Raw genomic sequence first — 144,179 nt, 5'->3', positions numbered from 1 at the left:
CACAGCATTGTGGTTGGAAAAGATACTTGATACAATTTCAATTTTCTTAAATTTACCAAGGCTTGATTTGTGACCCAAGATATGATCTATCCTGGAGAATGTTCCATGAGCACTTGAGAAGAAAGCATAATCTGCTGTTTTTGGATGGAATGTCCTATAATTATCAATTAAGTCCATCTTGTTTAATGTATCATTTAAAGCTTGTGTTTCCTTATTTATTTTCATTTTGGGTGATCGGTCCACTGGTGAAAGTGGGGTGTTAAAGTCCCCTACTATAATTGTGTTACTGTCGATTTCTCCTTTTATGGCTGTTAGCATTTGCCTTATGTATTGAGGTGCTATTATGCTGGGTGCACAAATACTTACAATCGTTATATCTTCTTCTTGTATTGATCCCTTGATCATTATGTAGTGTCTTTCTTTGTCTCTTGTAACAGTCTTTATTTTAAAGTCCATTTTGTCTGATATAATAATTGCTACTCCAGCTTTCTTTTGATTTCCATTTGAATGGAATATCTTTTTCCATCCTCTCACTTTCGGTCTGTATGTGTCCCTAGGTCTGAAGTGGGTCTCTTGTAGACAGTATATGTACAGATCTTGTTTTTGTATCCATTCAGCCAGTCTACATCTTTTGGTTGGAGCATTTAATCCATTTACATTTCAGGTATTTATCAATATGTATGTTCCAATTACCATTTTCTTAATTGTTTTGGGTTTGTTATTGTTAAGTCTTTTCCTTCTCTTGTGCTTCCTTTAGCATTTGTTGTAGAGCTGGTTTTGTGGTGCTGAATTCTCTTGTCTTTTGCTTATCTGTAAAGGTTTTAATTTCTCCGTTGAATCTGAATAAGATTCTTGCTGGATAGAGTAATCTTGGTTGTAGGTTTTTCCCCTTCATCACTTTAAATATGCCCTGCCACTCCCTTCTGGCGTGCAGAGTTTCTGCTGAAAGATCAGCTGTTAACCTTATGGGGATTCCCTTGTATGTTAATTGTTGTTCTTCTCTTGCTGCTTTTAATATTTTTTCTTTGTACCTAATTTTTGATAGTTTGATTAATATGTGTTGGCGTGTTTCTCCTTGGATTTACCCTGTATGGGACTCTCTGTGCTTCCTGGACTTGATTGACTATTCCCTTTCCCATGTTACAGAAGTTTTCAACTATAATCTCTTCAAATATTTTGTCATTCCCTTTCTTTTTCTCGTCTTCTTCTGGGACTCCTATAATTCAAATGTTGGTGTGTTTAATGTTGTCCCAGAGGTCTCTGAGACTGTCCTCAATTCTTTTCATTCTTTTTTCTTTATTCTGCTCTGCAGTAGTTATTTCCCCTATTTTATCTTCCAAGTCACTTATCCGTTCTTCTGCCTCAGTTACTCTGCTATTGATGCCTTCCAGAGAATTTTTAATTCCATTTGTTGTGTTGTTCATCACTGTTTGTTTGCTCTTTAGCTTTCTAGGTCCTTGTTAAATGTTTCTTATATTTTCTCCATTCTATTTCCAAGATTTTGGATCATCTTTACTATCATTACTCTGAATTCTTTTTCAGGTAGCCTGCCTATTTCCTCTTCATTTGTTTCATCTGGTGGGTTTTTACCTTGCTCCTTCATCTGCTGTGTATTTCTCTGTCTTCTCATTTTGCTTAACTTACTGTGTTTGGGGTCTCTGTTTCGCAGGCTGCAAGTTCGTACTTCCCATTGTTTTTGGTGTCTGCTCCCAGTGGGTAAGGTTGGTTCAGTGGGTTGTGTAGGCTTCCTGGTGGAGGGGACTGGTGCCTGTGTTCTGGTGGATGAGGCTGAATCTTGTCTTTCTGGTGGGCAGGACCACGTCCGGTGGTGTGTTTTGGGGTGTCTGTGAAATTGTTATGATTTTAGGCAGCCTCTCTGCTAATGGGTGAGTTTGTGTTCCTGTCTTGCTAGTTTTTTGGCATAGGGTGTCCAGCACTGTAGCTTGCTGGTCGTTGAGTGGAGCTTGGTTTTAGCGTTGAGATGGAGATCTCTGGGAGAGCTTTCGCTGTTTGATATTACGTGGGGCCAGGAGGTCTCTGGTGGACCAATGTCCTGAACTCAGCTCTCCCACATCAGAGGTTCTGGCCTGACACCCAGCCAGAGCACCAAGACCCTGTCAGCCACATGGCTCAGAAGAAAAGGGAGAAAGAAAGAAAAGAAAAGAAAAGAAAAGAAAAGAAAAGAAAAGAAAAGAAAAGAAAAGAAAGAAGGAAGGAAGGAAGGAAGGAAGGAAAGAAAGAAAGAAAGAAAGAGAGAGAAAGAAAGTAAGAAAAGCAAAGCAAAGAAAAGAAAAGAAAAGAAAGAAAGAAAGAAGGAAGGAAGGAAGGAAGGAAGGAAGGAAGGAAGGAAGGAAGGAAGGAAGGAAGGAAAGAAAGGAAGGAAGAAAAAAGAGAGAGAAAGAAAGAAAGAAAAAGAAAGAAAGGGAGAAAGAAAGAATGAGAGGGTGGAAGGAAGGAAGAAAGAAGGAAGGAAGGAAGGAAAGAAGGAAGGAAGATAGAAAGGAAGGAAGGAAGAAAAAATAATAAAATAAAATAAAGTTATTAAAATAAAATAAAGTTATTAAAATAGAAAAAATTATTAAAAATAAAAAAAGTAAAAATTAAAAACAAAAAAGGAGAGAAAGAAGAGAGCAACCCAACTGAAAAACAAATCCACCAATGATAACAAGCGCTAAAAACTATACTAAAAAATAAAAAACAAAACCAAAAAAAAAAAACAGCCTGAACCCTAGGACAAATGGCAAAAGGAAAGCTATACAGACAAAATCACACAAAGAAGCATACACATACAAACTCACAAAAAAAGAAAAAGGAAAAAAAAAAAATATATATATATATAAAAAATTTAAAAAGGGAGAGCAACCAAATCAATAAACAAATCTACCAATGATAATAAGCTCTAAATACTAAACTAAGATAAACATAAAACCAGAAACAAATTAGATGCAGAAAGCAAACCCCAAGTCTACAGTTGCTGCCAAAGTCCACCACCTCAATTTTGGGATGATTCTTTGTCTATTCAGGTATTCCACAGATGCAGAGTACATCAAGTTGATTGTGGAGCTTTAATCCGCTGCTCCTGAGGCTGCTGGGAGAAATTTCCCTTTCTCTTCTTTGTTCTCACAGCTCCTGGGGTTCAGCTTTGGATCTGGCCCCGCCTCTGTGTAGGTGGCCTGAGGGCATCTTTTGGGAAGTCTGAGGTTTTCTACCAGCGTTCAGTAGGTGTGCTGTAGGAGTTGTTCCACATGTAGATGTATTTCTGATTTATTTGTAGGGAGGAAGGTGATCTCCACATCTTACTCCTCCGCCATCTTGAAGGCGCCCCCTGGTGGGGGGTTTTTTGGTTGGGGTTCACTCTAAGCAAGAGTTTTCCCTGATCCTTCAGTTATGTGTTGGTAGTTTGTTTTAAAATTTGTTTATTCTTACTAAAACTTTATATTATTGTATACGGACTATAGATTCTGACCATGATTTACTTTCATATTCAAACTGTCCTAGATTTGACCACTGACAGTCTTCAAGCTGCCTTCTGTGCCCTTTTGAAATGTCTCATAATTTTTCAAGCCCTTTCTTATTTTCTGACCCAATTTGATGTTCCAGTTTATTCGTGTGTTTTCCTTGCCCTAGCCCTGGAATAAAATATTTCTCCAAGAAGCGTCCCTGAGTCCTTTGGGGAATGGCATTTTGCAATCAAAATCTTGGTATTTGTCTAAATCTTAATAGAACAACATAAAATCCTTATTATGCACTGAAACATTCTACTCATAAAAACAGGCTAACAGGCTGCCCACTCCCACCCCTTCGCAGGCATGGGTGTCAGGAGAGGGGCTGGTTTCTTCTCAAGCACTTTGCATACTTCTTTTACCTGCATTGCTCTTGGCCACCCCTGCCTTTAAACCCATCCAGAAGCAGGGCTACGTGAGAACGCCCAGCTGCTTTCCTGCAGAGGTGCAGAGCAGCTGATCCTAACTCTGGCTCAGGGAAACACGGGCCAATCCTTGAGAGGAAGACTTGCCAGACTTTTTCATTGTGGTACCATACATATTACATATAATTTATCATTTTAACCATTTTAAAGCATACAGTTCAGCAGCACTATGTACATGTACAATAATCACCACTAGCTAATTCCAGAATATTTTCATCATCCCAAACAGAAACCCATGTACGTTAAGCAGTCTTTCCCCTCACCCATTTCTCCTCCGCCCACACCCCCCAGCCACTGGGCACCACTAATCTGCTTCTGGTCTCAATGGATTTGCCTGTTCTGAATATTTCATGGAAATGGAATCATATAAAATGTGGCCTTTTGTGTCTAACTTCTTTCACTTAACATAACAGTTTTCAAGGTTCATCCATGAGATAACATGTATCATTACTTCAATTTCTTATGGCTGAATAATATTCCATTGTATGGCTATACCACTTTGTTTATCCATTCATCAGTTGATGGACATTTGAATTGTTTTCACTTTTTGGCTATTGTGAATAGGGCTGCTTTGAACATTCCTATACAATTTTTGTTTGAACACCTGTTTTCTGTTCTTGGCATCTTTCCTCTCCCATTTCAAAACCATTTGGCTATTTGGGTCCCCTTGCAATTCCTCATGAATTGTAGAATTGGCTTTTCCATTTCTATAAAAAGGCCATTGGGACTTTAGTAACGATTTTATTGACTCTGTAGATCACTTTGGATGTCATCTTAACCACAAATAATTTACCAGTTTTTCTGCAACACCACCACCCCTTTCACATATATTCACTTTAAAGTTAACTCTACATATGGATGCAATTTTATTTCTTATTCCTCAGGGTCTTTCTTTTTCAAATATGTATGGATTATTCATGACACAACTACAGCTCAAAGGAATCACAAATGATTCCTATAAACATCTCCCATGACATGGAAATTTATTTTCTGAAAATGAAAGTCACTCCATAGTCCAAAAGTGAATGAATACCTATGAAACCAAATGACCCAAGTGTACTGAAAACCAGGCATTCAAACTTGAATTGTTTAAGATGCTTAACAACAAAAACAGTGCTCTCCATCTCCCTCCTCCACTAACTGGCATCTCCCAGAAAGGAGCATGTACCCTCCTCTGGCACCCCAATTTTTATGGCTGCTGCAAAATCTAGAGGTCACCTGGCTCTGGTGGCCAGTGGGGCTTGTGCTTGAGGGTCCCCCCAGGACTAGAACCACTGAAGAAAGAGTTCTTAAAAGGCTACTATCCCTAAAGCATAGCAAGAGATAAAAGTCAGAGGAGACTTTCTGTGAAAGAGGCATATTCTCTTCTCATCATAGCTGCAGCCTCAGGGGCAGGCTTCTAATTAAACATATCTAGGGCCTAATGTAGTCCTGTCCAGAGACGTCAGAGAGATTGTATCTTCTTCGTGTGCTCTCCCTCTGCTGCACTGCAGAATGCTAGTATATCCCAGAGGGGAGCTTTTACACATGTCTGGTGCACTGGTTTTTGCAGCTGCTGCCCAGGGGATACCCCTTGATTACCTGGCTCAGGTGGCCGGGGGGGCTTGTGTTCCTGGGTCCCTTGGGACTGTAACAATCAGAGACAGTTCTTGGCAGGCTACCAGCCCCAGGGCACTGTGCAGACAGCAGACTGAAACGCCCCCAGTCTTTCTGTGAAAGAGGCCTGTGTGCTTGTCCTGGAGCTGAAGCCCGAGGGGCAGGCCTCTGGCATGGCCCACATCTCTCAGGAGACCGAGGCCAGTGAACATTATCTTTGCACGCTCCCTCTGCCTTGCTTCAGCTTGTCAGTATCTCTTTAAAATGAGCTTGTACATGTATCTGGTGCCCCAGTTTTCGTGGCTGATGCCCAGGGATGCCCCTTCATCACCTGGCTTTGGTGGCGGGCAGGGCTTGCATCCCTGTATCCCACGGGACTGTAACAAACAGAGACAAAGTTCTTAGCCAGCTACCACCCAGCACAGACAGCAGACTGAGAAAGAGAAAGACTAGCTCTGCAGCTCCAGTCTGAGGGGCAGGCTTCAGGTTCTCACACATCTAGGGGTGCACTGAGGTGCAATCTGGGGATGGAGGCCAGTGGATGTCATCTTTGTACTCTCCCTCTGCCTCATTCCAGGCCACTGATAAGTCCTGGAAGGGAGCTTGTACACTCACCTGGCACTCTGATTTTTGTGACTGCTGCCAAGAGGACACCTCTAGATTGCCAGGCTCTGGCAGCCAGTGGACTTCTGCTTGCAGTCCCATGGGACTGTACATATTTGCACACTGTAAAGGTTGCTGCCTGAGGGTCTGGCTTCCAATCAGTCCAAACCTAGCTGCTAAGATCCTCCACTTTGGACACTGACAGGTATTGGCACATCCTCAACTACTGGGAGCCACTAAAAATAAAATAGTTGCTTAGATAATCACAAAGGTTTAAGAGACAACCAAGAGCTAGGGCAGAGCTAACAGTTCATCTCCCATACAAGGCCACTTCTTCAAGACTGGGAGAGGTGGCTATTTTATATAATGCATAGAAACAAACACAGAGAGTCAAGTAAAATGAAGAAACAGAGGACTATCTTAAAAAAAATTTTTTTTTTTAAAAGAGGACGAGTAAACACTTCCAAACCCATTTTGTGAGGCCAGCATTACCCTGATACCAAAACCAGAGAAGAACACCACAAGAAAATTACAGGCCAATATCCCTGATGAACATAAATCCTCGACAAAAATATTAGCAAGTGAAATTCAACAGTACATTAAAAGGATCATACACTATTATCAAGTGGGATTTATTCCAGGGCTGCAAGGATGGTTCAACATTCGCAAATAAACCAATGTAATACAACATATTAACAAAAAGAAGGACAAAAATCATTTGAACATATCAAAAGATGTAGAAAAAGCATGGGACAAAATTCAACATTCATTTTACAATAAAACTCTCAGCAAAGTGGATGTAGAGGGAACATACCTCAACATAATAAAGGCCGTATGTGACAAATCCATATATGATGCCATGTATGACATCATAGTCAATGGTAAAAAAGCTTAAAGTTTTTCCTCTGAGATCAAGACAAGGATGCCCACTCTTACCAATCTTATTTAACATAGTATTGCAAGTTCTAACCAGAGCAATTAGACAAGAAAAAGAAATAAAAGGCAGCCAAATCAGAAAACAAGACATAAAACTGTCACTATTTGCAGATGACATGAAATTACGTATAGGAAACCCTAAAGATTCTACACAAAAACTGTTAGAATTAATAAATGAATTCAGTAAAGTTTTGGGTTACAAAATCAATATACAAAAATCTATTGTGTTTCTATACACTGATAGCAAACTATCAGAAAGAGAAATTTAAGAAACAATCCCATTTACAATTGCATCATAAGAATAAAATACCTAGGAATAAACTTAACCAAGGAGGTGAGAGACTTGTACACTGAAAACTTTAAGATAATTAATGAAAGAAATGGAATAAGATGCAAGTAAATGGAATGATATTCCATGCTCATGAATTGGAAGACTTAATATTGTTAAAATGTCCATACTATCCAAAGCAATCTGCAGATTTAACGCAAGTCCTATCAAAACACTAATGGCATTTTTTCACAGAAATAGAGCACACAATCCCAAAGTTTGTATAGAACCTCAAAAGAGCCCAAATAGCTAAAGTAATCTTGAGAAAGAAGCACAAAGCTGGAGGCATCACATGCTCTGATTTCAAACTATATTACAAACCTATAGTAATCAAAATAGTATGGTACCAGCATAAAAAGAGACACATAGGCCAATGGAACAGAATAGAGAGCCCAGAAATAAACCCACACACACACGATCAGTTAATTTATGACAAAGAAACCAAGAATATACACTGAGGAGAGAGAGTCTCTTCAATAAATGGTGTTTCAAAGACTGGACAGCTACATGCAAAAGAATGAAACAGGACCACTACCTTACACCATTCACAAAAATGAACTCAAAATGGAATAAAGACTTGAATGTAAGACCTGAAATCATAAAACTCCTAGAAATAAACAAAGATAATAAGCTGCTTGATATTGGTCTTGGCAATGATTTTTTTTTAATTTGACGCTAATATCAAAGGCAACAACAGCAAAACTAGGGGGTCTACATCAAACTAAAAACTTCTGCACAGCAAAGAAAACCATCAGCAAATGAAAAGGCAACCTACCAAATGGGAGAGAGTATTCACAAATCATATATCAGTTAAGGCATTAATAACCAAAATGTATAAAGAACTCATACAACTCAGTAGCAAAAAATACACAAACAATCCCATTAAAAAATGGGCTGAGGATCTGAATAGACATTTTTCCATAGAAGACTTACAGATGGCCAATAGGTACATGAAAAATTCCTCAACATCACTAATTAGCAGGAAAATACAAATCAAAACTGCAATGAGATACTGCCTCACACCTGTTAGGTTGGCTATTATCAAAATGACAAAAAATAACAGAATGTTGGCAAAGATGTAAAGAAAAGGGAACTCTCGAGTTTGCATTGTTGGTGGAAATGAAAATTGGTGCAGCTACTAGGGAAACAGTATAGAGCTTCCTCAAAAAATTAAAAATAGAACTATCATATGACCCAGCATTTCCACTCCTGGGTATTTATCTGAAGAAAACAAAAACATTAACATGAAAAGATATATGCACTTCCATGTTCACTGCAGCATTATTTACAATAGCCAAGATACAGAAAAACCCAAGTGTCCATCGATGGATGAATGGATAAAGAAGATGTGATATATATATATATATATATATACACACACACACACACACACACACACACACGCACATACATATATGTAATACATATATATACACATACATATATATCTACATATATATATAAAGATACACAATGGAATATTCAGCCCTTAAAAAAAATGAAATCTTACCATTTGTGACAACATGGATGGAACTTGAAGGCATTATGCTAAGTGAAATAAGTCAGAGAAAGACAAGTACCATATGATCTCACTAATAGGTGAAATCTAAAAAATTAGAAACAAAAACAAAAACCCAAACTCATAGATACAGAGAACAGATGGGTGGTTGCCAGAGGTGGAGGGCATGAGGGGTGGGCAAAATGGGTGAGGTGGGTCAAAATGTACAAATTTCTAGTTATAAAATAAATAAATCACGAGGATGCAACATACAGCCCAGTAACTATAGTTAATAACACTGTACTGCATATTTGAAAGTTGACAAAAGAGTAAATCTTAAAAGATCTAATCACAAGAAAAAAATAACTTTGTAACTATGTATGGTGACAGACGTTACCTAGGCTTATTGCAGTGATCATTTTGCAGTATATACACATAGCAAATCATCATACTGTTCACCTGGAACTAATATAATGTTATAGGTCAATTATATGTCAAAAATAAATTTAAATTAAAAGAAAAAAAAACAGAAACTTATTTCTCACAGTTCTGGAGGCTGTGAAGTCCAAGATCAAGGTGTTGGCCCACTGGGTTTCTGGTGAGGGTCTTCTTCCTGGGGTTGGCAAATGGATGCCTTCTTGTTGTGTCCTCACAAGGCAGAGAGAGAGAGAGGAAGCATCCTCTCTCATGCCTCTTCTTACAAGGGCACTAATCCCACCATGGGGACTCCATCCTCATGACTTCATCACCTCCCAAGGGCCCTACCTCCAAACACCATCACACTAGGGATCAGGTTTCAAGATATGAATGGAAAGCAGGGGACACAAACATTCCTTCCCAAGCAGGAAGGAAGGACCTTCCCAGGTTGTCCTTCCCAAGCAGCTGCCATACCCCAGATGGACACTTTGGCAGTCTGGGAGAGTGAAGAGCTTGCAGTATCAGTGAGTTCTTTATCTCAAAACCCTCTGAATAACCCAGTCTATGTGTAAACTTACTGCTTCTACACATCTGTCCCTTTCAGTCCAATCTACAGGCTCATACTTTCCCATCCCTTGGATAAAATCAAATCTTATGCAGTTTCCATAAATGTTATGGCCAAATTCAAATAATGCAGTTCTTCAGGTCATTTTCAGCCACAAGAAGAACCATTTCATTTCAGTTAATCAAATGTCCAACCTGATGTTAAATAATCTTATTAATTAAAACCAATTCCTCTCCTCTAGCTCTGGGGTAATTTAGACTTTGAAGGCTACAGTGGGGAGGAAGCCAGGGATGGTTTCTTCATCCTTAGCCTGCCCTGGGTTTCTGCTCCTGCTTCCACTCACTAGGCTGCCTCTGGGTCCTCTAGTGCTGGACAGGGAACTGGGAAAAGAGTTAAGGAACAGCTGGCAAAGACACTTTGTGTGTTTACTGTGCCGTTTCCTCTTCCTTCACATACAGGCAGACTACATTTCCCAGCTTCCTTTGCAGTCAGTCTGGCTAATAAAATGTCACCTCCAGACCAGGACAGGTAAGAGCCTGTGTACCTGGCCCATTCCTCCTAAGGTCCCTGCTGCAACAGCCTTAGAGACCACGTGTTCTAGATGATACAACAACAAGATGGAGCAAGGCACCCAAACCCCATTCATCTTTATGTGGGCACAGAAAGAGCTTTCATCGTATTAAGCTGATGTGATTTACAGTTTATTTATGATTGCAGCAGAAACAATTCTACCTTGACTGATACCAACAGGAAAGTTCATATGTAGCTGCAGTGGTTGCAACCATGCATTGTCCTCTGGGTGTGGCAATTTCTCATACGGGGACACTTTCATAAGGTCCTCAGAGATGGCCCCGTCTCCCAAGATGCAGGCAGTGCCCCTCCTCTATCTGGTTGCTTTTGACTCCTTAGCCCTTGGCTCTGGTAGTCTGCCTTTCTGCTTGCTCCCTCCAGGCAGCCCTCTTAGACAGAGTTCTTTAAAGGACTAGGCTGGTCATACCTGGTCCAGGGGAGCAACTTTTGACCCACATGTATGATGCTCCTAATACAGCCCATCTTTCCCTCTTTCTGCTTCTCAAGCCAATTATCAGAGCCACTTGGGTTTAGATTTTTTAAGCCATATGTCAAACCCCAGTTCCTCTGTGTCCTCCAAACTACAGGAGACACATATCAAACTTTCTGGGTGATTCCCTTGAAGCCCCTCTCACTTGGCTTGAAATAAGGAGAAACAATTCCCTGTACCACAGCAAACATAAGACAGTCATCCTACATTTCTATTCCGATAGATTCCTCTGCCAGGCTCTTCAACCTACACTGTTTCCACTGGAAATGGATGACCAACAGGGCTAACTAACCTTGGTCTGTCTCCTTGATCTTGAATTTGGACATACTCTGGGGGGTAATTAACTGCGGGGTACTTACAAATCACAACTGAACCCGAGAGGAAAAATAGTCTTACATCCAATTACATCAGTAAAATAATCATGGGGTATTTTGTCACTCCAAGTGTCCAAAACCATTTGAGAGTTACTTTACTGAGACTCTGTTTCCTCATCAATAAAATTGGAACAATAATAAAGATAAAATGAAATCCCATATTCAATAAGTGTTCTTATTTTTATTGTCATATGGAAATTAAAGGGGATTGTGTGTACCAAATGAGATAAAGCATGTGGAAATATTTTATAACATGTAAAGGGCTATTTTGTACATGAAAGTTTATATAGAAAACCTGTATTATTTACACAGAAAGTATGAGAAAAAACACAAACATACCAGCACAAGCTATGATGTCTAAAACTTGCTGCATTATAAGGTATGCTTAAATTGCCCAAGAAACCCCAGAGGCTTCAAGGCAGCCTGTGAAAATGTGGTCTAGCAAGATTTCAAGCAGCAAAAATGCCAGGAACACAGAATCCTGCTTTCACTACTGTCTCTTCCCTAAGAATCTCTCTGTGCCCCACAGCAGCCATAAACATTGAGCATTCCCTGGTCCCCATTCCATAGGAATACCTAATCCTCCTCTCTGGGGTAAAGATTTCTCCTAAACTGATAGGCAAATACCACTCCTAAATTCAGGTTTTGAATGAATCAGAGTTGCATATAATAGAATACTAATTAAGACTTAGGTCCTTCTTGATTTTGACTTTAAAAAACAACAGTGTTGATTTGGTTTCTATCTTCCAAACTCCTGTTGTCTTATTGAATAACTTTAGGTCAGTTCATATCAGTCATTCAAGAAGTGAATTCAATTATTTCTGAATGAAATATATTTTGTTTTCCAAATGCATTTCCCTTCTCAACCTCATTCAGAGATCAGAGGCTGGATGGCTCCCATTTTGATGGCAAACTGCCTAGTTCCATCAGTTTTGGCATAAAGCAAGAATAAATAATTCTGACCTGGAGCTAATGGCTCCAGGCTTCACAGAACATTTAAAATATAAGGAAACTTTGAAATCCTTGCCTAATGAAATGTTTGGAGGTAATAGAATAAATTACTTCAAATTTATGTACATTTTTTTCAGACACATGCAGAAACCCACTAATTTTCATTAGTAATTACATTCATAAATATAATGCAACTTCTAGATCTATATTACAGAAATGCTGGCTCAAATATACTGAGGTGCATGTACAAGACACTTGTACTCTGAGATACTCATTCTGTCTGCTTGGAATGCTCTTGGACAAATACCACATGGTCTGCTCCCTGACTTTACCCAGTTCTCTGTTCAAATGGTACTTCGTCAGAGAGAACTTCCCTGAACCCCCTGCCTAAAATGGATCCATCACTCCCCTTCGCTACCACTGTGTTCAATCATGGCACTTATCCCCACCTAACATTCTATTATGTGTTTATTATGAATTGACATGTTTGTCTTCTGTACTTAAATGAAAGCTCCATGAGATAACAGTTTTATACACTTTGTTCACCCTGTATCCTCAGTTCTCAAAAAGATTATGTAACGCATACTCAGTGTTCGACAAATGAATTATCTCTCTTTTTTTTTTTTTTTCTTGGCTGCTCGGCACGTGGGATCTTAGTTCCCCCACCAGGGATTGAACCCGGGCCCCCTGCATTGGAAGCGCGGAGTCTTAACCACTGGACCTCTTGGGAAGTCCCATGAATGAATTCGTTTTGTGCTGAAACTCATTACTCCTCCCAAGATTTGTTAGTCTTCTACATTTTCTTTTGTTGGGAAAGTATCTTAGAGATCATCCAAATAAGGAAACTAAAGACTAAAAGGGTGGCATGACTTCTTCAAGGTCACATCCTTAATTAGTGAGCAGGCCAGGCCTAAAATCCATGTCCTGACCCCTAGAAACCATTACGGCACACTGCCTTTGCTTTATACTCATATGATAGGGTTTGCACTTGAACACAGCAGATGACTGAAAAGCACAGGCTCTAATTTCAGACTGATTTCAGATTCCAGGTCTGACACTTACCAGCTATGAGAACATGGATGAATGTCTTTAAGGCTCAGTTTCCTCACCTATACAAAGAGGGTAATGATAACCACCTCATGGAATTACTGTGAGCATGTATAGCACTTAGAACAGTACTTGGAAAACAGTAATCTCTCAAATGTTCCCTCACATATTATTTCCAACTTTTATTCTCCTGTTGCCTAGCACTGAATTTTTTTTTTTTTTACAATACACAAAGTTCTAAAATGTTTTTGTGTAAAAATTCTTTAAAAATGTTTTGTCTTTCTGCCAAAGTTCTACAATTCCTTTATTCTCAGAAAGAAAAGTTGCCTCTAGCCCTTAACCTCATCCGTGACTCCAGCAACACAGAATCAATAGCATATATTGAAAGACTTGGATTTTCAAGATTAATCATGAAAAACAGAAATATACTTTTAATTGACCAGTATTTCTGCTTTGCCCTATTTCTTGAATTACAAGAGAATTTAGGCTCTTTTTCTGTAAGTTTCTTACTCCCTAGGGAAAAAAACAGAGGTACCGTTAACTTTTACCAGAGAGAAGAACTATTGTTTTTTCACCAAAGAGAATATTGAGCAGATTCACCAGACCTTTGTGGGTTTTACCTTTAAATCCAATGTATCCTGTAAGCTGGGAGTCAGTTCTGTAATGAGTGGGTTCTGTTGCAAACATACAAGTAAAAAGGTAACTTCGTTCTCAAATTTGTCTCTGTGTATTACTGAAAATGTATTTATCTAAATGGTCTTCTCGGTCTCAGCAATCAAGATATTAATAGAAGTTTCCTGACATTCCTAACAATGGCCAACACCAATAATCTATTGGAGACTTTGGATGCCAGCCAAGGTGAAGTAAGCCCCCTACACCCAATGACTACAACTTTCAAAAAAGCAACCATGTGAGGATTTAGAAAAGTAACTATCAGTACACAGATTAAAGAAGGGAGTCAAAGGTGAAGAAGCAATCTATACGTGGGTGGGCTTTTTTCCTGTCTCTCCTCCCAGCTTTGAAAAGACGGTGGCCCCAGCCATGGAACTGCACAGCAGCGGTAGCAGCAAAACTTTCGGCCCATCTTTCTGGCTTGAGAACAAGGAAAAGGAGGGCCTGTGTAAGAGAAATTGCTCCTCTTTTGCCACTTTGTGTCAAGGGTGACTCCAGCTGCACCAGCCTGCAAAGCAGTAGTGTGGGCAGCCTAAACTCAGAGGAGCCCTGACTTCCTGGCCAGGGAACTGGGAGGAGGGAACCACTGGGAGCCACAGCGTGGGAGTGATCCCAGGAACGGGAGAATTGGGGAAGCACACCCCCTATTCCAGGCAGGACCTGGCACGAACCCTAGCATGGCTCCTGAGATGCACACGGGTGGAAAAGACCCAAAGGAGCATGGCAAAGACACTGAGATTAGAACTACAATGTAAACCAGAGCAATTCTACCCTTGGTTATATATCCAAGGAAATTAAAATCAGTACCTTAAAGAGATATCTGCATACCCATGTGCAGTGTAGCATTATTCACAATATCCAAGACATGGAAACAACCTAAATGTCCTTCAATGGATGAATGGATAAAGAAGATGTAGTATATGTGTGTGTGTGTGTGTGTGTGTGTGTGTGTGTGTGTGTGTGTGTACACATATATACAAACAGGGGAATATTATTCATCCATAAAAAAGAAAGAAGTTCTGCTATTTGCAGTAACACAGACGAACCTGAAGGGCATTATGCTAAGGGAAATAAGCCAGACAGAGAAAGACAAATACCGCATGGCACCACTTATACGTGGAATCTTAAAAATATATATATTAAGCCAATATCATAGAAACAGAGTAGAATAATATTGCCAGGGGCTGGGGGGAAGGGGAAAATGGGAAGATGTAGGTCAAAGGATACCAAAAAAAAGTAGATTGCCCTCCATAATGTGGGAGGATCTCATCCAATCAACTGAAGGCCTGAATAAAACAAAAACTGATCTCCCCCAGGAAGAAGGAATTCTGCTTGCAGACAGCCTTTGGACTTGAACTGTAACATCAGCTCTTCCTGAGTCAACAACCTGCCAACTTGCCCTACAAATTTTGGACTTGCATCTCCACAACGGTAATGAGCCAATTCCTTAAATATATATAGGTATATGTGTGTGTGTGTGTGTGTGTGTGTGTGTGTGTGTGTGTGTGTGTGTGTGTGTGTGTGTATATATGTCATTAAACTATATAATATTATATACACACATGCACACATACATCCTACTGGTTCTGTTACACTGGAGAACTCTGATTAATACCCTTGTCCCGGACTTCCCTGGTGGCACAGTGGGTTAAGAATCCACCTGCCGGGCTTCCCTGGTGGCACAGTGGCTAAGAATCTGCCTGCCAATGCAGGGGACACAGGTTCGAGCCCTGGTCCAGGAAGATCCCACATGCCACGGAGCAACTAAGCTCATGTTCCACAACTACTGAGCCTGAGCTCTAGAGCCCACGAGCCACAACTACTGAGCCCACGTGCCACAGCTACCGAAGCCCACACGCCTAGAGCCTGTGCTCCGCAACAAGAGAAGCCACGACAATGAGAAACCCGCGCACTGCAACGAAGAGTAGCCCCCGCTCACCGCAACTAGAGAAAGCCTGCGCACAGCAACAAAGACCCAACGCAGCCAAAAATTAATTAATTAATTAATTAATTAATTTAAAAAAAAAAAAGAATCCACCTGCCAATGCAGGGGACACGGGTTCGAGCCCTGGTCTGGGAGGATCACACATGCCATAGCAACTGAGCCAGTGCACCACAACTACTGAGCCTGCGCTCTAGAGTCCATGAGCCACAACTACTGAAGCCTAGAGCCTATGCTCCGCAACGAGAAGCCACTGCCGTGAGAAGTCCGCGGACCACAACGAAGAGCAGCCCACGCTCGTCGCAACTAGAGAAAGCCCACGCACAGCAAGGAAGACCCAACGCAGCCAAAAATAAATAAATAGATAAATAAATAAATGTATTTTTTAAAAAATACCCTTGTCCCCTGTCTCTTAACCTAGAAGTTCTCGTGATGGGGCAGCACAGCTGCTGGCTGGGAACTCAGTGTGATTCCAGGTGCAAACATCCTACAATCTCTGGAACCTCTAAACAGGGTAAGGTAAGAAGGATGGTTCTTTTCTTGTTCTTTCCTTCTTTCCACCTACTCCACGTGCTAAAAGATACCTACAAATGCCACGAATTCGATCATTCTGTAGATAAACCAATGGCTTCTGTGAATGTAGCCATAGGTATCGTTTTCTTTCAGAAAAGCAGGAAGAGTCTACACTCAGACACCAGCCGTATCACTCAGCAGGGATGTAATGGATTTCTATTCCATTTTTTAAATCTTGTTGGTCATATTGTATCATAGCACAAAACAAACATGAATACAAATGTTTTTAAAAGCTCATTCATCTGAGATCAATGACAAAAGTCAGTAAGTAGCAATAAACAAAGCTTTCTGAAGATCAGATACCCTGGGTACTGAGTTTAGGACATAAGGCACGAACCTCACTGGTCTACCAGAACTCTGAGCTGACCAAGGAAGCCCTATGCCCTGGTTCTACACGCATGTGTGAATGTCTACAACAGGAAAGTTCTGGAAGCCTCGCTGCCTCGTTACAGTCACCTTGGGCACAAGACATGTTTCCAGGTGCTGTTTTTGAAACACAAATGGATAATTTTGCTGACAGATCCAATTTTTTAATGTTGGTTAAATAAGAATAAGGTTAAAGTCATAGAAGTTAGAAGAAAAGCATACCTTTATACCATATGACTTAGCTTCTGGAAGCCTAATGCTGATGCTTTTATACTTATGTAACATTTTACAATTTAGCAAAACATTTTTACACAAACTATTTCCCTTTATCCTTGCCAAACTCCTATGATGCCAAGCAGGTAGATAATATCCTCATTTTACAAATAAGTAAACTAAAGCTGAGACTGATTATGTGAGTTGCCTACACTCACCCAGCTAATATAGAGTGCGTTCAGTACAAGAACCCAGGGAACCTGATTTTTAATCCCCTGCAATAATTAACATATTCTTTTTGACTACATTTTTCTAAACTCACCAAACTGACAAAATTTTGCTTAATAAGGAAAACACTAAATTAATAAGTTTATTTGTAGGTAGTCAAATGTTAATAATAAATGAGTAAATAAGCAAACAAAGTATTTTCAAGGAATAGCAACTACTGTTTCCAAATACACGTGACGACCAAATCTAAAGCAGCAAAAGAGATTTAGGAAATCTTCCACAATAAACAGTCCAGTGGTCCTTTATGGTTTGTAGTTGTCAATTATGTATATAAATGACCTCCTTGTGAACAGCCCTCAACCTTTGTCAACCATGAATGGGTTTGCTTAGGCAAATTGATGACGTAAAAGTAATTCCGCTAAATCCTATCAGAATTACTTCAAAATTAGAATAAATGCAACCTGAGGCTAAAGTTTTATATCTTAGGAGTGCTTCCTCCTCAGCTTTTCTGTCCCTAAATTATTAGCATGCTCTCCCAAGATTTAACCTTTGTTTTTGCTTCAGGTACCATAAAAAATTTCCCATGGAAGTCAATTGGGATTGTAAAAATAAAGGACCAATGCCCAGTTTTATAAGACTGAGCATTGTTGCTATTCATACACTTCCTTGGTGACACAATAGGGATACTCATCCTGTCCTAGTCTCCTGCTCTACTATAGACATCCCAGAAAGAAAGCTTAGCATCAGCAAAGTTAAAGCAGAAGGAAGAAGGGATTTAACAGCCACTAGAAGCATGGATTAGAGAGCAACTGTTAGGACAAAACATAGCTCTGATAGGGCTGATCCAAAAGTAGATCTCCATCTAAGCTTTTCTAATTATTTCTATATTGTTGACTTTAAAACAGACTCGTTATGATATATCTATACTCTTCCAGTGATTGGAGGTCAAGTAAAGGCACTCTTTGGCTAAGAGGGAAAAAAATGCAAACATAATCCGCGGGATTGAATATTAAGCAAGATACAAAAAGCCTTGGAGAAAAGAAGGGTCAGAATAAATTGCAGCCCACAGGTCAGTGGAGAGTGGACAGGAAGGAACACACATATGCTAACAAAGTGGCAAGGATGTGGTAGAAAAGTTTAGGAGCTCTCTAGAGAAAACCTCCAAAGGAAGCAGGGGTGACAATAAGGGTGAAGCAGAGACTTGGAAGCATGAAAATGGAGCTGTGGATGAAAAAATATTGCCTGCCATATCAGCAAACAAAGGATTCTGCGGCCATCAAGCCCTCAGCCTCTGCAGTCACCCCCAATGGTGCATGCTGAGGGGACTCAGGATGGGAAAGAGCAGGATGCCGGCCCTAGACAGCCAAGGTGCAGAGCAAAGGAATGATTCCAATGAGCCCAGACACTTGCAACTTCCCATACATAGAAAAGCCTTAATTCCTTAACTTGAGATAACTGGTTTTCTTTAATTAAAAGTAATCTTTTGATGTTCCAACTACCTGGTTTTTGTTGCAAATACCCCTATATATCCTGGCTTCTCCTTTAGCTCTTTGGAGCAGTCCCTCAGAGCAATCTGAGAGACCATCTTCTGGGCTTAAGTCCTCAGAAAATCTGCCGAAGAAAACATAATTCCCAACTTTTAGGTTGTGCCTTTTTTTTTTTTCAATCGACAGAGCTCAATTTCTAGAAGAATGGTTTTCCACTGATAGAAAGACCACTTCTCATCCGAATTTCAAAACCGTAACATGTTTAGCAGTGGGCGTTTCAAACTCTTACCCAAGTACATAGCTTGAAATTGGGGGCTACAGATCAATGAAATGGCAAATTCCTGTAGCCCACGTGTCAAAATACCTGTGTTCTTGTTCTTTATGTCTACCAAAGATACAGTCCTCTGTTTGGACAATGTGCAACATGTCAAGCTGAATATCTAACCTAAATTACATCCAACTCTCCCGCCCAATAGATGTATGCTCTTGGGTAAGCCAGAACATTTGTAAGGAGCTGGACTCTACTATAATAGATTATCTCAAAGACGCCCAAGAGATTTAATATCATGCAGATTCTAAGTGCATTTCTAAAACTATGTCCTGATAGCTTTTTTTTTTTTTAATTATTAGCACCTTTAATTATTATTTATTTACTCATTTATTTTTTGGCTGTGTTGGGTCTTCGTTTCTGTGCGAGGGCTTCCTCTAGTTGCGGCAAGCGGGGGCCTCTCTTCATCGTGGTGCGCGGGCCTCTCACTATCGCGGCCTCTCTTGTTGCGGAGCACAGGCTCCAGACGCGCAGGCTCAGTAGTTGTGGCTCACGGGCCTAGTTGCTCCGCGGCATGTGGGATCTTCCCTGACCAGGGATGGAACCCATGTCCCCTGCATTGGCAGGTAGATTCTCAACCACTGCGCCACCAGGGAAGCCCCCTGATAGCTTTTTATAACTCTGGAAATGACTGTGCTAGCCCACCCCAGCCCTAACCAATATTGATAATCACTTAAGAGAGAGAAGCATGGTGGACGTGCTTCTGATTCGGAAAGATAGTAATCCTGTGTCAGATGGTTGGTGTGCAGCTTCACTCTATGGAGATAATCTTTACTCTTTTTTAATTTCAGTCAAGTTAAAATTTTAAGTGCTGAAGAGAATGGAACCAAAAACTACAACAAATATTGGGAGCCCTGGGTCCATGGATTTCCTAGATCTTTGTGTGTCCAAGGAAAAGATAGCAAAGACTTTCTGTATTACAGGAAGGATTTAGCACAATAGGTTAAAAAAAATAATAGTTATGGTTTAAAACCAGATGAAAACAGTCCCTATCAAAGGCAATGGTAGAGCTTGAGCCTTGAGGAGAAAGGAAGGAAGGGACTGCCCAATGCTTTTGTTTTAGCGTGTTCTTTAAAGTAGTGGGGTAAGGGATGGGTGGCATGTTCTGAGTTGGGACAGCACTCTTCTATATCTATCTGTATCCAGGATAAGTATAGACCGATGTCTATGATATCTGGGGAATTCTAACAAGCCAAACATTTCTAAACTACACTGAAACCCTGAAGTAAGCCAAGGCCATGTATATACTCTTGAAGGTTTCATTACAAAGTAAAACATTTGGGATGAGATAGTTATATCCACACCTCAGAGAAAACCATTGGTAGAAAATAGTTAAGTAAAATATCTACATGTGTCTAGGTGTTAGCATTTCTTTAACTCTTGCTCTAAATTTATATTGAAATACCCTAATTGTGTCTGTGTGTGTGTTTTAAAGTTCTTCTAAGAACGAGGTTAAAAACGCTCCTAAGCATTTTGTCTCATTACACATAAGCCACTAATCCCTTTAACATTTCCCCATTTTTAAAAAAAAAATATCATTACCATGTTGGACCCTTAATTCCATACCTCTAGACTATTTCCAGAGCTGTGGAACCTCTCACTGCCTCACATCACACTTTTTCAAATCAATCTCGTATTTAGCTGCAAATTGGCCCTTCCAAAGCACCAGTATAGATCATTTTTCTTATTTAAAATATCTTAATGACTGCATCATTTCTATTCAGCCCACACTGCTTGGCTGAGCATTCAAGGATTCTCCTGGAACGGGAAAACCCCTAGTTTTGCAGCCTCACCTCCCTCCCCCTTTCCACAAAGCTCTGCTCCGGCCCATCAGAAGTGTTGCCATTCCCTGAACCAGCTGTGAACTTGACTAGTTCTGTGTCTTTCATCTCCTGCTCCTCCTTCAAGATCCAGTAAGTCAGAATCCATCCCTGCAGCCGCCTCTCCTGGAAGCACCAAGCACCGGGGACAGGCGTCAGGACCAGCATCATGGACCTCAGACCCAACTTCTCCTGGTGCTGCCCTGACACGCCCCTCTCCTCTTCCCCCCTCCGGTAGACCCTGCTGCCCGGTTTACCTCTCAGCCTTTCATCTTTTTACCTGGTGTCCTGGTTCCTCTGACATTCCTCCTGTCTCTGTGGTTTATCCTCTGTGCCTCAACTCTGTATCAAAACAACCCTATCATCCCTCTCCCAACTTTATGCTGAAACTTGATTATCTCCTCCCTCCCCTCCCAGCTACTTCATTGTCCTCTGACCTGATCCTTTTCCCTCCTCATAGGAAGAACTGCTATGGAATCCCAGCCTGCCTCCAGGAACTTCTAGAGACCCCACCAGTGGTCCAGCCTGGAGACTGACATCCAGTGGCTCCTGCAGCCTTTTCCTGGCTGTGCCTGCCATCTTGTGGACACAGATAGTAACTACACCAGGGCTGGGCTCAAAACACCCACCTAAGGACCAAATGACTTTGTTTCCTTCATGGAAAACAGGATACCTTGAATGCCGCCGTATGCACGATGCCTACACTGGGTGTTCCAGGCAAATGGGAGTTCTGGGCTTGCTCAGATACACCTCCTAAAACATCTTATATAGAACCCTCTATCCTGCAGAACACTTAGCACCATGCTTTTCCCTAAGCTCTTACTAAATGTTCTGGAATATTCCGAATCTAGCTCTTCAAACCATGGTCCTATAATTAACTTAGAGGCAACTCATCTCAACTGCAAGTCAAGTGCCAGAACTCTTGGCCTACCAATAGATTAGATTCCAAAAGGATATTTTTAGTTCATGCGTTTTGTGAGAAATTTAAGCTTAGAGTCTCTAGATATATTTCCGCTACTTAAGAGTGTGGATCAGTCCTTTGAAGTTTTAAAGCAAGGCACATTCTCCTTCTCCGTGTGAACACAGGTTCTGTAGGCGACTCCTCTATTTTTTTTCTGCTGCTGTGCTTTCTGTATTTGCCCTTTGTCCTGGGGGTTCTCTGTTTGCCTCCCCACCTTCCACCCATATCACATCTTTCTCTTCCCCACCCTGTGGCCAGGAGACTGACTGATGCAGACAGAATCCCCCGGGCTCCCTGCCCTCTGACTTCCTGTAGAGTCGGGTCTTTGAAAGGAGGGAACACCTTCAGGAAAGGCATGCAGTAGTCTTCTAGGGTTGCCATAACAAAGCACCACAAACTGGGTGGCTTGAACAACAGACATTTAATTTCTCACAGTTCTGGAGGGTACAAGTTCCAGATCAATGGGTCAGCAGGTTGGTTCCTTGTGAGGTCACTCTCCTTGGATTGCAGATGACCGCCTTCTCCCCGTGTCCTCATGGGGTCTTCCCTCTGTGTGAGTCTGTGTCCTAATCTCCTCTTCTTATAAAGGACACGAGTCACATTGGATTAGGGTTCATTCACTCTCATGGTCTCATTTTACCTTAATGACTGTATAAAAGGCCCTATTTCCTAAGAAGTCACATTCTGAAGTGCTGGGAGTTAAGGCTTCAACATATGAATGGGGGGAGGGGACACAATTCACCCCATGACAAGGGTGAAGATGTCAGGTTGTAGATTCCCCTCTCCCCTTCCCTGCCTCAAGGCAGTGCTGGCAGGGCATGCCCTTCTCCCAAGGCTGCAACCCTCTGGGCTCTGGCAACACTGTTTCCTTCGCTGACCCTTCAAGCCCAGGAACAGGAAGTGCTTCCACCTCGTTCGTTCGCCAACGGGCACCTTGTATCCATCCTGGTTCCCTTGTTCCTTTTCCTACCTCTGTAAATAGTTCTATCATTGAATAATTTTCACTAAACCCTTTGGAGTGTGCCTCTGCTTCCTTCTGGAACAGGGGTCAGCAAGCTTTTTTTCTATAAAAGCCAGAGAGTAACTATTTTAGGCTTCGTCAGCGATAAGGTCTCTGCCGCCATGACTCGACTCTTCTGTTGTAGCCCCAAAGCAGCTGCAGACAATGCGTAAATGAATGGGCATGGCCGTGCACCGAGAAAACTTTACTTAGGAAGACAGATGGTCTGCCAGACTTGGCTGGAAGACCAGTTCTCAACCTCTGTTAAAGAAGCCTGACAGTGGGACTTCCCTGGTGACGCACTGGTTAAGAATCTGCCTGCCAATGCAGGGGACACGGGTTCGAGCCCTGGTCCGGGAAGATCCCACATGCCACGGAGCAACTAAGCCCGTGCACCACAACTACTGAGCCTGTGTGCCACAACTATGAAGCCCGCGCACCTAGAGCCTGTGCTCTGCAACAAGAGAAGCCACCGCAGTGAGAAGCCCGCGCACCTCAACGAAGAGTAGCCCCCGCTTGCTGCAACCAGAGAAAAAGCTCACATGCAGCAACGAAGACCTAACACAGCCAAAAGTAAATAATATATTTAAAAAAAGGAAAAAAAAAAGAACCTTGCCACTGCACAGCCACTGACCACTCACTGTGATAGAAGTGCTTTAAACCAGCAAAGCCATGCCTGGTTTCCAAGTTGGTGACAAAATCATCGACAGTTCTTTCAAGATGCGTCAAACTCTGAAATAAACTCAGCCTTGTCTGGAGTTAACATTGGGTAACTAAGCACCCCACATTAGCAATAATGCTCCACGTGACCCTGACTTACAGAAGCATTGTTTTGCCCATCACCTTTCCTCGTTTCTTGCTATTTACCGTTGATGGCATGAGCACACCCTGTCCATCTCTTTCATGATTTGCTTTGTCCTTTAGAATCGTCCCCAGTGCCAACTGATTACCCCACGTGTGTGGACAATCAGAGGTGGGGTTTTCATGAAGCCGATGACTCTTCAGGGCCCCTCATTTGCACACCCCGCTTCATAGTCCCAGACAATGTTGTATGCTTTTGTAAAGCTTGCAAAACTAACATATTTTCGCCACAGTTTGTGACGACTGCTGTGTCTTTCCACACCTACCCATCCCACTCCCTCTCACGTGGGGTAACACTGGAGTGGCCGTGAGAACACTGGGGCTCTGATTAAAAGGAAGTTGATTTGGGCACACATTTGAAAAGGGTTTAGGGGGATATATTTGGGTGGCTTATAGTTATTTGCGAGTGCAGTTAAGTTACTGCTGGCTGTCTTGGTTTTGGAATGGCTCGGTTTTGGAATGGCTTCTTCACCACCCCCTTTCATATCTAAATTTTCTATTTGTAATTTTATATTCTTTTTCTTAACGATAATCTCAACTTTTCAATAAACTTCAGGCGCCACAAAACCTGGGTCGACTCCTATAGGGAAAAATCTTTATTTCTCTACCATCGTTTTATTTTTGGATAATCATTTCTTCTTTAGTTTCCATCCATCGTAAACATCATTTGTACCAGGACATGCAACATTGATACTGCAGTAGTACTATTGGGTATAATGAGATAATACGTCTGTAAAGTGCCTCAAAACTAAGCACAAATGCAGTGAGCACTCATGAGCAGTATTGGCCAAGAAAAGCCATAAGTGACCATTTGTTACCACCAGTTGGTGTCTGCAGTGTTGATGTGCTCATGTCAGGAAAATACCTTCAGATAATAAGCAGGCTCTTCTTTTCTGCATTTTTCTATTTCTGAGCCCCTGTGACCTGTGAATCAGTAGCTTCACGGCCAGGGGGGAGAGCTAAGCCAGCCTAGAACAGAATAGTCAACTTCTGAATGAGTCCCTTAACTGTAAGGGAAGAATAATAGTCTGAAAGAACAAAGGAGGATTTGAAAGAGGCAGGCACTTGGGAAAGAAAAGTGTTTGGAATCCTATCAACTTGCTTTTGTTGTTTATCAAGGACAAAACATGGATGATCTAGCAATTCCACTTCTGTGTATTGATCTAAGGGAAATGAGAACACGAACTCATAAAGATAGCTGCACCCCCGTGTTCATTGCAGCATTATTCACAACAGCCAAGGCATGGAAACAACCTAAGTGTCTATCAATGGATGAGTCGATGGATGAATGGATAAAGAAATGTAGTATATACAGTGAAATATTATTCAACCAGTTTAAAGAAGGAAGAAATCCTGCCATTTGCAACAACATGGACGGCCCTTGAGGGCATTATGCAAAGACAACTACTGTATCATATCACCTATAAGTGGAATCTAAAAAAAACTTACGGAGAGCAAATTGGTGGTTGCCAGAGACAGCAAGAGGGGTGTGGGCAAAATGGGTGAAAGTGGTCCAGAGACACAAGCTTCCAATTTTAAGATAAATAAGTCCTAGGGATATAACGCACCGCACGGTGATTTTCGCTAATAATACTGTATTTATTGTATATTTGAAAGTTGCTAGAAGAGTAGGTTTTAGAAGTTTCCATCATGAGAAAAAAATTGTAACTATGGGCAGTGATGAAATAAATAAATAAGAACGAAACATGAAGGACTGAAAACCGAGTTGCATGCTGGTCTAAGTTTTTGGTTGAAAAGAACACACGGTGGAGGAAGAGCAGCTTTCCCACCACCCAGAGCTCAGGCACAAGCATTTCTAGGCTCGGGAGGGCAGCCAGGCACATCAGATATGGGCATGGGACGCTCTCTCTTGGGGTTCAGGCCATGGAGTGGAAACCCAAGGTCTAGACCCGACGGCACATATGGCCGAGGCGGACTCTCAGTGTGGACAGCAGGAGGCAAAGCTGAGTGACTGCCAAGCCAGCAAGGGGAGGCCACAGGGCTCCCCCAGAATCACAGCCGTTCCCGAGATGATGCTGGCATCGGATGTCGTCAGAGCTGCCACCACACCCTTCCCCGACCACAGGGCGGTGTGCAAGCCCCACACAATTAGGCTACTTCCTGCCAGAAGACAGGAACAGTGAAGGAGAACACAATACATTTGACTGTGTACCCGAAAGAGACAGAATTCTAAATTTTCAAAATGGATGGATGACCTTAAATTACAAAATTAAGTTTTCCCTATAGAGGAATAGGGATTCAAGAGCCAAGGTCTGTTAGAAGAAAGCAAATTTCCATTTCTGCTCACCAAGCCTGAAACTCAAAAAAAAATCATACTCATTCGAAGCTGTGGCCACTGCTGTAAATGTGCCAAACTTGCAAGTTCCTACCAAGAGCACCTTCTGCCTCCAGAAATTAAGAAAGTCTCAGCCACACCAGACATCACGAAAAGTGATAGGGAACATCTCACTGCAGGCTGTGTGGTCTCCAGGGGTGGTTCAGTGAAATGAGGGAGATTTGGTCTAGCACCATGTACATGAAGGAAGGGAAAGGGGGTGAGCCCTTGAGGGCTGAATCTGGTAGTTTTCCAGTTTTGTATTTCTTTCCATCAATCACACAGTTTGTGGCAGGGTGTGCAAACCACCTGGACCACTGGCCAGTCATGGTTTGGGAAAAGCATGTAACTGGAGTCATGATGAAAAAGAGAAGTGATGGGCTTCCCTGGTGGTGCAGTGGTTGAGAATTTGCCTGCCAATGCAGGGGACATGGGTTCGAGCCCTGGTCTGGGAAGATCCCACATGCCGCGGAGCAACAAAGCCCGCGCACCACCACTACTGAAGCCTGCACTCTAGAGCCTGTGAGCCACAACTACTGAGCCCGCGTGCCACAACTACTGAAGCCCACACACCTAGAGCCTGTGCTCTGCAACGAGAGAAGCCACCGCAATGAGAAGCCCACGCACCACAACGAAGAGTAATCGCCACTCGTCACAACTAGAGAAAGCCCGTGTGCAGCAACGAAGACCCAACACAGCCAAAAATAAACAAATAAAATAAATAAGTTTATTTAAAAAAAAAACACTAACTCAAAAAGATATCTGCACCCCATGTTCATTGCAACATTATTTATGATAGTTGAAACAAGGAGGCAACCCAAATGCCCATCAACAGATGAATGATTGAAGAAATGGTGTGTGTACGCAACGCAATATTATTCAGCCATAAAAAAGAAGGTAATCTTGTGACAGTATAGATGAACCTTGAGGGCAATATGCTAAGTGAAATAAGTCAGATAGAGAAAGACAAACACCAAGTGACCTCACTTTTATGTGGAATCTAAACAATAACAACAAAGAACTCATGGATACAGAGAACAGATTAGTGGTTGCCAGGGCAGCAGGGGCAAAATGAGTAAAGGTGGAAAAAAAAGGAAGAAATTAGAAGTGCAAGAGATTTGGGATGCAGTGGTTCTGAAGGATAAAGGGGAGAAGGATAAAGTTGGTGAGGAGCACCTTAAACTGTGACGCAGGTGGACACCTATGTCGGAGGGGAGGGAAGAAGGGGGATTGGGGAGGAAGAGCTTTCATTTTCACCGCAGAGCTAAGAGTCTCAGTCAGACCACTGGGGGCACCCAGAGCAAGCGTGTCCACTATAGTGCCACACTGGGCAGAAATGGCTGGAGTTTAGTACCCCATCATCCTCCATTACTGGCTGGAGAGGCCGGGTGTGGCCTCAGTGGATCTCAGGGGTATGTCAGCCGGAGGCTATGAGCTGACTACATTCCTCACAGCAGGCTGTCTTAAAAGATCTGAGCAGTGTATCCTCATGGCTGCCAAAGGTTGGTTTAAGGGTGATAGGGGAAGGGAGGATAGAAAACAGTGAATACAGACCCCGAGCCACTTAGTCCTAAGCTGTTCAGTTGGTTAAGACAGCTGTGAGAAGTCTTCTAAGTACAGAGCTCTCCTGAGCCAGCTCATGCTTCTCAGTTCTGTAGCTAACAGAGGCCAGCAAGCCAGGTCTTTGTATACCTGAGAGGGCAGAGGCAAGCCTAATACTGATGTACTTTGGGGGATTGATCTGACCCAGGTAATGACTCTTGTATCTGAATTCTCAGCTGTCAGTGTCTATTACTGTTGGCTTCAAAATCATGGGGTCTAAGATTCTGCTCAGTCAGGCTGGGGGGAAAAAAACTATCACGACACTGTAATTCCTGGGTACTTCTGAAACATAAAGAGAAAGGTAGGAACATTTAGGTGGGTCCATAAGAATGTTGCTATAGTAGCCTGTGAGAATAAAAATGTGATGCTTAGCAATGTGCTGGTATAACCTATGCACTCAAAGGTATTAGATTTAGTTGAGGTGTCTGGCTTTTATTCTGCGGTTGGACACAGCCCACGGTTAGCTCTGGTCTCACGCAGAGACTGGCACATCTCTCTGGTCTAACTGGATGCCCCAGGGGACTCTGGGAGTAAGTGCCACTCAGCCTGCAGCTGACTCCTGTGTCCACTTACTTCTTTTCTGAGACATTTGGAATAATGACTTAACGTGGTCCTGAAAGTTTTGGACGTAAAATAATAGCTTTTGAGCAGAGAGCTACTAGAAAGACTACCCCTTTGGAGATAATAGAAGTATTCTCTCTATGGATTTTAATTACTTTCTAAGAGGTGATATTGCATAATAGCTAAGAGCCCAGACTCTGCACACTAATTAGGCTCAAATTTTGTCCCCCTAGCTTACTTGTTCTATGACCTTGGGAAAATTATTTAACGCCGCACTCAATTTCCTTATCTGTAAAATGGGTCTGATGTATATAAAATGGACACTTGGTATATAGATAATACTTAATAACCTGTTACTTATTATTATTATCATCCATTTTAAGCACCTCTTGGGGATAAAAGTTAAAATATGTTCATATTTGCTTGCCTTTGTATAAAGAACCTCTGGAAGTATATATAAGAGGCTCGTGTAAGTGGTTACCTGTCGGGGTAGGGAGTGGAGGATGAGAATTCTCAGTGATTATCTTTCTATGTGTACACACACACACAGACACACACACACACACACACACACACACACACACAAACCACTGAAGACATTTTTAAGGTTCTTCATGTATATCTGATAGAGACTGAAATCCCGTCTCTGTATATGTCCAAGAATGTCCACAGCTTAAAAGGGGAGGGAGGCACTTTAAAACTTTTAAACTCCTCTTCACCACCGCATAAACGTGGGGTTCAAATCGCCAAAATAAAATAAGACTTTTCCTGACACATCCCAACTTACAGACAGAGTTCCAACCTCTCTCTTCCCCTTTCTATCCTCCCATGTTCCCTTTATCTTTCCCTCCCTCTCCCTCCTTTTCCTCTCTCACTGTCCCCAAAGGTTGGGTCAGGATCAAGAAGACTCATCAATCACAGAGCTAGAGATTTGGGCTGACTCTAGATTTCCCCTTTAAATGGCTTCTTTCTCTTCACCTTAATTAGATGTAGCAAGATGGCCCTGGGCCCACTGGGTGTGGGCAGTGTACACAATAATGCTCCCATTACAGACTTACAGGCTTGTCTGTAAATAGTTACCTCCTCTAATCCTCACAGCAGCCCTGTGAGGTAGGCACACGATGAGGAAACCAAGCCACAGAGAGTTCTAGATTTCAACACCACTGAGTGCGGAGCTGGGATTAGAACCAGCCTGGCTCCAGAGCCCTATCGACCATTCCATGTTGCCTCAGCCTGGCTCTAGGCACTGGGTATGCGACACCTTCCTCCCTTATTTGTCTTGGCCACCCTTCCTCACCACCAGAGGTATAAAATCCATGGCTTGGTATTAGTGAGAGAGGGTCCTGGAGGCCCATGGCTTGTTTTTAGTGATGACCTCGGGTTAACCTCTCATCTGGCTGTCTTCCCTCTCTCTTTCTACAAGCTCCCTCCTGGATCATCGGGAGATGCATTGGGTCTGAGGCAAAAACAAATGTTGCCTGGACATCCCCTTGGCCCATCTGTCCCGGTGACTTGTGGTACAGGGTCCCAGGTCCCAGCCAAGCATTATCTCTTCGCCTCCAAGGTTGATCTGCACAAGGACATCATCTAGGTGATGTGTCAGACCTGCTGAAGACACCTGGGTAAAGATGCCAATAAAGAAACACTGCTTTTCGTCTAATTCTTTGCCAGAATCTTCGCGTGCCCCTCCCTCTTCCACCAAATGTGGATTTCTAGACTTAGAGGGGTTGGGAATCCCCAAGGGTGTGGCCCTGGGCCTCTCCCTCTTTGTAGCCCTAACCATGCTGCCTAGCACTTACCCTTTCCATGTGCGCTGGCCCAACTTCAAAGTGCTAGCACCTGCCGTCTTTGCCTGAAGGCAAAACTGGGCGTCAACAAGCCAGGGAGCAGACACCATAGCGCCGTGACTGATGGATGGTGAGAAACTTCTGAGGCTCACATTCTCTTTCCCAGAGCCCCCTCCCCCCTGGAAGAATTAAGTTCTATTTGCCCACAGTAGAAGCTTGTTTGATCATACAGCCTTTATCAGCGTCCTTCTCCTCCCTATCAAAGGATCCATTCCCGAGATCACCTCCCAAATAAATGCCTTGAACGCAAACGTTTATCCAGGGTCTGCTCCCGTGGGAACACAAAGACACTTCCATCTCAAGCAGACTTAATACAGCTGTCAGCAGCTGCAGCGTCTGCCCTGTCCACCCCCAGGTAACGTGTGTAATGCACCTGGCCTGTGTCTAACATGCAGCAGGTGTCCAATAAATGTCGTTGCATCAGAATCAGCCATGCACACTGCAGTCCTCTATGGATTTTACAGGCATTCATTGCAGGGTGAAACCGTTTTCATTTTCAGGCGTTAGACCCAAAGGGTTTTCTTGGTGTTTTTTTTTTTTTTTAACTTAAAAAAATTAAATAAGTCCTGGCATACTCCATGGTGCCTTGGCAAGAAGAAAACGGACCAAACACATTAGATCCTTTGCCTGGCCAGTCTTTGAAACAGTGGGACAAAAAAGGAAACTCGTTACGTGTCAAGCTCAGATGGTTAGATTCTATTTTCCATATTAGACCTCCCCAGGCTACAGGTGCACAAGCTCACAAGTGCAGAGGAAGCTTAAAGCGGTTGTTGGGCTCTGCCTGGTTGGACTTTATGCTAAAGTGGCTGCGTGAATTACTGATCTCAGCGTCACCACTTAACTCTGTCTTGGCACTTCAGGATTCAAAACAAAATAATTCACAGGGATTTCAGTTTAGACCGTAGTTACAACCACCCTGGTTACCCCCGAATGGTTGAGACTCTGCAAGAAATTCAACAAAGCAGAGCTTCAGAACTTAGAAGAGAAACGGTAGAATAAGGTAATGAAATGGATCAAAAGCAACTTGGCATCTTCCCAAAGAGGAAGAAGGAAATGGGGAAAGAGTGTTTTTTATTCTACGTCATTTGATTTCAACTGATCATGAATCATACCATCCCCTATTTGTACAGTTCAGTAAATGTTCAAGGCACCCTCGAGTCCATTGTCACATTTATTCTAACAACGTTCTGTCCTTTGCTAGGCACGTCTCAATCATGTCTGCAAATTACACGTATTATGTCATTCAATCTTCCCAATAAGCCCACGAGGTGTATTCTAATGGAATTCTCATTTTACATGTGAGGAAACCAAGGTTCGGCAAGGTTTGATCATTTGCACAATATCTTACAGCTAGTAAATTGCAGAGCTGCCATTTAAATCCAACTTTGCTGCCTCCAAGTGCCTACTTACACCACGAAATGGACCATTAACTAGGTATACGTACCAGGGCCACCTTCTGGCTGTGCCACTTTAACTAAGGTCTCGATTTCTCACCTGTAAACTGGAAAAGCTGCATGCAACTTGCTCTAATACTGCTCTGGCTCTAAAATTCTTTGACGTCGCCTAACGTTGGTGCAGGAAGCAGCTGGCAAAAGCCCTACCGGAAGATATTATTGTAATTTCAGAATGTGGCCACTAGGTGGCAGCATTGTACTTCACTTTGACATAGTTCCCAAGGACAGATTTACCACCAAGGAACTCCACCCACGTGCCTATTAGGAAAAGTATCTTTCTCCTAGAGGTATCTGCTTAGCACAGAATTATCCAAACTGCAGACTGTATGTAAGCTTGGGGCAAAGCAGAACAACCCCATCCCCAGCCCTTCTTCATTATTTTTAACTAATTTGATCTTTCAAATTTAAAAAGAACATTTGAAAATAGTCGTTCTGGTAAACAAGTCAGAACTTCTTTGACTTTACCACACTTATTTTACCATTTATAATTGATTTTCTCTGAATTTACATGTGTTGGGTTGGCTACAGACATCTTTTTAATTCTTAGGGTCTTTAGAGGCCTTAAGTCTGGGATTGACCAAGGGATTGATAAACAACATGTTTTTCCATTTTTTTTGATATTCATAAATGGTCTTTTTCAGAAACATAACACTTTTCCAGGAAAAACGGTTGGCTCATTATTTCGAATTGGAGAGTTTTCTCAGCCTTATGCAGACAAAGCTGTGAAAACACTTTTTACTCGACCTAGATTCTCAAACCTCTCTCTTAAAAAAATCCAAGACTTGGACTTCCCTGGTGATGCAGTGGTTAAGAATCTGCCTGCCAATGCAGGGGACACGGGTTTGATCCCTGGTTCGGGAAGATCCTACATGCTGCGGAGTAACTAAGCTGGTGAGCCACAACTACTGAGCCTGCGCTCTAGAGCCCGCGAGCCACAACTACTGAGCCCGTGTGCCCTAGAGCCCGTGCTCCGCAACAAGAGAAGCCACCGCAATGAGAAGCCCATGCACCGCAAGGAAGACCCAACACAGCCAAAAATAAATAAATTAAATAAATTTTTAAAAAAGAAATGGACTAAAATTATAATTTAAAAAAATCCAAGACTTTCTACCCACTGTGAAACTTTTCTGCACACTGAGAAGAGATCACTTCTCTTATTCAAATACCAGATTTTTTCTTTCTCTGCTTTCAATAAACTCTAGACCCTAAAACCTCCAGGTCTGGGCACTTTCTGCATCAGCAATAAGCATTTCAGACACCCTCTCCCTTGCATTTCAGCCTGGAGCCCTGGGCAGGAAGATGGCTGTGACCCCTGCAGTGCCCGCCCACCTGGTTCTCGTTAAGGTTACCAGGCACTGCCCATGCACAGTGACCCAGGAGAAACTGGACCCAAGATTAATGCTGCCTAAAAATTCCCACTACGAATGTCAACTCTGAGCTGCGGGATTCTTGTCATTAGAAAGGAGATAAAAGCTTACAGGCATTTTCTCTCACTTCAAGATGTTAAGTGATCATCCGCTAAAGATAAGAAACACACATGTAAGGCCACAAGGAGTATTATTAAACAGGGAGAGAAAATTGTACCTATAAAGAGCCACTAGAGCACAATCTCAAATTTCATTTCAATGAAGGATCCCAGGGAAGAGGGAATAGAACACCAAAAAAAATTGTATAAAATATATAGGGAAGCTATTTAAAGAAGGAAGTCATTAAAAATTACAAGTGACAGTGGCACATTATTCTTAACATCTCTGGGGCTTTTTGCGGATCCCATATATGCACACTGCACTCTAGAAAAATCCATTTATTGGTCGCTAGGAGAGAAGGATGCTTGCCCTTTGCATTTCAAAAATCCTCTCCAAGCTACCCTCCAAAGGATAGAGAAAGAGGCAAATGAGAGCTCAAATTGCCATGACCTCCACTGGCCTCTTTGATTCTGTCCTTGGCTTGACCTGACCTCTGGGAGATATTTTCACGACCTAGCACACCCGTGTTTAATTTATATTACCTCTTCTCCTGGATTCAAGATAACACAGCTGTCATGCTATCACCTCATTGCCTGGTTTCCAAAACAGACACCAATATTCACTCTCCTCTCCTTTTGGGAGAAAATATCATCTGCCCATGACCTTGACGTAAGAGTCATTTCAAGCCAAGACATTAACTGGTTTCAGAAAACACCAGCCCTGACGATCATAACCAAAGAACACACATCGAATTTATCAAGTAGGTCATTCAGGCCCATCAAACAATTCCTAGAGAACTGCTTTCCCCTGGACAGGCACTGCCTAGTATGAATTGTTTGTAATGGTTAATTGAATGTCATAGGCTAGGATTGACTAATTCAGGACTCCTGATACTTCAAACTACATGGGGCTCTCATTCATTCATTTATTCATCAAATTTTCATCGACATCTAGTACATGTCTGGCACCTGCTGGGGACTGGGGACAACATCATGATGTGGAGGTTAGCGGCTGCCGTCAGTGACATGAAGGACATATCCAGGGTGCCGTGTAAGCCCAAGTCCCCAGGAAGGATGAGAGACAGGAAGACGTGAGGGATATTTAGGAATTTGAATGGGCATAAAGCTGAGAAGAATGTGTCAAGAACAAGTCTTAAGTTTCTGATTTAAGTTTACCTAATGAAAGTGATGGCATACACCATGGCGAACAGTATGGAGGTTTCTTTAAAAACTAAAAATAGAGTTACAATATGATCTAGCAATCCCACTCCTGGGCATATAACTGGAGAAAACTCTAATTCAAAAAGATACATGCACCCCAATGTTCACTGCAGCACTATTTACAATAGCCAAGACATGGAAGCAACCTAAATGTCCATTGACAGATGAATGGATCAAGAAGATGTGGCACAGATATACAATGGAATACTACACAGCCGTAAAAAGAATGAAATAACGCTGTTTCTATGTAGCAACATGGACGGAACCAGAGATTATCTCATTAAGTGAAGTAAGTCTGACAGAGAAAGACAAATATCGTATGACATCACTTATTTGTGGGATCTAAAGAAATGATACAAATGAACTTATTTACAAAATAGAAACAGACTCATAGACATAGAAAACAAACTTATGGTTACCAATGGGAAAAGGGGGATAAATTAGGACTTTGGGATTAGCAGATACAAACTACTATATATAAAATAGATAAACAACAAGGACCTACTGTATAGCACAGTGACCTACATTCAATATCTTGTAATAACCAATAATGGAAAAGAATATGAAAAAGAATAAATATATTATATATGTATGTATAACTGAATCACTTTGCTGTACACCTGAAACTAATATGATATTGTAAATTAACTATACTTCAGTAAAAAAAAAAAAAAAGTGATGGCATAAAACATAATGTATACATGGCAACACAAGTCACCATAATTTTTAAGATGAGTTTTAAGTCTATTGGTAAACATAGAAATATAGTAAAGGGTTTACTCAAAATGTCAGGGAACTAACTGCTTCCAGGTTAATATCTCTGAAGTTCAGAAATCGTAACTTCATTATAACACAATATTTTAGGAAGACACTTTAGCCCATAAGGCAACAGTACCAAAAAAAGGGATGTAGAGTGTGGTAAGAATTAAGAAAAATTTACGAAGTCTATTGTTTGGTACAAATTAATTGAAGAATGTATTGAGTATCTGAAATCAATTCATATCAATAAAACTACTTGGTTTTATCTGCAAGTAAACAGAAGTCATATAATATTCCAAATATTTAATACCATAAACACATTGAATACACCTAACATAATTTTTACACACAAAAAAGAATCAAAACTAGCATTATGTATTTACTGCATCTTAAAAGGCAGAGAATACTGTGAACTAGACACAGAGATTTTGTGTTTCTGGCATCTTTATTGACCAGTGGGGAGGAGTGCGACAGAAATCGCTCACCATCAGAAGTGGTCTTTATTAACATTCATCAATATCCTCTGCTTGCTCTAGCTTCATCTTTCTTTCCAAATTGTGCTTGTCTATCCACCTGGAATATCTCTTGCTCTAGAGTAAATGACCTTCGTACCATGTAATTTATAAGATTTTCATAACATTGAACAACTCCTGACAGGGTCATTTTTCATACGTCTGCTACAAACCCCATCACGCCGTCTGGATCACGGAGTTTGGACCACTGGGACACAGCCCCTCATTTCCTGGCTTATTACACATCACTGTGCCCTGAGGCAGACTGCCCTTCCATTCCTGCAGATGTGTGACGACCAAATGGATGATCATAATAACAGAATTCTTTCAGAACTACCTCAGTGTTTGGATAGCTTTGGGGTTTATCCTCCTAAAAAAAATAAACTTCTGTCCAGCAAAACCTATTTTATTGAGAGCACATGAGCTCAGCACTGAGAAACAGTCCCTGTCCTCAAAGAGCACACAACCTATTGGAAAAGTTGAAACGAATGCACATAAGACTGCAGTAAGCCTTCCAGGTGTGCTCGATGGAGCAGTAGAGGCTTTAAGTTCTCCGGAAGCTCAGGGGGATAGTCAGGTGAGGACACTGCCATGGGTACCGCAGTAGGGACTAGTGGTGAATAAAAAGGGCAGAAAACTCCATCAAGAATAAAATAGGAGGGAAAAGCTAGTGCTAGTTTTCCCTCCCTAAATCTAAAGAAATCCAAGCCACATGAGATATCACCTCACACCAGTCAAAATGGCTATCATCAAAAAATTCACAAACAATAAATGCTGGAGAGGGTGTGGAGAGAAGGGAACCCTCCTACACTGTTGGTGGGAATGTCAACTGGTGCAGCCCCTATGGAGAACAGTATGGAGGTTCCTTAAAAACCTAAAAGTAGAGCTACCATGTGATCCAGCAATCTCACTCCTGGGCATATAGCCAGAGAAAAACATGGTCCAAAAGGATACATGCACCCCAATGTTCATTGCAGCACTGTTTACAACAGCCAGGACATGGAAGCAACCTAAATGTCCATCAACAGAGGAATGGATAAAGATGTGGTACATATATACAATGGAATATTACTCTGCCATTAAAAAGAATGAAATAATGCCACTTGCAGCAAAATTAGCACTGTTCCACAGAAAAAATTGAAGGACCCAAATCTGTAGCAAATTCCATGGCAGTTTTAAACTTGAGCTGCTATAGTAAACTGGGCATTCTGGATACTTGAACATGGAACATGTGCACAGGGAAAGGAAATAACATTGCACTTTACAAGCACAGTATTGTAAGTGGAAAATGCAATGTCTTAAATAAAACTGTATTTAAATTGAAGAAAAAAAACATGGATGGACCTAGAGATTGTCATACTGGGTGAAGTAGTCAGAGAAAGAGAAATATCATATGATATTGCTTATATGCGGAATCTAAAAGGACATGATACAAATGAACTTATTTACAAACCGGAAACAGACTCACAGACTTAGAGAATGAACTTATGGTTACCAGGGGGGAAGGGATAGTTAGAGAGATTGGGATTGACATGTACATACTGCTTTATTTAAAATGGATAACCAACAAGGACCTACTATATAGCACAGGGAACTCTGCTCAATGTTATGTGGCAGCCTGGATGGGAGGGGAGTTTGGGGGAGAATGGATACATGTATATGTATGGCTGAGTCCCTTTGCTGTGCACCTGAAACTATCACAACATTGTTAATCGGCTATACTCCAATATAAAATAAAGAGTTAAAAAATAAAATAAAATAAAATGGATAACCAACAAGGACCTACTGTATAGCACAGGGAGCTCTGCTCAATATTATATAACAACCTATATGGACAAAGAATTTGAAAAAGAAGAGATACATGTATATGTGTAACGGAATCACTTTGCTGTACACCTGAAACTAACACAACATTGTTAATCAACTAGACTCCAATATAAAATAAAAAGTTAAAAAAAAAAAAAGAAAGAAATCCAAGCCACTAAAGAATTGTTAACAAGAGTCCACTCAAAAGCAGTGGGGGACTTCCCTGGAGGTCCAGTGGTTAAGACTCTACCTTCCAATGCAGGGGATGCGGGTTGGATCCCTGGTCCGGGAGGTAAGATCCCACATGGCTCAGGGCCAAAAAACCAAAACATAAAACAAAAGCAATACTGTAACAAATTCAATAAAGACTTTAAAAATGGTCCACATCAAAGAAACAAAAACAAAAAATGAAAACAAAAGCCAAAAAAAACTTAAAAAAAAAAAAAAAGCAGTGGGTGGTAATGGGATGTCAATATTAGGTTCATCACTTATGACAAATTTCCCACCTGCTGGGGGATATTGATAACGGGGAGGCCGTGCATGTGTGGAACAGGGGGTCTGTGGTCAATCTCTGTACCTTCCTCCCAATATTGCTCTGAACCTAAAAGTGCTCTAAAATATAAAGTTTTTTTTTTAAGTAGTTTCCTTTAAAAACTGTTTCTCTTCTGCCCCGGCTCCTCAGACAGCTTGGGAGCAACCTTCCGCCACGCCTCCGGCTTTCTGGCTGGAGGCAGTGCCCTGACCCATCTTCGGCTCCATTCCCTTGAACATCGCAGCGGTGACTCCGTGCGTTCTACTTAGAGGAACTTGGCCTGCATTCCCAGTCCTCCCCTGTGCTTTTTCTCCTGAGGAACGGTGGGTGGATTTGTGAGGAAAGCACTGTCTGTTTCATTTCACCCTGTGCAAATGTGCTCACAGCTAGGCCAACACCATCAGCTTTCATTGCTCCGACTGGGGACACACAGTCATCTCGGGGACTCTGCCAGCTGCAGCTCCTGCCCGCCTGGCAACACGACCCACACCAAAGGGTGTGCACGGTGTCAGAGGAGCCGAGCTGTCAGCGGGTGGCGACTTGCTTGCATGCCCAGCTTCCAAAGAAGACAGTCCTTTGGTCCAAGGAGTATGTCATGTTCTGAAAATGAAATCACGTCACCGGCCATGGCTGTTTTATCAAGATGCCCCATGACACCCTGCTTAGCAGAACTGATGGAGAAGCCGTTCACTTTGGCCTCTGTCCCAAAATAAATAGGACACCTGGCACCACATTTATAAGAGTTTGTAGTGAGTGAGAGGAAAAACGCCCTGCAAGCAAAGAGACAATGCTGGAAGTTTCAATCCCAATCTGAGAGAGAATTACTATGGAGATGGCCATTGGGCCACTTGTGTTCAAGTCACAGCCCACAGGGTCCTTACTCAGCAGTGAAGACGCAAAAGTATAGAGAACTCTGTCTACAGAAGGAAGGGCAAGTGTTAACTCACCATCCTTGCAGAGCCTCTGACCTTGCCTGCTGGGAGGGGCGGCTTCCCACAGGTTTCCATGGCGATCCAGAGCGTGTTCGGGTCCCAGATGAGGGAGCTCAGAGGCTTTAGAGATCCCAGAGCTTGGCAGAAACCCACAAGGCCACCCAGCAGATCCCCAGCCCCTCAACACTTGCTGCCCTAGCTCCTGCAAAACGAGAATGGAAAAGGAAGGTAGGCTACTTCCTCAAGTGATGGAAAATCTTTGATACGCTAGGAGTCCACAATTCGTCTCTAAGAGATACACGTAAGTTAAGGCTTTGGAGGGGAAAGAAGAAGAACAGGTAGAGAAACAGTATCGTTTCTCCAAAGAACTGTCTTTCCTGGTGGTGATCTGCCCCGAAGCAGAGCCCTGGTGGTCTTCCTGCAGATACAAATCCACTCTGTCACGTCAAGGAGAGAGATGGAGGGAGATCCAGCCAGAACAGTCCTCAGTGATTAAAGGGTCCTGGAAAAGTGGTTGTCATTGTGAGACCTGTGAGCGTTGGACAAGAAACAGTTTCTTCACTCCATCCACTGAATGCGCAGTGAGCATGAGGAGGAGGCTGGGTCACCTCTGGGAGAACTCGGAGTGTAGGTGTGTCATCTACCATCAACGAGCATTTGGAAAATACATGCCAGACCTGAACCGGGCAAGGACCAAGGCAGGACTCAATCCCCAGTGAGGAAACCCCAGGACAGAGAGGAAGACACAAACAGCTGAGTTAGAATGCAATGTGTCCAGTGGGATGATAGAGATACATGTAGGACATACTGGGAACGTAAAGAGGGGCACCCAACCCAAGGAGTGGTGCCCGAGTTCTATCCTCCATGACCACAAAAGGAAGTGGACTTTAGGACAGTTCAGACCATGGTGCCGACCCTGGCTCTGCCACCTCTGGGTACCCTGAGCAGGTCACTCAACCTTCCTGAGCCTCAATTTTCTATATAAAATGAGGTCAGTTGTTTGTTCAAACATCAGCCTGGATGATGCTGTCAGGGCATTTTGTAGACGGGATTAACATCTACCATCATTTGACTTTAAGTAGATTATCCGCAATAATTTGGGTGGGCCTCATCCAATCAGTTGAAGGCCTTAAGAGCAAAGACCGAGGTTTCCCTGAGAAGGAATTCTACCTCAAGACTCTAACATAAAAGTCCTCCTTGCGTTTTCAGCCTGCCAGCCTGCCCTACAGATTTCAGACTTGCCAGCCCCCAGAATCACGTGAGCCAATTCCTTAAAAGCAAATCAATCAATCTCTCCATCTATCCCCCTCCCTCTCTCCCCTCATTGGTTCTGTTTCTCTGAAGAACGTTGACTGATTCGAGGATTAATTCAATCAAAAGGAAAGTGACAAGAAGTGGTTTTTAATTATGTAATTTCAAAAACTAAGCGATTAAGAGAGGAAAAAACCCTCTCAAAGAACTGACCTGGGCATCACAGGGAATTTTCCTTGCAGAACATGAGAGCAGTTCACCCATGGATTGATTGAGCTCTAAGGGTACCTCATTGGCATGAAACTGGGGACGTGACTGCAGCCCAAAAATGATGGAAATGAGGAAATCCAAAGTCTAGGATTCAGCACTGGACAGCTCATTTAAAACCTGGTATCTACAAAAGCAGATCCTACATTTTAATCCTCATCAAGCTAGATTCGGGATTAAGCTGGATACCACAAAAGAACCACTAAAACAGATGGAAGCTGCAATGCCCAGCAGAGGGAGTGATGCCTTGGTGCAAACAGCGGGTCGCCAGGGGTCTCCTTGCGGTTGTTGACCCTTTCTGCTAGAGATGACTTGGACACCACATGGGGAATTTCAGAAATCCCTGGGGTGACTTTGCGGGAGGAATGGAGTCTGCATGAGGCCGCCTGTGCTATGTGTTGCAAGCCAATAAAACACAGTTTTCATACATTTTTTTACTAAACCAAAACCAGTTGAAACATTTGAAGGTAAATGGCTGCAGCGGGTAGACTGTAAGCTTAAGTGCTGTGTTTTATGTATCATGTAATTCCCGTGTGCTTATTCACCCATCAATAGTCACAGCAGCTGCACCTGAGCTAGTAGCACACGGATCAGCCTGGAATGAGGTTTTCTGTCTTGCGGGGTATGAACACAGGAATACCTAAGTCAAAATGATTGTTTTTATTGCACCCAGAAATCCAACTCTTGACAATTGGTCCCTTGCTTTAAAGCGTAAACAATTTCAAAATCTTCACAGGTTTAAACACAAACAACCAGCCAGGGCCCACAAAGAAGAGTCTGTTTTTTTTCTAAGTGATGACTCATTCTGTCTTCTGGGACTAACTGAGCACCAATTTCACAAACCAGAGCACACTTGTGCTTTTAATTCTGGCCTGGAGAAGGACAATGATTTGCAAACCACTTTCCCTTTCAAAGCAATGAGAACGTCAATCAAGAGGACATTTTGGAGTCACTACTATTTCAAGTCTTCTCCCATCCCCACCAAAATTGGGTCATTGAAACTCAGATAAAAATTACAGAAATGTTTGAAAATACCGATCGACCACATTGCTATTGACATATATACACAAGCTAATATCTGCCGCTATAATGTGCAAGACCCCTCTTTTTTCTTTCCTTCTCCCCTCCCTTCCTTTGCTTTTTTTCTGCCTTCATCTCCCTGTGCCCCAACAATGCACCTCCCTTAAATCTTAAATCCCCTCCTGTCCATAACCAAAAGCACGTGATCCATTGCTAAGTCCAGAGCAAAACTATCACCCAGATTATCTATCCACTGAAATAGGTGGAATTCCAACAGGTGTGGGGGGCCGGGGGAGCAGGTGACACTCCACCTTCTGTTTCTGGAGGATTGCTTCCCCTGGTGCCCTCTGGATCAGAGTTACAGAGGGTAGCCCGAGATTTCACGCAGCAGGAAGTTCTGTCCTTGCTAGAAACAGCATGAACATCTGTCAGTCATAAATCTTTGAGGAACAGTTGATATTTTGGATCCTCCAGCAGTAGGTATACTGCAAGAATTACTTAAGTCCATCCAATTGCTTAAACACACCCATCAAATGCTGGGTAAACGTGATGACAAACAAGATATAGAGGTCCCTGCCCTGAAGACATGTGTGGCTCAATCATGGCAAAAAGTTCTAGACACAAGATCTAGCAATTTTCCTTCATTTACTCATGTCCCAGATGCCCAAACGATAGTAAATGTAGCTTAAAATGTCAGAATGTGAGGTGAACATTAAAGGGAGCATATCTATGCGTCCCATTCCTTTTATCTAGATTCAGTTACATCATGTACTTTTAGGCTTGAAGTTCTCTCAGTGCGGAACTTTTGAGTTTTTAGTCCCTAAAATTAGACCCTTAGTCTTTCAAAGACAAAGGAGACTGATGGTGAGGGGCTGGAGGGCAGAGCACTTGTTTGTTGGCGACACCCCATCCTCGTTTGCTGGCTCCCAGGACCTGTGGTCAAAGATAACCCACCACCTCCAGCTTTCCGTTCACATACTCCAGCCGCATCATGGGAAAGAGTGTCTTCCAGCGTTCAGGTATCTATTCTTCTGCAAGCTCCTCTCCTCATCATGTAGGAACTTGCCAGAAGGAACAAGTGTTTCTAGACTTTTCTTCCATATGGGTTTCAAAATTGTAGACTCTCATCAGGAAGGAAGGATGGGTTCCAAGCCATCCTTGAACCTGAAAGAGCCTATAGATCTACTAAAAGTCTCCCTGAGCCCCTAGACTAGTAAACTTCCAAAAATCAGCTTTGAAATTGATCTCCCTTTGGGACCAAGGGCAGCCATCATTCAAGACGATACCATCAAGGTGAGCAAAACCGTTCAGGATAGGATAGACTATGCCATGATGAAAATCAGCCTCAAATATCAGTGATTTAACCCAATAAAGATGTATTTCTCGTGCATGTAAAAACCATACAATTTTTGTGATTTTTGTTCTCTTAGGAGGACTTGGTTTTCTCTGCTTAGGAGGAGAGACTAGAGGACTGTGTAGGGATTTATACTGTGTTAGCTCACAAGTGATCCCTACAACTTTTACCCATATTTCAGTGGCCAAAATATGTCTCAAGGCTCCATCTAACCACAAATTGGCTTGGAAATCTAATCTACCACATGCCAGGGCTGAAAACAGCGATTTGAGTCAAGGACCTATAAAATGGATGAGGGTGGGAAAGAGAGTGTGAACGCCTCCACCCTACAGAATCATTTCCTCCCCAATGCTCCCTTTGGAACATATGAGGCAGACAGGCCTTAAAGTTGAGGCATCCTCTGCCTTTTCAAAAACGTACCACCCCATCCTGGTCCTCCCCACCTCTATCCACAACACCTGGTCCTTCCTGGGATGGAGATTAGGGTGGGGATGCTCTGTTTCACAAAAAAAGTCTGCATGGGCAGAAGGGGGAGAATAAAAGCAGGTGGTGGTGTTATGAGAATCAAAGAGATTTTAAAATGAAGAAGTAGATATGTACTTATTAACATAGAAAGGTGTTTGCTACATACTTATAAATAAGTGTATATTGCTACCTATGGTAGTCTTTTCTATATATAGACACATGCATTTCCATTTTTGTAAACATATATTATATACATGTCTTGTGTACACAGGAAAAGTCTGTAAGAGTATTCCAAAACGTGAACCATGGTTATTGCTGGTGTAGTATCCTATGTGATTTTTCTTTTACATATTTCTTGTCTGTATTTTCTAATTACCATAAACATGAATAATGTGTATAAAAATCAATCATGGGTAATACAGGCACCCCCCTCCCTCGTGTGGTCAGCAAGGGAGAGGAACTGCCCTGTTGGGAGGGACACATACCGGACGTGCCTCAGCAGCCCTGATAGTTAAGACCAGTATCCCGCTGACTCTCGTTGGGGGCAAAAGGAAACATTGGTAATACCCATCTTGTCTTTATTTAAAATTGTATTTTGTTCATCATGGATTTTTGCATTAATTTTGATTTTGAAGCTATTTCATGAAAATATTTTGATGACTGAGTTTTGGCACCCCTAAATTTGGGGGTGAAGTCAAGGATCTTCCTAGCCTCACTCTAGTCCTGCCCTGGGCCTCCTCCAAGACAGGGAGGGGGGTGTTTGGGACCCATCAAAGAACCAGAAAGACTTCGAAATGACCTCGTCAATAAACACCAAAGGCCAGTCGTAATGACAGTTGTATGACGCATAGAAAACAGGAGACATTGGAGAACTCTAACTTGGGGGTGGGGTGGAGTTTGAGGTCTAGAACATATATGTTCACTGAGTATTAAACAACAGAGGAGGGATATAACAGCCTCTTCACTTCAAGATATAGAATTACCCTTGGATGAATTTAGTGATGTTAAAAGGATTTGGATGTACAAGCACATGATACTGGCAGAGGTGACAATAAGTTGTTAAAGAAAAAGAAAACATAACAGAATGTCACATACAGAACAGAATGGGCTTAACTTCTTAAAATGTATAGATTTTAAAACTGTAGGGATATACCTAAAAATGTGATTATCTCTGAGTGGTGTCATGATAAATATTCTTCTCTTCCGCAGGTAACTGGAGTAGCTCCTGTTCTCTCTACCCAGATCATACGCCTTCTCCATTGTGTTGTGTAGCACAGCCCCTCTGTCTTATAGGCAGCCCTTCTGTGGGCTGTAGGTAGCTTGGCCTTCTCATCCCTCAGCAGAGGAAGGCACATGACCAGGCCCAGCCAGAGGACTCAGGTAAATGGCTGCCCACGGTAGTTAGCTCAGGGATGTGCACAGGCTCTGAACCTGGCCCATCAGCACCTTCCCTGGAATGTCAGGAAGGAGGCCCTGTCTTCTCTCTGGGTCACCATCAGCTGGTAAAGTTATTGTTAACTTAGAGATGCCAGTGTGACTTTTTCTTGTTGTGGTGGTTTTGTCACCTCATTAAGACAGCCTTCTAACATGAAGCCAAGACACAGAAAAGAAGAAACAAAACAGGGAGAGAAAAAGAAAGAGAGAGATTCTCTCAAGAAATATGATCTCTACGTAAAAAACAAAATTATGGTTACCAGGCGGTGGGGGAAGGGATAAACTGGGAGATTGGGATTGACATATACATACTACTATATATAAAATAGATAACTAATAAGGACCTGCTGTATAGCACAGGGAACTCTACTCAGTACTCTGTAATGGCCTATATGGGAAAACAATCTAAAAAAGAGCAGATATATGTATACGTATAACTGATTCACTTGGCTGTACACCTGAAACTGACACAACATTGTAAATCAACTACACTGCAATAAAAATTTGTTTAATAAAATAAAAAAAATATGATCTCTAGAGAGAATATCATCATTCAATTCAGCATCACCATTGATCCAGAGTTTTCTGAAACTTCATTAACCTCTTGACTTTTTATGTATTGAGCCATACATTTCTCCTGTGTTCAGATTAGTTTGGATGGGTTTCTGTCATCTGATAACAAGATATGACGGACTGACACATCTTCTATGTACATTTCCCAAATTTTTATTATGAATATATATTATTTTAAGTAATCAGATATTATTGGCTTACTTTTTAAAGGTAATTACATAGGCAAGTCTAAAATTCTGGTTAGAGTCATCATACTGACTAGTCTACTGCATTTTTTTCTTGTTTCTAGGATATAGTTTCCTGGTAGCCTCCTTTTATAAGTGGCTCAAAAGCATCAAAGGAACAAACCAGGTTTTTCCAAGCAGACAGGGGACAGTCACATAACAGACTGCAAGTCACAGAGCCCCAGCATGTACTCACAGTTTAAGGGGTTGTCTGACTTAACCGAGACCCACAGTTCTTTAAAGAGGTAGGACTTTTTTTCAGGTATCATAGATGTCAACCCCAGAATTCATCCAGAAAGATTATCAGAAAGTCAAGAATAACGTCTGAGTCTCAACTCTACAAATCAAATAAGGAAAGAAAACAGACTAAATTAATTTAAAGATTTGTCCTCTTGCTAATATTTCAAGTCGGTTTTTTAACTCATAGAAGATAAGGCTGGAAAAAACTTGCAAAAAACAAAAAGTCTACAAGGATGTTTGGGAAATACGCTATAACCATAGAGTCAATGGGTCCAAATGGCACAAATCCCAAGATAACAAGGGAACTAGCAAGTGGGTCTACCAAAGCCTTATAATTTACTACGAACAGTCACACTGAATGTAATGTGGTAAGCTGGAAAAAAAAAAAAAAAATGTCGTTTTCTCTGTAAGAAAGGAGATGATCCCTAAATCTGCACCGAAAGAGAGATACCTTCAAACAACCCTAAAACTGTCATGTTGTGAGTAATTGAACCACAACTAAATTAAGAATCTATCATAAGAAAACAAATTTATGGCCCCTCTACATTAAGAATCAGTTGATCTGTTTCCAAAACAATTGTGTAATAACGTAGTAAGATCTTTTAAAATGTGAAAAATGCCTTTTGACCTGATAATGCCATTTATAGGGTTTTGTCCTTGAGAAATAGCTGAATTAGAAAAAAAATAAAACTTTAAGCACAAAGATACACAACGTGTATTGGATTGGAATTAATCTAGTTGTCCCAACAAGAAAGGTAAGAAGGCTGGTTGAGGAACTGGTATATCGGTCAACGTCAAATTTAACGTTAAGTCATACATAGTGCAACTCCCAATGGTCTGTAAAGGAGATTCAAGGCCATCATTCTTATCATCCTATAACCCAAGAAATTAACCACTTATGGCAAGCAAAAGGAGTTTAATATAGCATGTGGCTTTTTACTGCATCCCTGCAGCAAGCTTTCCTCTTCATACATACAGACATACACCCCAGGTATGCAGTATTGATACTTAACAAGATGACAAAACAACAGAACTGGATTCAACCCTGCCCCACAAATCATCAACATACGGATAATTCCTAAGCATGGTTTTTGAAAGTTCATGTTCATTATTTCATAGAAAATGAAAAGAAAGTTGTATTCATTTATGCTGGATGTGAGAACTGAACTGAGACTCCTCAAACTTAAGATCCTAAAGCACTTTCAATCCAGGTTCTTTTTTTGGTGGTGGTTGGTTTTTGTTTGTTTATTTTGGGTTTTGCTTTTGCTTTTTAGTTCAGACTAACAAGGTAAGAGGGAAAGGAAAACTAAGTATTTCAGAGATTTTTTTAAGACAAAATAAGGCAGAAATGTTCTTGTCTGATTAAGCCAGCCTAATCGTGCTGCTACAGTGTAGTCATAGACGAGACAACTCAAAAAAGTAAAGAGAATATAAGTAATCATCACTGAAAATATTAGGCAGAAATTAAATCTCAATGTCTACTGGAAGAACTTCAGTTTCTAAAGATAGCCCAATATTGCTTTTCAACAGCTAGAGTGACACCTAGTGTCGAGCAAGGGAAGTGAAGCTGTTCTCAAGTTCAGAGTCACCTGAAGCCTTCACTTGCTTCACTTCCTCTGTGGAGGGTTAGTTAAAATGGACCCTCTTCGGCTCCTTTTGCCTCAGAAACATGAGCACAAGTTGTAGGCAGCTGTTCAACTCACCAGCACTGTCAACGTTAAGAGTCACGGAGAAACTTAACTCTCAACAATCTGACAATGCACATTGGATACCTATTTGCAAATTCAGGTTAAAAGTAGATTAAAAAATCATTGACACAAAAGTCAAGAAATATCCTTCAATAGAAGATTAATTACATAGATTATGACATAGCCTTTCAACAAAATTCTATGTAACTCAAAAGCTTAAATGTTTAATGACATGGGGAAAACATTTCTGATAGCCTGCTAAGTAGAAGAGAGTTACAAACAACATACAGAGAATGTTCCAATTTTGTAAACAATTTTAAAATGTATATACCTGTACATAAAATCCCAGAAGTTATCAGGAGTAGTGTTTGCCTTTGAGCAACAGGATTAACAGGGATTTTTTTTTCTCTTTTTTTAAAATTTTTGCAACAAAAATACAATTTTAAAAAAAATTTTTTTTTTTTTTTTTTTTACCAAAAACAAAAATCTAAATAAGAAGCGAACTGGGAGATACTAAAATGTCATAAATTAGATAAATAAAAACATGACTGAGTTTTCCTAAAATTAGGGGGGGGCGGGAATCGTACATAAAACTGGGTAGGAAAAAATTACTGATAAATATAAAATTTGCAAAATATGCTGCATTGTTTCCTGCTCATATACTCACCATCTTACTACAACTGGATCTTTTTCAAACACTATTCCTCCCTCCTCTGTGCAGCAAATGCTGGGGCCTAGTTGCCAATTCAAATGTCTTAGGGGTTGGGAGCATGTTGAAATAGGTGAATCAAATCACTGCAGGAAGTGGTGAAGGCTGTGGCATCTGAGAAGGGCCCGCCTCGTCAGAAGGCACACACAGTATAAATGTTTTAACATCCTTTCTTCTGCTGTCCAGATGCACTGAAGGTATTTGGCACAAGAGTTAGACTGAGACCTCCATGTATCAAAGATTGTGTTTAATTCAACATGGCCCAGGTGCTTAGCATCATAACTTAGAGTTATGAACATGGTAGCTGAGTGAATGTTCTGTCAAATGTCCCTACTGCTGTACTCGTTCTGTTTAGATTTCCTGGGAAGTCAGGGCCAACTGTTTGTCTGGATACTTTTCAGTTGACAGTACAGCCGGGACCTGTCAGAGGCAACAGACTCAGATATAGATTCCAGCCCTGCCACTTCGTAGGATCTCCAACAAATTCCTTAACCTCCTTAAGCCTTAGCTTTCAAATCTGCACAGTGAGGATTATGATCATATTTAATGTGGCTGTGCTGAGAATTAAACGAAATTGGACTTTGAAAACACTTGAAATAGCAGCAGCTTAGGAAATGCTACTTATTACTGTGTGATGTTGCTACCTGGAAATTACCTTGCATCACACCTTAAAGTAAGTCTCAAACAATTCCTGGTTAAAGCCTGGGTCTGTAACCTTCTCGTACTCTTCCATCAGCTTCTTTCTCAGATTTGCCAGGCTCTTTCCCTTCCATGCCTCATCACTTCACATAGAATGGAGCCCTCTATGATATCAAGCTCTTAACTTTTCTGAAAGAAAAGTTCCCTTGATAGCTAACGGTTGACCATTGATCAATAATTAGTACAGTAAAAGTCCCACTGCTCAGGGGGAACATTCTGGACCTGTTAGACCATGTTATACCTCCTCAAAGCTGCACAATTTTGAATCGTATTCATCTCTACGCTCCAGGCTTCACGGCTTCTCACTAATACACGTCATTTGAGGTTGGACCCTCCAAATTCTCTTCCTTTATACTGCCAGCCTCTGTTAGCGCTTATGTCAGCCTTTAGGGAAGCTTTACCTTAAGAACTTCACAAGTGGACTTCCCTGCTGGCGCAGTGGTTAAGAATCTGCCTGCCAATGCAGGGGACACAGGTTCGATCCTTGGTCTGGGAAGATCCCACATGCCGTGGAGTAACTAAGCCCGTTCGCCACAACTACGGAGCCTGTGTGCCACAATTACTTAAGCCCACACACCTAGAGCCTGTGCTTCACAACATGAGAAGCCCATGCACCGCAACGAAGAGTAGCTCCCGCTCGCCACAACTAGAGAAAGCCCGTGTGCAGCAACGAAGACCCAACTCAGCCAAAAATAAATAAATAAAAATAAATAAATTTTAAAAAAAGAAAAAGTACCTTCCTTTAAAAAAATTAAAAGAAGAACTTCACAAGTATCCAGGTATGAACCTACTACTGTTTATACAAGGGGTATTTTCTGGCTTTAACCCAAGTAATATTCAGCATTATATTAATTTCCCTTTTTGTTTTGGGGCAGGGACACTAATGTGTTAAACAAATCAGAAATTAATTCAAATGTATAAATGAATTTTACAGGGTACAGTCTAGAAATACTATAGGGTTAAATTCAAATTATAGGACTATTATAAGCAAAAACATTTAACTATTTAATGGTTTTTATCTAAAGCTCCAAAAGACAATGTGCAAGTATTACATGTTAAATTAAATTACACATCATTAACGTTGTTGTATACAACTGGTAATAAACAGATAAACTAATAATCCATTTTCTCCTTTAAGAAGAAGAATTGGAAAAGGCAAAACAAAGAGCAAAGGGGAAAAGACACCAAGATATATAAGGTAATTGGATCAAAAATTGCTTCCAAAGATTTAAAATGTTCTAACCAAAAGAATCACATCATGAGACTTGAATGTGTATTTACAGAACCATTATTAATAATCTTTGGAAAACCAAAACAAAGGAAAAAATATCAAAGGATTAAAAATTGGCAAATGTTTCAAGTTTCAAAAAGCATTCATTACAGATTGATGAACTTGATATCAATAACCAGCAACATTTCAGGACAGGTTATTAAAGAGATGGTCTGTGAACATTAAAAAGAAGGCAGTTCTATTTTTAGTTTTTTAAGGAACCTCCATACTGTTCTCCATAGTGGTTGTATCAATTTACATTCCCACCAAGAGTGCAGGAGGGTAAGAAAAAAAAATGGTACTGAAGAACCTAGTGGCAGAGCAGGAATAAAGACATAGACATAGAGAATGGACTTGAGGACACAGGGGGAGGGGGCGGTGGGGGGGGGAGCCAGGGCGAAGTGAGAGTAGCATCGACATATACACACTACTGAATGTAAAATAGCTAGCGGGAAGCAGTAGCATAGCACAGGGAGATCAGCTCGGTGCTTTGCGATGACCTAGAGGGGTGGGATAGGGAGGATGGGAGGGAGGCTCAAGAGGGAGGGGATATGGGGATATATGTATGCATATGGCTGATTCACTTTGTTGTACAACAGAAACTAACACGGTATTGTGAAGCAATTATACTCCAATAAAGATTTAAAAAAAAAAAGGCAGTCACTAGTTTGCAATCATATGTTCTTTAAAAATAGGCCATAACAATCACATTTTGACATTGACTAGCTATAATAGATTGAGGGTTAAGATCCTGGAGTTTGCGTGGCTATGGGCAAGTCACTTGACTCTGGAATAAATACCCCAGTGTTTTCCCTACAAGTCACTAATGGCTGTTTGTCTAGAAGTTTCCATGGTGAAATATACTGCAGAAATAGTTGGTTAAACAAAGATCGATAGGTTTCATTGTTGCAGAACTTCTCAGTCTTTCATAAGTTCACGTGCATTGTCAGTTTCCAAGAGTGAGCTATGACATGCAGTGTCTTCCAACTTAATTGCATGGAGAACAATTTTTTTCCCCAGAGTATCTTACAGGACAAGGCTCCTATAGAACTCTGAGAAATGCTATGCTGAAAGTCCCTTCAGTTCTAACATGTTATGACCACATGTGGTTAATTATAAACTATTAAAGTCAATAGTCACTATGGCTACAATTAAATACCACAGTTTAGAAACATTGTGTCAGATTTTCATACACATAACACAAAAGCAATAAAAGCCAAAATATATCATACGTTTGAACTCTGGAACTTACCCATTAAGTGCTTTAAAACGCAATTTCAAACTAAATTTTAAGGCAACTTTAGATTCCGTTAAGCTTATTTTTCTATTAGTTTTTGTTCCAGCAGCTATTAAAGTATCTATCCTGATGGGCTATCATTCATTCCATTTAAACTGCATGTTAATTCACTTATAAAAAGAAGCAGGAGGACAGGAGGTGGGGGATGGAGACAGCACAGCCCCTTTATAATCTGGTTAGGTAATTCTGCATCCTTAATTAGATGAGAAAAACCTTTCAACTTTATCCCCTATTTGACAGGAGCCCTGAGATATGTTCCAGATACAGCACCAAAAAAAAAAAAAAAAAAAAAAAAAGCTTTAGCAAACAGATGGTATCATCCTGTAACTAAAAACATTCTCTAATCACATTTAAGTTACTAATACGCACTTTAAGGCTTATTAACAAAATACTTTATAGTACTGATCAAGATCTTCCTTCTTAGGTCAGTTAACATCTATGATATATATACATACAGATTTTGCAAGGATTCCTCTTCTTCCCACATCCTACTCCCAGTGCCCTTGACTCTGATCAAGATTTCCAGGGAAATCTGAGGTTCCCCCAAGCCCTCAGTTTCCTCAGTTCAGTAAACTTGCAGAGAAGGTAACCTCCCCACTCTTCTCCTGCCTAAACTCCCAACTCCCGTATTTACCTAGCATTTCAAAAATACATTGACTTCTCTGCCAGACATTTTATAGTCACCTTGATCTAAACCTAATCCTCACAATAATCTGGCAGAAAGGCAGCGAGGAGGTTATCACCCTGCACATTTACAGTGAGGACGTGCAGGCTGGGAAAGTAGAGGGAAAAATTAGGACCCAGTCTCCCGGCTCCCCCCGTGGTGATTCCCACTCTGCCACCAGGGTTCACACTAGGCAGTGGTCGTGAGTTGCAAACAGTAGGATGCTTTCCTTTAGATTCTGAGCTCACCATTAATTAGACGATGGCTTTGGTTAACTTACTTAACTTCTCTACATCTCAATTTCCCAAACTGTAAAATGTACAGATTGTGGTACACACTTTATAGAGAGATAAGGATTAAATTGGTTCATATATGCAAGAAACTAACCATGGATTTTAGAACATAATAAATGCTAATTAAAGTTTTTATTACTTAATTTCTTTATTCTTCCAAACCATGTATATTGAGCACCCACTCTATACAAGGCAAGGGAGTTGTGGTCATGGATTCTGTAGCTCGTTTATTATAATTACTGTAATTTACATGAGCTCTTAACAGATGAAAAGACTGGAAAGCTGAGGACTAAGGTATAGTACTGCCCCATGAAGGATGAGTAGTACCCCATGGTAAGGGGATGGAATGAATCTAGGTAGACCCAAGTATTTTTAAATAGTAGTAATAAATCAGAAAAAAATTAAGCTTGTTAACACTTTTCTAACAGTATTCACACCTCTTCTTTCCAAAACTTCCACTCATGTCTTCAAACTGATTTCTTGGTAGCAGAATCTCTGTCATGGTTTAGAGATAAGGTACACTTAGGTTTAAAGAATAAGGTACTTAAACCACTATCTTAAATTCTCAATTAGATAGAGAAAAATGTTCAAGGGGCATCCAAAAGCTTGGGAAAATGTCCTGTGGAAATTGTCAGTAGTCTTTAGGTCTTGGGAGTGCAGATGTAGTTTTTCTGAAGGATCCAACAAACTCATTCTAATTCATTGGTTGGCTTCTATCTTGAGGGACCTTATTATAAATCACAATCAAGACTCTCCCTCCTGAACACTTTTCGCCTTCTGTTCGGCAGTTGTGTTCTTTTCTTGGGTTTGGTGATGCTTTCGGTACCCTTGAGGGGGTGATTTCTAATGACAGCAGAAGAGTTAGGGACGGGAATGAGTACTGCCCAGCTGACATTACTGTACACAATACAAAATGGCAGCATCCTTATAAGACCTCTCTAGGCGGCTGCTGAAGGAGGAGAAATCACTCTCAACTGTAATAATATGTAAAAGTAATTATTTTCTCTACAAGAGGCATAAATATTGGCATCTTTCCTAAGAATTCTCCGATTCATTGGTTTAAGGTATGGGCTGTTATTGACATAATTCCTGTCACAAGATAAGGTAAATCTTAGTCCTCCTATGCCTCTTAGTAGCTGCCAAAATCATGATAATTAGAGGTCATAAAATTCCTTCACCATTTCACGTCACTTGCAAAATAAGAAAGGCCAGACTGAGTGGGATCTCCTTTCACCTGTGCCCCATCCCTAAAATGCAGCACAGCTCAAAATATACATTGGGAAGTCTAAAAGTACAACTCAATTCCACATTTACTGAGTTCAAACCCTATTCAAAGCACCGCACACTATCATGTGAGTGCAAGAATGGTTAAGATATGGCCCCTACCCCAGAAGAATTTACAATCTAGCAGGGGAGATGGACACTTCCGTAGCGATTGTAAAAACATGAGGCAGATCTTAAGATAGAGGCATCCCTGGGAGCTTTGGGGCACATGGAAGGCTGTGCTTAGACCAATCTCACTGGGGGAATGAATGAAAGTATAGAGGTGTGAGAAATACTTTTAGAAAGAGAAGATTCTTGAGCTGATTCTGGAAAGTGAGTAAGAGATTCCAAGAGAAAAGATGTTGGGGAAAGTGTTCTGGGCTGAGGGAACTACATGATCACAGACACAAAAGTGTGAAATTAAAGAGAAACTACAAGTATTTTAGGACGACTAGAGCATAAAGTGTGAGTTAGGAAGTGGCAAGAGATGAAACTAAACAGGTAGAGGAGGTGATCATTTACAAGGTATTTTTGATCAATAAAAAATGTATTATTGAAATCCAAAAAATTTAACGATAATAATTTAAAATTTTTATTTAGGGGTTGGGAGGGAAGGACTGGGAGTTTGGGATTAGCAAATGCAAAGTAGTGTATATAGGATGGATAAACAACAAGGTCCTACTGTATATCTCAGGGAACTATATTCAGTCCTGAGATAAACCATAATGGAAAAGAATGTATATATGTATAACTGAGTCACTTTGCTGTACAGCAGAAATTAACACGACATTGTAAATCAACTATACTTCAATAAAATATTTTAAAATAATTAATTTTTTTATTGAAAACAATGACTTTTCTTTGCTTTTCTTCCATTTCTCTAGTTCAAAAAGATTTCCATTGACATGTCCTTTCCTCCAAAGACCCGTTCCTGCTCTCCTTTGCCATTTTATATCTAAATAAACCTGTCCGTTTCTACTTTATATGATATGCATTTGAATAACGTCTTCCCTCCCTTTCCTTTCCTAGACCTTAAAACCATCCTGCAAAGTAGGATTTTCACACAGTACCCAACATCATAGCTTTTCAACAGCATCTGTGTGGCGCTTTGAACTTTTCTAAGCATTAACATGATCTCTTAAACGAACCCTCCAAGGTAATGTAATAGCGTACTTTTCCCTCAAGAGGGAGTGCGAGGAACTTTCTTTCACTCCACCTCTAAAGAAGTGTTTTTTTGTGTGGGTCAAGGACAAAAGGGAATCCTCGTGGGTATATAACTAGATCATTAACCACAGAACATAACTCTTATAAGACCAGGTGTAGCCTTTATGGGTAGTATAAGTAGAAATGAACTGGAGAAAAAAAATTATATTTTCTTGGAACTCTTTTCTGCATGGGACCAATCTAATGGTTCTCATCCTGTCATGCATATGGTATGAAAGACTTTGCCAAGGATTACCCCTATCTTTGGAAGCCCAGAAGGAATAAAGGTGGGTTTAAAAAAAAGAAAAGACTCAAAGCAGGTATACAGCCAGATACTTAGGCCTTCCACTAGTCCAGGTAAAAAGGTTTATCCTGCGTGTTTCACCAGGTTAAGAAACCACGTAGTGGCCTTGGCTCTGATGTCTTGCAAGGATTAAGGATGCATTTGCCTCGGGAGCTCTTCATTCATTTAGCTCTTGGGACCCCCACAGGACTGAATGTAATGACACCAGCATTTGGATACCATTCACCTACCAACTAATAGTAAAAAGTAGAACTGTGTAGACATATAGAACAGACTTGTGGTTGCCAAGGGGGATGGGGATGGGGGAGGGAATAATTGGGAGTTTGGGATTAGCAGATGCAAACTATTATATAGGATGGATAAACAACAAGGTCCTACTGTAGAGCACAAAGAACTATATTCAATATCCCATGACAAACCGTAATGGAAAAGAATATGAAAAAGAATATATATACGTATAACTGAGTCACTTTGCTGTACAGCAGAAATTAACCCAACATTGTAAATCAACTATACTCAATTTAAGAAAAAAAAAAAAAAAAAAAAAAGTAGAACCATGTAATGATCCTTTGTCTCTGAAATAATGAAAACAAGCACCAGAAAGATAAACTCATTTGCTTCAGGTCACAAACCTAATTAGTTTTGAACAAATATCAGCATCAGAGTGGTTTGTAGTAGTTTAATAGTTATATTATTTCAGCAGGAACTCCAATTTTCAATAAACTTTTAATGTAATAAAGTAAAAATAAGTTACTTGAGACGAATTAGGATATGAAGCTACTCCAAAAGGAAAATTATTTTAGTAAAGATGATGGAAGGTATTTCTGTTGTGGTGCCTTTGTTTTGTTTTTTCTAAGACAGTAGCAAGACTCTGAGTTCATAACTCAACTTGAATGAAAGAATTCTCTTTGGAAGCTTGGCTGGCAAGGGTTCCAAGAAATCGAGAGGTCATGTATCTGAAGAAGACTACTTCTTTTTTTTTTTTTTTTTTTTTTTTTTAAAGGGACGACGTTTATTCCTTTTCCAAATGTTACAGTTAAACCAGGTGGAAGAGAATGGTTTTAGCAGTTAGAAAAAAAAAAAATTACAAGTCTGGGGTTTGGCCATTAAAAGTAATTTACAACCATGGGAGGGGGAGAAAAAAAAGACAACAAGAAGTTGTTTCACATTACATACCTCTCCCCCCACCCCAAAGCTTAATACTTGCTTACCAAGTCAAAAAAGAGACACAGTTGATTCACAAGCTGAAGGTTTGAACTTGAGCAAGACATTTAGAAAAACCCGGACAGGGGCAGTGTCCTTCCCAGCCCAGGTGCCACTAGGCACAGCACAAGAGACTACAAACTCAACAGGGGAAGGCTGGACACTCAGGGTGTGGGAGTGTAGGCACATCCACATCTGGCTCAGAGATTTGGGGAGTAAACAAAACCTACTTGGAAAAGAATTGGGGAAGAAAACCAGCAATTGCCAAGAAGACTACTTCTAATTGTCCTAATGCCACAGAGCTCTAGCCTCTGGAAAAGAGTAAAAGTCTAAGAAATTACTTTTAATGCAAGTTATTTGTTTAATACTTATGTGAGTTATTATAAAATAGGCCTACTTTTCATTTAGAACCAAGACCAAAAATATTTACTTAATTTTATCCTAAATGTGCATGTTCAGACTTAGGACATAAATACACCGTAATACAGACACACACATGCAATACACACGTGTGTGTCCATGTGGACGTGCCCATACGTGCACATTTCTACACAGAGCATAAATCTTACTCCTTCCCTGATTCACTTTAACCTTCTTTTCCTCTTTTCCCTTCATTCACCTCTTCTTCTTTCAAAGATGGATTCAGAACTGTCAAGGCATGGTAATGATGCAGAAGCTTGATGGCGGGAAAGATGATTGTGGAGGAGTACAGAGGGGTTTGCAGAAAGTTGGTCAAACAAGAGATGAAAAGGGTTGTTATCTAATAGCACTGGATTCCTTTATTACCCACCGTGACATAATTTTAAGTGACCCTATCAAAATTTCCTCGCTGCAAAACACTATCAAAAAGCACATCAGTAGAGTATGTAGTTACTCAAGGTTGCCTCCAAGTTGTAATTCTAAAACAAATGAAAGTGAAAATTGGGGTTTTGTTCTTATATTTGATCCCATTATTAAAAATGTGATCTGTAACTGGTACGTTATCACTGGTACCATGTCTAGATTAATAATTCACAGAATCAGAGGATTTCTGCTTTGGGGAAGGATAGCAACTAGAAAAAAGAGTGGATCAATTACCAAGAGCATACTTGAAATAAAGCAGAGTGGCGGGATGCAGTGGGACCTCGGTAAACTGGAGTTTCAAATCAGGGCAAGTCTTTCCAGGGTGAGATGTTTTCTTAAAAGGAGGAAGGGAGTGGGGTCTTGGCTGATTCTGGGGCGAGGACTGAAAAAAATGAAATCAGCAAGGATTTTGGCAGTCCAATGGACTGAATGGAAACATGAGATATCCAAAATTAGGCCAGGTATCCCCCAAAGGACTCATACTGAATTCTGGCAGAACAGTCAGGAGGCTGGGGAACCAAGGGCTCTGAAAGGCAGAGTGAAATTCCCCATAATCTCATGATGCTTACAAAACAAAGTCCCTTTAGAAAGATGAGGTCTGCCTCAAACATGTGAAGCAACTGGAACTCTCATATATTCCTAGGAGCAGGATAAATTAGTGCTACCATGTTGGAAACCTCTTTGATGGAATCTAGTAAACACATATATACTATGACCCAGCAATTCTACTCCTGGGTGTCTACCCAAAGGAGATGGCATATACCTACCCAAAGATATGTACAAGGGTATTTATTGAAGCTGTATTTATAATAGCCAAAGTTGGAGGGAAACCCTAGTAGAGTTGATAAATAAGTAGTGGTATATTTATATAATAGAATACACAGCAAATTGAAAAAAAAAATTACCACTATTTGAACCAACATGAGTGAATATCACAGACAAAATGTTGAGGGAAAAAGGCCAAAAGAAAGTTTATACTACATGATTCCATCTATATGAAGTTCAAAAATGAGCAAAACTAATTTTTAATTATATAGGTCAAACAGTGGTTAGCTTTGTGGAGGTATCAACCAGCCAAGGGCATAAAGAAATGTGCTTAGGTGCTGGAAACATTGTGTCAATCTGGTGGCACTTACTTGACTATATACACACATAAGAATACATCAAGAGGGACTTCCCTGGTGGCACAGTGGTTAAGAATCCGCCTGTCAATGCAAGGGACACGGGTTCGAGCCCTAGTCTGGGGAGGTCCCACATGCCGCGGAGCAACTAAGCCTGTGCGCCATAACTACTGAGCCTGCGCTCTAGAGCCCACGAGCCACAACTACTGAAGCCTGTGCGCCTAGAGCCTGTGCTTCACAACAAGAGAAGCCACTGCAATGAGAAGCCCGTGCACCACAAGGAAGAGTAGCCCCTGCTCGCTGCCCACGTGCGGCAACGAAGACCCAACACAGCCAAAAATTAATTAATTAATTTAAATAAAAAAAGAATTCATCAAGCTGTACACTTACATGAAACCTCAATAAAAAAATACCAAAAAAAAAAAAAATCCTGCATAGAATCATTTAATTTTAGAACTAGAAAGACGCTTAGTGATCATCTTAGCCAACTTTTATTTTACAGATAAGGAAACCAAGTCTCAGAAAAATTAAGAAGCTTGTTAATACCACGCAGGTAATTTATTCATTTGTTCAACAAGTAATTACTGGAAGTTTACTCTTTGCTGACACTGTATTAAGTTACAGGTTAGCAAGACGGACACATTACCTGCTTTCATGAAGCCTACAGTTTAGCTGTAGAAACAGAAATTAAACAAACAACTTAAAGAAATAAATACGTAATTACAGATTGTCATAAAAGTTGCGAAGGACCAACACAGGGTGTTTTTAGTGATCGCACCTGGAGCACAAGCCCAGCTCACCTGGCTGACAGAATAGTGCTCTCTTGATTCCAAAAAACACTGCCTTTTCCCATAAACTTTGAACTTTTAAAAAACTAGGAGCAAATTCTAAGTCTACATAAATTTATTTCTCCAGATTTCAAAGGGCAACCTTTAATTATAAAGCATAGGCAAAACAATAAATAAATGTAAAGGAGTGACTCTCTCAAGACTTGCCAGAAAAGACTCGATTTCAGCAGGAAGAGCACTGCTAAAATTATTGGACTTGAAATTTGCTTCCTGTTTGTTAAATCTCAGTACTTTAGATTCACAAGGCGGATGACCTGGCAGTGGTCTCTCAGCCACTTTCGCCTCCCGTGCCTGTTTATTTGACATTTATGTGGATCCAACTGTTATAAATTAGCCAGAAACTTGGAAAACGGAACCGAGATAAATCAATCTCAAGACAACCAAAATCTCTGTAATAAAATTAAAATACACATCTAATTTCTTAACCAACTCACGGTCTGTTACTTTGGAGATTTGTTTCGAATGACGCCAGCTTCCGCTTGAGATCTATCTGGGGCAGATGATCTTCCCAGAAAGGCTGCTCTGATTTGCCTGCAACAAAACACAAGTCATTAGTAACCTCAATTTTCTTTGATAGGAAACACCTATAATAATACCACTGTCTTGAGTTTGGGTCCCCCAAACCCCGAGAAAAGTACACTCTGAGATGAAGATTTGAGTGAAAGTAGTTCATTTCGGAGCTCACCCTAGGAAGCACAAGTGGGGAGATGGTGAAGAGAGAGAGACAGGAGGGAAGGGCTGTTCACACCTGGGACACATCAGACTTGCAATGCTAGGAGCCTCAGGATTGGTCCACCTAAGGGCAAGGAGGCTGGGGTACTTATGGACCATCCATCAGCATTTGAGGGCTGCACCTGGGGACTTAGCTCCCTGGTGCTTCAAGCTACCCCTTGTGCGAGCTGAGCACACAGGCAGAAAGTGACAGCTTTTGCACTGAGACACCATCTGTGCATAGGAAAATGGCAAATACTGAGGGACTATAAAAGGCCACCAATGGTGTCGGCCACACGTATTAGTGGAGTGTTAGTGCAAGCGCGTGCAAAGGGGTCGATTCTTACACACAAATGTCAGGCATGTACAGAAAGCACTGGTTTAACAGTTAAGTAGAAACCATCTAAGAGAGGATCTAAGGCACAAGACCAACTTGCTTTAAAAACTGAAAAGCACTATGTGCCAAGAGGCACAGGAAAAGATGCTCAACATCACTAATTATTAGAGAAATGCAAATCAAAACTACAATGAGGTACCATCTCACACCAGTCAGAATGGCCATCATCAAAAAGTCTACAAATTAACGCTGGAGAGGGTGTGGAGAAGAGGGAACCCTCCTACACTGTTGGTGGGGATGTAAATTGGTGCAGCCACTATAGAGAACAGTATGAAGGTTCCTTAAAAAACTAAAGATTGTACTACACTATGACCCAGTAATCCCACTCCTGGGCATATATCTGGAGAAAACTATAATTTGACAAGATACTTGCACCCCCATGTTCATTGCAGCACTGTTTACAATAGCCAAGACATGGAAGCAGCCTAAATGTCCATCGACAGATGAATGGATTAAGAAGATTGGTATATTTATACAATGAAATATTAGCCATAAAAAAGAATGAAGTGCCATTTGCAGCAACATGGATGAACCTAGCGATTATCATACTAAGTGAAGTAAGCCAGACAGAAGAAGACAGATATCATATGATATCACTTGTATGTGGAATCTAAAAAAAAGATACAAATGAACTTATTTACAAAATAGAAATAGACCCACAGACATAGAATAGAAACTTATGGTTCCCAAAGGGGAAAGGGGGGGGGGTGATAAATTAGAAGTTTGGGATTAACATCTACACACTACTATATATAGAATAGATGATCAACAAGGACCTACTGTATAGCACAGGGAACTCAATACTTTGTAATAGGCTGTAAGGGAAAAGAATCTGAAAAAGAATATATACATATATATGTGTATAAATGAATCACTGTTCTGTACACCTGGAACTAACACAACATTGTAAATCAACTATACTTCAATTTAAAAAAAGAAAAACAATTTAAAAAATAGAAAAGTAAAAAAATAAAAGCAGTATGTAAATAAAGCTATTCTTTTCTTCTCTTATTACTTAGACCATGGACCATCTGTGGCCTAGGCGTAATAATCAACAGAATTACTTTTCCCAAGGGAAGGTCAGTCTGGGTCTTCACAGCTGCAAGAGTTGCAAGAGTCTTGTGATCAGTTTCAACGGAAGAATGAGCGAATAGTTGTCATGTGTGGTACCAAGGGAATTTATATATATAACAGTTCATTTTTAATTTAATGAAAGAAAAAGAAACTGAATGGAAACTAAAGGAATTGCTACACCTTAAATAAATCTTTATCATGTTATTTTCTAATACATTCCTCAAGGGTTAAGGAGAGAAATTATGAAATCAATTAAGAGATTGGAATCCTTGGGGTTTTTTAAACTAGATCATTCAACTTAAGATCAGATAAATTCTCTTCCTCTAACAGATGAAGTCATTAGCACAATATTTCCCTCGCCCCATCTCCTGATTTTTGTAAGTTATATTTCTATACTGTGAAGATAGAACAATACACTTTTCTTTTGCCCAATTTTTGCAATTATATCAGGTTCACTTGATATTTAAGTGAAAGCACTGCTCCTCACCAGTCCTTCTACTGAAGCTTCCCTACACCTAGATTCTTTATTATGATTTATCTTTTTAGTTGGCTGAAGTTCCCAGCCAAGCAGTTTTTCCCAGAAGGGCCCTTGAGTACAATTTTTTTTTTTTTTTTTTATGCTTGCCTTTGTTCTTGAGTGACATCTTGGCTGGGAATAATACCCTTCCTTCACACTTTCCTTCCTTCAGAGCTACTCTGTAGCCTTTCTCCCTTATGTTAGGTTGTCACACGCTGCTATGAAGTAGTCTGACGCCAGCCTAAAGTTTTACCTTTGTAAGGGACTAGGTCTCAGCCCAGAATTTTCAAGAATTTTTCTTTTATTCTTGGAAATATTGCTGTTGAGCATTTGTATCCATTTTCCTAGGATATGAGGGGATTTCTTATTTTTTGTTTTTTAAGTTAATTTTTATTGGAGTATAGTTGCTTTACAATATTGTGTTAGTTTCTGCTGTACAGCAAAGTGAGTCAGTTATACATATACATATATCACCTCTGTTTTTGGATTTCCTTCTCATTTAGGTCACCACAAGAGCACTGAGTAGAGTTCCCTGAGCTATACAGTAGGTTCTCGTTAGTTATCTATTTTATACATAGTATCAATAGTTTATATATGTCAATCCCAACCTCCCAATTCATTCCACCCCCCAATGAGGGGATTTTTTAACATGTATTTTCTTTCTTTTCTTTTCTGTCTTTTTTCATTTCTGTAAGACCAGGTGGTCACTTCTTTCTGAAAGGAGTCCTTTTTCCTATTTCGCCTATTTCTTCCCAATGGTCATTTCCCCTACACTGTAGCCAGAAGACAAACAGTAATGTCACTTCCTCATTCACCTTTCTCCACATCTGGGTCAGGATTCTGCGGCTGCTGAGGCCTAAAGGGAAGAGAAGCAACTTCACATGCTCTGTTGTGATTTTCTATTTTGTTACTTCTGGAGTCTCCCGTTTCTTTTCTTTGCTGCCACTTTTCAAGGGCGATGGCATTGAGCTTTTTCTCCTGATGATGATTTTTGCTGGCCCTTTACTATGTGTTACATTTCTGATTCTGTAAGGCAGTTCGTTCCATCTTAACGTAGATATCCCTGGAATTTATATTCTTAAGCTCCCTTAGCTAATGCATATGCCCACAAAGATCAGTGATGTTGATGCGTGTATTCTTCCACCCAATAGTACTCACTTTTCATACTTACCCTCTCTGAGATTCAGTGTGACTTTCTCTGCAAAAGGAGAATAAAATCTTCCCGGCTACACCTTAATTGTGAAGTTGTGACAATGAGATACGTGAGTTAATAGGTAGTCATATATTTCAGAAAACTTTCTCACACTCAAGAGAGCTGATATTATTATTGTATTTTCTACTTTCTCTTTACATAAACTTGACAAATTACTCAAACTGGAGTATTTAGTTTCTTTACCAGTTTGGGTACTAGAGTTGCTGAACTAGTTACCAGACTTTTCAGAGATTTTATTCTCTACTGTATTTTACTTAGAAGAGTTGTTACTGTGGATAAATGTAAAATTCCCTCCTTTTTGTAGTTTTTTTTATAGAGACCTTAAACCTTGAATATAGCCTGAATGGCATAAGTTCAGTGATTATCTTTAAATGTTGATTCATTTATTTGTAACCTGAAACCACACCATAAAGGAAGACTAAGCAGCTAAAAGAGAAGAAAGAGAAACAAGGATGAAGCGGTGAGTTCTTTTCACAACACTCTTCACGCTGGGTGGGTGACTACAGAAAAACAAAGCAGCAGAAAATAATTTGTCTCCAGTTCCACCCCAGGGACAGGCAAAGCCCAAGACAAACAGCTGAACACGCAGAGCTGGGAAGCCCACGTGCATTTTACTATCTGTTAAGCCAGGAAGGTAAAGGGCATGAAATACATGCTCCCACTAATTCCTAAAACCAAAAGCTCTGTGCTGGTTCGTGTAATAACCAAGGGGAAGCCCACCTTGATCCTACGCCGAATGAAGTTCTGTCGGCCCCTTCAAAACCCCGTAACTTTATACCAAGACAGATATAAGGAGGAGTTTAACAGATGCATTTATTTTTATGGCTGAGTTTTCTTAGAATTCTGCCAAGGCGGCACCTACCTGTCGAGTGCAGGGATTGATTAACTTTCTTTTCTCCTTCCAAGAACTTATCAATATCTCTGTTCCTTGCTGGAGACTTTCCATCTCACAAGATCATGAAAGACACTCAGCTTTCCCCCATCTACTTACCTTTACTTCCTGAGATCAAAAGGCCACTTCTTAGCACACACCCTTTTCTGCTCAAGCCTCAGGAACCCCCATCCCACAGCTGTCCTCAGGCAGTGACAGTGAAGGCCTATTAAGAAGTGCTTTCAGGGTCACGAGATCTAGAGGTTTGGAACAGCCTTGGGATGCCTCGTGGCCCCACGTGAAAGGAGCCGAAGAGTAGGGCAAAGAAAACTTGGCTATAAATGACAACATATTTCAAAGCTGGATATATTTTATTTATAAATAACATTTAGATACAGAGGTTAATCAGATATTCTCCAAGATCCCCAACGTAGTAGCACAGACACACCAGAGAGGAAAGAGAACGTGTTTATGTGTTTCTGACACACGGCAGCAAAATCCAAGGCTGGTTATATCCAGACATCTCAGTAAACAGAGTGCCAGATCACTTGCAAACTACAAGCATTGGGTTTATTTTGTTATTTGTGGATACACCTGAATAATTTCCCTTAATACCTTCATTCCTATTATCTAGGCTGTACAATTATATCACATCCATTATATGACTTCAGGTCAACTTAAACTCATTCTTCAATTGTCATGAGCACTACTTAAAGAAAATTATGAATAAACCATATTTAAACGTTAACCCCTCTGCTCCCTCCCACAGACATTCTCCCTGTGAATTTATTCCATCTGTACATGGTGTGAGACAGTCTAACAGAACTGATAAGAGATTGTTTTCATTTATTTCTCAATAGTATCCATTCTGGAAAGTGTAACATATTGGAATTTTAGAAGTATGTCTTAATATCAGTCACACTTCATATGTTGATACTTTTGCCTTTTAAAAAACTATCAAATGTAGACATTGATACTCTGAAGCCCAAAAGTTTCTAACAAAGGTCAAATTCTTCATATGTTCCCAGCAGCATCAACTCAGTAACTGTTGGGAAACCCAGGAAATGGGACTCTAAGGACACAGAGAGCTGTGCGGTACCCACATGGGAGTGGAGCGGAAGTCATTCTGTTGCAACAGAGATGGCTTTATTCATTCACACACATATGTTCCCATCACTGCTTTCACAGCATGGTCGCTTTGTTGATCCCACTGGATTTTCACGTTTCAGTTGAGGAAATGATTTTCCCATTTTATGTGTCATTCATTCCTGATATGTATGATTTTCAGAATCTCAAAAAAAAAATCTAATTTGTGGATGGGAAAAGAAAAGTTCCTCTTAGCAAGGTACTAGTGCAAATGCACAGTCTGGTGGCAACACAGCATTTATAAGTCCCCAGAGCTCCTTCCAAGGACCCTGCACCCCATAAGCTGACCCTAGGATATCTCCAGGATGGAATCTACAACTCCAGCTGCTCTTCAAGGGGCTGCCGACATTGGCGACTCATGCATTTAGATACACCTGTCTTATTTTCATCTTGAAATGGAAAAAGAAATCCATAATATTTCCCAAGGATTTCTGCACAGAGAGGAAACATTAACTATCAAACAATTGAGAGAACTGAGACTGAGTTCTGGAAGAGCTGGGTTCCTCCTTTTTAAAAAAAACATATATATAAATACATGCCTTGGGAAGATCCTGAGGGACTTAGAATTTGCCTTTGCTTAATATGATCTTGGACCTGAACCCACTTTTAGTAAAGCCTTCAATTCCATATTTGAGGAGGACTGTAACACCATTCCTTTACCTTTCCAGCACGTCTTGTTTAAATATTAAAGATCACAGCACAGCACTCGGTGTTTCAGCAGAAAGAACTGCTGGTTAAGGTCACAGACAGAATGCATACAAGGCCAAAGTAAATTAACAAGAGGGAATCATTTTAAAAAAAAAAAAAAAAAGAACTTTTTTTTTAGAAATGAATTGTGCTGCAAAACTACTTTTGCAATGACAGTGTCGTGTTTGGCCCGACTACGTTTCAGAGGCACTGCATTAATATAAACAGAATCATCTAATGCACTTTTTCAGAACAGTGCTTCTCGGCCAAGGCCTAGTGTGAATTCATCCTACTGCTAGGTGTCGATGACACTTTGGTCTGCTTTACTGGCAACATTTTTGGCAACGCATCCTATACTAAAAAAAGGCTGGAAACCAAGCGTGTGACAAGAGCCCCATCCACCGTGTTACTTCTTTTCATGCTTCTGGGTTAATTCCCCCGCGCCCGGCCGGAAGCTGCCCTGGGGGGTGTCGCCAGCCCTGGCTTCCCTCTGCCGACTTTCCCGGGAGACCTGCTGCACAGCCCGCAGGATGGCATTCTGCACGATCTGTTTGCTGGCGATCTGCAGCTTCGCCTCTTCAGGCTCACTTCCAGGTTTCTCACCTAGCCGAGAATACGAAAGGGAGGTGAAAAGAACAAGATTAATTAATTAATCTTAATTAATTAATTAATTTCGGGAACTGTGACAGGTAAAGGCAGGTAGGAAAGGAGAGACTCTAGCAAAGGTAATATCTCTAGAGGGACCCACATTAGTTGCGGGGGGCCCTACACAGCACACACCACTCTCGTCTCCACGTCTCCCTTTCCAACACAATCTCCATGTGTCTGCCCCAGTGATGCGCCCAATTTCTATTCTCATCATCCCAGCATCCTCTGCTGCTAGCGGTGGTCATGAGACATAGTCCTGGCCAATGAGGACCCTGGGAAAGTTTTCGGAAGGGGATGGACTCATGCCCCCTTTGGCACCTTCCCTTTCTTCCTATGCAGGATGCAGACATTACACCTTTAGGCGCTGTAGCCGTCTTACAATAAGCATGAGATGGAAGACAGCATTCTCAGCATGGTTGGGGAGAAAAAAAAAAGAACCCATTTGGAAAGCATCATTCAGCATCTGTACCAATCCTGGACCACGTACTTCTGGACTTCTTTGTATCCAAGATAAATACACTTCTTTTTGTTTCATCTGCCATTAGTCAGGTTTTACGGTACTTGCAGGCAAACATATGCTTAATGGATATAACTTCACTTGGGGCTGGAGAAGAACAGATTATTACTGAATTCATATTAAGCTCCATGCTGCTCCTGGAATGGCATCCCAAGGAATGAAACCATTCATTCCTCAGAATCCATCCCCCATGATTTAGAAGAACAGGGGTTGGCACACTTTTTCTAATGAGGACCAGACAGGAAGTATTTTAGGTTTGTGGGCTCTACAATCTCTGTAACAAATACTCAGCTCTGCTGTGGTAACCTGAAATGAGCTATTAAAAATAAGAAATAAAAATAAATTTAAAAACCAGGCTGCAGGCCAGATTCGGCCCATGGACCACAGTTCGCCACCCCTGATCTAGAATGGTGGGGATTTTCTAATTAGAAGGCAGGCAGTCTACCCAACATTGACTCTTCTCCTTCTTCCTTAAAAACAAGACAAAACCTTGATTTTACTTGGGCAGCTCTGGAACTAGGTAGAGCTAGGTTCTGACCAGTGAGGTGGAGGTTCATTTAGTGAAAATTCTGGAAGAGGTCTTTAAGAGGGAAAAGGAAGGTAAAGGCCCTTTGCCCCCTCCCCATCCTACAGCCTGCAACTCTGAAACAACGGTTGTCTCTACCAGGGCTCTTGGTAACCAGGAGGGAACCTTTAGAATGGAAACCATTTTCAGGGATTTGGGAGGAAAAAGTTAGAAGGAGTTTGAGCATCCAGTGACCAAGAAGCCACCATACCAGTCCTCAGCTGCCCACCTCCAGGCTTTTTCATGTTAGAAAAAAAAAATAATACATCTTATTTGAAGCACTATTATTTTGAACTTTCTTTAATCATGCAGCAAACTTCACACGAACTCACACGTGGCAGAATGATCATGAATCTAACATCTGGCTGAAGTGCCATTATGAAAATTTAAAATCCCACCTGCTTGTATTTAGAACAATAAGTAGAATGGGCATCATTCCTTATTCAAAATCATCTCTTCCAATGTTTCCTCTATTCAAATATTCTGCCATAAAAATGTATTTTAAATGGGGGCTGGTTTTCACCAGGATTGATTGATTAACAACAGAACTTATACACCCGTGAGGAAAACATCACCCAAGAGAATACTGCATCATTCTGGAAGACCAGACATATCTTTTCTCTTTAGACGTGTAACTGTCATTTACTCAGCATGTGTCACTAGCACTATCCCCTGAGGGATTTACAATCTAATGAATGAGGCAACATGAATTTATTCAAAACTAAAGGATGATCCTCGCTCCCACCCCCACCCCCCAAAAACAGCAGAATAAAATGAGCAATCTACACCAAACCAAGCAGAGAAGCAGTAGAGCCCAGAGTCGCGATGTGTAACATAGTGAAACTTTAAATTGGCAGAGAAGAATACTTCGAATATTCTCTTAGGAAAAGAGTGAACAGTAATATCAAGAGACGCGAGGGCACAGCAATTAAGGATACGTGTTTTGAAGCACTTCACAGCCGAGTCCAAGTTCCTTCTACCACTTACAGCCATGTGATCTTGGGCAAGTCACCCTGCCTCTCTAAGTCTGTTTGCACATCTGTAAAATGGGCAAGTAGTATCTATTTAGGGGTGGTTGCTAGAAGATCAAGTGACATAACACCTATTCATCACTCAGTGAGGTTCCTGAGCACTTAGTGTCCACCACTGTGTACTGGCTGGGTTATAGACTGGGCAGTTGTAACAGAGAAACTCAAACATAGAAGAGCTGACACGGGAAGAGATGCTGCCTGCTCTCTCCTGTAACAGCCCAGAGGTTCTCCTGCGAGTAGGTGGTCCTGCTCCACCAGGTTCTCTCAAGAGTCCACTCCCTTCCCTCTCATTACTCTGCCCTCAACTGCAGGGGTGGAGCCTATTAACCAAGATCCCATCTGGGGCTGGAAGGACGCCAAAGAGAAAAGGGAGGGCAGGTCATTTCCTTTTGAGGAATTGCCATAGACCCTGTGAATATCACTCTGCTCACATTTTATGGCGGGAAACTGAATCATGTGGGCACACCTACCACACAGGCGACTATGAAATATAGTTTTCAACCGGGTAGCCATATGGCCAGCTACAACTCAGGGAGGTTCTATCGCTAAAACAAAGAAGCAATTACTTCCACGCAAGGGCAAGGCTAAATTGAAAAGAGGGAGGATATACACTTGCACTCCCTGATCCTCAGGGAGCTCTGGCTACGACCAACAAATAGCGTTAAGTGTGTGGACAAACAAAAAAAGTTCAAAAGGTCCATGTTTGCTCCTGGAAAGAGTATCTTAGCCAAACCAGATCTGTGTTAACTCTAAAAAGTCCCTAGTGTGAAGCTACTTTTCAATCTTTGGGTGGAGGAAGGAAGAATCTAAGGATAAGAGTAAGCTGATTTCTTAGAGAGAGAGAGAAAGAGAAGAAAGTCGACTCTAAATTTAGCTGTGACTTAGTATCTGAGCTAAATCGTCTTCCCCTCGTCCATCCATGGGGACTCCCCTGGAGGGCCAGTGGTTAGGACTTTGCCTTCCAGAGCAGGGGGTGCGGGTTCCATCCCTGGTCGGGGAGATAAGATCCCACATGTCTCACGGCCAAAAAGCCAAAACATAAAAAAAAAAAACCAGAAGCAGTATTGCAACAAATTCAATAAAGACTTTAAAAATGGTCCACATCCATTACGAAGATAAATTGACTAAAAAGTCAAAGGCAGTCTGCATGATGCTGTGTCTGGAGTATCCCTTTGGTGACTTGCAAGGCTGGTATAACCTTAACTGCCCTCATTACCACTTTGCTCTGGGTCAGGAATATCTATCTACGGTGAGGATGTGGGACGAAAAAGAGTTGCAACAAGCTGGAACAGAGAAAGAGAAGGATGAAGATGAGGGTAAAAGCCACTCAGAGCATTTAGAGAATCAAAGCAAAACAAAACGTTATATATGGCGCCACAAAAGACCCTGAATAGCCAAAGCAGTCCTGAGAAAGGAGAATAAAGTGGGAGGCAACACACTTCTCGATTTCAAGCTGTTTATAAACACTACAAGTAATCAAAACCATATGGTACTGGCATAAAAACAGACATATAGACCAACGGAACAGAATAGAGAGCCCAGAAATAAACCCATGTATATACGGTCAACTAATATTTGACAAGGGAGCCAAGAATACTCAATGGAGAAAAGACGGTCTCTTCAATAAATGGTGCTGGAAAAATTGGACATTCACATATAAAAGAATGAAACTAGACCCCTATCTCACACCACTCACAAAAATTAACTCAAAATGGATTAAAGACTTAGATGTAAGACCTGAAACCATATAATTCCTAAAAGGAAACATAGGGAAAAAAGTTCCTTGACAAGGGTCCTGGCAACAAGTTTTTGGCTATGACACCTAAAGCACAAGCAACAAAATTAAAAATAAACAAGTGGGACTACATCAAACTAAAAAGCTTCTGCACAACAAAAGGAATGAAAAATGAAAATTTCAAAAATGAAAAGGAAACCTATAGAATGGGTGAAAACATTTGCAGATCATATATCTGAAAAGGGTTAATATCCAAAATATATAAAGAACTTATACAACTCAGTAACAGAAAAACAAGTAATCCAATTGAAATATGGGCAAAGGAGCTGAACAGACATTTTTTCCAAAGAAGATATTCAAGTGGTCAACAGCTACATGAAAAGATGCTCAACATCACTAGTCATTAGGGAAATGCAAATCAAAGCCACAATGCGGTATCACCTCATGCCTGTGAGAATCCTATCATCAAAAAAACAAGAGATAAATGTTGGCGAGGATGTGGAGAAAAGGGGGCCCTGGTGCACTGTTGGTGGGATTATATATTAGTGCAGCCACTATGGAAAACAGTATGGAGGTCCCTCCAAAAATAAAAAGTGGGACTACCATATGATCCAGCAATTCTGCTTCTGGGTACATATCCAAAGGAAATGAAATCAGTATCTTGAAGAGATGTCTGCACCCCCATGCTCACTGCAGCATCATTCATGACAGCCAAGACATGGAAACAACCTAAGGGTGCATCAACAGATAATGGATAAAGAGGTTGTGAGGTACACACACACACACACACACACACACACACACACACACACGCTGGAATACTATTCAGCCATTAAAAAGGAAGGAAATCCTGCCGTTGTGACAACATGGCTAGACCTTGAGGACATTATGCTAAGTGAGATAAGTCAGGCAGAGAAAGAAAAATACCATATGATCTCACTTATATGTGGAATCTAAAAGAAAACAAAAAACAAAAAACTCAAACTCATAGAAGAAGAGATCAGACCTGTGATTACCAGAGGTGGGAGATGGGGGGTGAAGGAATTGGATGGGGGCTTCCCTGGTGGCGCAGTGGTTGAGAATCTGCCTGCTGATGCAGGGGACACGGGTTCGAGCCCTGGTCTGGGAAGATCTCACATGCCGCGGAGCAACTAGGCCCGTGAGCCACAATTACTGAGCCTGCGCGTCTGGAGCCTGTGCTCCGCAACAAGAGAGGCCGCGATAGCGAGAGGCCCATGCACCGCGATGAAGAGTGGCCCCCACTTGCCGCAACTAGAGAAAGCCCTCGCACAGAAACGAAGACCCAACACAGCCATAAATAAATAAATTAATTAATTAAAAAAAAAAAAAGGAATTGGATGAAGGTGGCCAAAAGGTACAAACTTCCAGTTATAAGATAAATGAGTACTGAGGATTTAATGTACAGTACAATGACTATAGTTGTCATTTGAAAGTTTCAAATATATATTTGAAAGTTGCTAAGAGAATATATCATAAAATTCTCATCACAAGAAAAAAATTTTTTCCTTTTCTTTTTTTTTTCGTTGTATCTATGCGAGATGATTGATGTTAACTAAACTTATTGTAGGTACCATTTCACAATATACATAAGTCAAGTCATTATGCTATCCACCTTAAATTTTTGTGGTGATGTATGTCGATTATATCTCAATAAAACTGAAAGAAAAAAGTTACATAAACCTCAGATACATGTTGTGTGTTAGATTCCTTGGCATGCAAGGAAAGATACTCTCTTCTGCTTCCTTAAGTTTTTTTTTTTTGGGGGGGGGCGGGGTAGGGGTTGTTACTGTTGGGATACACATGTCATAGACAGACATCATGGAAATGGTCGGCTGAGTCTTACATTTCAGTTCAGAAATTGTAATAACCCAATATAGCTCCAGTGATTGGATTATCTAGATTATTCTCTGCTGTTAGAGAGTTTCAACTCTCCATCAGCTGCTTCCAACTAACAACTCTCCCTTTCTTCCAGCCTGACTCCCTGACTTCATGGCTTTTACTTATTCATGACCTGTAGTGCTTCGTGATTTTGCACACTGCCTTCTCTCTGAGAACCTTTCAACTAAGATTCTACTTGCAATTGCCTGATTCTGGCCATTTCTTCAGTTGAAATTCCTGTGCAAGAATATGAACGACTCAACCACCATCATCCCTGAGATACAGGACTTTCATGCCAGGCCATCGATTGAACGCCTGGGGCTCATTCTGACCCAATCAGGTTGGATCAAGAGGTGGAACACAGGAAGGAACCACCCAGGCCCCCTGGGGGGCAGAGCACAGGGTGCCGGTGAGGGTGGAGGAAGCAGGCACGCATCCAGTGTAACAACTCGCTGGTGCTCCTCTGGCATTCACGTAGGAGGATAGGGTCTTAGAGAACATCCCGGTGGACACCCTGAATGTAAGTAAGTGTGAAGAAGTGCATTGCGCTGGGCGGAAGGCAGAGCCAGCCACAGAAACCCTCAGAGTCTTGCCATTTAATTACATGCATTAAATTTACTTGAAATTAATGAATCACCTTACATGTTGCAGGTGGCCAATTGCCTAGTGTTAAATGATGTAAACGTCCTCTAGCCTAATTGGTGTTTACCAAATCCTTTTGGTATTTCATAAAAGATGATGCATCGATTTAATTAGCTTTAAACTCAAAATGCCCAATATAAACACACTGAAATCAAGACTGGGATGTAACCTAATTTGTCTTCAGTGTCTTTCCACCCTGAATCATAACCCACTCCCCGCCCCCCACACACACACACTCAGACATCCCTGTGGTCGTGCTTCCCTGCGCCCCCTGGCTCACCCCACCCTCAGATCCCGCTGTTCCACCTGCCCCAGCCCCGGAAGGCAACTGAGGACCTCCACTGCAATGTGGTTAATAACTGGTCTTAATTCCTTATTTATATCCATTAAAACCATGCTTCTAAGGACCACAGGAAGGTCCTCCTGATAAAAGTATACACTGTTTTTTCCCCTAAGAACCTAAGTGTCATTTACCTCTATGACATTAACCCTATTACACTCCAGTTTGGTGGATTTGAGAAAAGGTCAGTGTTCCCATTTTGGAGGCAGAATCCAATTAGTGGTTCTCCCTTGGTCGTACAGAAAAGGGGGGCAGAGGCTGTATCAGAAGCGGCATCTCTAGCTGTTGCCTCTCCCCACTAAATATGCAAATTACAGATGTCCCTATCAGGACAGGATGGGACTCGACCACCACAGCCTGCCCCCTCCCTCCAATGCAGCGCTGCTGATGGTGACCAGGGAGCATACTTTTTATCTTCCCCTCTGACTGCTTGAGACTATAAAGACAGGATTATCATTCATCAATGACTAGCACATGAGGCACAGAGAACAAGAACTAATTCTGGTCCCTTTATTAATGGAATGATAGTCTATTTTCCAGCTCTGTAACTACAGGAATTTTCCATGATGGACCAGATGTTAGCTCTCACTCATCTAGGCCAACTGCCAACGAAGCCCTCCTGGCTGCCCTGCTTTGCCACTGAGCAAGGTGAAGTGACATGAATTCCCAGGGGTTTCCAAAAGGTAGACTTGAGATATGGAAAGCAAGACAGGTATGGCAGGTGGGGGACACTTCTAAGTCATATTTGATTACCACTACCACCCCTATCAAACCAAGTACAGGGCCTGAAGAATCACCCTGACTCTGCCTGCAACGGCCAGGCCTCTCAGTTCAGAATGTGGCAAGCTACTCTTACAAACTACACAGAATTCGTTATTAAAATGTCCTATAGAACAAGGTAAGATGAATCAGAAAGATATTTATAGAGCATCTGCACGCAGGGTGCTGTGAAGAGTAACGTAGGCCACGAGGCCAAAGTGTTTCATTCACGCATGCATTCATTCACAGAAGAATTACGGAGCACTTGCTATGTGACAAATACTAGGCTAGATATCAGAGATGAAAAAGGATGAGTCCTGGATCCCGCCTTATTGGAGTTTAGAATCTAGTGGAAGAGTCAGGCGTCGATCAAATCATCCACTAGGTTTATAATTTTGAGCTGCGACGCACGCCATGAAGGGGGAGCATATTACAAGGGGAGCTGATGTAGTCTGGGGGCCAGGGAAGGATGCCCAGATGGAGGACTTGAAGGGTTCACAAGGCATCAGCCCATACAAGGAAGGCTGTGGGAACAAGAAGCGAAGAACTGCGCAGAGGCAGAAAGATCAAACCCAAATGGAAAGTCCCCGGAGTGCGTGGGGCAGAGCCCTGTGGGGACCTGAAGGCTGGGTACCGCGGGGGGAGGGGGAAACGGGAGATGCTGTGGAAAGTGGTCCAGCCCGGACGGTGGAGGTCCTGGGAGGCTGGGAGGCGTCTCGTCTTTTCCTGAGAGTAACACTGCATCATCACCAAATCTGTGCCATGCAGGGCGGCTGGGCAAGTGTGAGGGGAGTTACGTAATCCAGGTGGGAACGTGCGGCTTTGGAGCAGCCCTTGAAAGACAGCTGGAATTTGGAAAGAGCAAAAACGGGAAATTCTTTCCCTGACCCTGGCGGGCAGGACAGACGTGTGACTCACGGACTTACCGTGTCCTAGAAAGCTTTGCCCTTGTAGCGCTATCTCATTATTTTAGAACATAATTAAACTTATACCATATGACTGGCCTCCCATGTGTTATTTTTAGGAAAGCCACAAGGAATCATGCCCATAAAACTTGGAGAGGAAAAGACAGTTTTAATCTAGAAATCAAATTTGAGTATTTTGGCCAAAAAGAGCAACGGTAATTTTGAAAAAAGAACAACAAACAGGGAGGACCTGTTTCACCAGCTCTCAATACTAATCATATAGCTATAGTAATTAAGAAAGTGGGATATTGATATAGCAGTAGAAAAACTGACCAGTAAAATAGAATACGGAGTCTAGAAACAGCCCTACACTTTGGGGTCACCTGATTTATGAAAAAAACAACACAGTAGTGGAGTAGGGAAAGCACGGCATTTTCAAGCAATGGGGTCGGGCCTAGTAGTTATTCATATGGGAAAATAAAGAATTTTGACTACCTCACATTATGCCTAAAAATCAGTTCCAGGTGGATTTCATATCTGTATTTGAAAAGCAAAACAAGCTGGAGCACAGAGGATTTTTTAGGGCGGTGGAAATATTCTGTGTGACACTATAATGGTGGATACACGTCATCATACATTTGTCCAAACCCATGGAATGTCTTAATATAAAACCAAGAGTGAAGCCTAACGTAAACTACAGACTCTGGGTGATGGCGTGTCCATGCAGGGTCACTGACTGTAACAAATGCTCCATCCTGGTGGGGACGTTGATTAGGGGGCTGGCTGTGCCTGTGTGGAGCAGGGGGTATTTGGGAGATCTCTCTACCTTCCCCTTAATGGTGCTGTGAACTTAAAACTGCTCTTAAGGAAAACAGTGTTTAAAAGACTATCAAGCCTTTAGAAGAAAATACAGAAGAATATTTTTATGACCTGGGAGTAGGCAAATATTTCTTAAACAGGACACAAAAAGTAACAACCATAAAGGAAAAAATTCATAAGTCAGGCTACCCTAAACTAAGCAGTTTTTGTCATGGAAACACACACACACACACACACACACAAAAGAGAAAAAAGCTTTTCACTTGAGGAAGCTGAGGCAGGAAAAATGTTTGTAAAAATGCCATCTTGGAAATGCTTCAGGTATTTGATTTTCTGAACACTTGGCTAGCAAATAACTCCATCAAGACTGGGTTATGAGTTCCGAGAGACACAAAAGGCGGTTTTGACCTCCACATGGATTTCTGCAAAATTCAACTTCAAGTTTCCCTCCTTTTGCCCCAAAGACGAAGGAACCCCAACTCCTCTGGTTCCTAGTTTTTTGCGGTCAGTAGCAGCTCTAGAATTTCTATGCAGGAGGGATTCGGGAATGGCAATGCAGAGGAAAGGGGAAACCAAGAATCTGTCCCCAAACTACGGTGTGCATGACACTTTCCACGAGAATGAAAACAAGTCCATTATCCACATCAAACAACAGGGGGCGCGAGGGGGAGATGGGCCCCCGACCACCCTGTGACAGCCACTGCCCCTCTTCTCAGCTTTTCTCATCAGCTCACTTCTCCCGCGTGGCCATGTCACCCACTGCCCGTCCTCCCCTCCCAGGGCCACCAAACAAACCCAGCTGGCCAAAACTGTGGGCTCCCGCAGTCCCCCGTCCCAGGGATGTGCCAGGAAGGGACAGTAGGTGGGGTCACAGCCCAGATGGCCACTCTGGAAATATGGGAGCCAGGTATTAAGGGGACAGAAAAGGTAAGCACCATGTGAGAGCGGGTGTTAAAAAAGGCGACATACTAGACCCGAAGAGAAAGCAGAACCAGCCTGGGCACGCTGGGGATCGCGGACGCCCCTCCCACCCTCGGAGCCAGGTCCCTGCCCCAGGCCTTCCCTCCACCCCCGAGGCTCCGCTCCCCCCACCGCCCGGTTCTGCAGCCTCTGCTTCCCCCTAGTGGCCACTTCTGGGGTTGCTGCAGACCCGGGATGGATGGGGGGTGGGGGGGTGTGTGTGTGAATATTTTGAGTGTATGAGTGTGTGAATGTGTGAGTGTGTAAATGTGTGTGTGACTGTCGGCAGGGGAAATCTTTGATTCATGAGACAAGGCTGTGGTTTTATTTAATCAAACACAGTAAGAATAACCAGCACATCCATGGTACTTTCTGACCACAAAAACTCTCACAAGGCCATTTATAGATTTGTCCTCCCAAGAGTTCTGGAGCGGCTGGAAATACAGTCCAGAGGTTTCCTGTCCTCATTCAGATGAAAATTACTTGACCGAATTACCAGATCTCTTAAATATTTAACAGAAGATTCTGAGTTCCTAGGCAAAACTAGCCACACGCTCTCCCTTCCTACTCAAAACGGAAAGGGTGGAAGGAGGAAGAGGAGGAGAAAGAGAGGGAGGAAGGAAGGAACTGATATCAGCTCTTCGAGTGCCTTCGGAGGAATCCTTAAAAAGCAAAAACAAGGACTTCCCTGGTGGTCCAGTGGTTAAGGCTCCATGCTCCCAGTGCAGGGGGCGTAGGTTCGATCCCTGGTATCCTGCATGCCACACGGTGCGGCCTTATTAAAAAAAAAGAAGAAGAAGAAGAATCCCTCTCATACTGTCCTCCCTAAAAATAAACAGCGTAATCCTCACAATCACCATTTTTCTGCTAAAGAAGGAGTCAAATTCCCAGCTGTGACGAGTCTTGAGTGCAAGATTAGATTTTAACGTCTTGTCTAAATAATCTCTCAACAGTCATTCTTCACCCCTGGAGGATGGGAGTATATTGCAGGACTCTCAGGAGTATAACCAGAGGAACACTATCCTCTGACGTAAAGTAAAAGCACTCCTACCCTCCTTGAAGGAGCAGCTCCCAACGTTTTGAAGATGATTCCTTTGTCATGTCAAAGTATTTCACATAGCCCCTCATGACCCAAAGACAAAAAGAGGCTATGAATTCAGAAATGCTTTTAGATGAATGTAAATGTTATTAATCTCCACGGCCTCCATATACGTTTGAACACTTGCAGGAGTTCTGTGAGACCGTGTCTTCCAGCCACAGGAAGTGCGTGCTGCAGGCGCGACATCCCTGTCCCTTGAAACAGCTCCATGGCCCCCAGGGTCCCTCTTGCTCCCACATCACCCTAGAGATGCTAGAAGCAGTGAGAGGCAGACAGATGCTATAAACGAACTCCTGATGGAGCAACGTGAGCAGAAGCCGGGCGCGCCGTGGAACTAGCCTTCCAGCAGCCATCCTCAAGTCTACCTGCTCCTAAATAGTCACTCACGAAACACTGATTACATGTCTAAGTGTGCCAGGTTCGCACAAGACAGACCAAGTTTTCACCTTCCGGAAGGATGTGATGTCTAAGCTTTCTCGCGGTTTTTAAGGACCATAAAATATTTTAAGACTTAAAAAGATGAACAGGGATAAAGAATCAAGTCTCTCAGTTTTTTAAGCAGAGAAATGGAGACCCAGATACTGTGTGAAGCCACTCACTGGCGTCCCACTCTGTACGTCCCTGAGCTGGGATTAGAACTGCCTGCCAGGAGTCCTTTCCATGACGCCTCCCTGCTGTCACCTGGTCTCCAGAAGGCAAGGAGTTGGCAGCTCGGAATGCAGCCCAAAGATGAACTCGTCCTCTGCACAGCATGGAAACCACATAAACACACGCCTGGGCTTGCTTCCTAATTTTTTTTTTTTTTCCCACATCAAGTCATTGTCTTGTTATTACACCTTTTATTTATCCATCCACTTGCTCCTCTGACAGCAGCCAGAGGAACCTTTTTAAATGGAAACCCAATATGTCACTCCACGGCTCAAAACCTCCCTGGTCTCCCACTGCCCTGGAGTGAAAGCTCACCTCTCACCATGGCTTTCAGGGCCCTGCTGACCAGGCACCTGTCTCTTGTCTGACCCCAAGCCCTCCCTCCTTCTCTCATTTGGCTTTGTGTTCAATTCATCACTAGAAGACCCAGTGTTGAATGCATGAATAGCCCGTTAGCACTCACTGTGTGTCTTAGTCTGTTCAGGCTACTATAACATAAATACCACAGACCAAGGGGCTTAAACATCAAACATTCATTTCTTACAGTTCTGGAGGCTGGAAGTCTAAGATCAAGGTGCCCACAGATTCGGTGTCCGGCGAAGGCCTGAGTCTTGGTTCACAGATGTCTTTTCACTGTGTCCTCACATGGTGGAGGGGTGGAGAGATCTCTCTGGGGCCTCTTTGATAAGGGCACTAATCATATTGATGAGGGTTCCACCCTCATGACCTAATCACCTCTCTAAATCCCCACCTCCTAATACTACCACCTCGGGGGTTAGGATTTCAACATATGAATTTGGGGGAGAACCCAAACACTGAGCCCAGAGCACTGTGAGACCCTGAGCAAGCCAATTTCCTTCCCTATAAAGTGGGCACAATAATAGCACCTCCCTCATAAGACTGTTATGAAGATTAAATATGTGAATATTTGTGTGCTTAGAATTGTGACTTAAAGCAAGGAGTACCAAAGTCAGGGGTCCCCAACCCCTGGGCCGCAGACCAGTACCAGTCAGCGGCCTGTTAGGAACCAGGCCATACAGCAGGAGGCGAGCGGCAGGTGAGCCAGTGAAACTTCATCTGCTGCTCCCATCGCTCCCCATCACTCGCATTACTGCCTGAACCATCCCCACCTCCTACCCGTGTCCGAGGAAAAACTGTCTTCCACGAAACCGGTCCCTGGTGCCAAAACGGTTGGGGACCCTGAACAAGGTGACTGTTAAATAAATTAAAATACAAAAAGCAAAAGAGTTTGGGTCTACATGGATTTCAAGCCGTCCACCTTTGTCTAAAATTCAAAACCCTTAACATGGGGCACTTGACCCTTGGTAGCAATGCCGCATTCAGTTTTCTGAACTTAATCCTGAGAAGAAAAGTCTTCCTTATACTGCGGCTCTTTGAAAGTCTCTCATCAAGAGGGAATGAACAGCTGTCAGGAATGAACCTACCACCCATCTGCTGGCAGCAGCCTGGCCTGTGCTAATGGTCTGTCCTTCCTCACGAGACCATCAGCCCCCGAGGGCACGACCCCATCTGTCCTGCTCACCCCTCTGACCCCAGGATCTAGCACAGCCCTGGTTCACAGCAGACACTCAGGATTTGTTGGGTGAAGGACTGCTGCACTGGGTGCCCAGTTTCCGTTCTCCAATCTGTTCTGTCTTCTCCTCTCTCTCTGCTCCCACTAATTCCCGGCTCTTGGTCGCCTTTGCTACGTTTTGCTGCTTCACTGCAATGAGAGTCCAGCTCAGGAGGAAACAGCTGAGGAGACGTCCTTTTGGCACCAGCCTGGGTCTCCGTGCAGAAGGCACCCTGGCATAAGAATATGAGAAAGGCTGCTCCAGTTTCTAGGCCACATCTAACCAGGCCAATGATGACTTTTGAAATTTTACAGCAAGTTCCTCCCTCTCGTTTCCTATCAGCCTGTTTTTCTCCCTTCTCTCCTCCTTTCCCATCCTTACAAGCCCCCTTCGTGTCAGTTCTCAGCACCCTCCATTTGGTCTCAAATACTTTTCAGAGCAAGGCGGTGTGAAAAGTCCCTTCAGATGTTGAAGCGTGATTTTGTTCCTCTTGGTCAATCGTTTGCCATGAAGACTCTCCAGGCGTTTATCAACTCCCTGAACCCCGCACACATCAGGCTCTAATGAATCAGGTCTCACAGCAGGTGCTCAGAGGCCATCAGCCTGTGCGGAGGGGGCCCCTGTCCTAGAGGTACTGGGTTCGAACCCCACCTCCAGACTTCTCTGAGCTCACAGGAAGCCTTGCCTTCCTCACACAATACACGCAAAAACACCTGATTTGTTTTTGTAGCAGAGGAGTGAGAACGCAAATCACCATTGCTTCGCCTACAAATTGGACAAAGAGAGAACAGAACGCCTTCTTCAACCATGAAGCCGAGTTTAGCTTAGGCAAAATTCTAGTAGACATGGCTTTTCTTTTATTATACCTTTTTATATAACCATGAGAATCTTGGCTCTTGTTGCTGTGTTGGGGTTAATTAGAAAATGAGAACAGGTGGCTGGAAAAAGAAAAGGAAGTGAAGAACAAAATCAGATGTTTTATGTCTTTTTTTCTCTCCAGTGATATTTCAGAAGGAAAAAGAAGCTGAAGGAAAATAAACCCAGACGGTAGGAACCGTTGTTAGACCCACGTGACGGGGGCTCATTTCGCGTCTCGCCCTGGGTCTCAGGGAGCTTTGGCTGTCAGCCTCAAAACTCCAAGTCAGAGCACAGCAAACGCACTGAGCATCTGGTCTGAGAATCAGATTCGGAGAAAAGAAGGGAGGAAGGGAGGGAGGGATGAAGAAAAAGAGAAACAGTTTCTCTGAGGATGCAAATTAGCTACCCCAAAATAAAATTAAATCACATGCATCTGATTGAAACTGTAGATAGTAAAAAAAAAAAAAGCTTCCAGCAAGCAAACTATGGAACATAGAAATTAACTACATAAGACACATTATAACTCGTTTAAGACTCAAGACTTCACATTTACATATTATTTAAAGTGCTGCCATTTTGGTGTTAATGAGTGAAAATAACATATTTGCATAGGTTTGCGCAGAGATCACAATAGAAATGCTTTCCCAGGTGTATTACATAAATATGAGGATAAAAAATTTATAATAAATATTCAGATGCTATCAATAGTTGAATGTGATATGTGTTTGCATCATGGTATATAGCAAATAAGGCTGAAGGGATTCTTTCAAATTCTGCCGTAAGTTCAAAATTCCCATTTTGTACAGATTTCTCTTTAGAAAAGACCTAAAATCAGCACGACCAGGGGCATAAAGAGCAAAAGGGTCGACCAGTCATGGCACAGGCAGCAGAAAACAGTGAACAAACAGAAAAGTGATAAAGAGGATGATCCTTCACTGAAAAGGTCAGATCGACGTGACGGGCCCCAGGCAGGTCACTGACCCTCAGGTGGGTTGGTGGTTCCCGAAACCCGGCATCACCAGAGCCACGTAGTTATAGTGACGTCACAGGGAAGAGGGTGGCCGATGGGGCTCAGAAATTTACATATTTAGTCACCACGGCAGGTAACTTTGATGCAGCTTCAGATGTTATCTAATGCTCACCCTATTATTTAATGCTCACCTTCAGTCTATACCCATGGCTCATGAGGAAATTCAGTGGACAAGTTAGCATTTCACTGTTTACTTAATTAATGGGAACAACCAAACCGATAATAAAAGCCCCCAAGTGCGAGGGGTGTCTTTTCCATTTACTGATTTAGCTAATTGCCAGATCCCAACGGCACTCTGGGAAACACTAATCAGACATTCATCTTCAACAAGGTTTGACCCATTAATTTCAAAATTCTAACTGTTGCTACATCTATGCCCCTCTCTTGGTCTCCAACCAGGGTTATGGAGATTAGTATTATTTCCAGGGTTTTCTGCTTTAATTATAGTTAAATTTGTCAAAGCTCTCAGGTTCTTGGACAATGTAAGAAAACAACTTTTTTTTGAGGGAAATGGAGTTGCTTCTTTAATCATTTTTGGATCATTGAGAGATGGAAATAAATCAAGGAGAAAACCCTCAAAGCCTGCTTTGTTTCGAGGCCAAAGGCGTTATTGACCAGAAACACTCTCAAGTTAGAAGCTCTTATCTATGAAAAAATTCCTTCTCATATACATGCTTTAAATGCTTTGTATGTTAAAGTTATGTTGTCTTCTTGGCAGCCTTCAAGCTATTTATTTCAATACTTGATTGGAGTTAATAGATATGAATTAAAACGGATTCTAAGAAGTAAGAAAATTAGAAGACATACTTCCAAATCTCTAAAGCATTAACAGGTAGAATATTTGCAAATGATAAAAAAAAAATGCTGGCAGATAATGTTATCAATATGTGTGTTCAGGTTGAACAATATGACTCAGTATCTTTTGGATCCATCTGGTATACTTAGTGAATCACATAATGTACTGGGCAGTTTATTTTAAAATCTAATAGTACAACAATTAGGCCTTTTTAGAAAACTGTGAAAAGGGTGGAGGTTGTAATTCTATCAAATGAACAGAAAAGATGATACACATTTGAATATATATCATAGGCAGATATTGCACCTGTATTTGGAATATATTCTCTGTGTGCAGAAAATCTAGAGCAAGATGGAAAAAAAAGGATGGTTGAAAAAAAAACCCAACTCATATTTGAATTTAAAATGCATGTGGAGGACTTCCCTGGTGGCGCAGTGGTTAAGAATCCGCCTGCCAATGCAGGGGACACAGGTTTGAGCCCTGGCCCGGGAAGATCCCACATGCCCTGGGGCAACTAAGCCCGTGCGCCACAACTGCTGAAGCCCGCGCGCCTAGAGCCCATGCTCCACAACAAGAGAAGCCACCGCAATGAGAAGCCCGCTCACCGCAACGAAGAGTAGCCCCCGCTCGCCGCAACTAGAGAAAGCCCCCGTGCAGCGATGAAGACCCAACACAGCCAAAAATAAATAAATAAATAAATTTATTAATAAATAAAATGCACATGGAAATGATGTTATGTAAAAAACCATGTTAACCCAGGGGGAGGGAAAAATTAATCCTAGCAAGATGATAAAAAGATAACAAATATACCCTATTAGTGCCTACTCTTATTACAAAGTTCATTTGCCTACACAGGCTAGAATTCTGTGAAGTTGAGGAGCAATCAGTTCACTGCTTGTGACTTGAGGTAGGGTTAACACAATTTAGAGGCACTGGTGGATTGCAGATATATGACAATTTTGTATTTATTTTACTAAATGAGTTCTTCATTCACTCAAAAGAAAATTAACTCTGGAAAAGCAAGTGAAAAATGTGTATCTAATTTCTACTTCATTATCTCTAATCCAGTGAACTCAACTGTTTTGCATAGAGCTAAAACGGTCAAGGTCAGACAATCTGGGATGAGCCAGGAGGCTCCAGTCTTTTCCAGAAATAGGGATCGCAGCTCTCAACATGTAAGCTTGCTTCAGTGTATCCTCAATGGTCACAGGGGAAAAGGTGGTTGAAGGTGAGTAGCTTAACAAAAATTTTATCACAACACTTGAAAACAATTGTAGCACCTGCCTTACAAGTAATACATAGGACATTAGTGTCATCCTTTATATGTAGCATTTATATCATGTAACATAAAAATGAATTGGTGCAATAATGCATTCCCAGTGACAATGCATAAGGGAAATTACCATATCACTGGTCTTTATGAATGGATATTAAAAGTTGGGAGTAAAAGCCATTACCTTTTATTCCATTATGTCTAAAAACAACAAAATGTGTAAGTAACATTGTCCTCAATGATTTGAATTAATTTCCACCTTTCCAGCCCATTAACTGAATACTTCTCAACTCATTATTTCAGTTCCTGCTGTAGACAGCTGGTGTCTCTCTTATGTGTACTCTAGTCTACCAGCCAGATAGGCTGCAGAGCATGAAAACTCACTGAGGAAATATGGATCAGTGCAAGAAAGAAAGATGAACCCAGCAAAACATTCTATTGAAATGTTTCAACGTCTGCCTACTGCTTATCAAGGGGAGATGCCATCTACGACTTTAATTGGTGCCTAAGAAAAGCAAATAAAATGGTCCATCAGCTACTGGCTCCATCCCATGCTCACCTGGTAACTGGAGAGTGGCGAGGTCTGCAGGGCACATACCTGCCAACACCCCAAGGGTGGTATGAGTGAAGGGCAAGAAATAACAGCAGTAATGACAAAGCACTTCACTCCCTGTGCTCTGTCTGCTCTCTGTAATTACAGTACGAACTTTAACCCCTCAGAGCAGCACGAGCACAGGGACACTCTGGGGTCACGCCCAGTTTTCAAATAAAGTAGAGATGAGAGTTTTCCAAGATGGGATGCTAAGGGTTCTATCTGGGCACTTGTTCTGTCTTCAATCCCTGTCCTTAAATCAGGTACCAGGGAGCTTCACCCACACATCCAATGTGGCCTAAGTGGAATCCTCAGCTGATAAGCTAAGAACATCTATAAACTTATCTCTCGGAGTACAAGAGAAGTGCAGTACAGTGTGAGCAGACATTGGCTGCATGTCTCACCTCACCTCTTTCTAAGGCTGGCACTGCTAACCCTCCTGTCACTTGTTAAAAGTGAGCTTGGCTACATCCCCAGTCTCCAACCAGTGCTCCAGACAGCCTTTGCCAGTTGATTCTTAGAGAAAGCAGTTTGCTTTTCCTACATGGCAGAACCCACACTGGTCTTTTTTTTTTTTTTTTTGGCCGCGTTAGGTCTTCATTGCTACGCGCAGGCTTTCTCTATTTGCAGCGAGTGGGGGCTACTCTTCATTACAGTGCGTGGGCTTCTCATTGTGGTGGCTTCTCTTGTTGTGGAGCACAGGCTCTAGGCGCCCGGGCTTCAGTAGTTGCGGCATGTGGGCTCAGTAGTTGCGGCACGTGGGCTCAGTAGTTGTGACTCGCAGGCTCAGTAGTTGTGGCGCACGGGCTTAGTTGCTCCGCGGCATGTGGGATCTTCCTGGACCAGGGATCGAACCCGTGTCCCCTGCATCGGAGGTGGATTCTTAACCAATGCACCATCATGGAAGTTCCCACAGTGGGCTTTGATAGAGGTCTAATTTGCAGCCAGCTTCACCCCTAAGTTACTAAGCAACTTGACAATTCATTTGACCTGTCTGGGTTCAAGGTTCCTTTTCTAAAAATCCTCTGATACTCAGCATTCTAAAATGTGCTATGCAATTATTGTGATAAGCTATTATTTTCATAGCTTTTAAGCTATGTGATTTTTGGCAAATCAATTAGAATGTACACAGTATCCAGAAGGATTATAAGCATCTATTAGTGAGAAGGTTCCCTAAACTAAATAATTACCTAAATTACCTAAAGTGTCCTAACCCCTCCTCAAAACCAAGCCCCCCTCAATTATTATATTACTGATTATTGGTAGGAATTAAAATGTTCACATCTTATAGCAATGCATTTGGGTTTTTTGCCATTTTGTCCCAACAAAATGCTAGAGTTTTCATTTTTCTGAATTAACACATTTGACTTTTCGGGCACTAGTCAGTTGCCAACTCTTCCCTTTTTGTTTTGCTCTAGGGGGGCACAAAAAAGTCTTTGCTTCGCTCTTCCTCCCTGTCTGTCCTCCCCGACAGCAGGCACAGAGGACCACCGTCCAGTGCTGCTTCATGAAACAAGGCACTATTCTGTGTCCGAAAGCAGAAAATCTGATTCTCACCACAATATTTCCACATGCTCCATGGAATAAGAACCATATTCAAACCACATCCCCATGATAAACACACAGGAAAGACGAAAGCTGTTGATAAATATCAATTCCAGACAGAAAAGTCTGCTCAACACGGATAAAAAGAAGGTCAGAACCCAATTTCGTTCTTGGATCCTTGCACAATCAATGCACAGAATGACATTTGAAATTGTTTTCTTAGAAGTTGACAGAGAATGATTTAAGGTTACAAGAATGTTAATCACAGTAAACATCTTCAGTAACTCTAAACCAGAGTTCACTAAAACATGTGAGCATGTTTCCTTTTGAATCAGTCATAGGCACTACTTTTAAATATGTTTTTGCTCCCAAAGTCACATCTACCATAATATTCTTCACCATCTGCAAAATGTAAGGCATGACTGGCTTAGGTGACAGTGACTAGAAATTTGCTACACTAACATACATAGATGTGCTAGTTACTAGAGAATGGTCCCCTTGTCTATCATATTAAAAAACAGAAAAGAATTAAATGACACAGGAAGAACATCACACGTGATTTTCATTCCTGCATACTCAAATGTTTTTAAATTATATAATCATTAAGGTAGTGTGATCTTAGCACCAAAGCAGTCAGATGGATAAATGGAACAGGTTAGAAAGCCTGGTACCTGACATTTGGTAAAGAAGGCAATTCGAATGAACAGAGAAAGACAGTGAGAAAACTGGGTAAATTTTTTTTTTTTAATTTTTAAATCTCTAACTCCAGATGGAGAAAAAATGGTGAATGTTTTTTTAAAATGAAGAACATACACTGGATGCATTAGAATAGATGTATGTGGTTGGAGAGAGAAATGGCACTGAGGATGGAGGATAAAAGGAAAAAAAGAAAATAAAAAAACAAGAGCTCTGCATGGACCAATGACGATGGTGTGCCATGCATTGAAAATGTTATCAGTTAAATTTAAGCCATTCGAGGTCAAAAAGAAAGAAGAAAGGAAGACAGAGAGGAAGGGAGAATCAAAAATGTATAGCGAATATATATTTGATCTTGGGGAGAAAAAGTCCTTCTAAGAATAAAAACAAAGAAAGAAACCACAAGGAAGATTGATAAATCTTACTACGTGACAATATAATCTTCCATATGTCAAGAAAAACACGAACAATTTTCAAAAGCAATAAACTAGGAAAAATGTTGGTTATATATGTGAAAAGTGGTTGGTATCTTAATATGTAAATAGGTTTTGCAAATCGATGACAACCCCAATATAAACAGAAATTAATTATAAGGAGCAATTTACAAAAGAAATAGTCATACTGATCCACTAAGCACAAGCATTCGCCTGTGTACTTTCCCATATATAAAAGTACAAAAAGGACTAAACCCACAAACACAAAAAGAAGAGAAAATGGAACAGAGGGCACCAATGAAGAGAGAGCTTTACAAATTTCTGGACAAAGAAAAGCATATAGGATTGAGTAGACGTAGGAAATAGTCAGAAAAGGCCACATCCTAGAATATACTAGAAGAGGACTGTCAAGAAGGTGGGACTCAGTCAGCCCAAGAGAGCAGAGAGACTCTGGGATCAGACTCCACAGTATTGTGGAGCAGAAGTAAGAAGTAGGGCTCAACAAAGGCAAAATGTGCAAAAACAACAGCAATATGTATTCATCCTCCTTCTTCAGTCCTATCTTCATCCAGAATAAAAACATGATGGGATGTATCTCTCCCCAGGCAAAAATAAGCCAATAATAATAATAATAAAATGATGGCTGGTCTCTCTCCCTCATGTCCACAAGATGGCTGCAATAGATCCAGGCATCACATCCTCATAAAGCAACATCCAGAGGTGGAAAGTGGACTCCTTCTTCCTTCTGACTATTTCTAAGAGCTAGGAACTTTTTACTAGATGCCTTCCTCCCTTTCCACCCCCTCCACACATGTCTCAACCAGCAAGATTTCTTTCTTATCTATTTGGTTATATGGCCACCCTGAACCAATCACTGGCAACAGGAATGGAACCATCATTATAGCCTAGACTAATCAGTGTTTACCTGAACCACATGGGTGAAAGATACCAGGACAAAATCAGGGCTCACCCAGATGAAGGAGGAGTTGCTGTTGTCTAGGCGAGCATCAGTGTCTGCCACATCCGTGTTGTTAACTTTGCAGAAATACCAGGCAATGCCATCCCATCAAGAGTTTATAACAACAGACTGTACAACAGAAGTGATGTTTTACAGGGCAGATTCTCATAAACCATTGCCAAACAGCGGTAATAATAACCATACGAAGCGTTTTGAGTTTTATGACACTGCCCTGGCTCTACCTTAAATATTTTACTTTTCCCTAATCCCCACTGAAAAGTTTTCCCTACAGTCTATTTGGCATCAGAATACGCGTCATGTTTATTTTCCCACGTGGCCTTCTTTCATACTTTCCCCCACCTGAAGTGCTGGATGCCAATCTTTGTAGTAAATTATTCTGCCACCGCTGCTGCTGTTTCTACCTAACCTTTACTAAGCACTTGCTATGCTCCTGGCACAGTGAGCACATTTCATGAATTACCTCCTTTATTCCTCTAACCGCCTACAGGAAGTAGTGCTGTTTCTCCTACCTGCAGGCAGAAAGACAGGACCACATGCTCTGCTCACTGCAGAGGAGACCACCGTTTCTGCCCCTGTCCTTCAACCCAATCTGAACATGATTGCCCCTGAATTATGGCTACTGCCAGAATTTCTGTCGCTTTTGCTTTTCCTTAAGCCCTATTATGGAAAAGGGTAACAATGGGTGCTCTTCTGTATCACTTATATCTTGAAATGAATGAACAGTCTGCAAGCGCAGCTGGGTGAAGTAAAGGGAGGAGACCAATCTGAAAACTGTTTATTCAGCAGAGCAGAAGGAAACAATAAAGAAATACGACCCACCGCATCATTTTGCCATTGCCCTAATGCAGCCTTTCTTAATAACCAAAACAGCCAAAGTAGCCACCCATGATTGAGCACCTACATGATCTACTACCCACCAAAAACTGGATGTCATTTCGCCTGTTTGACAGATGAGGAAAGCTGGAGCTCAGAAAGGTTAAGTACCTTTTTGAAGGTAACTCAGCCAGGAGGCTGCAGATCACAGTCCAGATCCAAGCTGCCCAGTTCCAAAACTCATGCCCATTCCTCCTCGGCACCACCCTGTCTCCACGTTTCTATATCTTATATTGTTTAAAATGCTCCTTTATCCTGAAACCTACTACCAAGTTTTTGTATCTCTGTCTTAGTGTAAACATGTTCCTTACGGTTCCTGCCTCCAAAGCCAGCCTCGCTAAGAAATGTGCCCTTTGGATGACACGGACCATAAACAGGTGCTCTTCTCTTCACAGGAAACAATTCTTTAAAAAACAAACAAACAAACAAAAACAGTGTGGGGCAACTACATAAGGGATCTAAAGGAGGTGTATCACTCAGGGATCTTCAGAGAAACAGAACAGATGGGATAGAGACAGAGCTAGAGACAGAGATTTAAAGGAACTTGCTCACGTGATCGTGAGGGCTGGCAAGTCTAAAATCCTCAGGGCAGGCCAGCAGGGAAGAGTTGATGTTGCAGGCAAGTCTCTGGAGGAGGAATTTCTTCTTCCTCCGGGAACCTCAGTCTTTCCTCTTAAGGCCTTCCAGGGATGGGATGAGGCCCATTCATGTTTGACAAAAATCTGGGGACCATCGCCGGGCCAAACTGACATGTGGAATTAACTACGGTAGGAAGGCTGGGTGAGATTTACAGCGGGGACAGCAAATGCACAGCATGTCGGCACAGCCAGCGCCTCTGCCTGAGCCACAACAGACACCCTTCGTCAGCCAAGGCCGTCTTCCCTGGCGAGGTCTGCACAGCTTAGCTCCAGGAAACCAGGCTGAACTGGAAGACGAGATGAACCCACTGGCCTTCCCCACACCAGCACCATGACCATGGGTCACATGCCACACGCCCACCACCACCAACGAACTTGGCAGCTCCAGGCTCCTCTGAGGTCCCTAGAGGGTCTAACAGACAGATTTAGAAAATCCCAATAAACTAAAAGCAAGAAAACACTTTCTCTCAATTAACATATTTCTGAGCAAAAAGATAAAGCTTTATAATAAACTATACACATAATTTTCTAGGAAAGAAATGAGTCCTCATTAAAACATGTTTATATTAACTATCTACCATTACAGCCAATGCCCAGCCAGTATAGTTACTCTTCACCTGCAGCCCCTCAATCCCATACCGGCCTGAAGTTTTAATAACTGTAACCAATGAAATTTTACATTGGGAAAGTGTTATATCTGCCTTTGGGAACCAGCAGGCAGAGGCCGCTGAGAGTTCCTGTAGACCCTTTTTTGCCCCAAGGTTCTAGGAGGACAGCTCAATCAGCATGAGCTTGGCCAAGGCCAATGGAAATGTGCTTTTTCTAGGGAGAGCGCTGGTCAAGCTAGGCCAACATGATGATGATCACAGAGGCGTCATTAAGAAGACAAAGTTTATCTGCAAAGAACTGGTCCAAGGTAGCAAGACTCCCATAGTCCCATGTCAGCATCTCAGCCTATGGGAGTGGACTCGGGCTGGGGCTTGCTGGGCCCTGGGGTGGCAGGTGAAGGTTTCTGAGATGAACAAGGGCCAGGCAGAGGAAAAAGGCCTGCCACACATCCCAGCCCCCTCCCGCCACCTGAAGCCCTGGACTGTGCCATGTATACGTCCTGTCCGCCCACTTTATCAGGTACAATCTCCTCATACAATTATATTTGTATACAAGACTGGCACACCTTCACACATTTGGGATAGTCAAAAATATTCTGATTTTTAACAAAAATACTGCCTTGTATGCATTATGTGGCAAAATATGTGGTATTAGCAGTTTTGGCAGAATTTCATCTGATCCTATCAACCACAAAATAAAGGCAAAAAAACCAACTTTGCAACTGAACACAAATATACTACAAGTTAGAGAAAAGGCCTATTCCTTTTATCACCAGGTCTATCTTTGATTCCAAGGATCTCTGGAGACAGAGCATTTATTACTTAACTAATTATTTAGAGGTCTATTCCCATGACTGCCAGCTCTGTAAGTTTCCATTGTCTGACCTTAAGCAATAAGCACTTACAACTTTGGTCTCATGACCACAGTTCTTTCACTGGATGGCTGAGCAAGTTAACCTCTGGCCTTCAATTTCCTTCTGATGAAATTAGGGGTTGGACTGGTAACTCCAGAGTTTTCTGTCTCTGCTAACCAAAGAATTTATACAGTCCCCTAGGGCATTTTACATGCTCTGTAATAACAACAGCACATGTATTTACTGCTCCATATTTGCCAAACATTTTATTTATGAATTGACTCACAAAACCCGTACCAAGTAAGTCAAACGTTGTGTTTTCCCAATATGACAACAACATCTCTGGTCCCCCATGTTCTTCAGAACCCTGCCATCCCTCATCAAGAGACGGAATCTATTTTCCTTCCCCTTGACCTTGTGTGAGCATCTGGGACTGCCTCAATTAACAGAATATGGTAGAAGGGATGGCTTGACTTCCAAGGATAGGCGATACCACGTCCACCTGGCTTTTTCTCTCTTGGGGTGCGCGCTGTGGAACCCAGCCACCATGCTGTAAGGAGACCCAGGCCACGTGGGGAGGCCACGTAGAGGTGTTCCAACCAACAGCATCCAGCTAGGATCTCAGCTGACAGCCAGCATCAACCATCAGTCGTGGAAGAGAACATGGCCTCAGACGTTCGTCATCCCAGCTGATGCCAGTGGAGCAGAGACAAGCTATTCCCACCTTCCCCAAAGTGAAGATTCATGACCCAAATGACTAGTGTCCTGTTGTTAAGCCACTGAGTTTTGTGGTGGTTTGTGATGCAGTAATAGATAACTAGAATAAGGCTGGTAGTATTTTATCCTCGTTTTACACATGAGGAAACAAGCAAAAAATGACTATGTAAGTTGCCCAATATCATACAGCTTGTAAGCAGAATTTGAACCCAGGCAGGTTGCCTCCACAGACAGGGCTCTTAGTATGCTATATATATCTGCTTAATAAGTAATTGGTGATAGATAGAATGATGAGTCCCTGATTCATAGCCCTACTCATTCCTTGCGATATTTCACTGACCAAATTATTTAATGTATTTTACATAATTTTTATACAATTATATGTATTTTCCCCCAAGAAATCATGTTACCAAAGGCTAAGGTGATCCATAACAACATTTGAGGGAAGAAAAAAAAGAAAACAATATCCTATATCAGAAGGAGTTTTTCTTGGTCTCTTCTCTTTGTACTTCCCAAGAATATAAGAAATAGAATTTTTACTGCCTGGAGAAGCAATTTCTAAAGTGCCTGACTCAATTCATTTATACCAAATCTATAAAACTCCCTCCTTCATATTAAGACTGTGAAGATCAGGTTCCTGCCAATGAAGAAAAGAGTTACAATGGAAGAAAACAGGGGTGAGATCTAGATAACACAGTTTTTGTTTGAAAGTTCATAGCATAATCAGATATTTTGAAGAAGGACAAATGATTTGGTGAAAAGTCTTATTTAAACATTGTCTGAGTTCTAATGCATGAGAAATGTTTCATTTCACAACTGGTTAAAAATTATTTTATCATTCAAATCCTGTAATTTGATATTGTAATATGCAAAATAAAGAGCCTAATAGAAGCATCCTAATTACTACTAACCATGAAAATGCTCAGATCCTCTGCCAGGAGAGAACTTGCTTTGACTGACCATACGCTGTTGCATAATACATGTGAATTTCCCTGGGATTCACTGCATATAATTGCTGAAAGCCTTTTGTGAAAGTAAACAAAAAAAAATTTTAAATATCACATCATGGGGCATAGTAGGTGTTTTTTGGTGTGTGTTGTATTTCATTGTGTAGCTTTCTCATCTTCTGTATATTTCTTGTTTTCCAAATCGTTGGTTCAAGAAACTGACATTTTCCCCACGTCCAAAAAGAAGAATAGCCATCAGTGACATAAAAGCCCAACAAAGGCAGCTGGCAACTCGACTGTGAGCCAAAACAGAAATGAGGGGCTGACTTTGCTTATATTCTAATTGGAATAAAATCGTGTCCTTTCCTTTGACAGAGAAAACAGAGTCAAGACACCGGGCAGTTGTTTTTCTAGTCTCTGTGCCTAAGCATGACAAGCCCCCTGAGGGCAGGGGTCACGCCTGTTTCACTTGAGCCCAGGTCTAGCACAGAGTGTTTGCCTCATAAATTAATTAACATGAATCAAGCTCTGAGAATTCAGAGGGAAGCTTCAAAGAAGGATCCTGAATGCTGGGAGCACAGAGCCATCATTAAGCCCTGGACCACACCGACGGTGGTCAGCAGCAGCAGCAAGTGCCATGCGCGCACCTGTCCGGCCTGGCCCTTCTTTGCCATCATCCCCGCCCCTGCCATCTGCTGTGCATGGTTACAGACCTAGAAATGGGATACCAGGCAGAAAAAGGGGGTGGGGGGATCAATTCTGGGCTGTCTGGGATCTTTGCTCGCCCACCCCCAGCACACTTCCTGCCACGTGAAGACAACAATCCAAGAAAGATGCTCTGAGATCTTCACCTGGAGCCTCCCTCCCGCCCCGGACCCCTCTCCACCCCAGGGTTCGTTCCGCACCTGCTCTCTGCCCCCTGCCCTACGTTCTCTGGCTTTTCTCCCACGAACATTTTTTTTCAACTTTCAGACGTGCAGCGAAGTTGGCAATAGTGCTGTGGACTCTGGTATTGGAGACGATCCTGCCTGGCTAGGAACAACCCCGGGAACCATTGCACAAGAAGGGCCAAGCCTCTCAGTGTCCTGCCCTGCGGGAGAGGCGGTGCCCATGAGGGTTCCCTTTCAAGGGGGCACTGCCTACAGGGACCCTGAGGGCCATGTACCACATCCAGGAGCGGTCAAGGTCCACCCCGGAGAACCTGTCTCTCATCAGCAAATTGACAGCAAAGAGCAGGAAGCAGAACTGCCCACTTAGACGAGGCGCTGAGGGGCCCGACCACTGCAGAGTAAACAGTCCCTCCCCGCAAGGAGTAGAAGGCCGTGGTCTCTGGTGGAGTGAGCGTGACACTGAGGAAAGTGGAGCAGAGCCCACCAGGGGAACAATTCTACAGACAAAGCGAGAACCGGCCCTGTGTGCAGGCCTCTGATGCTCTTCAGAGACAGAATAGCAACCTCTGCAGCAGTGCCCTCGATGGGGAGGCAGGCACCGGCACCGTGCGATGCTCAGCGTTATCCCTAGCCTCTCGAGCAGATGCTGGTAGCCAGGGCCAGCTGCACGGGCCTGTGACGGGTGCAGTCACACGAAGCCCCACATTCAGAAGCCTCCAGTGCTTGATTTAATGCTCTGCTGTTGCCACCTTGAAATTCTTAATGATCTTATCTTTGAACTTGAGTTTTGGGATGATGGAACAGAGGCCTGCCCAGAGACATCCATGCAGTATGTCATTCCCTGCCCCCCCCACGCGTATAAATATAGCCTTAGTGATGCCCCATGAGCACAGAATTCCAGTGGATCGTGATGCGGGTGAGTCCAGGGAGGCTCAAAGCCTCCACGCGAGTATGAGGTTAAGTGTGTTACGTCTACAACTGGGGGAGGGGTTGGGGGCAGCGACACTTGCTGTTAGAACCACGGCTTGCTTAGAACACAGGAAGAAGGCTACAGCAGTCTAAGAAACGTGCACAACCAGTGGACCCCATCATATTCTTTCTTGTTCTTACTGCTCCCCTGTATTAGCCAACAACCTAAGCTGAAAACAGTGACACAGAAGGAAAGGGAAAGACAGGGTGATCCTTAGTTCCTTTTTTTCAGTCCTTCCTGAGTCATCAGTGAGCCTAAGGTCACATGTTGGCAGAACACGTGCGTTCAGGAAGTGAAATAAAGACAGTTCAGTACGTTTTGTGCAGCATTTCCACTGTTCTGGTCAGAAGTATATATGCACGTTCAAGCCACAAAATTCAAACCGTGTAATTTCATTACAAATAATCATTTTGAACAATAAATATATATAATCACCTCTTGTAGCAGTATTACAAAAAAACTCAGGCAATTCAAACCCAGGGTCACCAAAACCAAGTGGGACACTTAGCATATTAAATAGCATTAAATATTTATTTTCAGACTCATGCATTGTATGTAATACTCTATAAATAATAAATATATTCTTCCCATTTTATGATATGTAAATTGATTCTAAGTTAAATTACATAACAAAAATATGTCTTAAGCCTAAGGGAAAACTGATTTGACGATATACTTGTCTTGATTCTTTTCTTCTGTGTTTGAAATCTGCAGTGTTATGCCCTTCTGAAATGTGGAACCAAGAAAACTGTCCCTACTTCTCCATTTGACCCAGACTATTGTAGGAACACCAAAAGCTACTGAGAACATCACTGGAGAGCATATAGAATTGACACTGCCGGGTGGAATTCCTGGTATATTCCAGGGGTTCTGCCTTATTCCTTCTTCAACTGTGACACCACACCCATCTAAGAGTCATGCCTGCAGGCAAACCACCCGGCAAGAAGGTTATATCCCAAGGTCTCAGTGCAAGTCCCTGGTTGAAATCCCTCTAGGTCTGTATGCTCCCGCATTGGAGGACTGGGCTACCTTGGCTTTGACCCCTAGCCTTACCAAGGTGACACCCATCTGCCTACGATATGCAGACCCTCCTGCTAATTGTCATGCATAATCCTGCTTGTCTAGCTGCCATAGTCATTGAGTGACTGTCATCTCCCCAAGAACAAGTGGGACAAGACCACTCCCAGTATCTAAAGAGTGACAATCCTACAGCCCTGCTAATAACCAGAAGAGGTATCTTCCTTCAACCAGAGCAGGGCCTGGCTGGAAAGACCCCACGTGGGCAGCAGAGTCAGAATCTTCTCTTGCTTTTTACTTTAATGGGATGACTATGAGGTGAAAAGAAAGATGACCATTGATTCATTCATTCATGCATTTATCCGGCATGTACCAAGTGCTTGTATGTGCCCCGTCTGAGAAGACACAGGAGGAATAGGAGTGAAGAATCAGGCAAGCTGCCTGCCTGGTGCGCTTGCCCTTTGAAGTGAGATCAGTGGTTCTCAGCCCAAATGCACAGTCAACCACCTGGACAGCCTTTAATGAACACTTACACTTAGGGCACACCACTAGAGATTTTTATTTTACCAGCCTGGGTTGGACCCAGAGCACTGAGAGATTTTAAAAGCTTCCAGTGTGTAGCCAGCAGTGAGAACCCCTGAGCTACAGCACAGATAGTTACAGGTGGGCTGGAACCCCACTGGGACCAAGAAGTAAAATACCTGTGATCACATCAAAATCCCAACCCTTTTAACGTACTGTATGCTGATTTCCTTTGGGTTTTCCCTTGATGTTTAATAAAAGTCCCCCCGGCTCTGCTTGGAGAAACAGAAAAAGACCGATCTACCCAGGCTGGAGGCAACTCTTTAAGGGGAACATAGCACATCTTAGTCCTGTCCTGGTGGTGGCAGTGGTCCTTAAAGGGAGATGACCTCAAGCAGAGTCAGGCCCAGATCAAACACATTTGCTCGCCTTAGAGAGTTTCCTTTTAGGTCTTTAATATATTTCTGCCTTGAGGACATCTTTACTGTCATTTAGAGGTTATAAAGACCATTTCTTTAAAAGGTACATTTATGTGCCTAAAAGCAAAGACAAAGGGGGCTCTGATTCTCCCTTGGTGGTCCCTGTCTCCCCAGGCCACACTCCAGCACTCACACACAGGGTCCTTACGCATGGCGCAGTGGCACTAAGGGATGGTCAACAGAAGAGGGTTTCTCTGGAGTAAGGCTTTCCTATTCCCCAGGGCAGGCTTCCCAGGAGGAATCAGACCCAGGGAAAGACGGTCACTTCCTGCCCAGCAGAATCGACCCACCCCTCCTCTTCATGCCCCTTTACTCTCTGCCCTTCAGTCACAGAATTCTAATCCTTTAGTGTACTTCTGGATATCAAAGTCCCAGTGTCCACGCCCAGCAGAGTGTCTGGCTCAGAGAAGATAGGCAGTGAATGAATAAATAGATGAAATTATCTAAAGTGTGTGTCCCCCACCTCCACCCACCTATCCATGGCCTTCCCTGACATCCCCAGCTCCATCCTCACCAAGGACACTATTGCTCTTTCCCCAGGTCAGGTTGCAAGTGGCTCTAAGGGCTCTGCTCTGCTCTAAGGAATCGGAGGAGGAGTGATCATACCTACTCTTCTTCCTGAGTTCCATTCTAATGGCTAAGAGCTCCACCCTAGTAGCAATGCCCCAAAGGCACAAGAAAGAATGGCAAGATAAGTGAAACTTTAAATGTTGTCCTTCTTGACCTAAGTTATTTTTAGAGCAAAACAACTATCATGTATGGATTTGTACAGCATGGCCTGATTGGTGGTGAAATAATTTATTCTGAAGCATGAGTCAGATTGCAATTAAGGCTATAGGGAACTTCTTTCCAAATTCCCTGGCTAGGGGTGATCAAAATCTCATCTACGGTACTGCAGTAAAGATAGAATTTCACTTTTTATTCCTGCAAAAATGTAAAATTAAAATGGAAAGGCAAAAAAAGCAAAACAAAATAAAACACACACACACACACACACAAAGAATGTTAGAAATAAATTCCATGGAGAGAAAAATGAACAACTTCTGTCAGACAACACAGATGTGGATTCTATGGAGGCCTCCTGTCTAAATACCAGAAAGACCCATTATATGTGGTTTATGAGACGTGTTCAGAACAGAGACTTTACATTCGTAATCTGAAAATATTTCTTGAGTACCATAAGCTCTATTTCCCTCATTTGGAGAAAAAACAAAAAACAAAATAAAACACGATTTTTTAAAGGGAAAGAAGAAGGCATTTCATTTTTGTCTACTAATTTCAGCAAGTAGATCCTCTGTGACTATTTGGAACATGAAATAGCATTTTAGCCACAAATTAAAGAAAGGCAGTTCTAGGTTGGCATTTCTTTGTGCCTTGCTTTAAAAAATAATGCATGTGACGCACCCAGCACACAGTAGGTCTTCTACAAATGTAGCTCCCTTACCTCTTCTTGCATTCATCTTCTCTGCCCAATAAACATCTGTGCTGAGAACTAAGATGCTAAACCTCTAAGATGCTGAGGAGGACTATTTAGAAAATGTTTTGGAAAGAGAGGCAGGAAGCACATCACTTACCCAAAGTCACACAGCAAGTCAGGGAAACTTTTGAAGAAAAACTCCAACCTCTCTGGTAATCTCTGGCTCATGACTGTGAGGTTGTCTCAACAGACAAAGTTAATGGCTTTCTTCCTAATGAGATTTATGTAGGACCAAAGATAATGTTCAAAGAATAATATCTAAGAGTGTGTGTGGCCATGACATACGATCACGAAATGGGAACTTAAGGCTCCAGGGGGAAAAAAAAGGCAGAGAGAATGTGAAACAATATCTCAAATCCCAAAATACTAATTTACCCTAACTACGTAGTTATATATTAAAAATACACTGCATTATACCTTTACCAGAAAATCATCATTCAGCTTTTAAATTTGGAGAAGATCAGAATGATTCAGATCAGCAAGACCGCCATCTGCTTTCAAGCACGCAGCTGCGAGCCTTTAAACAGCAACTTTCCGTGATTCATAACTTATTCATCCCAGGATGCACTCCGACATCTGCTTTATCATCAATTCACCTTGTCATGGCATTTTACTTTAAAGTTTTGTAACCTCTACCCAGGTGACATAGTGAACCAGTAAGCCATTCTTCTTCTATGGAAAGAATCAACTGTATAGTTCCCCAAGACTGATGGTCCAATCTTGAAATCATATACATGCATATGTATATAAAATACACATTCTTAGTCATTGCCTTTTAAAACAATAATGTCAGTAATCACTACCATTTAGCACCCTGTAGTCCAGGCACTTCATCTTTATCATCACCACCCTGGAAAATAGATATTCTGATCTTCATTTAACAAATGAGCAAATCAGCAAGATGGGATGACTTAGCCAGTGCCACAGTGTGGACATGGCAGAGGTGAGCTATTTGCACCCAGGCCTGTCTGTCCCCAAACCCAAGCTTCTGCAGCAACCAACTTTGCCTCATATTTGAACTGCTGTCAAATAACTGAAATATTCTCATCAGTTGTATAGAGGAGGAGAGACTATACTTAACCCAATACCATTTACTGTCAACCCAAGAAATGTCTTGCATATGGCACTTAGTTAACATAAATGCTTTAGAAATTATAAAGCACTGTGTAAATCTGTTAGAGCTTTTTATTCTCCCTTCTATTTTGGCAGTTCTGGCTGTCCACTGTTTCACCCTCCATCACTGGCAGTGGCCCGGAGAAGATGAAGAATCCAGGAAGTGTGAAAGGACAGAGCCCATTTCAGGGTGGTTGAGAGAGTACCTCGTGTCCTCTAACTTGGAAGAAGAGATGTTCAATATACAGAGATTCTCCCCAAAGGAGACCAGTTTTACCTCTTTTTCTTTGTCTCTAATTCTAGTGTGCAAACTGTCTGTTGCTTGCTATGCATTTAAAACTACGTTGTGTGTAGAAAATAAGTGCACCCAACGTCAAATCTTGGTTCTGAAACATCAAATTGATCAGGCATTCTGAACCTTACTTTTTTTTTTTTTTTTTTTTTTGAACCCTACTTTTATCATCTATAAAAATGGGAACAATGACAACTCTGCTCTACGTCTTTTTTTAAAATGACACGTAGAAGACAACTGAATGGCATGAAAAGATAATGGTACATCCTGTAGACAATCATGGCCAAAAGTAACAGCCATGTCAGGATAATCTTTTTGTTTAAGAAAGTGAAAGATGTAATCATAGAGACAAAGTCTGTGAAGTTGTATATAAAAAATTAACGGTTGTTACTGCTGGATAATATTGTGATTTTTATTTTCTTTTTGATTATCTATGCTTATTAAAATTTCTAGAACTATAACAACAAAAATTTTCAAATGATGAAATATTGTTTAACTTTAAATGATAATGGGGAATTAGAAAATGCAGTAATTATAGAAGAAAGACATCTAGGCAGTCAGTAGCTAACTTACCACCTTTAAAACTCTATGCATTTGATTAAAAAGAAGACCCAACAATATGCTATCTACAAGAAACCTACACTGAGTATAATGATAAAGATATTAAATGTAAAAGGATGGAAAATGATATACAGTCAATTCTCATTTATAGTAGTTATATTATAAAGTCACTGCAAATAGTGAATTAGCAAATATGGAACCACTGCTCCCAAGGGAAATACAAGGGTTAGGTTCCTGCAAGCCTCTGGTCACAATATTTTTGCTAACTGATCAATACATAACTTTGTTGTATGTATGTTTCTGTTTAAAGACACCTTATTTATTTGTTTGTTTTATTTTTTATTTTTTGGCCGTGCCATGCAGCGTGTGGGATCTTAGTTCCCCCACCAGGGATCGAACCCGTGCCCCCTGCAGTGGAAGCGTAGAGTCTTAACCACTGGACCGCCAGGGAAGTCCCAAAGACACCTTATTTAATACATGATGTTGATTTCTTAACATCGACCTCACAGCCAACAGCACTATAACTGATGCCTGAATGGAGCTTATCTAATAATCTCCTCCTCCATATGGCACATCACAACTTTCCTGTACTTAGGACATTAGACAACACCTCAGCACCACACTTGAAGGCCACATTAAACAATGAAATCACGAAGAAAAGCACAAATGTGTAAAAAACTAAATAGACCACAAAAAGCACATTTGTTTACAGTATGAGAGCTGAAACAAAAAGGTAAAACATTGCCTTGTTCAACCTCAGCTGGGAACATGTATATCAAGCAACTCAAATTTTTTGCCTCTCTATACATGTCCTTGAATGACAGAGAAAGCACTGCAAATATTGATTTCCATTGATCTATTTTACTAATAGATTTTAGTGAGTAGGAAAACTTACGAACACGGAATCCATGAATGATGAGAATCAACTGTACCCTGCAAACATTGCTCAAAGGAAAGGTGATATGACTAGGTTATTATCAGTCAAAATAGACTTCAGAGCAAGAAAAATTGCCAGAGATAAAGATATAACAATCTTAAATGTATATGTACCTAATAAAAGAGCAGCAAAATACATGAAGAAAAGGTGATAAACCAAAGGGGAAAGGAAAAAATCAAGTTTTTGCTAGAGGCTTCAGCACTCCTCTCCTAGTAATCAATAGACCAAGTAGACCGAATATCAGCTAGAATATAGAAGAATGAACAACTTCATCAACCAACTGTAACAAAATGACGTTCATAAAGCACTTCACCTGAAAAGAGCAGATACACATTCTTTTCAAGGGCACGTGAGCCATTCACCAAGATAGACCATACCCTGTCTCAAAAACAAACCTTACCTAATTTAAAACAACTGAAACCATAGAAAGCTTATTTTTCTGACCATAATGAAATTAAACTGGAAATGAATAACAGAAAGATACGTAGGGAATCTTCAAATAATTGGAAACTAAACAACACACTTCTAAATAATTCATGGGACAAAGAGGAGGTATCAAGGAAAATTAGAAAATATTTTGAACTGAATGAAAATACATTAAAATTTATAAGATATTCTAAAGCAATGCTTAGATGGTAATCTATAGCATTAGATGCTTATATTAGAAAAAAAAAAGAAAGAAAGATCCCAAATAAACAATGTGTCATCTTAAGTCTGGAAAAAGAGAGGCAAAGTTAAAGCAAGTAGAAAGAAAGGAATGATAAAGAGCAGAAACCGATGACACTGAAAATAGGAAAAACAATAAGGAAAATTCATGAAACAAAAAGATGTTTCTTTGAAAAGATTTTTAAAAATTAACAAACAAACCTGTAGCCAAAATGTCAAACAAAAATAAAAACATAAATTTCCAGCATCAGGAACAAAAGGAAGTGATCACTACAGACCCCCCATAGATTAAGCAGATAATAAGAGAATATTACAAAGAAATTTATTCATATAAATTCAACAAATTAAATGGACTAATTCCTTTATTATTTTTTATTAGATCTTTATTGAAGTATAATTGCTTCACAATACCATGTTGCACAACAAAGCGAATCAGCCATATGCATACACATGTCCCCATATCCCCTCCCTCTTGAGCCTCCCTGTCATCCTCCCTATCCCACCCCTCTAGGTCATGGCAAAGCATCGAGCCGATCTCCCTGTGCTATGCTGCTGCTTCCCACCAGCCAACTATTTTACATTGGGTAGTGTATATATGTCGATGCTACTCTCACTTCGCCCCAGCTTCGCCCTCCCACCCCATGTCATCAAGGCCATTCTCTATGTCTACTTCTTTATTCCTGCCCTGCAACTAGGTTCATCAGTACTATTTTTTTTTTTTTAGATTCCATATATATGCATTAGCATACGGTATTTGTTTTTCTCTTTCTGAATTACTTCACTCTGTATGACAGACTCTAGGTCCATCCACCTCACTACAAATAACTCAATTTCGTTTTTTTTATGGCTGAGTAATATTCCATTGTATATATGTTCCATATCTTCTTTATCCATTCACCTGTCAGTGGACTTTTAGGTTGCTTCCATGTCCTGGCTATTGTAAATAGTGCTGCAATGAACACTGTGGTGCATGTCTCTTTTTGAATTATGGTTTTCTCAGGGTATATGTCCATTAGTGGGATTGCTGGGTCATATGGTAGTTCTATTTTTAGTTTTTTAACGAACCTCCATACTGTTTTCCATAGTGGTTGTATCAATTTACATTCCTACCAACAGTGTAGGAGAGTTCCCTTTTCACCACACCCGTACCAGCATTTATTGTTTCTAACTTTTTTGATAATGGCCATTCTGACCAGCATGAGGTGACACCTCATTGTAGTTTTGATTTGCATTTCTCAAATAATTAGTGATGTTGAGCATCGTTTCATGTGCCTCTTGGCAATCTGTATGTCTTCCTCGGTGAAATGTCTATTTAGGTCTTTCTCCCATTTTTTAACTGGATTGTTTTTTTGATGTTGATCTGCATGAGCTGCTTGTATATTTTGGAGATTAATCCTTTGTCTGTTGTTTCATTTGCAAATATTTTCTCCCATTCTGAGGGTTGTCTTTTTGTCTTGTTCATGGTTTCCTTTGCTGTGCAAAAGCTTTTAAGTGTAATTAAGTCCCATTTGTTTATTTTTGTTTTTATGAAATGGACTAATTCCTTTAAAAACTACCAAAACTCAGCCAAGATAAACAGAATGGTCCTATATCTATTTAAGGAATTTAATTCATGGTTAAAGAGCTCCCTACAAAGAAAACTCTAGGCCCAGATGGTTTCACTGATGAATTCTACCAAACATTTAAAGAAGAAATTATACTACACCATCTCTTCCAGAAAACTGGAGAGGAGAGACCATTTCCTGTATCATTTATGAGGACAGCATTATACTGATACCAAAACCACACAAAAATAGTGCATGAAAAGCAAACTGTAAACCAACATTCCTCATGAACATTGACAAGAAATCCTCAACAAAATATTAATGAATTGAATAATATATCATGACCAAGTGAGTTTTATCTCAGGAATGTAAGGCTGGTTCACTATTTGAAAATCAATGTAATCCACCATATTAACAGTCTAAAAAATGAAAATCCACTTGGTCATATCGTCACAAGCAGAAAAAAACACTTAACAACATTCAACATCTATTGATGATAAAAACTTGCAGCAAACTAGGAATAGAAAGGAACTTCCTCAATCTAAAAGAGTATCCACAGAAAATCCTACAGCTAACATCATACTTACTGGTAAAAGACTGCATGCTTTCCTCTAAGATTGTAAACAAGGCAAGAATGTCCACTCTCACTACTCCTATTTAACATTGTACTAGAAGTCCTTGCCCGTGCAAAAAGGCATAAAACTGGGAGAAAAAAAAAAGGAATAAAATGGCCTCTATTTACAGACAACATGATTGCCCACATAAAAATTCCCAAGAAATTTACAAAATAGCTCCTATAACTAATGAGAGAGGTAGGTAAAATCATAGGAAACAAAGTCAACATGCAAAAATCAATCATGTCTCTAAACTGGCAATGAATGTTTAGATATTGAATTTTTTTAATGTCATTTAAATGCTCCTCCCCCAAAAGAAATACTTAGGTACAAGTCTATCAAAACATATGCGAGATCTGAAAACTACAAAATATTGATGAAAGAAATAAAAGACCTAAATAAATGAAGAGACATATCATGTTCATGGATTGGAGACTCAACATGCTTAGGATATTAATTCTCCACAAACTGATCTATAGATTTCATGAAATTCCAATCAAAATCTCTGCAGATTTTATGTAGATATAGGCAAGCTGATTCTAAAATTTATAGGGAAAAGCAAAAGAACTAACCAAAAAAATTCTGAAACAGAAGAACAAGGACTTCTCTTGTCCTTCCACAAGGACCTTCACTACTTGACTTTAAGACTTGCTGTCAAGCTATAGTAATCAATATGTGTTGTTAGTGGAAGGATAAGATGAATGAAATAGAACAAAGAGTCCAAAAATAGGCCCACACAAATATAGTCAAATAATTTTTTAACAAGTTACAAAGGTAATTCAACAGAGAATAGCGTCTTTCCAAAAACTGGTATTAGAACAATGGGACATTCATATGCAAAAAAAAAATTAAGCTTGACCTGTAATTCACATCATATCCAAAATTCAACTTATTATGGACTGAATATTTGTTGTCCCTCCAAAATTACCATGTTGAAGCCCTAACCTACCATGTGATGGTATTAGGAGGTGGGGCTGTTAGGAGACAATTAGGTTTAGATGAAGTGATAAGGGTGGGCATCTAATCCCATGATTCAATCTAAATGGAAAATTATAAAACTTTTAGAAAATCTGCCTGACCTTGGGTTATGAAAAAGTTCTAAGACCATCAAAAGTAAAATCAACAGAAGAAAAAAATCAATAAATTAGACTGCATCAAAATTTAAAACTTTTGCCCTTAAAAAAGGTAAAAGTGTTAAAAGAATGAAGTCAAGACACAAACTAGAAGGAAATATTTGCAAATCACATATTCAACAACAGATTTGTATCCAGAATATATAAAGAACTCTCAAAACTCAACTATAAGAACACAAATATCTCCCCGCAAAATGGGCAAAGATTTGAACAGACACTTCACCGAAAGAAGATAACACATTCAACAAGGACCTACTGGACTTCAATTGTGGCGCAGTGGATAAGATTCTGTGCTCCCAGTGCAGGGGGCCTGGGTTCGATCCCTGGTCAGGGAACTAGATCCCACATGCGTGCCGCAATTAAGAGTTCACATGCCACAACTAAGGACCCTGCCTGCCGCAACTAAGACCCCTGCCGCAACCAAATAAATATTTTAAAAAAACAAAAAAAAACAAGGACCTACTGTATAGCATAGGGAACTCTACTCAGTATTCTGCAATAATCTATATGGGAAAAGAATCTGAAAAAGAATGGATATATATATATGTATAACTGAATCACTTTGCTGTATACCTGAAACTAACACAACATTGTAAATCAACTATACCCCAACATAAAATAAAATTAAATTACAAAAAAAAGACACACCTATGGCAAATATTGATAAAATCCTGAAAAAAATTACCAAAATCATTAGCCATTAAGAAAATGCAAAATAAAATGACAATGAATACCATTATATGCCTGTTAGAAAGACAAGGATGCAGACCAACTGGAATTCGCAAACATTGCTGATGGTAATGCAAAATGGTACAACCCTTCTGAAGAACATATACTTACTATAAGATCCAGTAGTCCCAAGCCTAGGTATTTACCCTAGACAAACGAAAACCTATGTTCATACATAACATGTACAGGAATGTTTACCACAACTTTATTCATAATCACCAAAAACTGAAAATAACCTAAACTTTTGGGGAAAGGTATAAACACCTGTGAGTCTGTTCATACAATGGAATACTACTCAACAATTAAAAGGAATGAATTCTTGATATAGGCAACAATGTGGATGAATCTCACTGACATTACACTGAGTAAAAGAAGCCAGTCTCAAAAGGTTATATATACTGTATGACCCCATTTATATGACATTCTGGAAAAAGCAAATTTGTAAGAGTGGAAAACAAATCAGTGGTCACCAGAGGTTAGGGGTAGGAGGAAAGGTTTGATTACAAAAGGGGTAGCAGGAGAAGATTTTTTGGTACAATGGAACTGTTCTGTGGTCATTATACAACTCTATGCGTGAGTTATAACTCAGAGAATTGTACATCCAAAAAAATGTCAGTTTAACTGTATATAAATTTTTTAAAATAATAAATTAATTAAATTTAAAATTAAAAACCTTTATGCCAACAGAAGAGAATTTAAGTTGGCAGACTGTAAACCTTACAGTTAAGACAGTCTGCTATATAATTTATTCATTCATGGATCTCTCAAGAATTGGTAAGAGATTTATATAAAGAAAAGCTATAACACCCTTGCAATAATTATTTTCTTAAATACTTTTGATAGCTCTCTCTAGAACTATTTTTGCTAAATGTTTTTCAAACTAATCTTAGAAGTCAAGGGACTGGCTAATGGCTTAAAATTATACCATTTTTATTCCCCCCTGAAATCCTTATCAGACCTTGACTAATTCATGTGCAAGAGAAGAGAGATCATTTTGCTGACAGAACCTCTTACTTGAAGGCAATCCAAACAAAGTCAAGTATATATTAGGTCCATCTACAGAGAAGTGCATTTTAACCCCTGAAGTATAAACTAATCATTGGGGGAAAGGGGGGAACTGCCCAGGGATAAGGAAGCTTCTGTCCTCGCTTTCCACCTCATACTCTATTCTTTAATAGCTCTTCCTTAAGGGAGGAGGGGCTGCTAATCTGATTGTTCATAGTCTTGAATTCTTTGGGTGAAACCATGGCATTGAAAAGACATTTGAATTTGTGAGCATCTTCTTTCTCATCCTGGAATAGGCCAGGAAATACCCTGACATTCTCTTGTGTGCTTTTTTTCACTTCCAACACCAATGTCCAGTGGTCTTTCTCCTTTCCTCCGCTTTGACTTTGTCCACAAATTGGTAAGAATGCCTCGATATTCCCCCACAAAACCAACAGTACCATATGGGAAGTCCAGACATTTCCTTCCAGAACTTTTTCCTTTTCTCCCAAGTGGGAGCTTTTGCTATAGTCACAGACTAAGTAACCTGGGTCAATTTAGTAGCATGCACAGGAGCTAAAATATTTTTCCATGTTGTTTGTGTCACCCTCTTCCCTTTAGCACTGGTGGTTTGCATCTAAATCTTCTCAAATTGCTCTGTGAAGAAGGATTCTAACCACAGTTTGGGAGTAAGAAAGCAGGAGGAATAGATTAGATATTTAGGAAAAGCAAAGGGCCTGCCTTTGACCTTTTGCCTCAGCCATGGGTCCCCCCCCCACCACCAGCTTAGTTTAACCTATGTTTAGGGATATATGGTATTTACAGAGAAATTCTGTAATTTTTTATTTCTCATTTAACTGTTATTAATTTTGTGTAATTCCTTTAAAGGGAAGAAGCAATGAGTGATAGCAGCCTTCAGGTAACTGAATTCTCAAATAATTAGTAGCCTTGGCCCTTACCTTTAAGGGGTTTAACATTGGTACGCACAAAACTAAAACCCTCTTAAATTACAAAGCCTATGAATGGTATAGGAAGGGGGAAAAGTGTAGAATTGAATTGTCTACCCTATGTAAACTGAAAAACCACCCAAAGAACCTGCCCAACTTAAGCCCTGTTCCTTATAATCTGTAGATGAATTGAAACAAGAGAATGCAAGACTATTTTATACTATATGATGAGAGTGAATCGTAACTAGAGTTATATAAGGTTATTTCTCCTTCATTCCATTATACTTCTGGACTTAAATTTGCTTCATGAATCTCTGTCACTTTTCACCTTGCCTTTAAGGTAAGCAAAGAGGCAGCAGAACCATTCAAAGGCAGGCCAGTCTATACAGGCAAGGCCGGAACTAGAACTCAGGCTTCTTGTCTCTCTTTGCTAAAATCCAGAAAAGCTACAATGGGTTTTGAAGGGCATGGTACCCACTGACCCAATTTTATGAACAGCTCACTGTTAATTTGTTATTATATTCATCTTGAATTTTCTAACACTTTTTATTAATTTTGGAATAACCATAGCACTTGCCTCTGTCCCCTCCCTTCCTGAGTGTCAGGGTTGGCTTGGAGAAAGGGATGGGGCAGTATTTCCCCTCACTTAGTGCAAAACATCTGGATCCCCAGATCAAAGAGATTTAGAAGAGTAAGAGTCCTAGAAATGAGGTTGTAATGCTGAAAATCTGGCAGAACTAAAAAGCAATTCATTGTTCTGATTTTCTTTCGAATAATATCACTACATGAGGTAGAAGACTGATGATCAGTAGATGAGAAGGTAATTGACATAATATTTTTAGCACCCTGTTCTTACTGCCCCAAAATGCTTATGACTTTTCAAGAGAAACTCAAAATTGAAGAAATGACCCAAAAAGTGTTTCCCTGTGAGTTTCTGTACGTATCCTATTCAGGTCAATTTATGCCATCTCTAACAGTTATGAAAAGATGGAACTAATACAAACTTGGGGAAAAATGGAAAAATAAAGCCCTACCCAAAGGGTGGGCTCCAGAAATTCCCCACTGCTCATCAGACAATCTTCCACCTATTACCATAAAAAAATGCCTAGTTAACATCACCCAACAATCCTCACTGGACAACACCAGCCCATCCCCCACCTCGGAAGTGTAAGAACACTTCCCTTTGGCTACGTCTGACCTTGGACCAAAAAGCAGCTATCCCTGAAACTAAGGTATTTTGTCTGAGGTACAGAAAAGAAAGAGAATCTGAAGTCAGAAAACTCCAGCTGAGGCTGGCAAGACTATCTGGAACCACCACCTCCCTGGGGAGTGCTAAACTAGAGATGATACTGCTTACCTCAGAGGGTAATCTGAAGTTCGAATGAGATAACGACCTGAAAATGCTTTTATAAAGTGTTAAGTACCTTATAAATGCAACAGGGAGCTGCTGTTTCCCAACGTCACAGATTCTGGGTTGACTGAGTGTCCTTCGCTGTACAGAACACTGTCTCCCCTTGAGTTATTTGGGGTGGGCAGCAGAAGGGCTCCTGGGCTTTCCTCTAAGGCATTTCTCTGAGTCACTGCCTGTGGTGAGTGTCAGAATGACAGAAACTCATTCCTGCCTCCTCAGCTAGCCCGGCTCAATTCTTACCTTTTAAAAATGCATTATACCTCTCCTCCCTAGCCATCTGAGGTCAGTGGCCACAGCAAATGCAAACCAACCTTTTAAGTTAAAGAACCATAACAAAAGTAAAGACTTCCAGGCCCCTCTACTCTTTTCCTTACTTTTTTTTTTCTTTTTTCCCCCACAGCGGTCTTCAGTGATAGCAGAGCCTGTCATTTAAGAGAGGGGAAAAAAAGACTGAAGCTCTCTTCCCTAGAGAGAGCTTTCTACGTTAATAATGACCACGCTTTCCCCGCCACTCCCTAGCTCTCCAGACCTCACCCGAAACACACGCCCATGTCCTTGCTGGGGGGCTGAGGAGGCTCAGTCAAGTACACACACGCATACGCTGGTCCGCCGGTCAACCGCAGGCAAATCTGACTCTTCGCCAACTTGTAGCCACAGAGAGCAGCAAAGGGACTGCGTCCTTCACCGCCAGCTCCAAAAAGACACTGCAACCGCCAGCGGCGCCGCAGGAGCAGCCTCTGTACTGCAGCCTCCGGCCGCTGGAGTTTCAGATCTAATTCCTTAAGGAGTACTGCTCTTCCGCCCTTCGTCCCACTCCCTGGGCTTCACACACCTCTCTCCCCAGGAGGTCGGGAGGAACGGGGTCACTCGATCACTTCTACGGAGGGGGAAGTTCCCACCGAAGTAGCCCGAAACCCACTACTCTTTGCCCCATCTCTCCACCCTCCCGCTCAAGTAGGCGCCTGTGCTGCCGTGAAGGTCCCAGTTCTCGAGGTGCCTGAGTCCGACGGGACACGGAGCAGCAGGAGGCATTAGCAGCGGCGGGGCAGGACGAAGGCTGAGATTCTTACAGGACAGATGGGGCGGGACTGGGGAGAGGGACACTCTCCCTCCCGTCCCCCGCTCACAGACAGTAGTAACTCCAAAACGCACAGGTGGGCCGAAGAGAAAGGCCTTTTCTTTCTATCCTCTCCCGTCTCTTCCCGGCTCCCCTTCCGGACACCTGGTGAAAAAGCAAGGTGCTGGTGTACCTGGAGCGAACACCATGATTTCCTCCAGCCGCTGCGCCCCAAGGTAAGGAGAGACAGGCAGACGGACGGACAGACGGAGGGTGGGCGGCAGACCAGGACTTGGGGTCCGCTGCAGGTGCGCCGGCCGCGGGTCGGGAAGGTCAGCACCTCGGACAGCTCCACGGCGCGCGATCCCGGGGCCGCAGGTCCCGCCGCCGCGGCGCGCTCAGCCTCCACAATGCACTGCTCTGCCGGCGGCCGCCGCGGCGGCGGGAGGAGCAGAGCTGATGCCTGCTCAGTCCATCCCTCATTCCCGCGCCAGCTCAGCGTACACTGCTGCTTGGGGAGCAAAACCTTCCTACCGCTTCCACAGAGAAGGACGGACGGAAGAGGAAGAGAGAAAAGGTAATCGCCCGGCTTCCCGGCAGGGGGACAGCTAATTGCTTCTAATTACCTGCTGTCTCACGCCCCCGTGGATATTGGACTGACATTTAGGATGGGTTTGCCCTTTTTTTTTTTTAACATATATAACTCAAAGAGCTTTACTCTAGAGGCTGACTCTTGAGTTCTCCGAGTTGGGCTAGCTCTGAACCGAGGGGTGGGGCCTCCAAGTTCATCGGTCCTTGAAGTCCAGGACTACTCTCTCGCCCCAAGTCCCAACCTTCTGCTAACGTCAGAAAGGAAGCTGGAGGGAAGGACAGGCTGACGATGGAGCGCGTGAGGAGGGCGACGCTATCAGGCCCCGCTCCCAGGCGACTCTGAAAGCTCCCAAGCTTGGAGGCCCCCAAGGTCATCACATTAGGGACAGCAGGGCTGGCCAGCGCAGAGTAAAGACCTTGGTGAGGCGGGTCTCCTCCACCAACAAACACACACCCTGTGAAAGGTAGGGCCAACAGAGTTCCCTTCAAGTGTGAGAAGAGCCCTGAGACCCATCCAGAAACATCAATCCTTCCCCTGCCTTCACCCAACTGAAAACCATGCCCCGGTGTACACCCTGTTCTACTCTAAAGATGCTGGGACGTGCCCCCAGGCTCACTTCGTGCTTCAAATACGCTGCTCATTTTAAAGCATTATCTCGTTCCCCCAAGAAATGCTTGTGCAGTGTGGACAGCCCACACTAGATATTGCCCAGATAGAAACAACTCCATCAGGGTTACGACCCCTGAGCTAGGGTGACTTAAGGATACTCTAGCCTCAAAGCAAATGTCAGTGGCTTTGGGTTTTAGCCTCTGTTTTTGCAGCTGAGTGGAGTCTTCCAAGAAGGAAGGGTGATCAGGGTCACCTCCAGTGTTTTACAGGGTTTCTTCACTTGCACCTCTCCCTGGAAAATTGAGCTTTTCTGAAAACGCAAGATTTCTTAATAATTTGGTTGGTGGCCATACGTTCTACACTCTTTTGGCAAATATTAAGCATTTTTCAAATAGCCTTATTGGCACTAGTTTTGTTCAAAGCCATCTGATAGACTGCAAATGCAAATAGTTCTACAGCTCTTGAACTACAGTTTGCATGGAGGCATATGGGCAGCCTAAGCATAAAACAATCAGTACTGCTCTTAGCACCTGGCTCAACATGGGCTTGAACAGATGGGGCCTACCTCAGCAGCAACAAGATACAAGTCAGCTGACGGGCAGGATGAAGCGTGTGCATGCCAGGATGCACTCTTCCCACTTTCCTAAGTTACTCCAACAGCCAGGGACCAATGATGCTTCACTCTGTCTTCTTTGCTTTATCACCAACAGAGGTGCGAAGCACTATTTGAAAAAATCTTTTTTTTTTTCAAAAGATAGGTATTATATTAGCCCAATTTATAACTAAGGCAATTGATGCAGAGTGAATAGTATTTCAAGGTTACGTAAGTTTTGCCTGCAGAGTCAGGAGTCAGAGGATATTCCTGGCCCCCTTACCTATGACTTTATAGTTCCTCTTTTATTTATTTATTTACTATTTATTTATTTGAATTTTATTTATTTTTTATACAGCAGGTTCTTATTAGTTATCCATTTTATACATATTAGTGTATACATGTCAATCCCAGTCTCCCAATTCATCACACCACCACCCCACCCCCACCGCTTTCCCCCCTTGGTGTCCATACGTTTGTTCTCTACATCTGTGTCTCTATTTCTGCCTTGCAAACCAGTTCATCTGTACCATTTTTCTAGATTCCACATATATGCGTTAATATATGATATTTGTTTTTCTCTTTCTGCCTTACTTCACTCTGCATAACAGTCTCTAGGTCCATCCACATCTCTACAAATGACCCAATTTCGTTCCTTTTTATGGCTCAGTAATATTCCATTGTATATATGTATCACATCTTCTTTATCCATTCTTCTGTCGATGGGCATTTATGTTGCTTCCATGACCTGGCTATTGCAAACAGCGCTGCAATGAACATTGTGGTGCATGTCTCTTTTTGAGTTATGGTTTTCTCTGGGTATATGCCCAGTATATACTGGGATTGCTGGGTCATATGGTAATTCTATTTTTCGTTTTTTAAGGCACCTCCATACTGTTCTCCATAGTGGCTGTATCAATTTACATTCCCACCAACAGTGCAAGAGGGTTCCCTTTTCTCCACACCCTCTCCAGCATTTGTTGTTTGTAGATTTTCTGATGATGCCCATTCTAACTGGTGTGAGGTGATACCTCATTGTAGTTTTGATTTGCATTTCTCTAATAATTAGTGATGTCGAGCATCTTTTCATGTGCCTCTTGGCCATCTGTATGTCTTCTTTGGAGAAATGTCTATTTAGGTCTTCTGCCCATTTTTTGATTGGGTTGTTTGTTTTTTTAATATTGAGCAGCAGAGCAGTTTATATATTTTGGAGATTAATCCTTTGTCCATTGATTCCTCTGCAAATATTTTCTCCCATTCTGAGGGTTGAAATAATCTTTAAATGATTGAAAGACCTCTTTCTCTTAATACGCTCAAAAGGGCTCTCTTTTACAACCTTAATTTTTTAATGAGTTTATTCTCCCAATGCATAAACAATTACTCATTATTAAGTTCAAGAAAAAGCAATATAGTGTAGGAAAAGAAAAAAAGCTTGGGAATCAGTCAGATCCCAGTAGAACATTTCCACTGTTTACTAGCTGTGTAACCTTAGATAAGTTACTTAACTGCATTATCTGCAACAGAAGGATTAAGGTATCTTGAAGGTTTGTTGTGAGGATTAAACGTGATAATGGATTAATAGATTAATTAAGAGAGCACAGCCCCAATTAAACACATTCCAGGAAATTACTGACACCCTGGGAGTAGAGGATACCCTATAGGAATGCCAACTAAATATGTTAGATCAGTACTTCTCCAGCCTGACTGTGCACATGAATCCCATGGAGATCTTGTTAAAATGCAGATCACGATTCAGCAGGTTGGGTTGGGGCCTGACATTTTGCATTTCTAACAAGTTCCCTTGTAATGTCCACACTGTAGGTGCTGCTGGTCCATAGACTATATTTTGAGTAGCAGGGTGTCGATGTGTCAGCATTTAAAAAGAAAGAAATTACTTCTATCTCCTCCAACGTCAGAGATCATCTTTCCAAATGTCATAAATTTATTTATTTATTTATTTATTTATTTATGGCTGCGTTGGGTCTTCGTTGCTGCGTGCGGGCTTTTCTCTAGTTGTGGTGAGCGGGGGCTACTCTTCGTTGCGGTGCGCGGGCGTCTCATCGCAGTGGCTTCTCTTGTTGCGGAGCACGGGCTCTAGGTGTGCGGGCTTCAGTAGTTGTGGCACTCAGGCTCAGTAGTTGTGGCTCACGGGCTCTAGAGTGCAGGCTCAGTAGTTGTGGTTCACGGGCTTAGCTGCTCCGTGGCATGTGGGATCTTCCAGGACCAGGGCTCGAAATCGTGTCCCCTACATTGGCAAGCAGATTTGCAACCACTGCACCACCAGGGAAGCCCCCAAATGTTAAATATGGAAGGAACTCGGATGGATTCCCACAGATTTCCAAGCTACACAGAGGCCAAGATGGTAGTAGAAAGAAAGAATGCCTGAAAAAGGTCCCAGAGCTCGTTTGATTAGCCTGCTATGGCAACAGGAAATAACACGACCCAGTAAAAACCAATGCAACGGGTCAAGGACAGTTCTCAGCCCCATCCTCAGCTCTTCTCTGTCTTTCTTCCTCCCATCATCTCTTCATTTTCTCTACCCAACACACGACTGCTACCTAGCCAGAGGACAATATACTCTCATTCCAGTGTTTTGTTTTGTTTCTTCGGTCACGTGGCTTGTGGGATCTTAGTTGCCTGACCAGGGATCGAACCCGGGCCCTTGGCAGTGAGAGTGTTGAGTCTTAACCACTGGATAGCCAGGGAATTCCCTCCCATTCCAGTTTTTGCTTGTTTATATTTTAGTAAGAACAATTAATTTTATTCCCAATAAAACCACGGCACTTTAATAAATTTTTAATTTACAGTTATTTCATTAGTAAATTTTATATCCAACAATACTATCTCTAATTTGTACTACTTAGTGGAATTGTTTTCATGGTTTACTTTCAATACCCTAAAAATGATACTAGATTTTTTTTATGTCTTAATGTAAATGATCCATTTAATAATAGAATGCTTTCTAGGAAAATAAAAATTCCCTTCTATTCTACCACAACAGCCAGATTCTTTGATAGATAATTTATCCAGTCTTGGCCCACAACCTCACTCTGGTTTTTTGTTGTTGTTGTTGTTGTTTGTTTGTTTGGGCTGCACCGCACAGCATGTGAGATCTTAGTTCCTGAACCAGGGATCGAACCCGTGCCCCTGGCAGTGGAAGCGTGGAGCCCTAACCACTGGACCGCCAGGGAAGTCCCCTGTCTCTTTTTAAACACCTCCACTCAAGGTGAGTCACCCTCTACTCAAACAATCCATTGCATTTCGAGACAGTCATCTACCAGAGAGGCAGCCCCCAATCACCACCACCATCTATCTCCTCCAGCACCCTCGTTCCCAGTTAATGATGGTAACGGTGACGGGAAGCAAGAGAGTAAACAAGTTGGATGAGATGCCCAACTTTCTTGCTCTGGTGCTGAGCTTGTCACACTGGGCACTCCTACCCCTACAGATACTTGAACAAGGTGCTGGATGGACTAAAAGGCACAGGAAAAAGAAAAAAGTCATCTAATAGAACTATCTTACTTGGAGACTTGGGAGACTATTTTATACAAAAATGAACATGGAGGGGCTTCCCTGGTGGCTCAGTGGTTAAGAATCCACCTGCCAATGCAGGGGACACGGGTTCGAGCCCTGGTCCGGGAAGATCCCACATGTCGCGGAGCAACTAAGCCCGTGCACCACAACTACAGAGCCTGCGCTCTAGAGCCCGTGTGCCACAACTACTGAAGCCCGCGTGCCTAGAGCCCGTGCTCCGCAACAGGAGAAGTCACTGCAATGAGAAGCCCGCACACCGCAACGAAGAGTAGCACCCGCTCGACACAACTAAAGAAAGCCCATGTGCAGCAACAAAGACCCAATGCAGCCAAAAATAAATAAATAAATTTATTTTTTAAAAAATGAACATGGATGTACTATGAAGTTGTAATTCATGTGACGTACGAACATTAAATTGGAGATGCCAAAGAAATCACCATAGGCAGATTAGGGCTGTAACTCTCAGACTTCCCCAAGTCTCTATCCATCCCCTCTAACATTTATTTATTCCACTCTGTCTTTAGAGCTTTCACACATATAAAACTTTGAAAACCCATTCTGAAATATGCCCACTGTTTCCATGATTTGCAGTTCACCTTGACTCTAGCCATACCCTGATTCTTTCCATCTATACTCATTTCAAATGCATTACTCAATCAACTAAAATTTTAAATGTTTTAGCATCTCTGAGGACAGTTGAAATGGACTGAAAAGAAGCATTTTCATTATGAAGCATTAAACCATAATTGTTTCCAAATGTCTTAGTTTGTAGGTTTCAAATGATTACAGAAATGAAGTACTGGAGAACTCTTTTCTTCTCCTAAGAGCTGCCAGAAGTCGCTGAATTGGATCTAAGGAGAAGCATAGATGTGAATTAAGCAGAAATTTTTAAAGGAATAAGAGAATGTGGTATAGAGGGACGGGAAAATAGAAAACCTGAAGGGGGAAGAAGACACTGAAAGAGCAATCATTGTGCTATCCAAACTGTAAAGCCTTAAAGAGTGCAGTAAAAATATACAGAGAGAGCAAATGACATAAATTGGAAAAAAATGAAGATAGAATATGGAATAGAGAAAGGGAGAATAAAAATAATGACTGTACCACATTAAGAAAAGAAATGGGAAATGTTAAAGAATTTTGCAGGCTTAAAGAATACAGGACAATGTCTCTGTAGGTTTGCATTTTATGAAGCAGTTTATAAGTCCTGTGAGATTCTTTAAAAGGGACTATGAAATAGCCATATTTTCTGAAAGAAAACATCAGCAAAACCTCCCAAAGTACATTAGAACAGTTAAAATTTTGTACAATGTTTATGCAAAATGAATATTTTCCTGAAAAAACAATCTCACTTTGAAGATTTTTTTTTCCCTACCAAAGAGCTTTGTATCTGTGTTCATCTTTGTACAAAAAGTTCTCCCAAATTACCAAATAAAACTTGATTCTACCTGATGACAGGAGAGAGAATCAGTTGAAGACAATATTCAAATTAAAACCAACTTGGTCAGTTTTTAAAGAGAAGCATAAAGCATTCAACTCATCTTCAAAATTGTGAATAGATACTATAAAACTCTACTCAAATTCTGAATGCATAGTTCTGTCTGTTTATATATAGGTTCCACACTAAGTCAATTTCAGAAGGGAATAATCAGTGAGAAGAAAAAGACTAGAAATAGAAGAGGTGAAGAGAGAAGTAAAAAGAGATAAGAAGGGAATATGGGAAGGGAAAGAAAAGAGGCGAGAAATAAATGGAGCTCTCTGGGAAGAGCAAATATAAAGGGAAAAAGATACAAAAGACAGAAAAAGTGGCATATTGAGAGACTCAAAACAGATTTTTTTTAAACAAGAGGAGAAAGAAAACGGGAATGACAAGCTTGTTTTATGTGTGTGTGTGTGTGTGTGTGTGTGTGTGTGTGTTGTGTGTGTGTGTGTGTGTGTATACACATAAAATGACAAAGAAGAGAACCTCAATACAGTCCGAATTGAGAAACTGGGTGCTCTTCTCGTATCCTGTTCACTTGGGCTCTATGTTTGGGAATAAATGTAATCATTACCTTTGGAAATACTTATTAATTTCTTAAACAACTGTTCAAAGCTCTTCATCTCTATTCAAAGGCTTAGTTCAGAATTAGGAGAGTCACAGTATACTACACAGGGATTTTGGTATCAAAGAAGAATTATTCTTTAGACCACAGTAGCTAAGATCATAACAATGCTGACTCACTGGTTAGTTTTTAACCTATTTTAAAAATCAGCTTGTAACATAAGAGAGATTCTTTGCAACCACGGAGTAGGCAAAGATTTCTTAGATGAAACACAGAAAGCATGAATCATAAAACAAAATAATTGATAAATGGGACTTCACTGAAATTAAAATTTTCTGCTATCTGAAAAACACTGCTAGGGAAATAAAAATGCAAAGTACAGACTAGGAGAAAATATTCACAATATATATATCTGACATATATATCGATAACTCTTGCAACTCAGTAAGAAAATCACCCAGATAAAACTTGCCAAAATGTTTAAACTAACACTTCACCAGAGGAATATATTACTAATTGCCTGTAAGCACATAAAGACTTGTCAGCATCATTAGTTATCAGAGAAATGTACATTTAAACCACAGTGAGACATTATTACATACCCAGTAGAATGGGGGAAAGTAAAAGGACTGACAATGCCAAGTGTTGATGAGATATAGTGTGATAAGATAGGGAGCAACTAGAACTCTGGTGGGAATGTAAAATGTTAACAACCACCCTGGAGAACAGCTTGACAGTTTCTTATAACATTAACTTCATACTTACCCTAAGACCCATGCATTCTACTCCTAGGTGGTTACCCAAGAGAAATGAAAACTGTATCCATATACAGACTTATGCAGAACATGGACAACAGCTTTATGCATTACAGCCAGAAACTAAAACAACCTCAAAGGTGATCAACATTATATGGCTACACAAATTGTGGCAGAGACCACAACACTGATAAATTTCAACAATGTACGGAGCAAAAGAAACCAGACACGACAGAGTATATACTGTATGATTCCATTTACATGAAATTCTAGAAAAAGCTGAAGAAGCTATAGTGACAGAAAGCAGATCAGTAATTGTCTGGGGCTTGGGGACACAGGGAGGTGGATCGGGACAGACTGAAAAGGGACACAAAGGAACTTTTTGGGATGATGGAAATGTTCTATATCTTTACTGTTAGTGGTGGTTATATGGGTATCTACATGTGTCAAAACTCATTGAAGTATACACTTATAATGAGTGCATTTTATTTCATGTAAATTATACTACTATAAGTTGATCTAAAAATGAGTTTGTAATAATTTAATGTTTCTAGTAAATAGAAATATGGGTGAGAATATCCCAAAAATGGAATATTTCAAGAGCCAGATTTAACTATAAAGTATGTTAACTCAATTTTTCCTCATTCTTTAATGTTTTAAATCTAAAATAATTTCACGTTTTCTATTCAACACTTTTGAATCATTGTATTTAGCCACTATGAATGACTGAAGAATGAATAAGTAGATATAAAATGTTAAATTTATTTGAAGAATAAGCATTACTCTTTTCTTCATTCATTCACCAAATATTTATTGATCAGTACTAAGAAGAGTATTAGATACTAAAAATTCAGAGGCATAAGACCCAGTAGCTTAGAGTCCAGTAGAAAAAAAGAGATAGGAAAAAGAAGCAGGGGAGAGGAAGCGGGAGAGAATAACACTAAGACCCAGCTGAGGTCGGCAAACACTCATCTAGAGACGTGTCAGGTGCTATGGTCACATGAAGTCAGGTACAGGTATGTTAAAATATCTAAAGTAGGCCCAAGAAGGGGTCACTCATGCTAAGCCCCAGTCAGCAAACCAAAACTTAGCTAGTTTCTATGCTGGGATCTCCCAGAAAAGGAAGGCCTAGGTCCACCAATCAGCACTTCCCTGCTCAACACAAGTATCCAGACCAGCTCCAAGACATCCCTTTGCTCCATGAAGCGGGTAACCCTGCGTTGATCAATCAGCAAACGCCCAGTATAACTTCCTTGCTCCTGATCGCTTTGGTCTATAAAAATCTCTCACCTAGAGCAGCTCTTCAGAGCTCCTTTCTCTTAGCACTCCTGAACCTGGATGCTGCCCGACTCATGATCTTTTCAAAAATATACGATTGTTGGATTTTTCCTTTAACAGTTGAGAATGCACTTAACCAATGGGATCCAAGTGGGAAAGAAATTAAGGGAAAGAAATTAAGTAAACCACGGGGAACTCCATAAGGAGGAGGAAAATAAGAAGTGGTTCTGGATTAGAAGCTGTGAGGTTGAAATGCTAGCTCCACAGGAGCAAAGTAAGAAACCTGCCAGGACTGAAGGCAGGATTTCTGGGTTTAAGGCAGAGTCCTGGAGGACAGCAAGGTCTTGAGAGCACCCGTCAGTGACTGCAGAACAACCCCAGGGAGGGAGTGAAAGAACCCTGAGACTGAAGTGAGGGGCTGTGGAGGTCATCCTGGGAGGTGGGTGGGCAAGCAGGAGAAGATAATGAACCACACAGCTTGGCTTCTGTCAGTGGCAGTGGGCAGGGGAGTGGATACTTAGTACTGAGAAGCTGCCAGATAAATCTAAGGAAAAAATAGTTAAAAGGTCCTTGAATAAGCTAATAATGCTTAAGTAGCATGATAACATTTGGAAATTGAAATTGATAATTTTCATAGTAATTGATTTTTACACCACTTTACATAACAACAGTAGACATTAGGCTGGATCTTACTGCTTTAGAGAGAGACTGACCTGAGTTCAGAAAATAAACAATCAAATTCCTGGCATTTGAATTTTAAAATAAGCGCTTGAAACGCAAAGCAGAGGCTAAAGTCTTGAAAGCTGAGGCTTTCAATTAATTGCCAGAGCAGAGGGGAACGTTTTTCTGAGTGGGAGCCTCAAGGTTAAGTTTGTAACATAAAAAGAGCTGGCGTGAAAAGGGGGAAAAAGCATAGCCAGTTCTACATTTGTTTTATTCTGTTTGAAAACTCATTCAAACCCCAAAGGAAATATTTTGCATTTGTTTTATTTTGTTTGAAAACTCCTTTTGGGCTTGGAGGCAAGATTTTTTTTTTTTTTTTTTTTTTCACAAGGACAGATAAGAAACTATAGATTTAGCAGGGCCTCCAAAAAAGGGACTGTGTCTCAGGCTGCCTCCCAAGCCTGGTCAGTCCATGGAGAGGTGGGGCCTCAAAGGGGAAATGACTGAGAGCCCAGATGAATTTGGAGAAATCCCAAGACCTTCATCTGACTTCCACGGGCATGTAGTTCACAAAGACCTCTAGCCTCTTGAAAATTTCCAGGCTGAGGCTAGAGGGATAAAATACCAACAGCGAAGTGAGTTGTCTGGGCAGATGAGCTTGAGGGCCACCTCCTAGGCCCCTCCCAGCGCTAGAGAACACTCACATACGTAGAAGGGCTTAGACATATAGGGACAGGCCTCAGAACCCACCTCAGGATGGGTCTGGAGGTCAGAATAAGGAAGGTTCCAGAGGGACCAGAGGCCACGGGGAGACGTGGGTACCTCAGATGATGGATCAGGGATCAAGTCCCACAAGCGGAGGACTGACAAAGTTGCGTCTCAGCAACTGCCAAGGCATGGCTGGTGCCTGCAAACTGGATACCCCCCAACCCCGGCCCTTGAGTCTAGACACAGCCTCGGGAAAGGTCCAAAGTGGAAATCCTGTATTAGCTATTTAAATTCCAGAACTTTACTCAGAGGTTTCTGAAATGACTGAGTAATCAATCATCTTGACCGAGTCTGCCTAGAAGTAACTGGATTAAGTTTTCTGCCATCAAAGTGATAAAAAGATTGGCTCTTAGTTATAAAAAATCTTTTGTTCCCCACCTGAGGGTGTGGCCTGTGACTGTCTACCAGCCTCACTAAACGTTTTTTTGAGTGCTTGTTTAGGACACTCACACAGTGGTTCTGGCTGCCTGAGATGCTCTTCCTTTCATCCCACACAGCTGTCTCTTTCTCATCCAAGTCTAAGTTTAAATATTACTCAGACAGATTTTTCCTGGCTAACTAATCTTAGCATGTCTAACCGCCAACTACTACACACACACACACACACACGCACATGCACAAATGTACACACCATTTGTTCTATATCAGGATCCTAGATTCATTTCCCTTATCTCCCTTTCCTCAATTTAGTATTTCATAGTTATTTGATTACTTGGTTAGTGCTACACTGGTATCACCATAAGGGCAGAGCCTGTGCCTGTTTAATTATCACAATGGTCACAGCGCCTAGCATGGTTTTAGCTCTACAGCAGCCATTCGAGAAACACATGTTGAATGACTATACCAAGCTCTATGCTAAATTCTTTGCCTGAATTTGTCTCATTTAATCCTGAGATAGATGCTGTTATTGCTCTCGTTCTAAAGGCACAGCAAATGAGGCACAGAGAGGTTAAGTGGTTTTGCAAAGGTCACACAGCCAGTAAATGGTAGAGCTAGAATTTAAACTCAAGTAAGAAGGATAAAAAAAGCTAAGTGTGACTGACTGCACAGCATAGCGTTTTCTCTTTTCACAAACACAGAAGGCAATGGCCTGGGCCTCGCCGTCCCTGTGGCACTAGGAGGACAATGACCAGTGGACCCTCCCAAAGGCCAGGACACTGGAATGTGGGCCAAAATCAGTTTCTACTTCTCAGATGGGGGGATTTTTCAGTCCAAGGATGTAGTTTGTTGATGACAGTGTAGAGGTTTCTGATGGCACCTGGGGTCTACGTGGGGACAGACTACACAGATGAGGATGAGATAGAGCTCTATGGGATTCAGGGATATTTTGGTACAGCTTAAAAAACAAACCATTGGATACTTTTTTTTGTTTTTAATTGCAGTACTGCAGCAGCCCTCCATATCCCAATCCCAAAGCTCAGACCTTTCTTGAATGAGGTGGCAGGTGGGCTGAGGCCTTAGACTCACAGTCTATTTAAAACTTTAGGCATCCCCTCCCTCCCATACGAGTACTCTCCTGTGCTCTCACTCTCTCAACCGGAGGCAGCATCTTCCACCTACTGTAGAAGTCGCTGAGTGATCCTTAACTTGCCTGACTTTACTTTCTAAATATTTCTTAGATTTACCAGGTACCTTCCATTCCTATCACCCCTGCCCTAATCAAACCCTCATTCTCTCTCACGTGGACTATTGCCGTAGCATCGTAACTGGTCTTCTGTTTTCACATCCATCTGCTTATTTACATTCACTGGCTTTCTAGGCATCTCTTTCACAACCACTCACCTCCATTTTCACAATAGGAAAGCAGTCAGCGTGTCCATAAATGGGTGTGGCTGTGTCAATAAAACTTTATAAAAACAGGTAGTAGGCCAGATTAACGCCTGATTTACCACACACTTACCAGAATTATCTATAGAGAACGCCACACCAACCACATACTATGTCACTCCTCTCCAAAGGGAAAAATAAAACTTTTGATAACGCACGCTGTCTATAAAAGATCCATACTTCTGAAGGTGGCCTGCAGGTGGCATCTGGCCTCTGCCTGCTGTCTGCCTTTATATCTCACCACTCCCTGCCGTGCTGTCCCACTCCTGCGACACAGAACTGTGTCTGGTTCCCCGCACACAACTCTTGTTCCCTGACGTTCCTAGTCTGACATCTTTATCCATGTGCTTCCTCCTGCCCAGAATGACCTACTCACCTTTCCTCTTCACTTGGCTAATTCCTACTTATTCCTACAGAGAAGACGCAGGCCTCCTTCTGGAAGCATTCCGCTGTCCATACAGGATTTGGTGCCGTCCCCTGCTTCCCAAGAGTCCCTGTTCATCTCTATCATTGTTAGTACAGCACTGGGTTATCATTATCTGCTTGTCTCCCCCATGAACTATGAGTTCCTCAACAGAAGTTTTTCTGTGTCTTATCCACCTTTCAATCCAATGCCCAGAGTTTTCTTAGCACATAGTAGAAACCGTACACACTTTAAGATATTTATTAAATGCATGCATGTTTGAATGAAAGCAATGAACTAGTTTGATTTTAAAAAGAGACTGTATATATGGAACAGGGCTTGAATACTATCATTGTGCCACATACATCTTTTGTTTTATATATATATGTACACACACACACACACATATATATACATACCTCAGGTCTGAATCCCATCTCCATGGCAAGATTATCCGTTCCAGAAAGTTTGTATGGGCTTCTTTCATGCCCCTCAGAGGCTGTGGTTCTGGGCCCATTCTGGGAATCATGGAAACACTTTTTCACTTTTAAACTAATATAATTTATTCCAAAGATCAGGTTTTAATATGAGCATTTAAATGCCAAACCAAACAGGAAATTACTGTTACTTTCTAAAATACTTTTTCTAAATAAACTTATATCTCATCCACTTTCTGTGTGAGATTTTGTGCTTAAGAAAAGCAACATCTTTTGTTTATCCTGTCTTTAGGATAACATACTTATTTCTATTTTTGGATGAACATTTGTTGATCATTTTATCACATGATAAGAATATATATTGAAAATACAATTTGAGTTCATATGACGAACTAGAAAAAAGCCATGTAGAATAGAAGAAAGAAAAGTTAGGAGTCAGACAGATGTGCTTTTGCAAATCTAGTCATGAGAATTTAAGCACATTTTCTAAATGCTAAAACAGAAAAATTAATAGCCAGCACATAGGGTTTGAAAGAAAACTGAGTGATATAACAAATGATAAAACACAATCTTGCCCAATGAACAGCAACTAGAGGCAGCAACTAGAGAAGCAGCAGTAGCCGTAACAGAGGTAGTAGTTTTTGTTATTAAATATCAACTTTTATGACCTGGCTTAAGTCCAAAAATCTACGTAGTATTTTCCTCTGCACAAAGCTGCTTCTTAGAGAAATGAGTTGAAAATAAATGAGTGTGAAATCCCTTTAAAATGGTATGGGAAAATAATGTTTAAGATTATTCATTAAGCTGTACACCTGAAACATTGTAAATCAACTATACGTCAATTTAAAAATTTTTTTTAAGATTATTCGTTAAATATTCATCTGACATATCTTTGCTTAACACCTATGAAATGCATAGCAGAAGGTTAATCACTGTGGAAGGTATAAAAATAAGATAGGATCTCTGCCCTCAAGAAGCTTCCATTCCTAGGGACATCCCTGGTGGTCCAGTGGTTAACACTCCGTGCTTCAGATGCAGGGGGCACAGGTTCGATCCCTGGTCGGGCACTAAGATCTCACATGCCACTCGGCGCAGCCAAAAAAGAAAAAAAAAAATAGGAAGTTTCCGTTCTAATAAAGGAGAGACACACATATAAACCATGATATTGCAAGCCAGAATAGGATTAAATGCCAAGCAACAGTGTAAAGAAAGACCAAAGAATTCAAACAATGGATAGATTACTTCCAACTTTACAGAAATGAGCTTTTTTTTTTTTTCTCGAAATGAGTTTTATATAAGTTAGAATTAGAGAATCGCAGGCAAAAAAATGTGTAAAGGTAAACCTTAATGGACAAATACCCATAGACATACGAGCCTCTGTCCATGGAAAAGCACTCATTTGACCCTGGTAATGAGATTTGAGATTTTAAATGAACAGCCGCTCCAACACTTAGGGAAAATCGACACACTGCCAATATTTTCACATACATGTACTTTTGAATAACATGACATTATTGCCCACTGAATCTGTATGAACCCTGCACACATGCATATACAAACAATGTGTGTATTATATTATCAAGACTACTCTGGGACTTCCCTGGTGGCGCAGTGGTTAAGAATCCGCCTGCCAATGCAGGAGACATGGGTTCGAGTCCTGGTCCAGGAAGATCCCACATGTCGCAGAGCAACTAAGCTCGCATGCCACAACTACTGAGCCTGCGCTCTAGAGCCCGTAAGCCACAACTGCTGAGCCTGCGAGCCACAACTACTGAAGCCCACGTGCCTAGAGCCCATGCTCCACAACAAGAGAAGCCACCGCAATGAGAAGCCCGTGCACAACGAAGAGTAGCCCCCACTTGCCACAACTAGAGAAAGCCCATGCACAGCAACGAAGACACAATGCTGAGAGATTGGTTCAAGATGGTGGAGTAGAAGGACGTGCTCTCACTCCCTCTTGCAACAACACCAGAATCACAACTGCTGAACAATCATCGACAGGAAGACACTGGAACTCACCAAAAAAGATACCCCACATCCAAAGACAAAGGAGAAGCCACAATGAGATGGTAGGAGGGGCACAATCACAATAAAATCAAACCCCAAACTGCTGGGTGGGTGACTCACAAACTGGAGAACACATACCACAGAAGTCCACCCACTGGAGTGAAGGTTCTGAGCCCCACGTCAGGCTTCCCAACCTGGGGGTCCGGCAACGGGAGGAGGAATTCCTAGAGAATCAGACTTTGACAGCTAGTAGGATTTGATTGCAGGACTTTGACAGGACTGGGGGAAACAGAGACTCCACTCTTGGAGTGCACACACAAAGTAGTGTGCTCATCAGGACCTAGGGGAAGGAGCAGTGACCCCATAGGAGACTGAACCAGACCTACCTGCTAGCTCTGGAGGGTCTCCTGCAGAGGCGGGGTGTGGCTATGTGTCACCGTGAGGACAAGGACACTGGCAGCAGAAGTTCTGGGAAGTACTCCTTGGCGTGAGCCCTCCCAGAGTCTGCCATTAGCCCCACCAAAGAGCCCGGGTAGGATCCAGAGTTGGGTCGCCTCAGGCCAAACAACCAACAGGGAGGGAACCCAGCCCCACCCATCAGCAGACAAGTGGATTAAAGTTTTACTGAGCTCTGCCCACCAGAGCAACACCCAGCTCTACCCACCACCAGTCCCTCCCATCAGGAAACTTGCAAAAGCCTCTTAGATAGCCTCATCCACCAGAGGGCAGACAGCAGAAGCAAGAAGAACTACAATCCTGCAGCCTGTGGAACAAAAACCACATTCACAGAAAGACAGACAAGATGAAAAGGCAGAGGGTTATGTACCAGATGAAGGAACAAGATAAAACCCCAGAAAAACAACTAAATGAAGTGGAGATAGGCAACCTTCCAGAAAAAGAATTCAGAATAATGATAGTGAAGATGATCCAGGACCCCGGAAAAACAATGGAGGCAAAGATCGAGAAAATGCAAGAAATGTTTAACAAAGATCTAGAAGAATTAAAGAACAAACAAACAGAGATGAACAACACAATAACTGAAATAAAGACTACACTAGAAGGAATCAATAGCAGAATAACTGAGGCAGAAGAACGGATAAGTGACCTGGAAGACAGAATGGTGGAATTCACTGCTGCAGAACAGAATAAAGAAAAAAGAATGAAAAGAAATGAAGACAGCCTAAGAGACCTCTGGGACAACATTAAACGCAACAACATTCGCATTATAGGGGTCCCAGAAGGAGAAGAGAGAGAGAAAGGACCCGAGAAAATATTTGAAGAGATTATAATCGAAAACTTCCCTAACATGGGAAAGGAAATAGCCACCCAAGTCCAGGAAGTGTAGAGAATCCCACACAGGATAAACCCAAGGAGAAACACGCTGAGACACATAGTAATCAAATTGGCAAAAAATAAAGACAAAGAAAAATTATTGAAAGCAGCAAGGGAAAAACGACAAATAACATACAAGGGAACTCCCATAAGGTTACCAGCTGATTTCTCAGCAGAAACGCTACAAGCCAGAAGGGAGTGGCATGATATACTTAAAGTGATGAAAAGGAAGAACCTACAACCAAGATTACTCTACCCAATAAGGATCTCATACAGATTCAGTGGAGAAATCAAAAGCTTTACAGACAAGCAAAAGCTAAAAGAATTCAGCATCACCAAACCAGCTCTACAACAAACGCTAAAGGAACTTCTCTAAGTGGGAAACACAAGGGAAGAAAACGACCTACAAAAACAAACCCAAAACAATTAAGAAAATGGTCATAGGAACATACATATCGATAATTACCTTCAACGTGAATGGATTAAATGCTCCAACCAAAAGACACAGGCTTGCTGAATGGATACAAAAACAAGACCCATATATATGCTGTCTACAAGAGACCCACTTCAGACCTAGTGACACATTCAGACTGAAAGTGAGGGGATGGAAAAAGATATTCCATGCAAATGGAAATCAAACGAAAGCTGGAGTAGCAATACTCATATCAGATAAAACAGACTTTAAAATAATGTTACAAAAGACTAGGAATGACACTACATAATGATCAAGGGATCAATCCAAGAAGAAAATATAACAATTATAAATATATATGCACCCAACATAGGAGGACCTCAATACATAAGGCAAATGCAAACAGCTATAAAAGAGGAAATCGACAGTAACACAATAAGAGTGGGGGACTTTAACACCTCATATACACCAATGGACAGATCATCAGACAGAAAATTAATAAGGAACACGAGCTTTAAATGACACAATACACCAGATAGATTTAATTGATATTTATAGGACATTCCATTCGAAAACAGCAGATTACACTTTCTTCTCAAGTGCACACTGAACATTCTCCAGGGTAGATCACATCTTGGGTCACAAATCAAGCCTTGTTAAATTTAAGAAAATTGAAATCATATCAAGCATCTTTTCTGACCACAATGCTATGAGATTAGAAATCGATTATAGGGGAAAAAAATGTAAAAAACACAAACACAGGGCTTCCCTGGTGGCGCAGTGGTTAGGAATCCGCCTGCCAATGCAGGGGACACGAGTTCGAGCCCTGGTCCGGGAAGATCTCACGTGCCGCGGAGCAACTAAGCCTGTGCGCCACAACTACTGAGCCTGCACTCTAGAGCCCACGAACCACAACTACTGAGCCCACGAGCCACAACTACTGAGCCCGTGTGCCACAACTACTGAAGCCCACGCTCCTAGAGCCCGTGCTCTGCAACAAGAGAAGCCACCACAATGAGAAGCCCACGCACCGCAAGGAAGAGTAGCCCCCACTCGCCACAACTAGAGAAAGCCCGCGCGTAGCAACGAAGACCCAACGCAGCCAAAAATAAGATAAATAAAATAAATAAATTTATAAATAATAAATTAAAAAATTTAAAAAAATACAAACACATGGAGGCTAAACAATACGTTACTAAATAACTAAGAGATCACTGAAGAACTCAAAGAGGAAATCAAAAAATACCTAGAGACAAATGACAATGAAAACACGATGATCCAAAACCTATGGGATGCAGCAAAAGCAGTTCTAAGAGGGAAGTTTATAGCTATACAAGCCTACCTCAAGAAACAAGAAAAATCTCCAATAAACAATCTAACCTTAACCTAAAGGAACTAGAGAAAGAAGAACAAACAAAACCCAAAGTTAGCAAAAGGAAAGAAATCATAAAGATCAGAGCAGAAATAAATGAAATAGAAACAAAGAAAACAACAGCAAAGATCAATAAAACTAAAAGCTGGTTCTTTGAGAAGATAAACAAAATTGATAAACCATTAGCCAGACGCATCAAGAAAAAGAGGGAGAGGACTCAAATCAATAAAATTAGAAATGAGAAAGGAGAAGGTACAACAGACACTGCAGAAATACAAAGCATCCTAAGAAACTACTACAAGCAACGCTATGCCAATAAAATGGACAACCTGAAAGAAATGGACAAATTCTTAGAAAGGTATAACCTTCCCAGACTGAACCAGGAAGAAACAGAAAATATGAACAGACCTATCACAAGTAATGAAATTGAAACTGTGATTAAAAATCTTCCAACAAACAAAAGTCCAGGACCAGATGGCTTCACAGGTGAATTCTATCAAACATTTAGAGAAGAGCTAAAGCCCATCCTTCTCAAACTCTTCCAAAATACTGCAGAGGAAGGAACACTCCCAAACTCATTCTATGAGGCCACCATCACCCTGATACCAAAACCAGACAAAGACACTACAAAAAAAGAAAATTACAGACCAATATTACTGATGAATATAGATGCAAAAATCCTCAACAAAAAACTAGCAAACAGAATCCAACAACACATTAAAAGGATCATACACCATGATCAAGTGGGATTTATCCCAGGGATGCAAGAATTCTTCAGTATACGCAAATCAATCAATGCGATACACCATATTAACAAATTGAAGAAGAAAAACCATATGATCATCTCAATAGATGCAGAAAAAGCTTTTGACAAAATTCAACACCCATTTATGATAAAAACTCTCCAGAAAGTGGGCATAGAGGGAGCCTATCTCAACATAATAAAGGCCATATACAACAAACCCACAGCAAACATCTTCTGAATGGTGAAAAACTGAAAGCATTTCTTCTAAGATCAGGAACAAGACAAGGATGTCCACTCTCGCCACTATTATTCAACATAGTTTTCGAAGTCCTAGCCATGGCAATCAGAGAAGAAAAAGAAATAAAGGGAATACAAATTGGAAAAGAAGAAGTAAAACTGTCACTGTTTGCAGATGATATGATACTATACATAGAGAATCCTAAAGATGCCACCAGAAAACTACTAGAGCTAATCAATGAATTTGGTAAAGCTGTATGATACAAAATTAATGCATGGAAATCTCTTGCATTCCTATACACTAATGATGAAAAATCTGAAAGAGAAGTTAAGGAAACACTCCCATTTACCACTGCAACAAAAAGAATAAAATACCTAGGAATAAATCTACCTAGGGAGACAAAAGACCTGTATGCAGAAAACTATAAGATACTGTTGAAAGCAATTAAAGATGATACCAACAGATGGAGAGATACACCATGTTCTTGGATTGGAAGAATCAATTTTGTGAAAATGACTATACTACCCAAAGCAATCTACAGATTCAATGCAATCCCTCTCAAACTACCAATGGCATTTTTTACAGAACTAGAACAAATAATCTTAAAATTTGTATGGAGACACAAAAGACCCTGAATAGCCAAAGCAGTCTTGAGCGAAAAAAATGGAGCTGGAGGAATCAGACTCCCCGACTTCAGACTATACTACAAAGCTACAGTAATCAAGACAATATGGTACTGGCACAAAAACAGAAATATAGATCAACAGAACAGGATAGAAAGCCCAGAGATAAACTCACGCACCTATGGTCAACTAAACTATGATAAAGGAGGCAAGGATATACAATGGAGAAAAGACAGTCTCTTCAATAAGTGGTGCTGGGAAAACAGGACAGCTACACGTAAAAGAATGAAATTAGAACGCTACCTAAAACCATACATAAAAATAAACTCAAAATGGATTAGAGACCTAAATGTAAGACTGGACACTATAAAACTCTTAGAGGAAAACATAGGAAGAACACTCTTTGACATAAATCACAGTAAGATCTTTTTTGATCCACCTCCTAGAGTAATGGAAATAAAAACAAAAATAAACAAATGGGACCTAACGAAACTTAAAAGCTTTTGCAAAGCAAACTACAAACAAGATGAAAAGACAACCCTCAGAATGGGAGAAAATATTTGCAAATGAATCAACGGACAAAGGATTAATCTCCAGAATATATAAATAGCTCATGCAGCTCAATATTAAAAAAACAAACAACCCAATCCAAAAATGTGCAGAAGACCTAAATAGACATTTCTCCAAAGAGGACATACAGATGGCCAAGAAGCACATGAAAAGATGCTCAACATCACTAATTATTAGAGAAATGCAAATCAAAACTACAATGAGGTATCACCTCACACGTCATCAGAATGGACATCATCAGAAAATCTACAAACAACAAATGCTGGAGAGGGTGTGGAGAAAAGGGAACCCTCTTGCACTGTTGGTGGGAATGTAAATTGATACAGCTGCTATGGAGAACAGTATGGAGGTTCCTTAAAAAACTCAAAATAGAATTACCATATGACCCAGCAATCCCACTACTGGGCATATACCCAGAGAAAACCATAATTCAAAAAGCCGCATGCACCCCAATGTTCATTGCTGCTCTATTTACAATAGCCAGGTCATGGAAGCAACCTAAATGCCCATTGACAAATGAATGAATAAAGAAGATGTGGTACATATATACAATGGAATATTACTCAGCCATAAAAAGGAACGAAATTGGGTCATTTGTAGAGACGTGGATGAATCTAGAGACTGTCATACAGAGTGAAGCAAGTCAGAAAGAGAAAAACGAATATCGTATATTAACGCATGTATGTGGAACCTAGAAAAATGGTACAGATGAACCGGTATGCCAGGCAGAAAAAGAGACACAGATGTAGAGAACAAATGTCTGGACACCAAGGGGGGAAAGCCGTGGTGGGGTGAGGATGGTGGTGTGATGAATTAGGCGACTGGGATTGACATGTACACACTGATGTGTGTAAAATGGATGACTAATAAGAACCTACTGTATAAAAATATAAAATAAAATTCAAAAAAAAAAAAAAAGACTTAGGATATGTAACATCCACATACAATGCAGGGTCCTTGACTGGATCCTGGGACAACTGAGGAAATGTGAATATGATCTGGATATTAGATAATATAAGGTATTGTTGTCAATTTTGTTAAGTGTGATAAAGTTATTGTGGTTATGTAAACAGAAAAAGACTTTTTTAGAGATGCACACTAAAATATTTAGGGGAGAAATGTCTGCCATTAAAATATTCTTACAAAAAAACAGATGAAGCAATTATAGTCAAATGTTAATAAATGTTAACTATTAATCCAAAAAAAAAAACCCAATGCAGCCAAAAATAAAAAATAAACAAGTAAATTTATTAAAAAAAGAAACAAAAAACTGCCCTGCCATGCAATTGCTTGTGCTTCCATTTACACTTTCCACCTTCATAAGCCTTGGAAAGGATAGTGTCCCTTCCCATAAATCCTGCTCTTTCGCTCCCTCTCTCACTCAGCCTTACTTCTCCCCTGACAAGGAGCAACTTAACTTGAGTGGTAAGTGGAGGAGAGAACCTGATACTTGATGACTCCACTCCTTCCTCTCTCTGCCTTTATTTAGGGAGCTGGCTGCCCGCACAAAGCCTGTGTCCTCCTCTGTTCCCTGTGTGATCACGTCCTCAAGGACGATGTGGCCAAGTCTGCAATTTCTGTGCTCCTGTGACTCTGGTGGGTGCGTGAACCTCATTTTGGAATTCAGTATCACAAAGCCCATTTGCCTAAGCTGCTCAAAGCCACATTCTCCAGTATCAGAAGGTAAAGCTGATTTATTACTGGTAAAGTAATAAAAATTGTGTTTTAATCTACACCTGCCTGACTCCTTTGCCTCATCTGCTAAAAATGGGTTCACAGCTCCACCCAGCAAGAAGGGTCAAGTTCATCAGGCCCCTTCGAAAGCCAGTATGCTGGAGCACAAATTCAGGCTCAGATATTCTGTAAGAACTCTTCCAATTCCAAAACGAAGTCCAGGACTTACACTCCTGCCTGTCTGCTGGAGGCAGCTGAGATGGAGACAGGACATCATAGACTCACAGATTCTAGAAGTGGAAGGAAAATAAGATCGTCTGTTGACAGCTTTTCCGTGAGCAACCTGAAACCCAGAGAAGGAAGCCAACATGGCTCTGGCAGGACCAGCACTGGGACTCAGGCGTCCTGACTCCCACCCAGTCTGGTGAGAACTTTATCTGAGGAAAACCTCCGTTTTACTCAGCCTCACTCATTCCTGAAGGAGAAACAGAACAGACTGTCTTCCAGAGCGTGTTTCTCCAAACGATCCCTACCTTTTCCCACACATATATGTTGACTCATGACATCACAGAAGAAGAAGTGGGTATTTGGCCGCTGAAGGCAACATCACTCTTAAATACTTTTCTCTCGGTCATCTTTGCTCCATCAGAGAAAAAGCCTAATTTCCTGTAATCACCTAGGTAACTGAAGACATGTCAGCCGATGATTCATGATCACCAACCTCAAAAGAGCCCTTAACATTGTTTCCTCTGTCGGTGACTCTGTCACTCTTGTAACTGCTCTAAGCCCCAGACAGGCATCTCCCGCACTCACAGGTGGTCCTTCCTCCTTCTCGGGCACGTTGAAGACCCCAGACAGCAACGCCCTCTCCTCCCACATTCACCTGGCCAAACCCAGCTGTATGTGTGCCCAGCCCCTCCGTCTTCCCTCCAGTTACAGCAGACACGTACCCCTCAACCCACCTCTGGCCACTCTTCCCATCAATGCTCATATCCCACGCCCCTCCCACCTTCCCAGGTAAAATGCCACCATCAGTTCTCTCTCCCCTCTCCTGTTTGCTCTGCTGTTCTCTCTCATCTGGATCCTGCCCATCGACATTTCAGCTCAAACCTCTTCCAAACAAAAACAGAAAAAATGCCCTTTCAGTGCCACACCCACTTCCACTGTGACCACATTCAGGGCCTGGTCAGATCACTCAGAGGACTAAGTACTGAGGTACTCTTTCCCACACGTAAAGCAAACAGTAAAACAACGCACAGCAAGCCAGATAGAACTATGAGTTTTTGGTAACGACTCCTTTAGTTCATTGTTTCCAATTGTCAAGCACTAAATTCTCTCCACATTTCTTCTGTTGTGCGGCTCCTACTCTGCTACGAGCTTTGCCTTAAGCACCTACTCAGTCTGCTCAATGGGTAATCCAGAATTTGCCCATTCTCTCTTATATTCACAACCAAAGGAACTGGATTTTCTATAACTTGCCGTCTTCCTCATTTCTCCTCCCACCATTACATCGATCTGGTTTCTGCCCTAATCACTCCACCAGAAGGCCTATTACTGAGCATCTAAGGCCTATCACTGACTTCTAAGCATCTAATGGCTATCTCTCAAGTCCTCATCTTATTCCACCTCTCAGTAGACTTTGACTCTACTGACCTCTTGCTTTTCTTTTTGAACTACTCTTTTTTCGTAGCTTTTGTGCGTCTGGTTTTTCTCCTCCTTGTCTGACTGCTCCCTCCTCTATGAGCCTTTAAAAGTGAGAGAACCTAAGGGCTCTTTCTAGATCCTCTTCTGGTTTTACTTTATAGGCTTTCTCCAGGCAATGCCATCCAGTCCTACGGTTTCAGCTACCATGAATTTTTAGGAGAACTCTACAATTTATCATTCAAACCAGAGCATTTTTTTCAGAGTAAAGGAGGGGTACTATTAGCAATTATGCCCAGACTGTGCTGGGCCAACTTGAATACACGGTCACCCTATCTCTATGCCAAAGAGCCCCAAATGTGCTTCCCCAGTGAAAACCTCTCCTCTGAGCTCCAGACTCAAAGACCGAGTTGCCCACTCACTATATGCACTTGGATTCATTAATCCACGCTTCTAACAAATACTGAGAATCTACCATAGGTCGAGCACTGTTGCAGGAACTGATGATACAACAGTGAACAAAGCAGACACAGCTCCTGTCCTCATCACGCTTCAGTTCTCTTTGGGGAGAGAGAAACGAAAGCACAAACGTATAAAAACAGACATTTTTCACCAGGATGAATGCTATGGAGAAAAATTAAGTGGGAGAAGGGGATAGGGAGTGTTGGGAAGAAGATGGAACACACGCTATTTAGTGTGATCAGATAAGGCCTCGCTGAGAAGGTGATGCTTGAGAAAAAGCCTGAAAAGGGTAAAGAAGCAATGAAAGCGGACATCTGAGCAGAGGGAACAAAAGGTGCAAAATCCTGTAAGTGGCAATGTGCGCGGCACCCTCGAGAAACAGTGATGACACCACGTGGGTCAGGCTGAGAGAACAAGGGGGAGAGCAGGGAGATAGATCAGAATGCTAACAGGAAGCCTAGAGTGCACAGGGCCTTGGAGGCAACTGTAAGGATTCTGGCTCTTACTCTGAAGAAATGCGAAGCCACTGGAGGGTTCTGAGCAGAGGAATGACATGATCTGACTTGTGTTTTTAAAATGCTGCTCTGGGCGTGGGGCTGGGAGTAGAAGCAGGGGGCCCAGTTAGGAGGCCGGCAAGGTAGTCCAACGGGACAGTTATGGCGGCTCTGACCAAGTATTAGCTGTGAACCTGGTAAAAGGTGATCAGATTCCATACACATTTTGAAGATGGAGCCAAGAGAATTCGCTGATGGTTGGACATAGTGTTTGAGAAGAAAAACGGAAGTCAAGGATAACCCCCAGGTTTTTGGCCAGGGTGACTAGAAAGATGACGCTTCCGTTTTCTCAGATGGAGAAAACTTCAGAAGGAGCAGGTCCAGAAACGAGGAGCAGAGACTCACTTGGGAACATGTTAAATCTGAGACATGCATTAGACATCCAAGAGGAGCTCTTAAGTAACCAGCTGGATATACAAGTCTAGAGCTCAGGGAGAGGTCTAGGCTGGAGATAAAGACTAGGGAGTTTGCAGATCTATACATGGTACTTAAAGCCACACACCTGGACAAGATCACTAAAGAAGTGGAGGTAGAGGAGAGGTCCAAGAAATGAGATCCGGGCACACAGGGAGGTGAGGAAGAACAAGGAAAGGAGACTGGGAGGAGCATCTGGAGGATGGGAGTAAAACCAAGAGAATGTGATACTTGAAAACCAAGAGAAGACAGTTTCAAGGTGGAAAGAGTGATTTGCTATCAAATTGATCTCTGGCATTGATATTAAATGCTACCAATAGGTCCAATAAAATGAGGGTTGAAATTGACATGGAGGTCACAGTGACCTTGATACATTCAGGATGAATAAAGTACCAAGTATGAAAGTCTGATTAAAGTGGATGGAGAATTAGAGGAGATAATACAGAGACAGTGAATACAAACAACTCGTTTGAGGAGTTCCACTGTTAAGAGGGGGAAAGAAAATGGACATGAGCCAGAGAGAAAAGTGAGGTCAAGAGAAGATTTTGGTGGAAGAGAAGAGTGATGATGCAGGGGAGAGAGGAGAGAATTTCTGAGTGTTGCCGTTGCCCTTGCCCTTGGGTGGTCCCATCCTAGGAGGAAATGGGATCACAAGTGAAGAGGTTAGCCTTTGCTAGGGTAAGCTTAGTTCCTCTGTACTAAGAGAAGAAAAGGCACAAGAAATGATTACAGACACCTAGAGGCGGGTAGACGTGATGGCGGGAGTTCATGGACATTCTCTTCTGATTGCTTCTGTTTCTCAGTGCGGCGGGATGCAAGCTCATCCGCTTAGAGTGAGAAGTGGAGAAGAAAGATTTGAGGTGTGGTCAGTATGAAACAATCACCAAGGAGAGTTGAAGAGTGAGTACTAGTGAAAGCCAGTATGATTTTCAGGCAGCATTATGGGTATGTTTGATATTAACGCTCATATAAATTGAGCCCATTCAGCATGGCTTTGTGTTTTTCTCCAGAATGAGGGCAGGTAAGGAGCAAGTAGAGAACTGAATTTAAGTAGGATTGTGTTTTCTCCAAGAAGAGAGAATGAAGCAAGAGAAGGTCAAGGGAGTCGAGCATGTATGCAAAGAGGTGATGATAATGATGCTACGGAAGGAACAGAAATTGAATAAAGTGGTCAATGAGATCAGAAAAGAGTGAGAAGCCATGAAACCATGAGAGATCAATAGACTATAGGGACTGGTGGGAAAAGCAACACTGGAGTAGTGGTACTAAAGAGAGTGAGATGGAAACATAAGAACTGGTGGTAATAGGGTGATTGGAATTGACATTAAGGAGGGCTACAGTTATTAGTAATGGCAGGCTCAACATGTCCAAGATAAACCTATGATCCTCTTCCAGCATTTCCTATCTTAGTAAATGAAGTCACCAAGCTTTTCCTTTGCTGCATGCAATGCATCACTACATCTTGTCCATTTGACCCCTTATAGAATTCCCAAAGCTGTCTGCTTCTCTCTTTTCACCTGCTACTCTGCATATCCAAGCTACCATCATCCCTTGCTTGGACAATTGTAACAGCCTTTTGGTTGGTCTCCTCATATCTGCTCTGACCCCAACTATAGCCAGAGTAATCTCTTCAAAACAAATAATCATGTGCCCTATTAATTAAAACTTCAATGGCTTTCTATTGTTCTTAGGGTGAAGACCAAGATTTGTAACGTAGCCCACTGGGCACCTGCACTGTCTAGTCACCGCCTCCTTCTCCAGCCCTATCTTGTACTGTTCTCCCTTTCACTCTGCGCTCTAGATATGCTGGGATTTTTGTCTTCAAATATACCGTACTTCCTCTGACACCAGAGACTTTGCCGATTGCCTTTGTGAAAATCCCCATCTCCTCCCTAGTTAATGCCTTCATGTCCTTCAGATTTCAACTTAAGTGCCCTTTCTTCAAGGCCCACTTCTCTGACTACACAGTATCAACTGGGGTCCCCTGTCATAATTTTTCTTTTACTATGCTGCCCCAGTTTTCTTTAATCATGCATGGATCACGAACTCCAGAATAGCAACAACTGTATCTGTTTTTATTCATTGCTGTGTCCTAGTACCTAGGACAAGCTGACACATAATTCTGTCCTTTAAAGGACCACTTAACCTTGTTACACTGATAGTCATATAGGCCATATTATTGCCTCTGCTATTAAAATCTTGAATTCAGTGAATTCCTTAATGCTTTGCTTCCCACACGGAAAGCTCTGAAAATTCAATAAAACCATCCCTCCCACCAAAAATGCCAAAATTCATTTAAATATTGTATAAAGCTTTGAAACCAACAAATGGTCTCTGATAAATACTCTGACATTTATAATCGCTTTGGTAAAGACATTGTCTTACTTGTATCATCAACTTTCTAATTTTTGATCGCTTCCAAAATGCTTTCACATGCATTACTCAATTGATTCCCCCAACAAATCTATAAAGGTTGGTGAATATAGCTGGGGTTCCAGACACGCTGACAAATGACCAAAAGAGACTGTTACCTTAGTATGGGGCCCACGTCAAAACAAAGCCCATTCATTCCAGGAGGCAGGAGGACTATCTCCTAAGGATATCTGCAAGAAAAATATACCCATTTAAAATGCTATTTCAATTCCACAGGTTATCCATTCATCAAGCCCCTGTAGGATGTGTCTCACAAGTCTTTTTAGTGTGACATCAGGGGACATTTCACTTCCTGCCGCACAGTTTGAGTCACTGTAAATGATTCCCCCAAAGAGAGCAAACAAGTGATAAAGATACACGCTGGACAACAAAAACAACCATTTATTAGACAGTCACACTGTCCTTTGTCATAATTGCTTTCAGCAGTTTGAAATATATTCTGATTAACCCCACACAGATAGGGACATGGTTCTGCATTTACTTGCCTAAAGGAAGTAACTATTTTGAAATATTCCTGATTTAACTTCTTTTTTTACAAGAATTGTGAGTCAAATAAAAAACAACATTCAGATGAGTTCTCTCACAAACGCTCACTTTTGTTTAGGCCATTTCTTCAAACGTCTTCAAATTTTATTCTAAAATGATCAAATTTCTACATAGCTGACTTTATGTGTCAACCTGGCAAGATTATGGTGACTAACTGCTTGGTCAAACATCTGGTTTTCAAGTTGCTGTGAAGGTATTTTTTGGATGTGATTGACATTTAGAATCATTGACTTTACAGTGAGCAGAGGGCTTCCCTGGTGGCACACTGGTGCCTGTCAGTGCAGGGGACACGGGTTCGAGCCCTGGTCCGGGAAGATCCCACACGCCACGGAGCAACTAAGCCCATGCGCCACAGCTACTGAGCCTGCGCTCTAGAGCCCGCGAGCCACAACTACTGAGCCCGTGTGCCACAGCTACTGAAGCTTGCGTGCCTAGAGCCCGTGCTCTGCAACAAGAGAAGCCACCACAATGAGAAACCCGGGCACCAAAACGAAGAGTAGCCCCTGCTCGCCACAACTAGAGAAAGCCCACGCGCAGCAACGAAGACCCAACACAGCCAAAAATAAATAAATAAAATAAATTTTTAAAAATACTCTTTAAAAAAAAGTAAAATAAAGTGAGCAGATTATCCTCCATGACACAGGTGGGCCTCATTCAATCAGTTGAAGGCCTTAGGAGCAAATGCTGAAGTTTCCCAAAGAAAGAGTTCTGTCTCCAGACGACAACACAGAAATTCTGCCTGCGCTTTTATCTCAGACTCAGAACTGCAACATCAACTCTTCCCTGAATCTCCAGCCTGCCACGTTGCCCTACAGGTTTTGGACTTGCGAGTCCCCCAGTGGGAAAAGTCACCCCCCCGCCCCAAATTTAATAAATTTAATAAATTTAACATCCTCCACTACAACCCTGTCCAAAGCAGGTGTGTACCATCATTCAATGTATTTTCTCTTAAGCCTTTTAAAACATCTTGAGAATGCACAGAACCACACACATACAAAAAATTCATGGTCCTGGTTCTTATTTGTCATAGGATTTTTTTTTTGGTCCTATACATTTGAAAGATAGTTTTTTAGAGAATATATCCATGAATATACCCTTGATTAAAGAAGAATTAGAAATGACTAAAAGAAGAATGTATTAGTCAGGGTTCTTCAGAGAAACAGAACCACCCTTATGACCTCATTTAACCTTAATTGCCTCCCTAAATACCTTATTTTCAAATACAGTCACATTGAAGATCAGGGCTTCAACATATGAATTTTGAGGGGACCCAGTTTGGTCCATACACACTTTAAGAAACTAGAAAAAGAAGGGCAAATTAAACCCAAAGCTAGCAGAAGGCAGGAAATAATAAGGATTAGAACAGAGGTAAGTGAAATAGGGAATCAATGAAACCAAATGTCTGTTCTTAGAAAAAAAATTAACAAAATTGACAGACAAACTTTAACTAGACTGAGAAAGAAAAAAGAAGATGCAAATAACTAAAATCAGAAATGAAGATGGGGACATTACAACCAACTTTACACAAATAAAAATAAAAGAATGCTATGAATAATTGTTCACCAATAAATTAAATGAAATTGAAAAATGTCCTAGAAACACACAAATTACCGAAACTGACTCAAGAAGGAATAGAAAAACTGCACTGACCTATAACAAGAGATTAAATCAGTGATTAAAAAACAACAACAAAAAACTAGAACTCCCAGCACAGAAAAGCTCTGGACCAGATGACCTATCATATATCTGGCAACATGGTTTTCTTAAAAATGTATACTGTAACATATGATATGTGCGTAAGAATGTATGCGGTATTATTAGTTAGTGGAAAGCACATCCTCAGTGTTTTGAGCTGATTGCCCAGTCTTGTATTTGGGTTCATAAATTTTGTATTTCTTATATTGAGGACAAACTAAGAGTTCATTTTGGCTCTGAAACTTCAAATGACATTTTGATACTCTCTGTAGCTCCAGAGAAATTCCGTAAGTTATACTGATTCAGTAAATGGCTTTCTTTTTTTAGATGAACTGAATATGATGACGTTATCTTTTTCCTTGGCAAAATAATAATAATTTCTAGCTAAAAAGGAACAGAAGAACACTACATGTTTTCAGATTAAGCCTGAGATCTGAAATGCAGTCTCAGTTAAGCTAGGCATTCATCCTCTGTGCTTTCCAAAATTCCCTTTAGATAACTAATGTGTTAAAAATGTAAAGCATTTCTTTTATATTTCCTGTTTTCTTTCATTTTTAATAAATTTTGTTTTTATTGTAAAATCAATAGTCACTTCAAAAATGCAGACATATAAAATAAAAATTTTACCACCCAAAGATAACCACTTTTTTTGTTATATGACTTTCTTCTTTCTTGAGGTACATATATTTTAAATAACTGATCTCAAGTATTTTTGTACTTTGTTTTTGAAAGTGTTTTAGCACAATTTATGACCTGCAGCTTTATTAGGAAACATTATTTTATTAATACAAACTAGTCTCCAACAGTAAAATACCAAATAAAAGTACATCGATCAAAAGCCAGAATCAAAACCTACCATCTCCATGTAAATGACAAACGGAGGATTCTGGCAAAAAGTATCACTTCTCATTTCTAAAAAGTCAAAAATTATATTCTTAAACGTAAATGTAACTACTCATCAAGATATGTTATTTGGGTTTCTTAGTCACTGAACCACACAGCAATACCCCCTCCTGAAATTTCCTCCCCCCAGTTTCACCTCGGGTGGTTCTGGCATGGGAGGGTCCTCGGGGTCAATCTTTGAGCGCCTCAAATATGGAAACAGTGGGACATAGCTGAAGTCCCAGAGCCTGAGAGTGGTTCTTGGTAGACAACGTGCTTAACGACTCGCTGGTTGCAGACACACACACAGAGACACGCAGACACACACACACACACACAGACACAGACACACACACACACAAAGGTTGAAGTTTTCTTTACCTAGCGCGTCACACTGATGGAAAAAATAGAATTGTTAGATAGGAAGGAGGTCAGAGCAGAGCCTAATTACAGTAGAGAAGCAGAGCTCACAGCCAGCGCCAGTAAACGGTGGCTGAATTGGACCAGACGGAATCTGTTTCTCTCATTCATATAAATACAGATGGCGTTCATCTCAACAGGGCCTCTTCCAATCTACAGACCCTGCCGCCACCTTAAGTTTAAGTTCATCCTCAATCACTTGGCACTCAGGAAGCCTTCACCAACGTACCACCGACTTTGTAGCCAGAGTAAATTTGTATACTCTCTGAGCTGCTTGTGTCCTCAGGAAAACAAAAACAAACAAACAAACCAGAAACCTAGCATGGGCTTCACAGAGTCGGGAGGCTTAGATGAGATAGGATAAGGCGTCTGGCACCTGGGAGGCACTCCGGATAGGAGAGATGCTCCTCGTTCCGTCAAGTTGGAAGCCCCAAGGGATGGTCTACTCTGCAGGCACAGAGGGCTTTATTAGAACTGCCTCCTCGTGGCTGTGAAGCCTTGAGCGTAACATGCAAACAGCCAGAGATAATGGAACTTCAAAAAGCTCTACGACTGCTTCGCAGCTCGGCAGGAGCTGGCGAAGCTGCAGCCGCCCAGTGACACTCGATCCCCGAGCAGACAGCTTCTCCTTTAAGCACCTGCGCGTCGGCCGCGGAGGGAGCCCACCGGAAGTCGCGGAGGGAGCCCACCGGAAGTCCAAGAGCGCAGCCACGGCGTCAGATTCTTCCGCCGAGCGCGGCGCTGCGGCCCTCGGCTCGGCCCCCAGTCTACTCCAAATTTCCTCTCTGGCCGCCGCCCGTCTGCTTCAGGCCTCCCGGATGCTGGTTTTCCGGCCAATAGTCCCGGCGACGCTGCCTGCCGGCGCTCGGGCATAAGCCCGGCCAGGACCGCGGAGGGCGGACGCGCGCCGCCGGGACCCCCGGGACCCGCCCCCGAGACCCCCGGGACCCGCTCCCGAGCCACACGCACTTCCGGCGGCGCGGCGGCGGGGACGGAACCCGGCGGGCGGTGATGGACGCGCTGGCGGTCATGATGCAGGACCTCCTGACCCAGAACCGTGCGCTGCGCAGGGAGAACAAAGAGCTCATGGACCAGGTGCGGCGGCTCCTGTGCGAGAAAGCCAACCTGCTGGCCCAGGTGCGCCCGCCCGCCTGCCCGGTGGCTTTTCCCGAGACGTTCAAAGGCGACTCCGCCCGGCTTCCCGAGTTTTTGATCCAAGCGGCGTCTTACATGAGGTTCTTTGAGGCCAGGTTCTCGAACGACATCCTCAAGGTGGCGTTTTTAATCAGCCGCCTCAGTGGGCCGGCCGAGGAGTGGGTTGTCCCCTACATCGAGAGGGAGAGCCCCATCCTGGCACATTACGAGGCCTTCGTGGACGCGCTGAAGCGGGCCTTTGGCAGGAACGGGTAGGAAACGGCAGGGCTGCGAGCCCCACTGACCGGGTCGTGCTTGGCCGTGACTCACAAAGAGCTCTCCAGTCCCCACCTGCTGGGCCCAACCCTTGCGAGGAAGCCCCGCTGCCTTTGCACTCGGCCCAGCAGCGCGGCCACTGGCGGGGGACCTGTTAGCAATTGAACGGACCACCCCGAATCGCCCCCCTGCCACCTGCCGTCTCTGAAAACTGCTGCTGCCCGCCCTGGACGATCTGTGCCAGCCTGGGAAGTGTCTGAGCTTGTCACACGCCCGGGGACACCGATTTGGAGACCTCAGGTCCGGAGACAGCTGCCAGGGTTCGCGTGGCTGGCAGACAAATATTGACACTCCTGCCCCAGGAACCTGTTTTTCACATACTTCGTTTCTGTTCTGAAACCACAACAGGCTCAGAGACTGTGCCTTTTATCAGAAAAGTCCAGGCGCTGAACAGTACATGGAAAACGTATTTACTTTTAAAATGTAAATATGTATCTTACAGCACCATATATTGGGGACTGTACTTGGGGTTACAGGAGAAACAGATGAATAAGACCAAATGTATATCTCCACAGGAACACAAGTGTGAGAAAAAATTCTAAGTGCATATTCTGATGTCTGGTAAAATAATGCTTTCACGTGCAGAGAATGGCGTATTTGCTTCTTGTTTTATGGACTTTTCATATCACAGTTTTAAAATACATGTTAAAAACATGTGCAGCTTACAAAGGAGGCAGAAAACCCAACTTGAGCAATTTCTGTGTTTGCTCCTGAATCTGGCAAAGATGGTGTTTTTAAAGATGCGTGCAACTTGTAGCAAAAAGAAGCGGGGGCAGGGAATGGTGCATTCTTTGAGCTGTATCCACTCACCTTTATTGCCTTGTATTAAATGACTTGGCTGCTTCCTTTTTTGTAAATTACAGTTTTGGTCTCAGTTTTTCTTTTGTAATTAAAGGCATTACTTGATCATTAAAATTTGGTTCAGAATTCTGTGATTCTCTTAGGGCCAAAAAAGGGGAAGAAAAAGGAAGGTCTGAGCCCTCATGTCAAACAAAGTAGTTCTTGAAATCCTCTCAGGACCAAAATCTATAGCTGCCTTTCCTTACATGTCCATGGGTTTTGTCATTCTGGTGGTCAATATAGTTTCACTGAAATAGCTTGAATTCTAGTTACATCTTCATACTAAGAAAAACTCATCACTGCCCCCTTGATGGACATTTCACATACCTAAGGACTGAACTGAAAACCTCTAATTATATTTTTGCACGATTTTATTAAAAGACAGGTTATAGCAAT

At 41.7% G+C, this 144,179-nt stretch overlaps 2 protein-coding genes across 3 annotated transcripts; one reads left to right on the top strand and one right to left on the bottom strand.

Moving 5' to 3' along the window:
- Nucleotides 1-64,148: 64,148 nt before the first annotated feature.
- On the bottom strand, nt 64,149-142,130 carry AKAIN1 (A-kinase anchor inhibitor 1). 2 transcript variants are annotated; one of them, XR_011076319.1, is made up of 4 exons: nt 141,850-142,130; nt 138,029-138,100; nt 123,436-123,534; nt 66,132-66,232 (listed from the first exon to the last, which is right to left on the bottom strand). XR_011076319.1 is itself a non-coding variant. In XM_068563453.1 (2 exons), the coding sequence occupies exons 1-2, from the start codon at nt 70,829-70,831 to the stop codon at nt 66,036-66,038; spliced, it is 300 nt and encodes a 99-aa protein (XP_068419554.1). In that variant the 3' UTR covers nt 64,149-66,035. The 2 variants fall into 2 exon arrangements, 1 of the variants encoding a protein (XP_068419554.1); XM_068563453.1 differs by lacking the exons at nt 123,436-123,534; nt 138,029-138,100; nt 141,850-142,130 and adding an exon at nt 70,729-70,831 and having other exon boundaries at nt 64,149-66,232.
- A 68-nt stretch (nt 142,131-142,198) lies between these two features.
- LOC137776775 (protein LDOC1-like) lies at nt 142,199-143,858 on the top strand. Its single transcript, XM_068563452.1, has one exon. The coding sequence runs from the start codon at nt 142,485-142,487 to the stop codon at nt 142,881-142,883; it is 399 nt and encodes a 132-aa protein (XP_068419553.1). The 5' UTR covers nt 142,199-142,484; the 3' UTR covers nt 142,884-143,858.
- Nucleotides 143,859-144,179: the final 321 nt, after the last annotated feature.

This window comes from Eschrichtius robustus, chromosome 14 (assembly GCF_028021215.1).
Source record: "Eschrichtius robustus isolate mEscRob2 chromosome 14, mEscRob2.pri, whole genome shotgun sequence".
NCBI lineage: Eukaryota > Metazoa > Chordata > Mammalia > Artiodactyla > Eschrichtiidae > Eschrichtius > Eschrichtius robustus.
This window is presented reverse-complemented; position numbering and strand designations above follow the sequence as displayed.

Coding starts and splice junctions, on each gene's coding strand:
- AKAIN1 (XM_068563453.1), bottom strand. CDS start 70,831: ATGAATGATGCTGCAGTGAGCATGGGGGTGCAGACATCTCTTCAAGAT. Junction 66,233..70,728: donor CAGAATTGCTGGATCATATG/GTAGTCCCACTT, acceptor ATTCTCGGCTAG/GTGAGAAACCTGGAAGTGAG.
- LOC137776775 (XM_068563452.1), top strand. CDS start 142,485: ATGGACGCGCTGGCGGTCATGATGCAGGACCTCCTGACCCAGAACCGT.